The 108,355-nt window shown below is 40.2% G+C and overlaps 1 protein-coding gene across 4 annotated transcripts; it reads right to left on the bottom strand.

The window, feature by feature from the left end:
* Positions 1-3,099: 3,099 nt before the first annotated feature.
* Positions 3,100-108,054, bottom strand: zbtb16a (zinc finger and BTB domain containing 16a). Of its 4 annotated transcripts, none has more exons than XM_079585450.1 (7): positions 107,846-108,054; positions 104,312-105,661; positions 57,656-57,753; positions 37,361-37,447; positions 10,346-10,516; positions 6,224-6,391; positions 3,100-4,700 (listed from the first exon to the last, which is right to left on the bottom strand). In XM_079585450.1, exons 2-7 carry the CDS (start codon positions 105,568-105,570, stop codon positions 4,471-4,473), a joined length of 2,013 nt encoding a protein of 670 aa, XP_079441576.1. In that variant the 5' UTR covers positions 105,571-105,661; positions 107,846-108,054; the 3' UTR covers positions 3,100-4,470. The 4 variants fall into 4 exon arrangements, with proteins under 4 accessions (XP_079441576.1, XP_079441575.1, XP_079441577.1 ...); XM_079585449.1 differs by having other exon boundaries at positions 6,224-6,394; positions 107,851-107,980; XM_079585451.1 differs by having other exon boundaries at positions 107,851-107,980.
* Positions 108,055-108,355: the final 301 nt, after the last annotated feature.

Below are 108,355 nucleotides of genomic sequence, written 5' to 3'. Positions count from 1 at the left end.
GACCAGGAGCAGCAGGCCATGCTCTGCTTCGTTTGAAAACAGATAGTAAATGTAAGTTATGTAATCTTGTTTTTACAGCTGTGGTCATCATCATTCACTTTTTTATTTTATAAAGATGAGCATCTTGAACATTACACATAACATTTCCTTTGGTGTTCCACATAAGACAGTCCATCATACTTTGGTTTAAAACTACACGAGGGTGAATACATTATAAAATATTTAAATTGTTGTATAAAGGATTAATAACTGAGTTGAACAGATGAAAAGGCCAGACAAACTTAAGTCCATTTTTTATTTTTTTTTCTAACTGCAGATTTAAGGAATACAACTGAACATTGTTATTTTGAGACTCATAAATAAAATACAAAAAAAAAAAAAAAAAAAACACTACAAAAACAATCTACTGTTAGTAGGATGTAAAAAATATCTTTCACTATTAAAGGCACAAAATTTACTTAGTGACAACACTGAGAAGAAAACCTGCAGCATTCAATCTCTTTAAATTCTTTATTTTTTCACACTCCATCAGAGAACACTGAAATGTTACAAAGAGATGTGTCTGATCCTACACCGAAAGAAAGACTACATCAGGAAACTGATGCCAATATCTGTAGCACAACATACAGAAAGTAGTGCTACAAAAAATAGCATGTTGCTGGAAAAGACAAAGGACCGCTGCAAAGCTCTAATGCAAATAAAAATGTGTACAATTGACAACAAACAGAAAGAAAAAAATAAAATAAAATTGGGCACCTTCTAAGATTAGGCTAAGATTAGGTGCTGAGGTAGACGTAACTATAACAATTCAAATAATAATAATAATAGAACAAACAAAAATAAAAACCCCAGAAACAAAACACTATATTCTTAAAGAGCAACAGGACTGGCATTTGTTCTGTCACAATGGGGGAGAAAAGAAAATCCAGACAAGCCAGTAAAGGAGAGGGGGATACAGTAGAGAGAGGGGGAAGAGAGAAACTGATTTGATACATAAAAAGCTTTATGCTTGGTCCGACAGGGCAATTGGTCCTCAGTGCTAATATATATATATAAAAAAAAGACAACGTCTTGGTGCTTTGTTACTCAAACAGTTTAGTTTTGACCTCAATGGCACATGCATGGCAACACAGCATGAAATGGCTACTCTTTCTAGAACACCACACTGGAACACAGTGAGCCAACTCCAGGGATGCAATGATGACATGTGGCGAACCATTTCTTTAACATAAGTACTTTAAACAACAAATAAGACATGTCTAGTAGGGGCAGTACAAACGCATCCATCAACAACTCGCCGAATGTTAAAGGGACGTCGTTGAAAGGTTTAATCAGCAAACCTGTTGCTGAGGCTAAAAAAGAAAAGAAAAAAAAGAAAACGAGGAAATGAAAGCAAGTTTGATTCTCAAACATTAAGTTTTCCCCCTCAAAGCAGGATATTCATTGTGAAAAACGCACATATTCCTATCCAAGGAATGTTTAGCTTGTCGTTTCGGAGCTGTGTATAAAACACTACAATACTGTTGCATTCGATCGGCCGCCAGTGGAACCACTGGAAATAGACCAAATGATCATTCTTAAAACAGGTGAATGGATCTGAGATCATCATGGCACCCCTGGAGCCCTGAAGACACCAATAATTTTCTTGAAAATACAGAAACTAAGCAGATATATGTGAACAATTTGTTGAACAATTTCATTTAGGCACAAAGATATTACAGAAACATCCGAAGAACATTGAGGGAAGAACTATATCAATGCCAATTTTTTTTTTTTTTTAATCATGGTGAGAGAAAAGTGGCATAGAACATGACTTTCAGATTAGTGCATTTGACACTAACGTGCTCTCACGCGCACGCACACACAGTACACACTCTTTCGGTCTCAAACACACACTCAAAGCAAAGTACAAAATCAAAGTGTTACACTAACATGTGACTTAATATCTCGTATTGTTGCCACATATAGCAAAACTCTGTTTTACCCATTTAACATCAGTCGACATAATCCATTTACAGAACAAAATATATATTTCTGCCTTATTTCATGGAGCTACTAGTTTTTAAAATTCTCACAGGGGGCAAAAGATGCCCGAACTCACAGTGTTTTCCAGAAAACAACGGCAAGACACACAACAATTACGTTTCCTTTGATGCGTCTTCCCATCCCTTCTTTTTTTTTCTTTTTAGTCACTTCAAGTAAAAAACAAAACGTTGGCAACATTGATTGTTTTGTTTGAGAGATCGTGTGCAATGGAATTGATCATTGGCATCACCTCATTTTTTTGTTGTTATTTTCACAAAGGAGAATGTGGCTGATTTAGTCCTTCACCTGCAATGTATTGACATCCAGAAAGCAACATTTACCACTATAGGATCACGCACTGTCCAACATTACAGAAGAGGAGCAAGGCAAACGATTCAAACCAGAGAATAATGATATAAAAAAAGAACTACAAAGTTTTGCCCCGCTGCAACCTCAACAAATGGAAAAAGGGACTGACACTTAATACAAAAATATCACAATTTTATATATCAAATGGCCTCTGTTGGCTCTTGCTCAGGACTACACTCATACAAAGAAACGTGTCAACTGACAGGATTTGAGTTTTTTTTCTTCCTTCCTCTCATCTTTGATTACCACTTGCAGTCCCAATTGTCCAACGCACAATGCACTGCTGCATATGACCTGTTCTTGGTGGCTCACGCTGTGAACCTTCTTTTTTCACATTACAAAACTACAATTCTATTCACATATTTTCAAGTTTAACATTTTGTTTTTTTTCAGACTTTAAAGTACTACACTTCACTTGTTCCATACGCACCTCCCAGATCAACTCCGACCCCGATCTTAAGGCTTCAGAAATCTCTTTTCTGCTCTTAAGGTAACATTAACAGGGGTTGCGGGACTGATAGGGAAAGTTATGACTTTTTTTTTTGTAATCCACTTTTCCTATAGGCAAATCTTACCCTTTCATATTCGTCGCTTCCGACATACAACACTTGAAAGCGTGAGATGAAGTTGCAATAACGCAAAACGCAATAATGTGCTTTTTGCAAACGAAACAACCAAAAGAAACAAAACTTAGAGGTAGCTTACAAAAAAAAAAAAAAAAAAACCCACAAGCTCTTCAACAAGCAGGGTTAGTAAAACAAAAAAAACATAATACCAAGTTTGGTAATATTAATGCAAAGAAAATAAAACAAAAAGACAAATAATCTCTCTTCACCATGGCACTTAATTTCTTAAGTACTTAAAAGCGCACGCCACTTCAAATCTCCCCTGCTCGAAGGACAAACGCAAAGCAAACGATCAAATATACAAAGGAAAAATTAAAACACTAGCACATGAGGTCACAAAAAAAAAAAAAAAAAACGAGGTAATTCAAGTACGATGTGCTGAAGTAAATCAAGGTAATAATAGGAAACACAGACAAAGCAAAAGGAATCAAACCAAAAGAGTTGATCTGCTCTGTTCTTTCATCCCGGCGTTCCCGAGCCTTGTGACCACCTGCGAACACACGGATATGTGCGGACGAGCCCCAGTACAGTCACAGTGCCGCTCTGTCTACAAGCCACTGACAAAAGCAGCTTTAGTCATCATTTTGGTCTCTATAACAACAGCATAAACAGTTGATTAGATGTCTAGTGTGTAATGGATGTTCTGTATGTATTGCCAAGTTTCAAACGGTTAACTGCTTTTCAGACTTGGGCGCAAGGAAAGAGCTGACGTGAACATGTACTTGATATGTGGCGCTTGAGAAATCAGCATCAAACAAAAACTGTCGTCGTGAAGTTAGCTTGTAATATGCGGTACGAAGCTATGCCGAGAGGAGAGAAAAAAAAAAGAAAAAGTGAAATGACATTGATAAGTAGAGTACTGAGAGCTTAGCTGATTTGTACACTGGTTAAACCAATAAGCCCTTAATGAATGTGAATCATATAGGAGGGATCTACGCACTGACTGTCAAGCTGGGCATCGTGAACACGTTTTGCAGGAAGCTTACGTCCCAGTTTGCAGTAATGACCCTGATGAACATGACGGTTCATATTTGCTGTGGAGTACCTGACTGGCACGTTACCACTGACGGATCTAAGTGCTTCGTGCACTGACAACTCAGAGATAAACACTGTGTCTCGTTCACACTACTATCGTGTACCAGGAGAGGGCGTCCTTACGAAGAGGAGGGATCATTGTTGAAGTGTGTCGTTTGACTGATATAAGACATATTTAAGTATATTAAGCGGACATGTGGAGAATTAACCTCCTATATGATCCTACTGTGAACGGAAAAATGGCTACAACATGATGCTTTTTTTTTTGCGATACTGATGGGTAAGATTTCTGTCTTTCTCGTTCCTGTTCACACTCTGCCATCCGACAAATCCGTCCATTTCCTGACTGTGTTTCCAGGTGCTTTAACCCCTCGCCCTCCCACTCCCCTTCCCTCCCCGCCATCTCCCCCCCCCTTCAGACATAGCAGAGGTACAGGTAAGTCTTCTCTATCCTCCAGTCCGGGGGGATGTCTTCAGGCTTGTGGCCCTTCATGTGCTTCTGCATGGCGGAGAGGCTGGGGCAGTATTCCAGGCAGATGGTGCACTGGTACGGAGAGGCTCCATTGTGGGTGCGCAGGTGTTTGATCATGGCCGAGTAGTCCCTGGAGCGCTGGTGGCAGAGCTTGCACTCAAACGGCTTCTCACCTGCACAGAGAATACAAAATGTCAGGACTTTGCAAGACACATCAAGAGATGTTGTACACTGGGTTCTGCTTTTATATTTGTGAACAGACAGGCATATTCATCTGCATGGAAAGTCAACATTGCGGTTGCACTTTATTTTAGAGTCCTGTTCCGCATGTACATACTATGTACTTATAGCAATTACAATAACTGGGTAATAACTAGGTACTAACATTTTACAATATTACTCTTTTTATTGTGTTTCTTATCAAATAAATTTAGCGTTGGTGAGACTAAAAGACTTTAAATTAATTAGCAAATGCTAGGATATTTGTCGATACAACTATTGTCCCCTCTATCGTCTCAAAACAGAAGTGTACAACATGATTTTGCAGCATTGAGAAACAAAAAACTAAACAGAAACACATGGAACAGCAGTAAATGTTGCATAGGACAAAATAACCACATAGTTAAACAGCAAATTTGTCTTTGGTTCAGAAAGTTGCTATTTAAGAAACCTCTTAAAGAGACTAACGCAAAGCGCAGCACATTTCCCCTGACAGTGAAAATAAGTCATCTAAACGTTGACCTTTAAAAATGTCACTAGGGAAAGCATTGATAAGTTGAGGATTGAAGAATGCTTGTGTTGGGTAAAGGCATCCTGGGAAATGCAAAGTCTCTGCGCTGTTTGCTCAGGTCTTCTGTTTAACCGAGGGATTGAGGAACCTTGACCTCGGCGGTTCGAGCAATGTCACGTCCGTCTGCGTATGCAGATGCCCTAATGAGACGGTCATTAAACCGTCGGGACTCCAGTGATACATGCACGTGTGGTCAGTGTACTTTAACTGCACTGTAAACAGGGCAGCCTCAGATAACCAGGCAATAATGAATTGCAAATGGAGCCGGGTTATTGATTGGCCATCGACAGCCAGCGGTGCTGCCAATGTCGATGCTTCATCAAGCGGCTCCCTTTTTGCATGCGGTGGCCTTTGACTGTGAGCTTGTCGTTGTTCTTGTTATCTCGGGAGCTGTGTGCTCACCGCCGAGGCTTTGCTCCATCCCCACCCCAAAGAAGCCAATTATTTGACAGGCTTTCTTGATAGTTTGGCTTAACGGTATCGTTTTTTTTGAGTGGCAGAGAGGAGGGGACAGTTTGGTGCCCGTTGTGTGACCTGGTCTCTACAGTACCGCACTAATCCCCTTGTCAAAGAGCGAGCTGACAGCACTGGAAATGACCTGCCCTTTGGTGTGGGCTTTACAGAGCGCCAAGACGTGAGAATCAATCAGATATCACCTTAACAAGAGGAAAGGGGGCTCTTTACACAGGTCTGAAGCCAAACAGAGGCATGGCCTACACTGGCATCGGCCGCAGCGGTGATCTAAAGATCTGATATGATGCTCACCTGCTGACAAGGATAACAGAAAGCTGCGACATACCACTGTAGCGCTTAACGTGATTTAAGTAGGGCATGTTACTGGATCAAAAGTGTTACTAAAAACCAGGGAGGTCTGTAATCTGATAAACAGGAAGGAGTGCACAGTACCTGTATGGACACGGTAGTGGGTCTCTAGCTGGTGTTTGAGGCTGAACTTCTTGCCGCAGCCGTTACATTCATAGGGCTTCTCTCCGGTGTGGATGCGCTTGTGTCCTTTCAGCGTGCTCTCGTCTCGGAAGCAGCTTCCGCAGAACTCGCATTCAAACGGGTGGTCACCTGCTAAACAGAGGTCCGGTCAGTATGGTACATGTGAGTTAATGGAAATCATAAACAATAATCACCTTATTTCACCCCTAAATTACACCTAAAAGGTGTCATTTCTGTACCTCTAGTGACAACGAATGGCAATGTTGCGCTGTTGTGCTGGTTGTGATACTTTTGATAGGGCTTAAGAAATAGTGTTTACACTGACTTTATACTCTGTTTTACACTGATACACATTGGAAATCAATCATCCAATGGATTATTTGCACAATTATTCTCCTATGTGTATCAGAAAAATGTCAGAAAACATAATAAAAAAATGGATTTAAGTAAAAACATAATCTTGAAGAATAAAAGTTAGACAATTTTCAAAAATGTATATAAAAAAAATACCAATACAATAGCCCAAGTGATTTTTCTCCATTCACAAAGCAATATATACAGCTGGACTATATTTATTTTAAATTAAGCCATTACACCATCACCAGTTGTCTATTATAGGTCATCTCGCCTATATCATCCTGTCTTCCTGCTCTGTAATGGATATTCAGAGGTCAGTAATCAGTGATATTATGATATGCGGGGGTGTTTCTTTTTCTGCTCTCTGCACTAATTGCGTTTCTGTGTCTCCCTATCAGCTAACCATATATCACTCTCTCTCCGTACAGATGCGCGACTCTGCCAGGCGTGTAATGTTCCCCATATTTAATGCATTTCACTTCTGTGCGAAGGGTTTAAGTCATCGTCTATGACCTACGCGTTTCATTATCTGGCTGTCCGAGCGGCACCGTGCCTGGGAATAAATTGCATTTCTCGTTATGTACTGTCATGCTCAGACTCTCGCCGCCTCCCGTTACCAGACAATGTCAATTTCCTCAGGCACGTTCTGTGGCGAGACGCAGCTAAACGCCTCACATTTACACGGCTGCTCGGGCTCCACAGTCTTCGCTTTGGCAGTAATGGGAGAGACAAAAAAATGCAGGGAGCAAGAAAGACGACGAGATGAAACAGTAAAAACAAAAAAACCCCATACATTTCAGGAATCAATAAAAGTGACAGTATTTATTTGTGTGCATGAAGTTATCAGTTGCTGTACAAAATTTGGCGCTTCAAAATGCCTCCCTCCGCAGAAGAGATCACAATCCATCACGCTCCCTGACTCTCCTGCACGCGACGAGCATAGCAATCGCACCAAATTCACCTGACTTTAATTGCGCCTAAGCTGGCTCTTCAACCGAAGACATCTGCGCTAGCCTCCAGAAAACTAACCATGAGTTAAATCCGCAGGCTTGTTTCTTCCCGTTGGTGAAAGCATCTTTAATCTTTATTTGACAAAATAATTTGTGACAGCTCTCTTTCGATACCACAAGGCACAAAATTCATATCGCCTGGTGTGTTTTTTTTCAGGCTACCTGTTATGTAAATGGAGCATGTCACTGCTATAAACAGAAGGCAATTTGCTTATCAAATTCTGTTTGGCGGCTTTGCTTTGTTTGGAATACATTAAGCTTTGAGGCAGTAAAGATACAAGGTGATAGATCAAGATGCTGTCACCGACAGCGTGTTCTTCGGTTCCTTTCTGTGTCTGTGTGCAAGTCTGGTGGCTGCGAGGCACAAAGAGGGCGGGAAAGCTTGGGGGCTGCCACCTGCGTCCCCGTGCCCCAGGGGACTGCTGCGGTGGCGTACCTGGCCGGGGTCTGCGGGCACCGCCAGCCGCCTGGCAGGGCCAAGGCTTATGTTAAGGCAGGGGCCGAGTTCATTATGCGCTAAGCAGCGTAAATCAAGGATCCATCACTGCCAGGGTCTCGACTGGGCTGCACTATCAAACACAGCTGCGGACACAAAACACCCGCCGCAGATGGAAAATGGGCTCCGAATAAAACACAAGCACAGAACAACAACGGAATATTAACGAGGCACGGCCGGCAGCATGCGGAATCGAGGGGGGGAGCGAGGGGGCTGCCATGATTATCAGCCCTAATGGATGCCAGCGTTCGCTCACACTGTGTGCGCCTGTAAACGTACATGAGCAAGTACATTCAAGAACAGAAATTCCTCTCTAAAATCAGCGGAAACGCGTGTAATCATTCTCTGAAATCCTGTTAAAATTGGTTCCGCATCAGCATTTAGGACAAGGTATGACTGGGTTTGAATTACTGAGTAATGACTGTGTGGGCCATAATCACTCATTTAAGTTATTTTTGAGTGGGCACCACACACACCTGGAGGAAATCAGGGATACGTCGAGCGATCGCGCCATTGTTTCAGCAAAGTTGTGATTTATCCCACAAAATACATTGATTGTGCTCACTTTAACCTATGCAACTTAAACAATAAGGGTTGTCAAATTATTATATAGTATTCTACAATTTTATGCATTTAGTGCACTTTTCATTTAATGCACCAAGGCTGAATGTATTTGATCAACAATACAGTGAAAACGGCAATATATTTCAATATAAAATTACTGTTTTCTATTTTGATACATTTTAAAACGTAACTTATTCCTGTGATGGTAAAGCTGACATTTCAAGACATCGGAGAGAAGCTGATTTCTGAGGACGACATTTCAAAACCATTAACTATATTCTCCTACTTTACGTCACAAAGCACAGAAACAGAACGTTTTTGAGAAAGTATATGGTTGAAAGGCAAACGAAGTTGTATTATAGGCCACTTGGTGAGTAACAAAGCAGTGATTGTTTTTTAAGTAAATCAATGTACTAATGGCGATTTTAACGTTGTATTTACGTTAATGCTAGATGATATACTACCAAGTAAGTTAAACATTTCTGGTGTGGTATTGATGAAATGGTACTTGAGCCCTATTGATGGTGTTGTGGGAATAAATAAGATAAAAGGGTTGGGAAACACGGCTCTGAGGAATATCCAGTGCTTATCATATCTGCGACTCAGTTTCCAGCATTAAAAAATACACTGTGAATGAGATTAAGAAGATCAAAGGAGAATTAAACGCGAGCAGTGAGTCTTCCCTTTTTGTCCTCTTTAAAAAAAAAATCAGAGACTTATTTTCGGTGGTTTTTGCAAGTGCCAATAGCAGTTTTTCCCTTTCAGCTTCTTGACAAAAGCCCCCACATCACATTAAACGGGGTGCTTGCTAGCGCTCATTGTAATTTAATACACGCCCACAGACAATTGGGTTCAAACTAGCGCGACGCTGCGCCACAGCCTCTATCTCCCTCCGCCTTGTCTGCGGCAAAGCAGACCGTTGACATTTATGCGTGCAGGCGGGAGCGTCGGCTCCGATGTGCAGTCCGACGAGGACAAGTGAGTACAGTAAGCGCTCGGCCGTCTTGTACCATCAGCCGCCCAATAACGGCCGGGCAGCCTGTAAACAGGCGGGCTTTGCTCATCTCCCTCTTTCGCTTCAAATATTCATTCCTGCTGCCGCCAAGTAAAGCAACTCTGACACATCAGGCTGTTATTTAAGGTCAGAGACGAAGGGTGAAAAAGGCTTTCTGGAGAAAATGGGATTCATTTCCAGCGTCTCATATTCGGAGACAGTAATGGAGACCGTTCCAGAGTCGTCGCATCTGCTCAGCCGCGTGCCTGGCCACATGGGGATGAAACCGCCATATAGCAGGGCTAGCCCGACTGGGGATGGCTGTCACAAGCCATCACAGCGCTGTGGCCTTTCGCTAAATGACATGTCACTTCAGCCTGCTATCTTCATTCCATCCACCTCCATCCAGAAGGTGATGGGATGACGGGTGGGAAAAAGAGCCGACACAATGACTGTACCAGGATCCTGATTTAAACACTCTACAGGGTGAATCACATCTCAGCGTGTATAATCATTTGGCTTGACGGATGTGCATAAACCTTCAAAGAATCAAATGAGTATTTCTGATTCATTCCAAAAATGTGGCTCCCGAGGCTGTCGGTTTATGCACAAATGCGTGACGTTAAGACAGAAACTGAAGTAGTATAGAGCTGATGAGAGACCTGTATGTGAACGGAGATGGCGCTTGAGTGCGGTGTGGCTGGGAAATGTGCGGTTGCACTCGCTGCAGATGTAGCTGCGCACGCCTGCGTGGACCTCCATGTGCTGCTGCAGAGCCGTCTGCGTCTGGAAGCGCTTCCCGCACAGCAAACAGAAGATGGCCATATCGGATCCTGAGAACAGACCGAGAGAGATGTTAGCATGCATGTACAACACCATTTACAGCATTGTATGTTAAAGTGTCCTGACAAGCTAAACACAGCAAAACTGACCCAACTAATTGAGTATTTTCTATTTGTCTGATCCCTTTTAGAAAAACGATCATTATTTTTGCAAATTAGTTTGGCGATGCATGTTGTGCAGAAACTCTGGTTCTTCTGTATCACATGTTCACTGCAAAAACTGGACAATCAAGCTGAAAGAGAATGATCCATTTAAAAAAAATACACTCAGTCTCAGTGGATCAATAGGAGAATCTCATTCAGTACCACAGGGTGAGATGCACATATAATACAGTGCCACAAGAGGTCAGCGGACAGATAAACTGAAAGGACAAAAAGACTAGAGCTGTTATATACCTAGAATTAATATTACCAAATCATTGACATCTACTCCTAAAAAAAAAGACTTATACCTATGCGTTTAAAGAGATAAAAGGTGCAAAGTGAACAATTTTCCCTCTCTTTTGCTTAACTCTAATACACAGACTCACACTTCACACTTTTTTTCAATTATCAGGCTCTAGAAAACTCTGGGGAAAGTGGGAGTGTTTTAAGCTCCGCTTCTATTTCATGAGTCGATAACACATCTTTGGGGCAAAGCTGCCACTAATTTAAAAATCTATGAGGAGCCCCAGTCTCGTGTTCATAAAGCTCGATCAATCAGCATTTGCTGGAGAAAAAAAACGGGAGCGATTGAGAGGATGAGAGGATGAGAGGAGGAGTTTGAGGTGAGCGAGAGAAACGACTATTCCTGTTCTTAAATCTCAGACAGTGCAGCTAAATTGCTGCTTCTCTGCAAATAAATACTGACAAGCCTTCCTTCTGGCTTTCTCTCGGCCCAGCCATCTCCCTCCCCCTCTCGCTGTCTCCATCTTTAATGACTCCTTACGTCTCTCGGTTTATCGATGAAAACGAGGGGGGCATTGATTAAGGAAGAAAATCCCAAAGAAGTTTGGGGTTGTGAAATGCAAGTTTGCTTCAGGAAGGTTCATGGCAAATCTAAAGGCTGTAAAGAAACATAAAAAGTGAATTTTCAAGGGGGCGGGTGGACGGAGATGAAAGACAGGGTGACAGGAGGAAAGAGGGCAGGGGGGTAGGGAGGAAAGGCTCTGAGGAATGCGAGAGGTTAGGTGGACTCTGACCCAGGGTGCTCAAGGGTCTAGATGAGGTGGAGGGAAAGACTAAGCCACATCACCAGTGCTGCTCCGTGATTGCTCTTAAAATCCCACATTAGTGGAGACTGAAAGATTTAATGATGATAATTCACCCACTTTTCATTTCAAGTATTCCCCTTTTAGAAAATCCCGATCAGTGACCATGTACTCTGGGCTTTTCTTTTTTAAATGTTACAATATTCTGAGATTTGGCCACATTTCGGATCAATGACATAAAATGCTATTTTTATTTCACTCAAATAATTAGAAAAGTCTAAGGATAGAAAGTGAGTGATGTTTATTTTATAAATATAAAATATAAATCTTTTGTAACGTTAAAAATGTATTTAAATGTCACTTCATGTGTATATGTAACGTGTCCTTGCTGAATAGTATTAATTAGAAATAAGTATTAATTAAAAAATATATATTACTGAAAATATTTGAATAATCGCATATTAGTTTTAAGGATATACTTGGACTATGTTTCCATTACCAGTCAAATAACACATTTTACAGTTCACCCCTTGATGCATCATATTTCTCAAGTGGTAAGAACACTTCTACTGAAGAAATAACACTATTTTGGGAACAGAAGAAGGGCAGGGGGGGACAGTTGATAAAGCGGCAGCCATGAAGGGAAGTGCAGTGTCCATGTGATTGGTGTTAGCTGGAATTAAGTGTTCCTCGGTGTGAAGTAAAGAGCGTCACAAGTAAATGGCCTAGCTGGGAGAAACTCTTCTGTGAGGTACTGAAGGGTAAGGCAGAGAAAAAGAACTGGAGAGAGAGAGAGAGAGAGAGAGAAGTGGCTGACCCACTCGCCTCTATTACAGTGCAAAATTGAGTTGGACAAAGTGACACCTGGATAGAGAACTGGCTTTGGCTGCTGCTGCCTGCTGCCTGAATTTTGGCATAATTTACCTCCACTCCTGTGTCTATTTATAAGGGCCTCTTGGCTCCATCGCAGTTTTAAGTTAATGGCCCTGAAGATGCATTGGCCGTTACTTAACAGCGGGTGTGCCACAGCATTTAGGTGATGGGGGTGTTCTGCTTGTGTCCACCACTGCAAACACCTCCAAACTCTAGGGTGGGTGTGAGAATGTGTGCCTGCATCATCCCTGACTAAGAAGATAACCATGTCTGGCATAAAACGCTACATAACACTTAGACAATCACAATCACCTAGAGACCCATTGAAACCACTTGACAAAAGCATTTTTCTGTTCTGCGTTGACTCATTTACAGTAATGAAGGGCTTTGTTACATTACAGCCATGCACATTTGTTTGCAGGGGGAGGGACTTTCTCATTCTAGAGAGCATCTGATTGGAAAAAAAGAAATGCATAAATGTGCTAAAAGTAGATTTTTCCAACATTTAGGAGTACACTAGAATGGATGGCTTTAAAGTTCATGTACATACAATCATTATTATTTCATTTAAGAATTCAGTACAGAACAAATGCAACTGTTTTTTTACACAAACAAACTGAACAGGGCTGTGATTAAAACTTAATGTGAGAGTTAGACGATGTGACTGAGTTTCCCACAGGGCCGAAGCCAGCTCTGAGAAACCCCACATGGAGAAGGAGAGCCATTCTAAGCTGGTGAGACCAAAGTCAATTAAGTTTGCGTTTCAATTCGCCGGTGCTGATGGAATACAATTCCTGCTGCTCTGTCTGTTGCCACTGCAGTGAGGTGAGATGTCACCTGTTGCTCAGCGAAGAGCCTGGCACTATGAGACACACCTGTTCTGCATCTCCACTTGGAATGCACTACCGAGATGAGCACAGTATGCAGGATATTGATGTTTGATCTTATATATATTTGATGTGATGCGAATCAACAGCGACTGATGGCAGTGGTGCAATGGGCATGTTCTGGTAGCGTATTGAATTTCGGTTTTATATTATTGCACACTCTTATACAAACAAGTGAGGGATACATGTACAGTCACCAGATGGGTCTTTTATCACCCTGAAGGGGTTTATTTCGCAGCCATGATTAACTGGCTGTACAACACCTCATGTGTTACATGACTAGTTATTAAATAAATGAACAATAAGCATGGATTTGAGTTGTAATAAAACCACGATTACATTTGTACAAGAGTTCAATAAACATGAAGTTTATATTGAGCAACTTAGGTTTTAGACACAATATCAACAGTTACTTTGTCAATTTTTGTTCTGCTTAAAAAAATGGTGCCATATGAAGTCAAACCACGATCAACGACAGCGTGTTAACTGAATCCGTATGTTTTGAATGAATCATTTGAGTGAATGATGCATTGATGTATTCAAAGACAGTCATGGATTCCATTCGTGAATCAATACGTGTGTTTGAACAAATTGGTTTAGTGAACAATTCAATGACTCCTTCAAAGACTCAGTGTTTTTGAATAAATTGTTTGAATAAATGATTCAGTGACTCATTTATTTGAGTCACTGAAATTGACTCAACTAAAGAGTGATAGTGTAATAAATATAGACCTATGCATTTAACAGCATCCCCAATAAAAATTATGTGCTCAATTAAAAATGTATTTAAAAAAGAAAATAACCATGTACAAAGAGTACATCCAGACAGAAAGGCAGCCAGACAGATTAGATGTGTCAGCAAAGCACACAGATTTGTGTCATACGTGAGTGCCGGGAAAGCCAGAGCCATGGAGTATATGTACACTAAGACTGTATGGTATGTGTGAAGCTTGTGAGAGAAGTTCAGGTCTGAAAGCAGGAAGGGAGCAGGGGTCATGGGGGTAAATGTTTGGGCCAGGTGGGGGGTAGGGCTGCCCGGGAGTTGCGGGGCAGAGGGGGCGCCTTGGCAGCCCCGCTGAGCCTGGGGACAATGGGTGCTAGCGGGGGCTCAGGAGGGCGTGACAATATGGTCAGACTGGTGCCAAAACTATACAACCCCTTTAACGTACACGGGGGGTGCACATAGCCTCAAAAGAAAGCCCAAATATTTAGTCCCACAATTAGTATAATGTGCAAAACACAGAACTTTGGCTCAGTGTGAAATGGGGCTATCAAGAGAAATTTACCATTTCCTACTGCGCTTGCAAGCAAGCATATCTGTGTATAGTGCGGCATACTGAGAACATTAGTCACGAGAACCCCTTTGAGCAGTGTAATGATTTTCATGGGGACTGCATCTTAATTATAATTGGGATGTATAAATGTGAGCATTATAGGGAGCGCATTACCAAAGGGCTCCAGGTCTGAGGGGTAAAGCCACATCTAAAGGCTTTCTGACCCATTCTTTTCCATGGTCTTGCACTCACAGAATTGATTATCGCTAGTCTATTCTCTCCTGACTATTTTTCTCCTGCTCGACTCTGGTTTTGAGTCCGAAGAGAGAGAGAGACTGATAGAGAGATGTTACATGAGTGTTTTTATGACTGAGTGCTACAGGCTGTTGGGAAGTCAACAGGTACAAGCTGTTCCAGCGGCCGCATGTGCGTGTGATGCGATATGTCTGCAGCATCTCTCCGACCAGGGTATTCACTCGCTCACTCCGGCTGACACCTAATGAGCCCAGACTACAGGAGGACTGCACATCCATGTAATCCGGGAGAGTGGCTGGGCATAATGTGGCATTAGAGGAGCCTGAGGCTTTCAGAGGGGGCTGGTGAGGAAGGGAGGGCAACGACTGACAGCTTTGGTCTGGAATACAGAGCGTGTGACAGCACAGAGCGCTGCCTTAATGCATTCAAAACGCCTCTGTGCCTCTGACAAGAAAAGCAAAGAAAAGAGCTTCAATGAATTGTTTATTGATCTAACAGGAGGAGAGATGGTGAGACGGGAGACAGCGAGAGAGGGAGAGAGAGAGAGAGAGGGAGAAACAAAATAACATTTTCTGTGTTACTATCAAAGTGTCATTGGTCTCCGAAGGTCTGCCTTACAAATACATGACACCCGACAGGGGGACGTGTAAAATACGCTATTTGATTTAACAGGTTTTCATCTCAAGTGGTGGCTTTTTAAAATGAGAATTACAATGGCAGACTGCATTTAAAAGGCTTAAACTGACGCTTCGAAAGGGAAAGAATGAGGACGGTTCAACCTGCGTTAAACCTCCGAAAATATTACTTCTCATTCAGGGGATGGTACCGTACCAGACTTTGCACCAATAATAGTTACAGATAATTCACTTTCGTGTCGGGCGGCCGTGGCGAGATGCCGCGTTCTCAGATAGATTAATGCCACCAGATGTCATTGTAGAAGCCATATTAATTACCTCAAGATAATGTCATGGAACCATATGGTTTCTCCAGTGTCCATTTAGACAGAGAAAATGTCTTCATCACTCACAAGCCCACATGGAAGAAATTGGCCCTATTGACTTTGACAGGTGTTGGAGGCAGATTCTTCATAATTAAGTAAGCTTTCAACACTAGCTCAACGTGCCTGCAAAGAGGATTCGGTAAAAGCGAGAATGGTTCTGCGGTGCCGAAAAATGCCTCTTGATGATTACAGGACAGTTCCGGGTTAGATACAATACCTACAATGGACCTTAGGGCTATAACAACATTGTTCGATTTTGTTGCAATCTCGCTTTCATCTGACATTTACTTCATGATTTTGTGCGGCAGTATTGGCTACACTCTGCGTCATCGTCACTGGCTCCTTTTAGTCCATCTCATGAAGGGTGGCAACCAGTTTTAAGGTAAAATACTGCCACCTACTATATTGGAGTGTCAATCAAATAGTTTCTGCTACTGAATTGTTTGTTTACGATATAATTGTATGTGGAGTATTAACATATCATCAAGATTAGATTTTTTTCATATCACGGACCTGTTGTCAATACGGGTATATCGTGACACCACAATTGGACGTACATGGGCCTGGAAGAATACAGTTTTGAAATTATAGCCACTTAAACGCTATACATTTAACATAGGACAAGGGTGATAAAATCGCTTATTAACCTTATCTGTGTAAAGTACATCGTACATCCAATCTTCCATCATTTTGATGACGACAACGTAACTTCTGCGCAATAATACAATAAAGGGGTGTGATGTAACTTTTTTGTAATAATTTCCTTTAAGAACAAGTTAAGTAAAAATTTAATATAATAAAGTAAATTTTTTTGAATGCTTCAATAAAGGTATGAGAAGCTGCTGCTAAATCATATTAAGAGTGAGACTTGCAACCTGTATAGCCTATACATCATGGTCCGTGTTTGGAGAGCCGCTATTTGAATCATCCTGCCGCCCTGATGGATGAAGTGATAAAAGATCATAAACACTGTAACGCTGAGGGGGGGGTAAGTAAGGGGAGGAATTTACGAGTGGACCCACCCCTGCGTTGGGTCTACAAAAGACACGGTGTCCCTTTAAGAGAACAGAATTTACAGTGCACGGCTGGCCCTTGCCTTGCATGAGGATCGTTTACAAAGCAGAGGACCGTGCTTGCTTTTCCCCCCTATCCCACAAATCCGATTTAATCAGACAACCCTTGCAGTGCGGCTCCCAGTAAGAAAAAGGATAATTAGTAAACAGGCAGCCTCTCCTCTGCTTCATTGGCATTCGCGCGGGGTGAGTGTCGCATTTAAAATGCAGTCTGATGAAGTCTACAAAATCAAACCATTTGTTACTCCTATTGAGGAGGCTTCAGGCCACTGGCAATTAAATTGGAATTAGTGCAGGGAATGAGATACGGACGATTCATACCAAGGAGGTGAGAGTGTCTGGAGGATGTCTGGAGCTCTCTCAAGTTTACAGTGCTGATGAGTCCCATAATAACTAAAGCTCATCTGCTCTCTGAAGCCGACGACACGCGCAGAAATCTGGATTTGTGTGACTCTCGCGTGCTCTCGCGTTCACCGTGCACATAAATCAGATTCGTTTTTCTTTAGTGTCTGTGCTGTCATAGTGCAAGTGATGAAATCAGAGGTGTTTGTTCAGACAGTCAGACAAGTCAATATCTGCTATATCCACATGGGTTGCCATAGTAATGACTTAAGCGTCAGCAGGACACCGACAGAAGAGAGTAGCTGTCAAACAGGACTGAAATCTGGAAATCATGCCTCTGCTGATGTCCATCATGCCATCTCGCCGGTGTGCTCAACTCAACACATCTGACAGGAGAAGCATTACTGTATTTACACATTCATGCCCGTGTCATGTCCGAAACAGCTCACTCATTCGTCCATTTACCACTCGAACTAGATGGAGAAAAGCACTGTGAATGACACTAATGTCTGACTGAAATGACCTTCAAAACATTTTCAATGTAAATACTTCATCTTAAATACTGGTTTTACAGACAGATAGAAACTGTGCGGATTAAGAATGTCTTTACAAAACTGTATAAATAAACTGTATAAAAACAATGATAAAAAAAAAACAAGTAAATATTTTATAAATATATAATTCTGTTTAAATTGATATATATATACAAATTCATAATATACTGCATATTGTGTCTATGGGTATATTGTGCCTATAAAAAAAAAATGTATTTAAAAGATTTTTTTTTTTTACATAATATACAAACAAAAAATTGAGTCAGATGCAGCTACAACAACAAAATCTATTGCTGTCTGTCTGAACAAAGCTTTTGGCTTGGGGGCTCTTACGTTTATTTCCTAAATGCTTCATCAAATGATTTTGCATCTGACAAGCTGACACACAAGTGCTTCCCTTACACATGCGTTCATCAAACACAGCTGCTGAATTTAAATATAACAATCGATACGTAGCAGTCACCACATGTGTAAGCGAAGCGACTGTCATACACAGCTTTAGTAATGCATGTAATTTACTCATTGCAGGCTACATCTGACAATACTTTATTGACAGGAGCTTCAGAGGCAATTTCAATTGTGTGCGTGTATATCAGCTAGTGTCTCTACATCTGTGGTATTGTATGAAGGATGGCCGCGGCAATGCCGGGTGCATGTGCGAGTTATTTTGAATGAATAAAAGGGGGAGAGAGATGCCATTTACTTTCCACAGTTGATTGGGCACAATGGAGATGAGGTTACCAGTGGGAGTTTGTGTGTGTGTATGTGTGTGTGCTGGCGAGGCTTGCGGAGATGGGAGATAAATGAACTGCAAATGAGAAGGAACAGCTCCTGCAGTACAGCTGGCTTCCGAATTGCTTGCTTGGCCGTGGCAACCGGGCGAGTGGTTGCCAAGGGTGTCAGTTCAGTGTCCCTCATACGCCACACATGAGCCCTGCACAGGATTGCCATACTGCACTCTGGCCATTAGGGGTCACTCTGTGCTACCAACCCTACACAGTTGCTTTGATCAAAAACTGTTCATATGGCTCCATGTGAATAATCTTCACACACACAAATTCATCTAAATGTATAAAATGCAAAAGATGCAGGATAAACATATCTAGCACAAAACTATTGAATTTTAATGACATTCTCAGTGCTTGGCAACTAATTTGTACTCTGGATATTAGATGCATGCAAATGATGAATGCACTGAATAAGGCTTGATGTTTACATGTTCCACATTTGAAAACCAGGCTGTGTGGTGTTATTCGACGTGATTGAGGGGGGAAGAACAGTGAGAGAGAGAGAGTTTGTATGTGTATGCATGTGTGTGAGCTTTCCCCCTCTGGGCGTATGCAGAAACGGTCTCTATGCAAAGCCATTACTGGGAAACACATCAGGAGGATGAAAATAAATTATACTGTTCCACCAAATGACAAACTGCCACTATAAAGAAGATCTGCACTAGGAAGGTAATTTGAGGGTCCTGTTTGTTCCCCCCTTCCTTAAAATGGTAAAATGTTTGTTTACTGTTGTCGATTCCCTTTGATCCCTATCTATTTTTGCTCATAATGGAACGCCTGCTAATCTTTTAAGACGGTTTAACGCGATTTATTTAATCAATGTCAATGCTAAGACGAATTACTAATCTGTTCAACATATCAGACATACAAGCTTATTTGAATCTGCATGTATGAATAGAATACGGAATATTCTGTAATTGCTAAACAAGCTTTGGGTGATCGATAAAATTTGCACTTTGGTCTATCAAATGTGATGTATGTGTATAATTCTCCATAACTGGTATGTTTTTGGTTAACCTCAAACCTGATTGAATGTAAAATGCATCCAGGTTTTTGCAGCAAATGCAGTAAGCCGCAGGTGATAGATTTACATCAAGAAGCGGCCAGCTGTGAGCGTGCGGATAAACGGACAACAACGCTATATTCCTCTAAGATCTACCAGGGTGCCGTACTGTCCAGCAGCTCAGCAGTACCAGCCTCCGTCATCCTGTCTGCAAATCTTCCTGCCTCCCAACATCTCACACCCTCCAGTGATCAAAGAGATGACAACAATAAAGAGCGATTTGACACACTGTGCAGCTTTCAGTGTTCACGTGTCAAGTTTATTGTACAAAAGTCTGGACAAGACTGAATTTTGTTTCACGTGATCTTAAAAACTGTGATCTAAAGTCTTATGGCCCAAATGCTTGAAATTAATTTAGCAGGCAAACAAACTTTAAATGCACTACTGTTCAAACCTTTTGGGTCAGTAATTTTTTAAATAAAGAAATTCATACTTTTATTCTGTTATTTAACTTGATCAAAAGTGACAGTTCAGACATATATAAAATGACAAATCATTTATATTATTTCAAATAATTGCTGCTCTTTTGAACTTTCTATTCATGAAAGAATTCTGAATTTTTCATCATGGTTTCCCAAAACAAAATAGTAAGCAGCACAACCGTTTTAAACATTGATAATAGAAAGGTTTCATGAGCACCAAATCTGCATATTAGAATGATTTCTAAAGGATCATGTGACACGGAAGAATGAAAAATCTACTTTGCCATCACAAATCATTTTAAAATATATTAAAATTGAATTTTTTTTTGTAAAAATATTTCATAAATATTAATTTATATTTATACATTGTAATATATAAATGCAGTATTTTTGCTGCCTTAGTGAGCATAAATAAAAAATAAAAATTTCTAGCTGATGCCAAACTGTGTATAAAAATACAGACACTAGTAGTATTTGTATCGAAAGTTTTGACTTCATACGGGCGGTCTGCCATAGCTTTAGTGGACGAAACATGTTCCTACTGAAAAAATTATACCACGGGTGACTTTTTGTCTAATGCCGATCTAAAAAAAGTGTTCGAAAAATAAAAGGCAAGTGACTTTCCTCACTACACGATAATCAGACAGGAAGTCAAATCTAGCAATCCACTGAGCTCCCTCTCTCATTGCGATTTATTCCCGGTGACCATCTGGACAGTGGACAAACAATGTGGCAAGAGCTGTGAATGACCAGCCACATTAGTCATAGGCTTTTACCTCGACCCCTTACGTCCCTAATCTTTACACTTTTGGTTTTTTTACTGTGGCCAAATGACCGGAGCCCCTTTTCTCACTGGCCGCTGACACAGTCTTTCCCACTGGACAAAAGGCTTTTAGCTGTTGCACCCCCACCACCCCACCGCTGCCCCTATCTCTGACCCAACTGACAGGAACAGGAGTTTGTTTTGTTTTCTGAGACGACAGGAATGAGAATGGAACTCTAAAGCCGTGCGGCTACAAAAACATTACGGCAGGGGGGTGGTGGTGGGCCATGATCCGCTTGTGAAAAAAAGAGGGGAAAAAAAAATTAAGCAGCGCCAATGTTAATAATATTTAAATGCATTTGGAGAAGCTTGGCCAAATAACACATATAGATAAAGGTATTAAGAATAATAGGACTGGCATGCCTCTTTCCAGCTTAATGTAGGCTTTTGTGTAGCTCTTAGAGGAAATGAGGGCCGATGAACGAGCCTGTTGCCCAGCGAAATCACCTTCCCGATGGCGCGCACAAGTTCGCTTTGTTGGGCTCCTTTACAGGGTTGCGTGCTTTAAATTCAGCATTAAGAATGAATGCTTAGCCTAGCGACCGTGAAGGCTCTCTCTGTCACAGGGAGACTCAAATGAGAAAATGGAAGGCAATCAACATGCTCCATAAATTGGAGGCCAGTGGCGTTATAGGGCAACAGACAGTGTCTTCTCCAACTCTCGGGCACCATAAACAAAACAACAGAATGAAATGAGAAACGATGTTGTGACTAAACGTCTCGAGATCGCTCGGGAAAACAAGCGTATCAAGGTCATGTGGTGCTCGCCGAGAGCGCAAGCATTTCTGTTATCGGAGGAACTCGACTACTGTACCGTACTTTTTATCTGTTCACAAAAATATGTACTGACAGTTTAATAGAAGCAGGTGCTAAAGCCTTTATTCCCAACATGCATTTGTTTGTCTATTAGCAAGTCACTGCAAATGAGAATGAAAAAAGAGAGACAGCAAGGGAAATCAGCGCAGGAGAAAGGGAAATTCAAAGTCTCTTTTCTCAAACAGCTGACAGAAGTTGCCCGTCTCAATTAGGACCAGGTTATTTTCCTAATGATCACTGGGACATGTCTTTTCAGAACAGCCTGACCCTGACCTTGAGGACAAACAGTAAACCGCAAAGTCTTTGTGAAGAAAGAAAAGACTTTATTTATAGATTAAGTGTGTGTCGATCAAGCGGCATCAGTGCTCGGGGAGGAAAGAAAAAAAAAGAGGGGCCTGGGGGAAACGCTTTTGAAGCAACTAATATAGAGGTCTGCCTCGATCACTTCAACCCTCTTTTTAATTCCATTAGAAAGCCAATTGATCTGGCTTTGCGGCCACCAAGCGCGGCAGACGTGCGCTGTACACTCTCAGGTAAAAATCCTTGGTGAAATCGGAGGGCTTAAAATAACAGCAATAAACGAAAAGATGTTTTCATTGTTAGAGCGCATTAGAGGATGCATTAGACAACTGGAGATGCTTAAAGGGTCCGTGGGAAAATAATCAGGAGCTTAGCGCTTCAAACGGCAAAAACCACAGAAAGAAAAAACATCAGTTCGTAAAACTCGAGCCCACCAAAATGTTCAAAAAGGCCCCGTCACCCCATGATGATTCCGTGGCGTGTTTAATTTAGATAGAATCTAATTAATTTACATTCGATACTGGAGGAGATGCTTTCATCAGCCTGTCATTTATTCTGTGTGTTAACACCTGTTAATTCACTATCTCTCCAGTAATGAGCTTTTAAAAAGGAACGAAGGCTTTGCATGCCCAAACACATTTCACAAAACACACACAAACAACATCTTTCACAGATGTGAGGAACTAGTCTGACAGATAGATTTCGCCGACCACGGGTCACTCCCAATGAGATCCTGGCTGACCTCCAGTCCTGCCGCCTGATTATCATCAAAGCATTTGTCATGGGACAGAAGTGCAGAGTGCCGTCAAATAAGATCTTACGGTGATATCTTATTATTCCAAGCACATACAAGCAAAACAGCATCCCACCGCTGCAGAAAAAAAAAAAAAAAACGAGCTTCCTGGCACATCACTTGCTATTAAACAAAAAAGAAAACTGTTATATACAATCTCTCCTTTTCAATCATAAAGGAAGTCTGGCTCTGTATTTTTATTTCACATTGACTTCTTATATGTGAGGGATGCGCTTTGGAATCATATTAACGGACAGTCAGGTACTAGAACAGCGATATTTTCAAAGAGCCCGTGGTCACAAATGTCATTCCGTGAATTCACAATGCGCTGCGCATCCATGTGCCACTGCCGACCTGAGAATGAATCAGCGAGTGAGGAGAGAGAGAGAGAGAGAGAGAAGAGATACAGAGAAACACAGCAAGAGTGACAAAATCAAATCAAATCGATGGCGCCGCACAACATATCTAGTGTGCACCTTTATCTGTCATATTCAAGGTTGACGACTTGGTTTCAATTATGCTTGCTTTATTTAGAGCCACATGAGGAAAAATATCAATGGATGTTGTTCATAAACGAACGTAGGATTAACATGGTGCATGGTGGTTTAACAAAGTACCCGAATGATTGTTCTATTATTGCCGAAGTGCATTTATACTAACATGCTGTATTGAAATACGAAAGTAACTTTTTTGTCTTTTGTACATATTCAATGTACAAAAATAAAGTCAGCGGATTAGATTAAGAAAAAATAAGCGACTGATAAAGAAGGAAATAAGAACAGGATGAGAGGCTTGAGTATGTCAAGTGCACTGCCAGTTTGATGTCCAGCAGGGGGAGCTCTACCTGCCCCTCATAAGCAGCAGCCACACAAGCTTCGAGTTAAGATGCAGACAGACCTCAGATGACCTCTCAGCGTATGGATAACATAGGAGCGCGTGCTATTCCACACATGAAAACTGCTCGTTAAACGGCAAGTTTCTCACTCGTTTCACACGAATTGACCCTTTTACTTTCATTCGGATGCTGGGAAGTGGCTTACTTTGTAAAAAATGAAGAAAACCAAGAGTAATATTTTGCTATTATTGGTTTAATATGAACAGGGTGACTAAACGCACAGAGTGGATTAAATAAATGCACATCAACTAGACTACATTTTTTACTATCAATGTTTGTATACCCAAGTGCCTTCCCTCCGCCTGCCACAAATCAGGCGCGCTTTGGGAGTCTCTGGCCTCTCTCAGGGCTATATATCTCATAGACCTTGAGCCCTGCAAATTACAGCAAACACAGGATAAGACTCTTGTATCTAAAACCAGACCGGCCTGTACGCCACACATTCTTCTGAAGGGTTAGTCTGACTCCCTGGGGTCCTTTGAGAGCCCTAATGGCACATACACCTAAACAGAAGAAGCGCCACCTTCTACGAGAGTGGATAGAAACGACGCCTGTATGAGGAATGCGTGCCGCAATCTGTTTGTTGCGACAGAGAGAAATCTCAAACAAGACCTTGCGCCCAGGGTGTGACTCTTGAGGGTCTCAGGTGAATGTTTATCAGTGCTAAAATCCCTAACCGAGCTTATTGGGTGAGAAGACACAGCATTCCTGAGGAGAGAGAGAGCGAGAGGACTTTCTTTTTTTTTCCTCCAAACGAGGGCACTGGCCTTTCACCTCGCCTAGAGACCTTCCCTGGGGTTAAAGTGTAATCCAGGGCGTATGACCACAAAGACCTGAGCCTAGCCTAAAAGCCATGGATGGGCACATTTTCTAAATTACACTGTCCTGAAGCATTCTCACTCTCTATTTATCAAGATTTATAGTTGGGTGTAATGCAACCTAGATTGAGGATAATAGAAAATGATTGCAAAAATCTGACAAAATGTCTCCTTTAACTGTGAAATCTATCACTGATTAGGAATTAGTTAAACAAGATCAAATATATACATAAAAAAAATTAATTGCAGTTAGATCCTTTACATATTCGAGCATGATTTTATAATCTAGCTTCATGTTGCTGCCAGCTCTGTAAATATAAGCACAGTTATCTGAAGATATCTATTATAATCCTTTTAACGTCACTATTCCTCTTACACAGCCAAAATTTCTTCAACATTTTTAAAGTGCTTCAAAGAAAACTGCCATGTGAATTTTCAGACTGAGTCTGTTAAAATAAGCAATAAGTGGAAAGAGACAGAGTTGTTTAATTGACATTCCCATCCCCCGTTTTCCCAGGGTAAAGAAAAAGGTTTTTTTTGTGTCTCACTGTACAAAAGGAAGCAGATTTGCAGATGAGATGACCCCATGACCCATGGAGCCGTTGAAAGGTTCTCAATGGCATAAACCCCACATAATCAATCACATTCTGGGACTGTGGTCAGCACCGGGCCGCACAGCCAACCCTCTGAGCCGGACTGTAAACAGACACCCACTCCTACAGGGCGACGGGGGGGATGAAAGACCCTAACGGCATTCCTTTATTCTTCTCTTTGTGGGTGTGTGTGTAAAAAAAAACTCCCAAGTAAACAGAAACATCCAAACATCTTATTATATCAGCAGGACACCAAAAAAATGAATGAAGAGCATTTTTCCACCCACAGATGCGAATAAAGGACAATTCCATTCATTTTCAACACGAACGCACCAAAACTGAGGCACTCACGCCTGCATCTGAACTCAATGCAGCTCTGGGTTCTGTGTCTTTACAACAGGAGGAAAGATTAACTCGGACCGCCGTGAACCCACCCTTTATGACTGAGCAATCAATGGTTGAGTATTTTCACTGATATCTTATCTAGCCTAGCATTTCATTTCTTCTGCTTTGTGTGACTTGTGAGTGAGTGACCAGGTGTCATCTATCAAAACAATCCTAGTCTCTGGAAACCTGCTATTAACTGATAAGGGCAAGCCTCCATGGCGTAATGGCTCTTACCTGAGCTCACAACTCAACTCCGTTAGGGGAACAGGCAGTAGAGGAGGATGGAAATAGGAGAAAACTGATTGTGAAGAACCTGCATATATTTATTGCTCATACTTGGGAGAAACCCCTAACACCTTTAAAATACTGTAGGAGCTTAGGGCCTGCATTTCATTTTGGAAAATGGGGGGAATTTCCCCCTTAGGTCAAACCCTTATGGGGGGGGGGGGGGGATATATTTATACTGGGCATTTTAAGACATTCTTTAAAAAACAAGAACAATTATATTTTCACCTAAATATTTGCTTATTTGTGTTTGTATGGGGTCATTTTGTTGTGCAATAGCTTACAAACAACACAGGGAAGTATTTCATTGAATTTACAAAAAAAAAAAAAGACAAGTTAACAGCCAGTAATAAAATACACACACAAAAAAAAGTACAAGCAGTAGCACAAGTAAATGCAATAGAATAAAAATGAAATAAAATAAATAAAAATGAAATATACTTTTATTCAAATGCAAAATAATGCTGGAAAGTTGTCAATGTATAAAATAAATTAAACATATTAATTAATATTAAGTTGTAAAAGTTATTCAGTCAAGTGCAGCGAGTGATTTTCTCTTTTGTTGTTTGATCAACAAGTTTTCAGACCTGTAGATCATTTTCTTTGTTTACGAAACAGGGACTTAATTGGTTACAATGTTCCAATTGCTTCTTGGTTCGGTTTGCTCTCACAAGGCAACATTTAACATATTTGCACTACTTTGGAAGTTTGGTACCATTCTGGACATTATTAGTGGGACATTACATCCCTTTAAGACGTAACCAACAGTCTTTATGAGGATACTCACCAAGATGGGGAATTTGAGATCATGTTAAGTGTATTTGACCATTTAAGCACAATAAACCACAAGAGGTGGCTTCATTTTTGATTGCTTTGAGTGGACACAGATACTGAATGGATTAAAATGGTTTGCATGTTTAAATTGGCAAGACTTACATTGACATGCAAATGATAAACTTTAGGGATGATACAACAACACTGGCCCGATTTGGCAAGTGACAATTCAGTCAACTTTCCTGAAACGCAAGCAGAATATTGTATTGAAGCGTGCAGCTCGCTTGTAAGGAAGACGTGGTGTGGTGATATGAAGCTATTTGCGCATTTGAGAAAGGGAGAAGACAAGGTACTGCTAAATCACTCACGCTGTTTGTGAAATTGCATCTCACAGAAAGTTTTCAAATGACTGATTTGATCAGGTAATCTGTGTGGATTAAATTACTCCGCCTACATACAACATTATGTCCAATACCAATGTGTTGAAATTTAAGCCCTGGGTTCGTAACCTTGATCATGTGTGCTACGGACATAACTGATACCTTAATATAAGCAATCATACAAATGATTTTCATGTGGCTGCCAATTTAACATGTAAAATAAATAAAAGACCATATCTAGGAACCAAAATATCAGATTGTGGGTGGACACTACTAGCAAGCAAGCATTCACCTAAAAACCACTGAAAACACACTAGAAACCACATAGCATAACCTCAGTTATTTCTGGCTAATACAGATTACAAACCAATAAAAATAATATTTTTTTTTAAATTATGTTAATGAACTTATTGATTTATATGCCATTCAACATCTAAAATAAGTAACATCATGTAGAGTTTTTTTTAATCGTCATAACTGCAGATATGAAGGCCAATACTCCAGCCAAGAATATGAAGGTATTCGCATAACGAGGCATTTGGGGTCGAGAAATGAAGACGGAGCAAAAGCTGTTATGGAATCATTCACTCGCTGCTCCATCAATTACACAGGCGCAGGTAGCGAGAACCAGCTCACTGGTTAAATTGTACCAGTGTGAAGACTGTGTCACTAGGCAACAAGACCTGATCGCTTCCTTTGTTTGGGGTGAAAGGTTGGAAGTGTTCACACTAATCTCAGAGTTCACAATTAAGTAACAGAAGAGTGTCTTCCACCTCCATTCACTCCCTCTCTCCATTCAGGGGAACAAACACCACCAAATCCCCCATTGCTAATGGAAAAGTATTTGCACTGTAAATTAAAGGGTACACTTTTTTATGCTTTGTACAGATCACTTTTGGGATGTCTGCAAACAGCTCAAATCTAATTACAGGGTTTCGGGGGGTGGGGGGGGGGGGGGGGGGGATTTACTCGAAAAGCTGAAGGAACAAAAGAAGACTGGCCCATTGTGGAGTAGCTCTGTTGCGTCTCCAGTGAATCCTTGTCTATTCAGGCCACTCGTGGGATGGGGGTTAATCCATTACAGGGATACTTCAAGATGGGACACTCAATCACAAAGGGGCTGTGTGTACGTTTTTTTTTCCTTTCTTTAATCATAGCTGAATATTCCTGTACATCACTGTTTTCACCTCCTTTTCATATCCTACCTCCCCCTCAGCATTTAATTACCAATGGTTATTAGCACTGAGATACAATGCATTCAGAAGAGAGGCGGGTAATGCTTGTTCAACACAGGATGAGTCTCATTGTAGTGGGCAGGGGCGTCCCATCATCGGGTGAGTTTGGCGGACAAGATCGGGAGATTCCTGCTGGCTTCTTTTACAGCACGTGAATCACCGGGCCTACAGGAGTCCGTAATCTCTCCACAAAACTTTTATTTTCCTTTGGACATGTGCTGCTCTCTCTCCTCACAATGCGCATCAAAGCCTCTCTCTAGTCGAGATTCTTCCCCAACGCCATGCCAGACGGATTTAGACATCACTATTTTCTGTCAAATCTCCACTGAGAAACAATGCACGCTGCGGCCGTCATGCAGAGATGCTACAAATCCCTGTTCCCCCCCCACTGTACCTACTAAGCTGGAACGGTGACCCTCAGTGCCGCCCGTCGACTGCGGTGGGTCCTCACAGAAGGGCCACCGGCCTACGTTCCCAAGCAGATCGCTCACGCCGACTCAGTCAGTTGATAAAAGTGGAGCTCATTGTGGGAATTTATACTTCACCTAATGGCTAAACATTCTTGCCAACAGATGATTACTTCTGGGTGTTGGCTGCACGTCTGCACATGGTATCTATCAGCCAACTGAGCATCTCACCCACTGGAAAACTCATTTAGATCCTATCTAGGGAAAAAAATTAGTTGTGAAAAAAAAAGGAGAGAGGCCAGGCCGCTCTGCGCTTGATTTAATTTGGTCACTGATACAGAGTCCAAGCACTTGTGCCCTCTGCATTTTGGGAAAGGAGGGTAAAAAAATAAAAAAAGCTTGTGTTCAATAGACCTGGCGTAAGGACACACACACCACTTCAAAGGATTTAAGCGTCAAACAGGGTCTAAGCCGCTGCCTCTGCTGGAACGGCAAAATCCCACAAATAACACATTCAGATAATCATTTTCAGTCTTTTCGTTTAAATCTTACAGCCCGTTGAATAGAGCTTGAAAAGCTAAATTGACATGGTGGTCAAATGATTTTTGGGTTTAAAAGTCTGCTCCGTGTCACCTGTTATTCACCATGTGAGCTCTAAACGCAAAGGGTAGTGCTGCATACAGAACGACAGATTTCATATCACAGGAAAGGGAAAACAGTTATGAGGACATCGTGTGTTCATGGGAAGCTGCTACTCATGAGGAAATCTCAATTACAGTTGTGTATTTAAGTGATGCAAGTTAAAAAAAATATTAGTGCATTTTGTACTAATCCAACTGAAATTGAGAATAAAGAAGGTGCTTAATATATCTGATCATTCTCATGCTGTCACTAAAAAAAGATGGGAAATTAAGTTTGTTCGCACACCATTCAGGCACGACTCGAATGCAAATAATAGCAAGTTACGGCCAAACTGCAACGGGGATAATGAAGGCCTACAGTAAACCAAGCTGGGTGCAGGCGGTCAGTGGGGCTCGGACAGATGGGTCCTCCGCTTGAGAGTGGGACAGCTTGCTCAGTAATGGATGTAGAATGAGATATGGGGATAGAGTCTGGCACAGCTAATAGTCATTTAATCAGCTGCAGCTGACCGGCACATGGACACCATTTCTGATGCCATGCTGTCTCAGAGCGATCCAAACCCATCAGCCTTCACCTACAAACACTACCACAACACAAGCAAGGGCTCACTGTCCTGTACAAAAAAACAGGACATAACACTGAAAAACACTTTTGGATCAAAGCAATGGCCTTGAGAGTATTTCTTGTAAGTGTTCTGTCCTGAATGTGACTTTCAGAGGCATCATGCTAGGTATATATATATATATATATATATATATATATATATATATATATATATATTGGTCACATCTGTTTTTTTAACTGGTCAGATAGATCTGATTTGTTAGAACAGTTCCATTTACAATTGGCCACATAAAGGTGTCTACACAAAACAAATATAAATCCGATCTTCAACACACTACATGCAAATATGCACGTCAACGAAAGTAACAGATATGAGCTGCATTTTATTAATTCACTGGTAAGAATATTTAGTCTCACTATTTTTAATGACGATTATTTTGATTTAAACGTTAGCGACTTAAAGTTTCATTTGCGGCTGTTTTCACGTTGGCTTGCTGAAAAGATACTCAGATATTCATCTGTAGTGTTGTCATATAGCCTATAACACACTCTCAACACTTATTTTATTTTACATTTTGGGAGAAGTAAAATTGACATATGTGGTTTCAACAACCAGATGAAGAAAAGTCTCAAAGGCACACATCCCCTCATGGTCATAATGCTTCTGGTCACTTCTGGAGCACCAGAGCATACAAAATAGCCTTTGTGGAAATTGAACAGGACGCCCAAACCAGCCCACATTCATATGAATTGGCTTGTGCAACTTTAATGCACACTGACAGGTTAATTACGTCACAATTAACTAAATGCCTAACAGCCGTTCTACTAGTAGCGGTGTGATTGAGTTAATAGAGGGGTATGGCGTGACCTGTGTTTACCGGTGGCACCGACCCCATTTGTGAGAGTGACAAGCCTGTGGAGGGGTTGAGAAGTGGAAGCCTTTAGGCACATTATTCGGGGATATTTTCAGATGTGGGAGAGAACGTGTTGGAGGGAAGCGAGGGAACCCAAAAAACTGCTCTTCTCTTTCTCACTGTGCCAAAACACAGCCGTGTGTTGCTCTATTCCTTTCTCTCGCTCTGTCAAAACTATTTCTGGCTTCAGAGAAGAAAGTGTTTACTCTGTGGCCTGGTTCACTGGAGTCACGCCGTGTTCCCACCGAGCAAATCCACCGTTCTCTCTCCAAAATGGTTTGCATATTTTCCCTGTAACACAAGACTTAAAAAGGACCAGAGGAAATCAAGAGGGAAGGGGGAGCCGTTGCTATTATATGTGGATTTACATGCAGTCAGCTGCTCGGCCAGTTCAAAGAAGGTGACAGCTACACCACCGTCTATAACAGCTTCTGTGAACAGTAAACTAATAATGGATGTGATGTTTTGAGGTGGATCGCTGAGCTGGAAAGTCCTGGAAGCCTAACCGATTCATCGATAGAGATCTGATTGAGGAGACCCAGGAGCTTCATGGTCAGTTTCCTGATAATAGTTTTGTCAAAACACAATTCTGAGTTTCATAGCTTCTGCAGAAACGCTGGAACTCCCCTCCCCCCCTCATCTCAAATCTTCCATCCAAACTGTCACAGCAAATAAAGCACCGCTGTGTGTGGTAAAGCACATCTCTCGGCTAGACATCATATCAGTGCTTCAGATTGAAAAGAGACATGCCGTTTCACACTCTGTAAAAGTCAATACCCCTTATTTAAAATGCACAAAAACACACAAAGACCCCTTCGGCAGTATTTATGAGTGAATTTTTCATTGCAGTCCCTTGAGATAAGTGATTGTGGAGTTGAAGTCTCTTCAAATTGGGCTGCCCTTTAAAGTAGGTCAGAACTGAGACTCCAGTAGCACTGGGGTTGTGCGTCAACAACAGCACATGATGTTGTTTTTCTCCCAGAGTCCTGGCACCAAACACGACCGACCATTTATACGCCTTAACCAACCTCTCCAACTGTCTAAAAGCCCCTGACGTCACAGGCGGCAAACACCTCAACAAGGAATGCCATCAACACAGATCCGAGTCATTCGAAGAGCCACACTGTAAAGTTCAGGTATATAACGAGCCATTTTTCAGTTGACTCAAATGCTACCCAATCTATGGTCTTGCTGCAGAGAGGACGATTAAATGCTAAATAAATAGAACATGCCAATAATTAGGCGAAACAAACACGATTTATCAGTCTAAAATACTACAGGCTGTATACAAGGGCCCCTTTTTCTACCAATCAACATATCACAGCAGCTGATTTCTCTGACATCAACAGAAAAGAGATGAGCCTACAAAGAGATCCATTGAAGTGGCGGTGTTAGTCTGGAATGAGGCAGGAATCGTGCCGACTATCTAGAACTCAAACAAGAAAACAAAAGGTCTTTTAACCAAGATTTTAACGCAATTTGAGATATTTTAGTACTGAAGTAAAACATTTGAACATACTTGGCAACAATGACCTTTATACACGCATACACAAACACACTTACATGCATTAAAAATGTGTATTTGTGTGAAAAGTCTTATGCTCATCACAGCTGCATTTAATTTATCAAAAATGGAGTTAAAAACAGTACAATTTAAACATTTTCATAATGTAATTTAATCTTGTGATGGCTGAGCTGATTTTTTTTTAGCAGCCATTACTGAAGCCTTCAGTGTCAAATAATTCTTTAAAAATCATTCTAATATTCTAACATTTCTTATTTATGTGGAAAACCGATGTGCTGCTTAATATTTTGTGGAAACGGTGATACATTTTCTCAGGATTATTTGATGAATATAGAGTTCAAAAGAACAGCTTTTATTTGAAATAGAAATCGTTTGTAACTTTATAAATGCCTTTACTGTCACTGTTGATAAATTCGATACACCCTTGCTGAATAAAAGTATATAAAAAATTATCTGACAGAAACACTGCATGCAGGTGGGAAAAAAACTGTTTCTCTCTTCAATAGGCTAAATTAAACAAATTCAACATCCTATCAGTACGGACTCATTCCATCTTGCCTAATTTTGTTGCCGTTTTGTTATTGGCGTGTTATTCAATCATTGCGGCATCTAATTTTCCATGAATGGCTTTTCCTTCGTCATTCATGCATGCAGGTCGACTTCATGGGCAGTTCTCCTGATAGCGTTACAGGAAATGACCGCTGCTCCCTGCACTTCAGCCTTTTGCCAGACAAGCTGCCAACTTGAAAACCGAGACCTGGATGTTTACAACGACAAGAAAACTTTGTCCATCGTAAACACCACCACGCCAACAGCCGTTAACTATTTATAAAGAGGGCACAACTGTGAGTTACACATCCACTATGGTGATGGTGTGGGGACAGAGATGCAGTTTTTGGCCTGTTAAGTAACACTGTAAGAATAACATAAGCATAAGTGGACGGCTTCGTTTCAAGGTTTTGTCACTCAGATCTGGCTAACAGTAGGAGATAACAAGGTGACATATAAACATTTCCTGTTGTGGCCCTTACGCCATCCTCGGAGTGTAGCAAAATATGGATGTCTGCTGTGACGTTTTTTCAGGAGAAAAAAAAGAAAGAAAACGAAGCAAATGACATAAAATCTCCCAATAACCCACTTCAAGTCTATCTAGGCTGAGAAAATCAAGCATATGGGTGAGCATATTGAGGGACTGTGGGAAAAAAAGCCAGCGTATCAAACTAGCCATGCGTTATAGCACATTTAAAATATAAGCCTGGTAGCCACAGGGGAGGCTGGCCTCACTGCTGTTCAGGTCCCTGGCAAGAAGACAAGTTTCACTGCCCATTTTTTTTTTTTTTTTTTACTCCAGACTCCAAATCTATATTTAGCCAGGCTTTTCCACTGGTATGCCTTTCTCTGATCGTTAGCCCTGTTTAACCCCTATTTACAATGGGCCCCATATTGGTCAAGGCTCTCGGGAGGCCCGGTCAGTGAGGGCACGGCAAGCCTTTTACGCATGTCTGTCAAATAACACAAAGTACACCCAACCAGCTCTGACACCAGGATCGAGCTGGGCTCGGTATATGGGATATTCGTGATAAATTCACAATGATTCTGTGAATCCGTGAATATCGATGACTTTAATGCGCATTCATTTGCCAATTAAGTTGACTTTTTAGACTAATCTCTAAGTTTTAATAGCAATACTTCAGTAGGAAAAAAAGCTAGAAGTCAGTGTTAATATTGATGATATTACTAATGAAAATGGTCAACAAAGGATATTTTGATTTAGTCAATGATAAAAGCAAAGAAAAATTTACAAAAATTATTTCAATTAAAACATACTGCTTATTAAAATATGAAGATAAAAACGCTGAGATACTAATAGCGCACTAACAATAACTTTTTCTTAAGAAAAATCAAACAAATAAATACATAATAATAATAATAAGTTTCATTCTTATCCATGAATGAATTCAAAACATTGATGACTGACTGATTCAATGTGTTGAAAACCTGCCTTTATTATTTTAACTGGATTTTAGATATAATTATTTCCTAAATGACAAATTTTAACTGTTTGTTGAACAGATTTAGTTTATATTATTACTACTTTAGAAATCTTTTGTAACAATGTCTTCACAGTCACTTTTGATAAATTTAACACATCCTTTCTGAATAAAAGGGGTTGTCTACCTGACCCCAACATTTTAATGCTAGTGTATATACTGAAAATCAGCGAAAGACTGACAAATGTAAGCATTAATATTTTTTGTTATATACCAGCTCTAGTTAGAGGGTGTTTATGACACCACAATGAACTGGGTTTAAAATTACTATTATATCAGTGATTAAGAGTGAATTTTAAACTCATGGCATTTTGGCAGCCATAAAACCTTTCGCTTAAGAACAGTATGTCCACTTATGTATGAGAGCTTAATTCGACAAGCTGTATTATTGACTGTACATTAATTATGTCAATCTCAAGTACCTAGTTCCTAAAGGTGGTTCAAGGCCTCACGGGTGTAATGAATCATAAATGTAATATATTAATGGTGCTTTCTATACTCAAATTGATCTAAGCAAGCCAGACTGTTATGCTGTGGAGTGCTAGACACGTTTGTGCTAGAACATTCTCCCAAGGGCAGATAGCAAGGACTGTCTGGAAAGTGAGCAGTCATTGCTTGGCAGTGTACGGAGGGCCACATGCATCAGCACAGCTCTTGTGTCCAGCAACCCAGAAGAGGTTATCATATCAGGGTCAGCTGCACCAGCGCATACCCCACTCAGGTTGCCACCAAGAATGTAAGCAGAGGAGGAAACCAGAGAGGTCTTCCTTCCATGCCACGACATTGTTTTGAGGGCACCTAGTAAACAAAGATTTACCCAAGCCTGACCACGACTGTCCTGTTTCCCATAACTAATAATTTGTATGAATAGAATGACAAGCAGGTATGCATGTGCGTAATTGTTGGGGTTGGTTGCCAGCTTTACCCCATAGCTGATGGCTTGCCTTTCACCTCCTCCAGTAAACGCTTATCTGTCACCGCATATCCCAAGAAGTTGTTGGACACCTCTTCAAACACATGATCGAGACTCAAAGCTTTATCCATTTATAAATAACCAAGGTTGCTGATTGTTTACCATGTTCTGCAAGTAAACACACACAGCTAACTCTTTGTCCTAGAACTCAAATGGTTTACAATCTGACATTCTGTATAACATTGCTTGTGCATGCCTGGCTAATGTTTGGGGACAAAACGTTCATCAAAAAAAGAGAGCCAAATCTTAATAAATCAATCAAAATGGTCCCACTTTACATTAAGTGGCTTTAAGTACTCTATGTACTTACATTGAAATTAATAATTTGATACAATGGACTTATTGTGTACATGCATGTTTTTACATTGTACTTATATTTAAAAAAATGCCAGCATGTAATTACAGCTGTAATTAATTTATGTAATTACTCAGTTGACCCTTCCCTTACACCTTAACCCACCCGTATACCAAACAATACCACCACACCTGTCCCTAACCTTATCCGTATCACATTTCAATAGCAGCAAAAGTGTTTTACAATACAAAATTACAATGTACTTATTTTTCGATGTAAGTACATAGTACTTAAAGCCACTTAATATAAAGTGGGACCAAAAAACTTCAATATTTATTTATACTATACAAATTTTTTACATATACGTGTATTAACTGTAGTCAGCTTGCTATTTTCTTTTTTTGCTAAATATAAATCTGAACTATTCAACATTGCATTTACTTATGCAATGTTGATAACATTTTAGCATAGTAAATAACAGATGGAAGATATATAAACTAGAAGAATTTTGTGTGTATATATGTATATACATGTATATATATATATATTTTTTTTTTCTTCTTCTTTGCTGCTGGTAGCCAATACGCTGAGTTTCAATTCACTTTTGTGACGCGCACCAACGTTTTTTATGCTGTTATGAGAAAATCATTTGTGGCCCTGGATCACAAAACCAGTCACAAGTCGCACGGGTATATTTGTGGCAATAGCCAAAATTACATTGTATGGGTCAAAATTACCGATTTTTCTTTTATGCCAAAAATCATTAGGATATTAAGTAACGATCATGTTCCATTAAGATATTTTGTAAATTTCATACCGTAAATATAGAAAACATTTATTTTTGTGAGTGAATACAACACAATCATGAACATAAATGGACAACTTTAAAGGCGATTTTCTTAATGTTTTGATTTTTTTTTTACCCTCAGATTCCAGATTTTCAAATAGTCATATCTCGGCCAAATATTGTCCTATCCTAACACACCATACATCAAGGGAAAGCTTATTTAACCAGATTTCAGATAAAGTATAAATCTCAATTTTAAAAAAAATTACCCATGTGACTGGCTTTGTGGTCCAGGGTCACATTTGGCATTGTGCCGATTTGTGTCATGGAATTCTCACTACAGTCCAGTGATGAAATATGCGTGTCCTGGAAATGGGAAGCCCCAGGTGCCGCTTCACTCACAGTCTCCTTGTGGAAAGGTGAAGTAGAAAGATGTAGATGGCACTTTTTCTTCTCGCTCATCTTTCCGGGATTTCTTGAAAAATTGTAATACTACACTTTGTGAATCCACCATTGTCACCAAGAAAACGACATCGTAGGCTACGCACAACATGTTAACCAAACCAATAAGTTTGAAAACAGCCGTTGCATTTTACTGTGCGGCATTGGTCAATCTATCAATTAGGCGGAGTGGAGGGGGGGTGGGGTACATGTAAATGTACCGAACTCGTATCGCACCGTGACCCCAAAGAAAAGCTAGAAATTTAGGCACAGTAATCATTTTTCATTTCTCATTAAATGCAAATGACTTTCAAAGGATGTGAGCCCTCAAAGACAAACTTCCACATACAGTAGCAGAGCGCACGTTTGAGTGTGTTAGATGTGCACTGCAGTGTGGATTGGTGTTTGTGTTGCACCTGTGTGGATCTGCCGGTGGGCCTCTAGAGCATCTTCCTTCTGGAACTGAGCTCCACACTGGTCACAGACGATGGCTTTCTCACCAGCTACAAGAAAGAAAAAAACAAACAAACGCACAAGTTATTCAATCTACATCCTTCTGGTGGTCCTCGAGTGCTGCATGTCATAGCTCTTATTTGAACCCCAGGAATAGTTGAAATGATTCAGTGCCTGTGAGTAAGAAGTCTGCTGGATTCGCTTCAATAAAACTTGCTGGCAAAAACAGTGTTTACAATGTGTTTTGGAGGATACATATGCCAGATGCTGATTTTGTGTGCACTGTGCATTTTAAGCAATGCATCATAACAGGGATTTAGCATTCAAGGCACTCTTTCAGTAAAAAAAAAAAAAAAAAAAAAAAAAAAACCTTGTCAAGCGATTCAAAATAGAAAATAAAAACAAGAAGCCATGCATTTGACATCTGCATGGCAAGATCTGATGTTGCAACAGGACACGAGGAGGAACTGCGAGACCACAGGATGTTAATATACCATCTGATCTATAAATCAGAATTAAGTCAAAACACTGTATTGCATTGCCATTTACACTATTTATCTGCTCAATCAAATGGGAGTTTTTAGATTTTCAACAGAGCTGTCAGCTCTCGTTGTTGTGTCTTACCACATTCACAACAGGAAGTCATAGGTCAGATAAAAAAAAGCTAGCCAAAGTCCATTTCGCAACCACTGTAAAGTTACAAAACGTACTGTACTCTCAGTCAGTAGGAAACAGGGTTTTTTCTCTAGCAGATGATGCCACTCAGCAATAAACTTTTAAATGTGGCACAAACAAGTTCCTCTTAAATGGCTAAAGAAATCAAACACCACTATTACAGTACCTGTGGTCACATCATGCCACTAAATGTTGCACATAAAGTGGAACTGTGAAAGACAAACCTCAGATCCTGTTACTTTGGTGTATTGAAACTCAATAATTTAACGCATCAACCATGAAATACTGTATCTTGCCTTCTGCAATAAGTGTTGAGTCAATTGAATGTTCAGAGACAATATAAGTTTCAGTTTGAATTCAATTAGAATTCAAGTGGCTAAAGGATACAGAATTGCAATTTGAATGCAAGTAAGTATAATTAAAATCAACTGAAATTCAGAGAAATTCCTAATGACAGAACACTAGACAGACAAAGAGAAAGAATGCTAGACATAAATCCAGACAGAAAGAAAGCCAGACAGCCACAGACCGAGAAAACGGCAGACAGATAGAATGACAGACAGACCGAGAAAACGGCAGACAGACAGAACGAGAAAACGGCAGACAGACAGAACGACAGACAGACCGAGAAAACAGCAGACAGACAGAACGAGAAAACGGCAGATAGACAGAACGACAGACAGACCGAGAAAACGGCAGACAGACCGACAGACAGACAGACAAACGAGACAGACAGAGAACATAAATACGTACGTCAGACAGACAAAACGACAGACAGACAGAATGCCAGACAGACAGAACCGCACAGACAGACAGAACGCCAGACAGACAGAACGCCAGACAGACAGAACCGCACAGACAGACAGAACGCCAGACAGACAGAACCGCACAGACAGACAGAACCGCACAGACAGACAGAACCGCACAGACAGACAGAACCGCACAGACAGACAGAACCGCACAGACAGACAGACAGACATTTGGCCACGAAGCAGGAAGGTCCAAGAACCAAAGTAGCTTGAGATAGAGGACCAGTGGGACATTGATCACCACCTTAAGTGGCAGAGAGGGAGAAGCCAGACCCTACAACCCACCCCACAACATAAACGACAGCTTATTGAAGCAGGTCATTATCTCACAGGGGGTGACAACATCCAGCCACCCAGCAGGAGCGTGCTTCCAGGCCCGGCAAAAGTCATGGAATTAAAGTGATAAATTCTAGACCCTCTCTTCAATAGCGAGTTTCTTGTTAAGCATGACAGAAAGAAAAAAAAAGGAGAAAAGAATGTGTCAAAGAAAAACACCTTCCTCAAATTTGGCAGCAATCATAACCCACTTTTAAACCCCTTCCCACCAAAGACAAAAAGAGAGAGAGGAAGAGCTAGAAATAACTGCCTCTCCAGCAAAAAAAAGAAACAACAAACAAAAAAGACAGAAATCGCTCTCTAGCAACTCCCACTTCCTCCCTCCTTTTCTTGAAGTTGCTAGAGCGATGCCGAACCTGACATAATGGGTCCTTACACAACTGTGGCTCCCAACAAGTGGAGGAGAGGTGCCACGTGCCAAGGGCCCCGTTCCCTTTTCACTTCCCTTCTCTGAACGTATTGCACAACTGAAACCCAGGGATTTACTGTTTCCGAGGAGGACGGCGCGTCGATCGGTCTTGTTTGCATCGGCCGTGCACATGAATAAAACGAAGCGAGTGCAACCGGAGCCTTTTTTACGGGAGCTGCGGCAAACATCCAGCTTCAGATTACCCAGCAGTGAGGCCGTGCTGCCTTTGTTGATGAGTCCCTGAAGAGAGTGATACTAGAGCACAGCTGTAATGGAAAGACCTGTGAACAAGCACATTGTCTAATGCTATAACGGTGGATTCTCATCACACACTCTGATCAGACGCCCCCCCCCTTGTCGCTTGGAAGCAGGAACATGAGTAGACAAATACAGCACACACACAAAAAATAAATACCCTTGCTGTTCGGTGAGCCTACACAAACGCGTTATATAAGACAGCACACTCCGTAAAAAAAGAGAGCTAAAAAAAAATCCATATAAAAAGGAAAAACAGTGCCGTCAGAACAATGAGTACAGACAGCGTGCTCTCCCTTTTCCTTTAGCGGTAACGAGCTGTGCTGTACAGTTTTATTTACACTGTCCTCTTATCAGTCACAGAACAGTACGGAGACTGCCAATTGGAAAGGACAGCCAGGAACTGTGTGTTCCCTCACGACTAGATGTGTACCGCAGGCAGAGCACTTTTTTTTTTTTATCAACCAAGACAAAAATGCTGGGAGACTGCCAGATTCCCCTCTTAAAAATGCACACGTTCACGCAAGCATGCCGGCGTAGACGCATGGATGAGTTTATTTGTATAGCGTCGTCAGGTGAGCCACTGGCTCTTAAAATTAAGCATTTCGGAGCCAACTGACTTTTTTAGTTGCCAAAGTACAGAATCGCTTGATATGGATGGTTGTTCAGAAGCGATGTTGTTATACCACAATCTATTGCAGGGATTGACTGTTTACATGTACGTATATGCACACACAGACACACACACACAACAAAAAACATTGTTAGATCAGCTGGTATTTGTAAAAGCATTGCAGGAGACAAGTACTATTGTAGACATTTTTTTGACTGATGAACAAAAATGTTTTTTTGCACATTTTAACAAATTTGATGAATTTTGTTTCTTATGTTATGTTCAGTCTGACAAATCTAATTGTACACACAACAGTAATGGCTCTGTGTTCATTTTCAATCAGACATAATTAAAAAATGGTTCACAGTTCAGTAAAGGAGTCTGTTGAGAACTCAGTAAAGGCTCTGAACGATTCACAGAGCAAATGAGTCGGATTCAAACCACTAACTTCATTGGAAGTATGTTTAATGAATTGTTTAAATTGAATCATTAAAAAGAACCATTCATAAGAAATTGTGTGTAGTATTGGATCAAAGCTTTGATGCCTTGTTATTTGCAAACAAAAGACACATTAAAATGTGATTAACTAGGGTCATCTCACGTGACGATATATCTGACGAAATTACATATAGATGCACTGATTTTCACTAATAGATCTAGATTTTCCCTTTTTTCTGTAACCGTATACACAGACACACAGCTCGAGAAATAGAGCAGCACAGATTTAATTTCCAGACACTATACAGTAGATTACGCTCAGAAAATGAAGAGAAGTCAGCTGGTTAATATTTATATAGCCTTCACAGAGAACAGAAAGAATAGCAAAGGAGATAAACACTGAGGATATCTAGGCTTCTTCTGATAGCTTCACGGTCTGGTGCGCAGACAGAGGACGTCTCGGGACAGACCAAAGCAGACAAATATTGACTTGCTAAACACACTTTCACATCAAAGACGCTTCTAAATTTATCCGCTCAAAATGAGCACAGTGTTGCACATTCATTCACTTGTTTTTTAGCCTGCATTAAAGCTCTTAATCCATTTTGCCAGTAGACCAATTTATCTGGCCGGCAGGTCACACTCAGTCCAGCTCTTTCTCTCTCGCTCAATGTACTGTACAACACAGTCATTTCAGCTGTCTAGCCCCAGATATACTCAGGGCATTTCAGTTCACAAAGATGCACATACGACCTGGAGACCTATTAGTAACATGCAGACGGAAGCCTATGCAGTGTGTGGGACTCTTGAACACATGCAGAAACAAAACAAATATCAGCAACAGGATAATGCCTGTGTATGACCCTGGTGTGCAGCAAGCTAACCCTTCCACTGTAACAAAAGGTGAAAGGTTCCACGTGTTTTCCTCTTCCTTTCTCGCCTCTGTTTTTTTTTCCTTCAGGCCATGGTCCCTTAAATTATGACTCTGGGCAGCTTTCCCAATGGTATAGTTAGAGGACAAAGGGCTTTCAGAAGTGGAGGAAACAGGAGCTGGGCTGGGGAGGAACCTGTAGGGTTAGCCTGGTGTGAAGTGGCAGGAAATGAGTGGAGCCTCTAGCATCTCACCATATTTGCCTCTATTTAAGCTGCCACCAAAACTGAGGTGGGATTCTCAGAATTTCTGCCTACTGCATTGATGCCAGCACAGCACACAAGGTGATGTTGGCAAGTATACAGTACATAAGGAAGTCAAGTCCAAGCCTTATTATTAATTACTTTGGAAACACTTTAAAAATAAGGGTTAATTCGTTAACATTAGTTAAAGGGTTAGTTCACCAAAAAATGAAATTTATGCATTAATTATTCACCCTCATGTCGTTCCAAACCCGTATGCCATTCGTTCATCTTTGCAACACAAATGAAGATTTTTTTTATGAAATCCAAGAGCTTCCTGACCCCTCCATAGATTACTACCTTTCTGGGCCTTGAAAGTGGTAATAATGTTGCAGTCTATGGGGGGCCAAAAAGAGCTCTTGGATTTCATCAAAAATATCTTCATTTGTGTTCGGAATATGAACGAAGGTCTTACGGGTTTGGAACTAAATGTGGACGAGTAATTAATGACAGAAATTTCATTTATGGGTGAACTAACCCTCTAATGTATTAGGTATCATGACCTAATAATGAACAATGTTATAGTCCCGATTAATCTAGTTTGAGGTTAATTCCACATTACACTACCGTTTAAACGTTTGGGGTCAGTCATTTGTTTGAGTGTTTTTGAAAGTAGTGTCTCCAAGGTCACCAAGGCTGCACTTATTTGATAAAAAAATCAAAAATAAATAAAACCCGTAATATAGTGAAAAAAGAATACAATTTAAAATAACGGTTTTCCATTTTAATTCCTTTTAAAATATTATGTATTCATGTGGAAATTGTTATAACTAAGGATTCTTTGATGAATAGTAAACAGTATAGTATATTTTGAATAGTAATTGAATAGGATAGTATTTAAAAGAACAGTATTTTTTTTTAAATACTAATCATTTGTAACAGTATACACCTTTATTGTCCTTTTTGATCAATTTAATGCATCCTTGCTGAATAAAAGTATGAATTTCTATATTAAAAAAAACTCACTGCAAACTTTTAAAACGGTGGTGCATAATACATTAACATTTCTCATTGTATATTTTACCAACTATAACCATTAACAATGAAACATTTTATATTTACTATTACTATACTACAATTATTTACTATATTATACTAGATTTACTATAATACTATAACATTTACATAGATGTCATGAACTGAAAATAAACACATTTTACATCAATCTATTGCATTAACTAATTCTAACACATCAAACCTTATCGTGAAGTGTAATTACAACAACTAACCAAGCATATTATAATGGTAAAGAGTAGGGATGGGTCATGATAGATGACTAGGTCATACGCATGAAGAAATACATATCTGCCTGTGTTTAAGCATCTCGTGCCATGAGAGTTGCATGTTTTAAAACTGCATTACTCGACTAATGGTTCATGCAAGCCAGAGACAAGTCAATTTTGAAAATTTGTAAATGTGAAAGTAAAGAATAAAAAAAGGTGTTACCTAAAAAGTAAGCTTGCACACCAAGAAAGAAAGGGCAATGAATGATCTGCCTTTGCTCTGCTGCCTGATCAATACCTGTGAGGTCGGCTGAAAACAGAGCGATACCTCTAGCCCTCTTTTATTTATCACAGGAGAACCTGAGAGCCTGACCATGCGGTGAACCCTTTCCCCAAACGACCACCGAAACTTCAACCAACCACTGGATGCGACAATTGAGCCGTCTTTACAGTGCTGTAAATGCCTTTACTGCTGGGCGCAGAGCAGTGGGAGGCCGGTTCTGCTCTTTCCTTATTTGCCTTTCATGAGCAGGGAGGGTGAATCCAGGTCCTGAAATATAATTGGATGGGTCCACATTAATTTAACAGTGGTTTTTAAACTGTGGTCCATGGACCACTAGTAGGATTCCAAATGGTTCATGAGTAGATTGACTAAACTAGACTAAACTAAACTAACAATGCATTTAGTGGGTTAATTATCAATTTTATGTTAAGGTCAATCATGTGAAAAATTGACACCCACTGATGTCAAGTGACCTGCAATGAGAGGAAATAGAGAGTGAATGCGTCTCAAGGCAGATAAGAAAGCAGATATGAAATCAAATAGGGGGAAAAAAATCCTAGGCCTTCTCATTTTAAAGTATGGTTCGAGTACTTAAAGCGGCCCTGAGCTGTGACAGCGATGTGAGAAATGCTAACTAGTAACTGGCAAAGTGCTAGCACACTAAAATGAGTGGTACAGAAGTGCTAGGCAGTCAGTGTCAGGCTGCACATAGTTAACAGAGCCCATGTATGCTCCACAGGTCAATAACCTGTAAAGATTTAACATTTAGTGCCCATTATTTCCTGCTTTCAAGTCACACATTGTCAAAGGCACTCTCTAGTTTATTAAGGCCCAGGTCAGGAGCGTGGGGGAGGGGCGACGGGCTACACAACGACCCATGGGACAGCAACTAGAATGCAACCACATAGTGCGGGTCATTTTTAAACTGTTGCACACTTAACAGCATGCAAGAGGTGTTACGGTTTCCCAAAAAAAAAAAAAAAAAGAGCAAATAAGTTCAAAAGAACAGCAAATAAGTTTGAGTGACTCCAACATGGACCAACAGGAACACCCACACTGAACGCGGTGCACATAAAAAGTCCAACAGCAAAAAAACAAACGGAAAAGCAAACAGTGAGTTTAACAGCTCTCAGGGACAGTCATTTACATTTGTTTATCACTTGATTTAAATGGATTCGTCTGCAAAGAAAAAGTTAATCAGCTTCAGATTCAAGACTGGAAAACAATCCAATAGCAAACTTTTGGCGCATTTTGTTTCATGAATAAACGGCCATTAGTGCCAAATGACACCAGCTGGCCCTGATTTCTCTTTCCCTTATGTCACAAGATTTTTTTTTATCATTTTAAGACAGCAGGAACCATCCTTGATTTAAAAAAAGTTAAGGGGAAGAGAAAGAGGGTGATGGCAGAAGAAAAAAAAAAAAGAGGAAAAAGCTACTTCCATAAACTTCTTTTCTACACAAACGTCAACAGCGCGACACCCCCTTTAACTTCCTCACTAAAACCTTTTACAACGTCCTCACACTCGTTCCAGATCCACTGACTTCCTCTTCATCTTCTTTCGCTCTGCATCTGCACATTCAATTTCTGTACAATCACAGTTACAATCTGCATTGACTAAACAGGATATTGATATAGCTACTTGCTGCAAACCTTCTGTTTTTTTAACAAGCTCCTATTGGAAGCACTTCAAGCTGTTATATAATATGATGCTCTTCCAGAGAACATTTTTTTTCCCCACAATAGCCCCACAGTGTCTCAGAAGGTTTTGCCCTGTCAGTAGTTGCCCGTTAAACATTAATTACTCGTGTCGCCGCAGACAGTTTCAAAGTGCCTGAGATAGAGGTGTTTTTCTTCAGCGCTGAAATTGTTTGGACGGCTCGGGATTAGTATTCTGATCCACAAACGTGTTTGCAACAGTAATAACACAATATCCACGGCTGCTTTTCATGTTGAACCTCCCAGTGGAATGGATAGCATAAAAGCAACCCTTGTGTGTCCTGGCTACTTCCAGATGGGACTGCTTTTATCTTTTTTTTTTCTTCTTTTACATGAAAGCGCCGTCGGCAGATCTTTGCTTAGCGTCTGATTCACTCTTCAGTCAAAATATGAAAGTTTCAAAGAGCATTTCATAAGGGAGCTCTTCCATAAATGGGATTCATAGCTTTTTAATCTGCGCTAAGAAATTGATCTAAAAGTTTCCCAAAGCAATCGACCGAGCTAACGCAACACGATGAAAAAACGTGCCTTGGAGGGTATTTACTTTTATTGCTATTACGCAGAAAACAAATCAGATTTCATCCAGCATATACCTACTTGCAATGATGCTCTCTATGTTGTACTGACCCACAAATACACAGAGGAATGACAGGATTTTCTTAGGTGACTTAAACAGTTTGGCTTATAAGACTTTTTTGTTCGTGCTAAGGGGGCGGAGATGATGTCATTAGACGTCAAAGCATTCAAAAATAAAAACCTCACTGCTGCCACATTTACTCAGAAAGAAAATATGGAAACATGCAGTACACGTCTATACACGGAGGATATAAGATGTAAGGGTCTCGAATAAGAAGCCCCCCGGGGGGAGAGAGAGAAGGGCAGGCGGACACAGATGCGTTTGAATGGGATAAGCAGAATTCAGGCATTTATCACACAAGAGCACACACTCTGTCTTCATGGCCTCAGCCGAGATAAAGGCCAGGTGAGGCATCGGTGGGTGGCGGCACTGAAGGGTTTCGACAGTACTGTGCGCGCGCATGGCTTTGAATGTGTGTTTCACGCTAGAGGGCCCCTCTTAACCTGCAGCAGTGTGTACGAAGCCTCTGCCGTAGAGGTGTGCCCGCTCGCTTCACTCAAACTCAATTGGACTGGCACAGAGCGTGCCAACGCATTCCACCATTTATTTCAACTCTAGCAGCGGATGACCCTCTTAATCTTAATCTAAAACACCGTCACGGAGGAGGGGCCGCTAATGTCCTCACATCTACGAGATTGCGCTCTTTAATGACACTTAGTAAATAACTTTTTTATCCGCGAATAAAAACATCCAATTTAGAATCTTACAATCTAATGTATGCCTGGAGCTTCCACTCTCAAAGTGATTTCACCCAAAAATCATTTATTCACCCTCATGTCATTCCAAACCTATATGACTGTTTCTTCTGTAGCACATAAAAGAAAATATATTGAAAAAAGTATTTTTTTTTCTCCATTCAATTAAAGTCAATGGGGTCCACTATTGTTTTGGACCCCATTGACTATTTTGTGTAGACAAAAAATGTTCTTCACAATATCATTTGTGCTCAAGAGAAGAAAGAAAAGTCACACAGATCAATTGTAGGGTGAACTATCCCTTTAATATTGTAGAAAGATTTTTAGATTGTCTACTAAAGCAGTGACATGAGTGTTGATGAATAGTTCATGAATGGGTGCACTGTCCGACTGCTCGGCACTCGATATGGAGCATGATGGTGGGAACTGTCCGAATATGATCTGAATGCAAAGTGGACAGTGATATGATAAATCCACAAAGGATGTCCTGTCTGCTCAGTGGCCCATCAGGCCTGGCAGAGCGGGTCCGGCCTCAACGATGAAAGAAAAAAAACAAATCCATACTGGCCACAGGCTCCTCTCCAATCTATTTTCTGCTCAGCTGGTTTTAAATGAAGTTATTATGACTCATTAAAATGCCCGCAAGCTTGTGGAAGTCGGCCAATTACAATTTAAATTTAGCCTCCCCTTACAACCCCCCCCCCCCCCCAGAACCCCCCCACCCCCCCCACCCCCCCCTTTCCAGCAACCCCCTCCAACACACCACCAGCAACAACACACCACAGCATTTTAACCACTGGCTCACAGCTGCAATCAAAGCCTTGATCTTTGAACACAAACAAAACCCAATAAACAAACAAATCATCATTTTTTCCAGGGACTCTGCCAGTGCTGGAAATCTGGTGGTGGAATTGCAGCACTTTTACCAAACTGGTTTAAATCAGCATGACCTAAAATGCCCGCAAACCAAGCTTGACTGATGTGTGCGGTTAGATCTGCAGGACTTGCAGAGTGACATCACTCTGATGTTGATTAATTATTAGCCATTGTTGTGAATGAGTGACAAAATCTTGATTAGGTCAAGCCATTCCCTCATATGTATGTCAACAAAGCAGAGTTATCAGTGAGGTGAAAGCAATTGCGCCATAAAGATTTACCATGATATAAACTGATATAAAACTGAGATACGGCTTAAAACAGCTTTCTAGATTGGATTGCGTCCAATGTTTGTTAGTGCCGTAAAACAATAAATGGGCCTTTCGGTCAGACACCATTAAAAACCCGGTCCACAATGTGTACAAATTTGACTGCAATATCCTTAAAATGATAGCCATAATAAAACATTTTTTAAAAGAAAAGTAATTTAACACAATTTAAAATAAAATTATTAACAAATAAATACTGTCATATTTACCCGTATTTATTTATTTAAGGTTACTCGAAGGGGTCAAAAATTTAAGCTCTATCAGCTTACAAAATGAAATTATAGAAAAATAAATACTGGTTATATTAAGGTTACTCAAAGGGGTAACATTTTTTATTAAAACATTAATAATAATAAAAATCTAAGATATAATAAAAAAATCTAAGATATTGTGCATCTATAAAATACACAAATATAGATAAATACAAATATTTCCAGAATAAATGATTACATATTCGAATCATATAATAATATGAAGGTGTCACGTCAAATGCATTATGCCAGTCAATTTATGTGTTGGCTTTCCCACCAATATTCACCACTCATGGAATAGTGGATTAATTTCAATTCACAGCCACCCATCCATTCCAATGGCAGCACACAGGAACTAAATGCATCCCTTGCTGTAGTTGCGCCTCTGTGTTTCTCGCCGTATTTTTCAGACTTGTTGTGCGCGCGCATATTGCATGTTTGTGTGTTGTGTGTGTTTTGCTGTACCGCTCTCATTTCCAGCAGAACAAATTAATCTGTGCCCTTCCAGCTACGCTCCCTTTTTGACAGAGGCTGCTCAGAGGAGAGAAATGATGAAGCAAATCCAAAATTCAATCGCCTGTGTTCTGTTTTAGAAGGCACACGGTGTACTGTACAGCCCATAAAACTCCCAAACAGCCTCCAGACGCTGCTGCAATCACCCTCCATCAAAACACTTTGTCTCGCATACAAAAATAAGACCCGGCATTGAGCTGAATACCAAATCAGCCCATTAGAGCACAGGGGCACTTGCTACTTAGCAACCAAAGGGATTTAAAGCTGCAATACCCGACAACAAAGGACTAAGATCAGGATCTTTTACAGGGTATTATAGCTGGTGTGAGCTTATTCCATGTTTTAATCGAAAAATGTTAACAAGATGATGGCTGCCATGAAAAGAGGCAGAGAAATGAAACAAATACAAAACATCCTTAAAATTGAAGCATATATATATATATATATATAAATAAAATAAAATAAAAAAACAGCATTGCGAAGCCGCTTTTTTCTGATTTGTTTGGGAAAAGGCGTAAAAGTATTGAGACATTCCAAATTTGAGGATTTCAGAATTATGTTTATTTCAATAATAACCAATTCAGGACCAAAATGTTCCATTACTCTCAAGAGTAACAAATTAAACTGTTAAGTGCATTGTAATATCAAAGTTGGCCTTCAATTAGATATTTCTTTAATGGTAAATTATTTATAAAAATATAATATATTGTAAAATTTAATGTTTTTTATTTAGATGAGGATGATATTAATTTTCTTTAAGGGATAAACTGTGGATATCCACTATTTATACAGATAAGATAACCCATAATTATGTTTATTTGAAAGCCGATAACCGATATATTGGCCGATAAATCTAAATCCAAGTTTATATAATTTCTGAGAAACTTGATTACAAAGACAAAAGTCTCACCATTAAAAGCCATGTCGCAAGCACACAATAATAATGTTGTCATTATAATTTTATGTATCCCATACGACATATTTGCGCTGCACGCGTTGCACTGTATTTTTTTTCTTTTTTGAAGTGATTCCAATCATATTTCAAGCAATTCAAAACAATCATGGCAAACAGTGCGTATCTGAAGCATCTCAGCTGAAGGAAATCCATTATTTATTAAATCGGGCAATAAACCCGATAACGATAAAGTTAAAAATGAATATATTGTCCGATACCGATATGGTGGCCGACCGATATATCGGCCAAATATAGATATATAATACATTATCCAATAGTATATATATATATAATATATATATATATATTCTCCGGAATTAAAATATTAACCACAGACATTAAAACAGACATTAACATTTATCATTTCTGGCCCATCAGAGGAAGATGAAAAAAAAAAAAAGGCCTTACAGCTCACCCCTGGGCATCATGGGAATAAACACTTGTCAGCTTTTTGATGGGATGTAAACTTGTCAAACGATTACAGAGCCATTACCTCCCTGTGTAATCATTTCTCCTGGACCTTATAACAGAGGATTTATGTGGCACATAATTCAAACGCTGTTTTAAATGGGGATTTAATGTACATCAACAGGTCAGGGAAAGTATTATGGGTTTAAACCACCAGAGAGAACTTAGGGCACACTGCCAAACAGAAGCTCAGGCCATTTATCCATGCAGCCCGTCTTCCCCTGACTATTGCACATGAGGGAGGGAGGGACAGGAGGAGGGTGAGACGGGGGCTTTATCAGCTGCTGTGAAGAATTTACATGAGAGCGCTGAGCACCAGGGCATTCTCCTCCTTTCCCCCCACTCTTTATTTAGAGCCCTTTCTTCCATCCCACCCCTCCTCCTGTCCCATTTGCAGTCTCTCTATTTTGGAATATGTGGCTTGGAAAGCAGTCAAGTTTCATTAATTTCTAGTTTGGGTACAGTATGTTCCTGGACTCACATCTGCGAGCGATCATAAACGCTCTGGAATGTTGGCAGAACATCCAGACCTGCCGGCAGCTGATGATGTCATCACTGTGAGGGAAGAGCTGGCGAGGGGCCAGACTGTGGGAGCCCGGCGTTCTCTGACACAGAGAGAGATAGAGAGAGATAAAGAGAGAAAAAGAGAGAAAAAGAGAGAGAGAGAGAAAAAGGGAAAAAGAGAGAAAAAGAGAGAGAGAGAGAAAAAGAGAGAGAGAGAGAAAAAGAGAGAGAAAGAGAGAGAGAGAGAAAAAGAGAGAGAGAGAGAGAGAGAGAGAGAGAGAGAGAGAGAGAGAGAGAGAGAAATGCTCTCTCTGTTACAAACTCTTTCCTCTTCCTTCATGCCTCACATTTTTCAGTACTCTATTCCGCTGCCTAATGCAGTGGCTCTCAACTGGAGGGTCATGACCCAAAAATGGCTCACAGGTCTGTTTTGACAGGGTCACGGACAAGAGAGAAAGACCAGTGTTAAACAAATAATAACAACAAGAAATTTTTTTTTATCTACCTGTCACTTGGTCAAAGTTAACATGGGCAAGTTGAATAACACGACCTCATCCTTAAATACCATGAATAAGGTGAAAAAGTAACAGAAAATACAATCCCAGAAGACGGATTTTTGTGTGGTGAACTATTTGCTACAGTATAGAGATGAGGTATTTATGTGGCACATAATTCAATAGGACCTAGTAGTACTAATAATAATAATATTGTTATTGCCATATAAATTAAATTATGATAATGCTAAAATAATAATATTGTTGTAAGTATATAAAATAATATAAATTAATTATAAATAAAAACAATGTTTTTTTATTGTATTATAAAAAGTAACAAATATATAAATCAATTTAACAATATAATATTTTAAATAAAATATATATTTTTTTATGGTATAAAATATTATAATTAAAAATACTATTTTTATTGCTGCCGTTATATTAATATTATTAATGCAATACTGAGTTGGGTCACCACTTGATGTCCAAACTTTAAGAAAACTGAGAGCCACTGCTCTATATTTCACACAAATAAACAAGGCAAATGTTGGCATATGACTTCAGATTATGCTAGTGTGAGAAATGAAAGCCGCTCAGGAAAATGTATTTTTCTCACCTTGAAGAGCGGGGGCACAGATCTGAGAACTGCTCCTGTGCTTAAACACAGTGTCAACACATGCAGCTGAGGACATGAACCAGGAAACCAATGTGAAATGGGCAGACAAAAGCTCCTACACAACGAAGATAATAGCTCGGCAACAATGGAGCTAAACAACAGCCTGCGGGCCAAGTAACAGCCATAATTGAAACGGCTAATTCGCTGTCATCAAAAGAAAGAAAAGCCCATGTGCTTCCAAGTCAACTTGTAAGCAACAGCTGATAGATCACAAAAGCCAGGAAAACGATTCCGGTTTCTTCTAAATGACTATGTTACGGAAGAGTTACAAACTCTTTTTCAAACTACTTTTATAGAAAAACACAGCCAAATATGTGTGGTTGCAATGGCAAAGGCGCATGCCGAGCTGCTGGATAGTGTACAAGGGGTCTTGCTGTGTTAGACCTGTCTCAGTCTACTGAGCTAATGAAGTCAAGTGAGGTCCACAGGCTGGGCCCTCTGGAGAATAACACAGACTTAATCAGCCTGGACCAGGCACTTCGGCTTGCTAATGAGAGTGTTCACACTGTCCCCAAGTGTACGCGTACATGTATGCATGTGTGTGGACAGTTCAATTCACCAAGCTTTGCCCAAAGAAGTAGAAAAGAATGAGCCTGCCTTTTATCCATGTTATCTGCCACAAGTTACTTCACCTCAAGTTGTCGACCTTTTGTTTAAGGAACTACAAAAGCTACAGACGATTATAGCGTCAGATATATATATATATTTTTTTTTTAGCAGATAGACAAATGAGCCAACATGGACAAGTTGAATAACATACTAGAAAAACATTAAAAATGCATTAATACATATAAATTAATAATATAATAAAAATAAATAATAAAAATAAATTAATAATATAATAAAATAATAAAAATATATATTTTAAGAATATAAAAGGCATTTAAATTATATTTTTTATTAAATTGTATATTAATACAATAGTTGTTTGACCTAACAGCTACAGCCAGTTATTACTACAGAAAAAAAAAATAATAATAATTGATAAATGCCAAATAGCCTGAAGAAGCTAGACAAATTAGTTATGGAAAACCCTGACAAAAAAACAAAACGATGGAAAGACATTGTAATAATTATGTAAAAATATATTGAAAATATGAGTAAATACACAATATATAAAACAGATATTTAAAAAATAATAATAATAATGCTATAATAATACAATAGTTGTTGACCTCTAACAGCTACAGTCTGTTATAGCTGTAGATTAATATATATATATATATTTAAAAGTAAAAAAAAAAAAAATATGGAAGATTTATGCCAAACAGCCTATGTTGATCTGTAATCCCAGCGAAAAGCTTTGCCTCCCCAAAAATGGATCAAAATATGTCCCTTGGCTAGCCTACCCAGACCACGCTCTGCACTCTTTGAAGTCACAAGGGAAGCTCACATAACACTAATAGCCTAGTCGTGCTCCAAATGGCTGAGTCACTTTTTTCCCTCTTTTTTTTTTTGCTTCAATGCTGTGCTGCCTCACTACCCAGCAGCTCCCAGACCATGTTGACCTTAAACCAGAGAAAAAACACACACAGACACACACACTTTTCCATTATCAGCCTCTCACCGCAGTGCACTTCCACCCAAACTCCAGGACGTGAGGCCTCGCAAGCCCCTGAAAAAACAAAAAACAAAACAGCCACCACAACCACTGCTGTCAGACAATAATTTGAAAAAAGACAACACAGGAAAGAAAAAAAAAAAAAAAACTGGCGCAAGATTCACTGTACATACTGTACCCTGGGCTGTGGCAGGCGGCCCAGACTGGCGCCCTGCCAAGTCCACAATAAAACAAACAGAGACGGCGTGCACCAACAGAGAGGAGCGAGGGGTGGGTGTGTGTGTGACTGAAATGGTACACCACAATACACACGACATACCTAATCCTATTCTTCAGCACCTTCTCCTGAAGATGAGGGAGCGGAGGAGGTGGAGGGCAAAGCCACTTGCTTAGTGTCACCGTTGTGAGCGCTGATAAAAATCAAACCGCTCAGAACAGGAAGGATAAAAACAGAAAGTTTGCAATGAAAGAACAAAGCACACACAAAAAACAAAAAAAAACAACAATCAAAGAGCCTCGCCGTGTCTCTGCCTCTCTGCCACTCTGTCTGTCTATAAAAGTGTTTCCACTGAAAAGCTTGAGCATTACACAAGAGTGAAGCTCTCAAGAGCCAGACTGCTACAAACAAAAACCAGGTTAGCGCTGTGTGTCAAGCATCGAGCATATGAACGTTAAAACTGTTTTGTTCTAGGGGTTTTTTTGTGCTCTGTTTTGATGCACTAAAAATAAGCCGCCTCGCAATGCTCGCTTATTCCGCCTGTTGAGGGAGGCTGTCTGAGACTGCTTTTTTTGGTAAAGATCTTAAGGAATTATGACTGGTTCTTGTGCCGTTTTAAATGCAAAACTTCTATTGTGATTACCGATATTTCTCATTTTTGGCTCAAACTTACAAGGGTGATGTAAATAAAGAAAAGAAAAAAGAAACTATTTGTAGCAGAGTGTTTAATGAACACGGCCAAGCTCAGATCCCCTCATCAGATGCTCGTTTCAGGGATCTGAGATAATTTCACAAGGATTTGGGGAGCACTATAAATTAACTTTAAATCAAACTGAGTTTGATGTGACAACAGCATTTAAGTACAATAGCTTAGTCTAATATTAATTTTATAAAATTGAGGAAGGAGGAGGAGGATTAAAAGGTGATGAAGCTGATGATAAAGATGGAAGAGGAGAAGAAGCAGCAGAAAATGAAGATGAAAAAGGTGGCGAAGAAGAAAAGCAGCGGAAGAAGCAGCAGCAGAGTAAGGAGGAGGAAGAGGAAGATGATGATGAGTAGTAAAAAACATGAAGAGTAAAAGCAGCATCAGAGGAAGAAGAATAAGTAGAAGCAGCAGCAAAAACAAGAGTAAAGAAGCAGCAAAGAAAAAGAGGAAGCAGCAGCAAAGGAGATGGAGATGAAAAAAGGTGGTGATGAAGAAAAGCAGGGGAAGAAGCAGCAGCAAAGGTAGAGGAAGAAGAAGAGGAAGATTATGATGAGTAAAAAAGGAAGAGTAAAAGCAGCAGCAGCAAAGGAGAGAAGGAAGCAGCAGCAGCAGCAAAGGAGAGAATGAAGCAACAGCAGCAAAGGAGAAAAGGAAGCAACAGCAGCAAAGGAGAGAAGGAAGCAGCAGCAGCAAAGGAGAGAAGGAAGCAGCAGCAGCAAAGGAGAGAAGGAAGCAGCAGCAGCAAAGGAGAGAAGGAAGCAGCAGCAGCAAATGAGAGAAGGAAGCAACAGCAGCAAATGAGAGAAGGAAGCAACAGCAGCAAAGGAGAGAAGGAAGCAGCAGCAGCAAATGAGAGAAGGAAGCAACAGCAGCAAAGGAGAGAAGGAAGCAACAGCAGCAAAGGAGAGAAGGAAGCAGCAGCAGCAAATGAGAGAAGGAAGCAACAGCAGCAAAGGAGAGAAGGAAGCAGCAGCAGCAAATGAGAGAAGGAAGCAACAGCAGCAAAGGAGAAAAGGAAAGCAGCAGCAGCAGCAAAGGAGAGAAGGAAGCAGCAGCAAAAGAGAGAAGGAAGCAGCAGCAAAAACAAGAGGAAAGGGAAGCAGCAACAGCAAAGGAGAGAAGGAAGCAGCAGCAAAGGAGAGAAGGAAGCAGAAGCAAAGGAGAAGGAAGCAGCAGCAAAGGAGAGAAGGAAGCAGCTGCAAAAACGTGTAGGAAGCAGCAGCAAAAACAAGAGGAAAGGGAAGCAGCAACAGCAAATTAGAGAAGGAAGCAGCAGCAAAGGAGAGAAGGAAGAACCAGGAGCAAAGAGAAACAAGCAGCAGTAGCAATTGAAAAAAGAAGCAGGAGGAGCAGAGGAAAAATCAGCAAAAGAAGCAACAGAAGAAGCTGCAGAAGCAGCAGAAGAAACGGCAGCAGCAGCATTATAAAAAAAAGAACAATTTTGGATGTAATCGAGTGGTACACAGTCCAAAAAAAAAAATATTGTCGTTTGAGAAAATGAGATCTGATTTGATGTTTAAAGCAGGGGACAGTGGGAACAGAAGAGAACTGACACCCTTAAACTCTTGAGCCGCAGCGACCGATGTTCAGACTACAGTAATCCAGAGAGGGTGAAGTGTGAGGCCCCGCAAACACTAACAACACACCGAATGACACTCAGTCCTTCTGTTTGGAGAGTCACTGAGCAAGTCGGTGGCTTTACAAAGGTCTTTTTGAAGCATTCTCTAGCCCACAGTCTCATGCAACCCAGCTTCTGAGCGCAGGATTATCCGCAGTCATATTATCCAAACTGCACAAGCCAGTCTCCCATAAGGATTTCTGGATTACTATAATGACACAGAACATACTTTTGCACGAGTACAGGCGTATCTGCGGGTCAGTGCGGAATACCAAACAGACGTATTCATCGGAGTTCAGACTCGGCCTCTTTGTCTCATTGCAAAACAGCTCTCATAAATGTCACCGTGCTCCATGCTCCATGGGCTGCCATTATGAGCGCACGAGTACTACAATATCTCCACAGAGTCTGTTATTGAACAAGCATCTTGGGATTTGAACAGCCTCTAAAATAAACATTAGATATTTCCTTAGAGCAGAGTCTGCCATGCTGAGTCGTGCATGAATTGAATTGGGCGTCCCAGCGTGAGATGTCACTCATCTCTCCACTCCACATGGTTTTAAACGTCCCTACAAAAAGTCAATCTCATCTCACTATATGAAGATATTGACAGCAAAATATTTTACTGGTGCAAGGCAGAAAGGTTTGGATGTGTAATCTGGAAGTTTTTTTAACTAATCTAATCTAAACTCCTAATTACTGTAGAATCAATTACCTCGGCACAGCACTCGCTCTTAATTATCATAAACCCAAGAGCGCTCTACGGGGTGGGGGGGCAAAAAGTCTCTACAAAATTTGACCATTGTGCATGTCTGGTGTGCAGTAAGGACTTTGACTTCACTGGCCTGTGGATTTGGCAGTTGCAGAAGGTGGTAAAGGGGGATTCCTGTTGGCCTGGGTTGGAAACCCAGAGTCCCACTGCTTTTATAGACAAAACCAGATTCACTACAGACTACGAAAAAGCGAAAGACTCCACTTTTCATTAAAAAAAAGCACATACAACCTCCAGAAATCAGCTGAAAACAGAGGAAGATATTGTAGGATACTACATAGAGATTAAATAGAAATGCACTACCTTACAAAAGTTTGGGGTAAGTTTTTTCAAGTAAATCAATACTTTTATTCAGCAAGGATGCAATAAATTCATCAAAAGTGACAGTAACAGTCATTCAGTCATTCAGAGTAATGGCTGCTGAAAATTTAATTTTGCCATCACAGGAATACATTACATTTTAAAATATATTAAAATAATTTTAAACTGTAATAAAATCTCACAATATAACTGTTTACTGTGTTGACCAAATAATGCAGCCTTGGTGACCATAAGAGACATCTTAAAAAACATTCACACCAACCCATAACTAGTACTGCAAGTAGTCAAATGTATTATTATTATTATTTTTTTTTTTATCATCTGGTGACTTTCTATTGATCTTCCTGTAAACACAATTTAAATTCCAATTCAAATATCAAACGTATACATTTGAAACTCGAAAAATTAAAATATCGAGCAAAAGTTCATTTATTTATACAGCTTATGAAAACCCCAAATTCAAAATTAGAATATCGTGAAAAGGTTTTCATAGCTGTAAGCCATAATCATCAAAACAAATAAAGGCTTGAAATATCTCACTTTGCATGTAATGAGTCTATAATATATTCGTTTTACTGTACCTTTTAAGTTGAATTACTGAAATAAATGAACTTTTGCACGATATTCTAACTTTGAGTTTCACCTGCAAACTGAAAGTCATCCAATTCTTTTATCTGAATTTCACCCAACCCTAAAAAAAAAAGCAAGCATCCACATTAGTGATGATACCTGAGTGAGACAGCAAGTGCATCCTTAGGCGCAGGCTGTCTAGGAAGCGCTTGCCACAAAGCTCACATCCGTAGGTCTTCATTCCGCTGTGGAGCTTCCTGCAGAGAGAAACAGGACAAAATAGCATCAGCCAACACTGTTTATGTTACTCGCACACACAAAAATCAGGCAAAGCACCTGGGTATACTATGAGATTCGATTAGTTTGCTAAACGGCAAAGACAGAATAGATGGGAATTTACTTCCCACCACACAAGTCCTATCGCTCCTCCCACACCAGATAACAAGACAGAGGGTATTAAATCCATAGGCCTTGTTTTTGGAAAAAAAATAAAAATAAAAAATAAAATGGTAAAACCGCTGTTTATCTCGAGAGAGAACTAAACCAGTGTTTGCAACCAGTCAAAGTTAAACCTGCACATCTCCCTGTCATCAAACACTTCAGCTGATTATTCCCATATTAGATGATCAGAATACATTTAAGCTTGTCACTAGACGTCGTGAAACGCCTTGAAAGCAAAAATCATCAATGGCACATGAGGGTTCAAAGACCTATTGTTCATTCATTCAGTTCCCTGAGCGGAGATGAAGGAGCGCTTTATCCAAACAGGAACATATAGATGGCCATGAGCCCTCAGATAAGAGTTACTTTAACGGCTGAATCGGGCTGCAGGGCCCATTTCAAACAGGGGGTCAACTTTTCACGAGCTGAAAGTGAAACATTTGTTCTCTTCAATTATTGGATTGAGGAAAGATTAACCCAACAGAATGGAGCCACACACGGAAGCATGTGCCCCCATTGAATTTTGAGTCAAGTGGACATTCAAAAGCCATTTTGATGAATTAAGATAAAAGTTCTGTTTTTTTACTTTACTAAAATTAAATAAATAAAGAGAAAATAAAATAAATGTTTATCAAAAAAAGTAGAGAAGAACTAAGTAGTCAAAATGTTTTTTTTCCCCCTTTGGTCATGGTCTTATCTCGCCTAGGGGACCAAGTGAGTCAGTACTGCCACATGGCGCTCCATTAAGCACAGGAAGAGACAAAGATGTCCTTTTGTTTCACTGTCCTTTAGATTAAGTCTGAAACCTAGTGCAGTCTGGCTATTTTGTAGTGCATTTACCATTTCTACAATTAGCATTCTGGCTTTGGCCCATAACCCATGTGTAGATTTAAATCAACCCATGAATGCCCATGTGTGACTTTCTCAGGCTTGACAACAAAAGAAGATCCCGAGCATCTGCATCTTTTCAACTGCACTAATCCTCAGATGCATCACATCCGATTCCTAATAAGCCAGCAGAAACGATCGAAAGTCAACACCGATGAACTAACAAACTCAAGCTAGTCACAGCCACCCATTAGGAGTATGAAACTCAGTCACGGCAGGTAAGCGGTTTTATGGGTTGCGGTGTAGAGGCAGGCTGCTCAAAGAACGAGGTTTGTAAGAACGCCACGAGAACACTGGCAACTTGCTGCAAGTGGTGAACTGAATTGGTTTTTATTAGCATGCTTACAGAATTTGGTAATTGTTTCCAGAGTGGTAATTAGCTCATTGTTTGCACTTTAGTGCCAAGTGTATACATCTTTAATGAGGAACAAAGATGTGTATTCTTCACTTTCGATTCATACAACATAGATAACGTGCACTGCAAAACCCGCTGAAGGCAGGCTTTCATTTCTTTAAACAGTGTCATTTTCATGCTAGTTAAATCCATAAGCAGTTTGGTTCAATTGATTCTTTGGTTGATTCTTTTAAAAAAGACGCACTAACCAAAAACAATTTTTTTAAATCGAACAGCCTCTCTTGTTTCTGTTTGAAGTTGTGCGAATCAGCGTCACATGCTGGGTCGTAATGATTTAAGCTTTTATTCTCTGTTCTTATAAACAAGAGTTGGCAGAACATGGAAATAGTGGCAAGAATTATGAAGCAAGGAAGTGTGGTTTAACCTCAGCGAGAAAAAAGAAGAAGAAAAAAAACACACGATGGAAAACCATTTGGAGGTTGAGAATCGCAAAAGAGACTTCAGAAAATAAACAAAAGAGAGAGGGGGGGGGGGCTGGAGAAAACTTGCAATGCATCCAAAATCCTGATGGCTGTCTTCTAGATGGGGATTGTGGAGACCCAACAAACAAAGAGAAGAATGAAGCAGCAAAGCCCTTTGGCAAGCTGCAAGTAATTAAAAAGGCCTGTAAACGCCTTCCAGGATAAAGGGCACTTCAAAAGACGGGCGGGCGAGTGAGCGCGCGAGAGGGAGCTGGGAAAAGCCAGGGGTCTGTGCACCTTTGGGATCTGGGCTAATGCGGCACAATACAGAGATACTGTAGGGGGAACACTCAAAGGCCTTTGTGTGCCTTCAATCTAGCCATTGTCCCTCTCCTGAGGTCTGAGGAGAGCGCGCTTCCACTGATTAGAGACTGACAGAGAGCGCATACTGCGGAGTGACCCTCCGAGCCCTGAGGGGATGTTTGAGAGCTGAGAGAAGGCAGACCGGCTACTTGAGGCAGGAAGGGTTGACTTACACTACATATTTTACATTAGAATAAGAGACTTCTGCTGTCATCTAATGCTAAGTTCATTACCTGACAAAACGGTTACTACCTTTACAAATGTCACTTTCAATTAGGGATGCACAATATCTCCAGGGTAATTCTAGTTAAACTAAAACCATACAAAACATTGTTACTTCAAATAAAAATTTAAAATATATATAAAAAACATTTTAATTTTATTACAGCTAGTTTCTCATTTTCATTTTGGTTTAACTTTATGTACTAAAAAAAACCTAAATAAAATTCAGTTTTGCATTGACTGAAGCAGTAAGACGTTTACATGCAATATCACGGTTTGCTTAAAAGCGGAGGGAGGTAATTCGTTTTATCTGTGCCTCATTTTTACAGGTGCTTGGGAAGCGAGGGCGACCCTGGATATGACATGCTGAAACCTGCTTCCAGTGTAGAGCGCGGCAGCAGTCCTGTCGTAAAGGCAAAGTTGCTGGGTCACCTGCCCCTGCAATTACTACAAGTTCTATTTTCTGGACAACCAGAAGTAAAGCCTCTGTAGATTTTATGGGACATATATGCCCCTGCACCCCACCTCTTCAACATACACACACCTCGTATGTGTGAACTATGGCAGTTCCCACCCCCCCACCCCAGGCCTCTCCAACCAGCTGTGCTCTGGTCTCAGAAACTGTAGATGGTGTGTGTGTGTGTGTGTGTGTGTGTGTGTGTGTGTGTGTGTGTGTGTGTGTGTGTGTGTGTGTGTGTGTGTGTGTGTGCAGAAAAGAAAGGGGAGGGGTGGCTCACAATGTGCCTGAAACAGACTGACTGTAGTCATTAAGGAAGCAGGCATAAAACTCTCAAGCCATTTACTCAGTTAATAAGCGACTTTGTCTAACAGTCAGTTTTGACAACGGCAATAAATTTTAAATTTATGTCAACAAAACATATGCTGAACACCTCATTTCAATGCCGGAGTGGCATGCTGGCTCGTAAATCAGCCGTGTGTTTGAAACCCGAGTAGATTACGGGTCTGTGTTATTGAGCTGTTAGAGCCCGACCCATATAAACCTGAACTTTCTCACTCCTGAGTGGACCCCAGGCTGTACATCATAGCTAGGAGTTCCCCTGTCGGTGTGGCCCGCTTGCTGCCCCCCAGCAGGCCGCTATCCTAAAAAATAATAGGTATTAGAAGGCAAGCAAGCAGGTTAAACTACATATTTTCAACAATGACTAGTTGGATGCCTAATGACTTCTTGACTGTTCAGTCTTAAAGGGAAAATGAAAATGAAAAACCCAAAAATGAAAATTCTGTCATCATTTACTCAACCTCATGCTGTTCCAAACCTGAACGACTGGAACACAAAAGCTATTTTGAAGAATATTGGTAATCAAACAGTTTTGGTGAATGTTGATTTTCATTGTATGAATTGGGGGGAAAAAACACTTCTCAAAATATCATCTTTTGTGTTTCACAGAAAAAAGAAAGTCAAACAGGTTTGGAATGACATGAAGGTGAGTATTGAGTAATTGATGACAGAATTTACATTTGGGCACACACTAAAAAAAATGCTGTGTTGTTTCAACCCATGTTTGGGTCAAAATATGGGCAAACCCAACCGTTAGGTTTAAATATTTAATTTAAAAATGAAAACTAACGGTTGGGTTTGTCCATACTGGACTTAAACATGGGTTGAAATAACCAATATTTTTTTAGAGTGTGAACTGTACCTGTCTAATAAGATAATGTTTGGGCTCACCTGACCATTATCATTTTAAAAATAGCTAAATAGAGTGTAACGGAATGAAATGGGTCTCAAGACACATGATGTCTTAATGCAACACTCATGGTGGGACATTCAAAATCAGCATGAGATGCACCACAACTCCCAAAGACCCTCATCTGAATATGTATGGCTGTAGCGGTGATGCTTTAAAGGGGATGAATTTTTGAATGGAATAAAAACTTTTCTGAAAGGGTTTAACCTAAGTCCTTTTCAAGAAAAGTCTGTTCACTATGTCCACATTTGCAACGCCTCTGGGAAGCTATTTCGGGCATCCAAGACCAAGTCAAATCTACTTGAAGGGGGAACTGCTTGCCGAACTAACAATTAAATAACACATTTCAAATCAGCAACAAAGTCTGACAAAGTGTCGCATAAATGTTATTTCTTCTGCTCAAAAAGCGATAAAAAGATTATTTTTCAGACCAGACATTGTGCATCTGCAGTCCTAAGCGCAAGTCTCAGGTCTCTATGGCAACTGGAGCTTTTAATGGCAGCTTGAGTGACGCGATGACTTTATCAATCAACAATTGGCTCTTTTATTTAGAAGGCGGGACTTAATCCGCCATATTGTGCATTGCAGTTTCTGCCATTCATAAGTAATATGAGTGCACCGTCTTTGTATATCTAACGCCTTTGGTAACCACCTGAACAGCTAAAGTGCATTGTGTTGTCAGCAAACTAATGAAAGCACCGCTGCTAAAATTTCAAAATTACACCGTATTGACAATAACAGTGATATTTAAAAGCATGAAACAATTTATTCATGTTAATTAATGCTGCAATATGATATTGTTGTAAATAATCCAAGGCCAGATGACCTTCCAACATAGTATGTGGCCGTATTGCACCTTAATGCTGGATGTCACTTGTCAATAAAACAGAATAAGAGAATGTAGAAGGAGTGTAGATACTACTGCCACACAAAATCACGTAGGTAGAGATGACAGACTAAAGTAAGAAAAGATAGAAAAGTAAATGTTTTGATTCTGTAAAAAGGAGGGGGTTGTTAAGACACCCCAAGCTGAAGGAAGTACAGATCAACAGTAAATATTTTTTATGCATTTTTGAACAGTTGTAGTTACAAACTCTCTCTTTGCCTTCCTTCCTTTCATCCAAAATTTCTTGATATCACAATAATATCGTTATTGCGAATTCTTTTGGCCATGCTAATCATGTAATGGAAATCTGATACGGGGGCAGCCCTATATCAAAACTTAAATTAAGATAAGAAAAATATATATATTTGAACTAGTTGACCTCAACTAATGGACAACTCGTTGTTCGACCAAAAACAAAAAACAAGGCAGTCCACTCAGAAACATATAATTATCCTGCAACAGAAGACACAATGGCCCTCATTTATCAATCTTGCGTCGAAACGGGCGTATATGTTGGCGTAAGATTATGCTTACACTCCTCTCACCGCCTGATTTATGAAGCTGTGCGTACCTTTGAAATTCAGGTGTACGCAAACCTGCCTCTTGATAAATGCCGCGGCTGAAAACGATCGTCATTAGATTAACACACCCCTATATATTCACGTCTCCGCCTCCCCCACGCCCTCATTTTACGCCATGGACACACGGAAGACGGCAAAGAGGAGAAACTTCTCCGGTGGAAATCCAGTTTAAATCGCTGGTTGGTTGAGCAAATTACCTATCACAAACAATGCATTATTTTACAGCACGTGTTTTGAAACTATTAGCGTTGAATTTCGTATGACGTCACATGTAATAGGGTGTACAATAGTGATGATGATGTGAATAATTGCATGACAATTTGTAATATTTTTCTTATTAGTATTATGATTTTGATTATTAATGACGCTTATTGTTATTTAGAAGAAGAATGTCTTTGTCATTATTATTATTTGTAGCCTATTATTATTATTATTTAAAAGAAGAAGAATGTCAAATGTTTTGCGCTATTATCTAAATATCGATAAAAAACTATTGCGAAATGACGGCGTTTCCATTAACCGATGTTATGCAACTAAAACGTCCCTTTTTCTCGCGCGATAAGTCATTCCAAAAATCACGGCAACGGACGTTGGTTTATATAATATCACAGCCACCGCATTAGACATTATTATTATTAATGGAAGGAGACGTAGGCTGTTATCCAAGCATTAATGTCAGGGCCCTTATAGGCTACTCTGAACGATATATAAGGAGTTTCTGGGTGTTTCCCCTCATTTCTTCTCTGAGGTTTTGATTGTGACATTTCTTTGAGGTTTAGAATCCAGTATTCCTATAGGCTAATTATTGTTTATTTTATTAATTTAATAAAGAACTCTGTCTCTTATTCCAAAAGATCCATGTAGGCTACTTTTGTGTCTATTCGTTTTTCCTTTTTAAACACGTAATTGAAAAACGAAAAATTAACGGTTGTCTTTTTAAAACGCAAAGTTGAACACCAAAAGTTTAATTTGAACTGGCAACACCAACTGCTGCGCAAAAAAGTAAATATCGACGAATTTTCAGATTTTTGTTTAATGACTTTTTGCCCCTTTATTAAACATGTAAAATTTACACAAATTAATATGGAAAACATGTCGATTTTACTGGTTTTCTAAGGTCAGAATCTGGAATTGATATTTTCCCGCAGTGATGAATGAGAAGAGCCAATATTAAACTATTGTTTTCTAAGTCGGCTAAGATCTCCATCTTCGCTGTTAATGCGCTTTTAGAGAGAAATGCACCTTTCATACGGATTACTTAATCAGAACAAAATGTATTAGCTTTCGATTCGAATTTGTTCGTTTTAAAGTGGACATTTCAAGCTTTAGATAGGCTATATTTTGTTTCAGTTCTCGCGCTCCAGTTCACGGAGATCATGAAACTGATTGTTTTATTTTATTTTACAAAAGCACAACGTTTTCTTGTAGTTACAAATAATGTATTATTATTTTCAGTATGACCAGAAATGATGGAGTATTTTAAATTGTTTCACTATTGATAGGAAAAAGTGTTCGCGCGCGCGCCTCCGTGCCATCCAGTGCGCGTTCCACACTCCGCTCCACAAACCCTTGGATATGCGTCAAAATCTTGTGTTTATTTGTGATAATCTTAGTCCTGTATTATTATTGTCTAACCCGTATTATGAATGTCATTTGACGAATTGCTTTGTTCCTTTTTTGGATAAAAGCGTCTTCTAAATATAGCCTAGTAATAATGATGATAATTATTATTATTTGCGGACACGGACCCCAAACACACCGCGTCTTCAGGTGACTGTAAATGCGCAAAAACTGTTTCCATTGCAGTTTTGCGAAATATTCCTTTTTCGAATTGCCTGAAAAACCACCTCATGCGAGCGTAAAAACTTTTTTTGCGATAAACGCGAGTTTTTGCGAAATTGACGTGTTTCCATTGGGCGTATTTTCAATTCGCAATTTCAATTTGCGCAATTTGAAGGGTAATGGAAACGCATTACTGAACCCAGTCCGTGCGCGCATGCCGGGCTTAACTCACAAAAATAAACACTGAAGTTTATAATTTCTGTTGTTGTTTTTTTACAGGGTCATAATATATCATATCTTTAGTTTGTCAGTGCGTTTTGTGGTGTTAGGAATTGTTTTTCTGCGCATTTCAGCACTAACTCAAAACGTGCGTACATGTACACCACCTCCTGAGCTGGTGTAGGATTTGAGCGTGCCGTACGCCAACGTCCATATTGATAAATCGCAAAGTCACCGTGGTTTTGGGTGTACGCCAGGTGTACGCTGGAAATTTGGTGTACGCACTTTTGATAAATGAGGGCCAGTGGGAGTTTAACATGGATTCAAATTACTTAAAATTCCCTTTAATAATCCCCTTTCAAATTTTAAACTATATTTAACTGAAGGAGCTGATTCGATGCTCACACCTCTCACAACAAAAAAATACGCTCTACTGTCCACTGTCTACTGTCCTCCACCTTATCCTTTTTATCCTAGGGTCTCTCGTCTGTCTGGCTCCGCCCTGATGAAACTGGTTGGAACACCACTAGGCTCAGGAGCAACAACTGTGGTGGAGGGGCATGCGAGAGGCTACGTGCACTAGGCCAAAGAAATGATAATGCAAAGAAAATCATGGGAGAGTGGAAGGCTGTTCCTGGGAACAGAGAAGCTGGCCCGTGCAGTCAACCATGCCCCTCTCATTCATCTGCTTTTAGAAGGTCCCACTCAATCCCTAAAAGGCATGCCGGCCCATGTGCACACTCAGATTAAGGTATTTGTCAAAGGGGGCCAACAATGCACAAGAGAGGGAAAGAGAAAGTGGGATGGGGGGCCAATCTGTCAATCCACTGCTGCACTTGAGCTTAATAGAGATTTCAGTGAGGTGTTGACACCACGCTGCCACAACATTAACATAATGATGATTAATGTTAATTGACTTTTCAAAAGACCCTCTTTAGTAAAGAACAGTTGACTGACCTCGGCTATAAAATGCTTTATTACAATGTTCAAATGTCAATAGAAAAACAATGTCTCGTGTTCAACAGGGACAGCAAAGCATATAGTGAGCCCAAAAGTCCAAGAACACATTGATAATCTAATGTAAACCTGTAAATATATCGTTTATTTCAATTGGGGCAGGTGACCCAAAAGTATGATTCAAGCAACATATCAAATGTACGGTTCAAATGTTTGGGGTCAGTAACATTTTTTTATTTGGATGCATACATTTTATAAAGAAAACCAGCTGCTAAAAATTCAGCTGTGCTACAATAATAAATTACATTTATAAATATATTAAAATTGAAAAGTAATTTTTTTTATAAACTTTTTTTTTTACTGTAATAATAAATGCAGCATTGGTGAGCATAAGACTTTCAAAAACATTTAAAAAATCTTACCGAACTCAAATGTTGGAACAATAGTGTATCTGTATATATGAATATATACTATAATAAAATATAATAATATATGCATATAAATAAACAAAAATTTTTTAATGTTTATTTTAATTCATTCAAATTGTTAAAAATGTTCTGATTAAAATAAAACCCCTATCGTGTTTTGTCTTTTTTCTTTATTTATTTGCCTTTCATGTTTATGAGGAATCATAAAAAAATGATGTAACAATGATTGTCAAATTTTTGGATTCCCTAATAAAAACATTTCAGATAAAATGAAAAAAAAAAAAAAAAAAAAAAAAAAAAACCTTTTGAACTTAATTGCATATGAAATAAAAATGGGGCACTACTAAAGATTGAATACTTGAGAAAAATATGAAAAAAAGACGCAAAACCAGTTTCGCCTCACTTCTGATGGATGAGACATCGCTAAACTGACTGTTTGCGGTAGATCTGCTTTATTTTAGCAATCTTCGGTGAGACTACCAGCATGTCTTTTCCCCAGTCTTTTCCAGTCCATTAAGAATGAATGAGCCAGACAATGGCGAATCAGATGGCGAAAAAACAAAAAAACAAAACAACAGCATCAACAACAAAAACCAACCAAATTTCAGCTGTTCGAGATAAGCCCACCCTTAACCCCTGCAACTGCATCCATGAAAAGCCATTACTGCGTTTATGAGCCGTGCGCCACTTCTCCCTCGCTCTCTTTATCTCTTTCTCTCACACACAATGTGGTTACGCTCTATAAGATACAATTGTGCTTGAATATATTATTTTGACTGACAGAAAATTACATAGTACTGCCAGTCTCTCTCACTGTTTACCAACCCTGTCTTTATGTCTATCCTTTGTTTCAAGATCTTTTTTTCTCAGCCTTTTTTTTTTTTCATGATCGGAATGTATCAAATGGCTGGGTAATTCTCAGCGGCGCGGGCTGTTTATCAGGAGTCCTCCTGTACATATCAATGACTCGGCCTTCTCTCCCTGCGGCGAGACATTCATATGAATTCCAGCCACACTCGCACATACTGCAGACTCGTGCTAAGCATAGATGAGTAGCGGTTGAAGAGAGATACAGGCAGAGAAAGAGAGACAGTGTGAGAGGAAGAGAGAGACGAGGATGGCTGCCTTTATTACGAATCCCACTTACACACACACACACACACACACCAACAGACACGAACAGATTTCACCTACAGCTCGACAGATAAGAATAGACAACATTTACAACACAGGGCTCCAAACAAAAAAATCAAGTAAGGAGCCATTGGCTCCTAACGGGGGAAAAAACAGGCGCCAAATAATTTTTTTAAGAGCCACATAATAATGCATTTACTTTTAGTCACCCTGTTGTGTGCATGTCTCTCCTCTTCTTACAGTTTCAGCATTTTCATCTTGTGAATGTTCTGGGAACTGAAGCTTATTTGGGAACTGAATGTCACTTCCGACTTATGAACTATATACAGTCCAAAAAATGTTTTTATATAATAAATAATAAATTCCCGCAGCTCGCATGCACGAGAAACTGCACGTGCTAACGGTGCAGTCTGTGGAGCATTCTTCGCGATTAGCCTATGTGATCGCGTGCATTTTTATGCTTGTTACTGTCCCTGTGTTTTCTCACAGTCTCTTTTTTGAAATGGTTAGTTCCTGTAATGAACTCCGTTTTCCCCGCTATTTCTTTGCCCGCTCTTGAACAAAAGTCACAATTTTTTTGTGTCTCGTGATCATACCTCAGTAGGGCTGCACGATTTTGGCCAAAATTATTTGTTGATTTGTCACATAGGCTAATTATAACTGCTTTTTACATTCATATTGTGCTACATCTCCTGCTAATGTGTATCAAAATAAAATGGGTCCTCTTATTCACCAAAATTCAGTGCTTCTCCAGAATAAATAAAAATAAATAATTTATTAATATTTTAAATTGTATTTATATTTTATATACATTGTATTTATAATAATTATTAGGATAGACTAGAGATATTATCTTCTGTTATTATTATTATTACCTATTATTACATGGCTTGGTTAAATTCTAATGTAGAATGCAGTATGTTATTTCTTGATAAGACACAGTTGCCATGAAAAACAGAGCGTTGTCATGGACACGGAAGCAATACAATCGTTTTTAAATCAATATTTTGTGTCAAATTATTGATTTATTTGGAAGGTAGCCATGTAAGCGGGATCCCGATGTCAGTTAATAAAATTCTGTAGTTGTTATTTGAAAGGTCTCTTGTTATTTGAAGTCTCTCGCGTCGCGCGCAGACACCCCATCGGTCTCTCTCGCGCACTATTGCTCGCGCACAGACACACTCTGTCTCATCTCGTCCAGTTCGCTTCGCTTTTGTCCAGTCCGGCAAAACATTTTAGTTTCTACATCTAGAAACTAAGCTGTGCGGTGCAGGGAACAACTCTGATTATTGGCTCGTCATGGAGTCAGCGCTAGATTGGCATTGCAAAAAAAAAAAAAAAAAAACTTTCATATGGAGCGTTCTATGAACAGAATGACGCATTTAAAATATCGCATATTTTTCAGAGGTGTGTCATGCGTGCTGGTGATTGACAGAGATGAGGATTGCTTGAAGAAGTCCAATATTTTTCGCTTTGACATTTTTTTTTTTCTGACGCGAAAGGTGACATTCGTTTTACCCGTTCATATTTTGGCGCTTTCACTCAGTTCACACAAAGCGTCTCATTTCATGACGTTAACAAAACAAATGAAGCGATAGGCTACTGGTTATAAAACATGCATGTATGATGCAGATTTTACAATCAAAGGGAGTAAATTTGTATTGTCGCCAATGGCGACCTTGGCAGAAATTTCACTCGCAAATAAATATATTTGGTCGCAAATGCGACCATTTTAGTCGCAGTTTGGAGCCCTGCAACATATTGTGTGAATGAGAGGAAAATGGCAGGCAATCAAAACATTTAACGGGCCGTTTCCAAATAACAGCCAAGAATTTCGGTTTCGAAACCTAGCACGCTGCCTATATAGGCGTCACAGGTATGCTCCTCCCTAAAGCGAAGGTCACATTAGCAAAGTTGCTGTGAAATTTTATGGGCAAAGCATGTCTATTGTCAATAGTGTAGTGATGTATAAAACTCAGCTCACAAAAGTCACTTTCGAACCAAGCAGCTGTTGGTCAACACAGCGAATTGCCATGATCGACTTGAAGCAGTTGCAAAACGCAACAAAATGTCAGGTTGAGTGGATGCCTATTGAAACAACGATAGATGTGTCCGCACCTTAAAACTTCTTTTGGCCAACTTATAAGGCCCCACTATAATTCAAACTAAATCGAAAAACAAACTTTGGAACAAAACATTTCGAACAAAATCAGGCCAAAACATTGTTGGTTTTGTTCATTTCGGGAGGTTTCGCAACAGCTTGCCTAGAGGGAACTTTCTGGAAAAATTTGCTCCGGCTGGTAAACACATTCAAACTACCTTTGGACTGCGGCGATTAGGTAATAGGTAGATGCGCTCTGGGGCTCCGCCTCTTTGAAGTGAAAAACACTACAGCTTTATAGTAGAAATTAAAGTGCAAGTGTTTAAAAGCAATGTATTGTAAAAAGTGCAATATAAATAGGCCTAAACGTGATGCGTCTTGACTGAGTGCTATACTGCAGAGCTGGTGCAAACATATCCACATCGCTATGATCAGGTGCTTTCTTAAACTCTGTTTTCTCACTGCTGTAATTTTTGTTACAAACATCTTTTTACTACTAAACGTAGAACGAAAATGAACTTTGCTGTGAGTATATCAGGGCCTTATGACAGCATGAAGACAGAAATCCCATGATACACTGCAACAATCTCAGAAAAACATGGCAAAGCGAAATTATTCTAAACATCTAACTCGATAACTAAAATGAAATAACAAAATAAATAAAACAAACAAATAAATGTTACCTACACGCAAACCAACACTGCAAACAAAGCTAAATAAATTAATTGAATAATAACGAGTGTCATTATAATGATGATTATTTATACAATTCCAAGTAAATAAAAAAATAATATTACCTACACACACACACACACACACACAGAGAGAGTTCAGTCAAACTGAATGTGGAATATTTTACTCACTATGTTTGTGTGCTATGACTTTTTATGCTATGAATTTTTATGAGAACCAATAGCTTACCGTTCCAAATCAGGAGAACTAATGCTTAAGAAGGTAGCTAAGTAGGCTGCAGCTAGCAAGACAGCTCACTAGGCTAAAAACCATAGCCCAGTTGCAAGACATTACCAAAGATGCCCTAAGCATTTTTTTTCACGCCCTATGTCATCAATAAATCCCTGCCTTGTTTTGTGGATCAATCTTGTTTTTCGGTGAACATCCCACGCTGGGTGGCTGAACCACACCGTGGAGACTAGGTTAAATAAGCAGCATGTAGTCCAGACTCTTCTATGAGAAGGGAGGGGGGTCTCTTCAAAAACAAGACAGCGAAGGTGTATTGGGAGACTGGGGCGTTGAACAAAGCTCAATTATGTTGTCCGGGGGAACGACACAGCACTCCTTTCATTATCCTTTCGAAGCCTCTTTTCTGTGGAGTCAACAGGCAGAACTGTGGCGCATTAGCCGCACACAAGAGCTTTGTCAGGAAGCGGGCTTAAGCCGGCGCTCCTAATTGCGCTACCTGGGAAAAAGAGACACATTCCCCCTGTTCTAATCCACAATTTATACCTGCACCCTCAACAGCAGCTCAGGGGAAAGGATTCACACCTAATGCCTCATTCACTGGCAGCCATTACAAGACAGCCTCTGTCATTAACCTAATGACACAAACTAGAGCGCTATGACCGGCGCATTTGCCAATAAAAGGGATACCGTGACGTGTAAGGTTATTGATGGCGACAGAAGGAGGAGTCTTTTTTTCTTTTTTTGAGGACACTCATGTTTGCAAATATATCAGGTCTGTGTTCAGTGATTAGCTCTGTGATTTGAAAGCCTGTGACACTTACAATAATAGCTGTGCCGGCTAATCAAGGGTTTGCGCTTCTTGGTAAAAATGAGACCGAGAAGAGAGAAAAGGAGAGAGAGAGAGTGAGTGCAGAAAGGAGAAAACAAGAAAAGCGCTGGGTTAACTGACATCTTTAAGCCTGGCAGAGTGTGAGGTTAAATGGCAGCGCGAGCTCCCAAATCCTCTTTTTCTTCTCCTTTTATCACAACGCCAGCCTCTTTCTATCTCTGAATATAGCAATTCTTTCATTTCTCAACATTCCTTAGCAGTCTGTTATGTTCTTGTTTTCCTCCGTTGCCATTTGTTGATCTTCAGATCTGTGAGGCTAGCGCACACAAGCTCTATAAAAAGCCCCAGACGAGAGTTCCCTCCGCCATGCATTATTCATGGGCATCACCTTCAATCAAGTGGCAGAAACCTCAAGGATGTCTAACTTTAGGTCTTCTCTTTTTGAAAAAGAAGACAGAAGCAGGCAAGAAACATTCCAGTGTGTCTTGTATAATTTATTCCCTGTTCAGATGACATCAAATACTTGTACCCTCTTGTGTGTTCCAGTTTATATCTGCCATGCTCCAGGAGAAATACATTTCTTCCTGTTCTAACAAGCTGGCACCTGTTACATTAATAAAGATGAAACTAAATAACAACTTGTACAAGGTGGAATGTGCAAAAACAAGATGCTAAAATTTAAGAGGAACAGCCTGTGAAGCAGAGCACAGATGTATTATCATTACCATAAAAAAAGTCTTAACCTCAACTCATATCATCATTATCACCACCTGCTATGACACTCTTTGTAAACAGACGGGTTTGGTTGTCTGGGCACAGGCACAGAAAAGGACATTAAAGGCTTGTGCAGGACGCTCGGCGATAGCTCTGGCTGTTGCTTTCAGCGCATTACGCAACGACTCGAGGCGGAATACGATCCGTAGACAGTGACAGGTGGGGGCTCGCTGGTGGTCCATGGATTTTTAGCTTTCGATTTGGTTTGATTTATGCTTTTATTTGGTCGATTGCGTGGTTTGGCTGAACTTTACCCCAGAAACACCAGACTGTGTAAACACCTCCGCCCTTCGGTGTCGTGATACCGCCCTGTACCTCACCCGGGCCACAGGGGGGGTTTCAGGTGTACACATGCATGTACCCTGCCAAGATGAGGTATCTGCACAGTCATGCCCCCACCCTCCGTCCTGCTCGAGAACAGCAGTGTTCTGAAATAGCCAGGATGTAGCATCCCTCTGCCTGCGGTAAACAAGCCTCCCGTCTGGCACGGCCGAGCGGCATCCGAGCCCTGCTACGTGCAGAGTCACCGTCCCTGTTACTCACCCACAAACCAGCCTCTTACCGAGAAAGTGCCATCAACAGCTAGCATGCAGAGGAAGACAGAAGAAGAAGAGGAGGGGAGGAAATAAAGGCGTGAAGACACACTGAGATATTGAAAGAGAGACGCTGAGAAGGGGTCAGGCAGAATGGAATGGAGGCACACAAAACATGGCAATGTCAAGAATGTGTGCCATATTAGATTTCTGCTGTATGCAGGACATTGATAATGGCTCTCATAGATATTTCGTGTCGCCCGTCTGGTGGTTTATGTCGCCTCTGCACAATTGTTTTAATTTTTTTACTAAATAGACCAGTGTGCGAAGCTCAGCTGAGCGCAGTTATGAAGCGCATGGTGCCCAGCAAACTGCATTAGAAAAATGTGAGGCATATTTTGCCCAGCATAGCAAGAACCAATTTACTAACACTTGAGAACTATGTATGTATGTATGTATGTATGTATGTATGTATGTATGTATGTATGTATGTATGTATGTATGTATGTATGTATGTATGTATGTATGTATGTATGTATGCATACTACACATACCGGTGCATACACATATACATACACATATATACAGTATATATATATATATATATATATATATATATATATATATATATATACACTGTATATATGTGTATGTATATGTGTGTATACATGTGTGTGTATATATTTGTGTATGTGTAGTATATACACATATATATATACACATATATATATATATATAAAATGTATGGAGTTCTCAAGTGTTAGTAAGTCTATGACTGGATCATTATTGCTGTGATTATTATAATGTTTCTAACTTGTGTGTTTGGGAACAGTTATTTTACCCCAATATTTTATATTAATGGAGTGTGTAGTGCAAATATTGATGCACCTCTTGATGGAAATAAATGTTGTGATGTTACTTCCATCAAGAGGTGCATACATTTTTGGTCAAGAGTAGACCTTGTATTGGCAATGCAAGAGTCGAGCACTCAAAGTCTACTCCAGTACACCCCAAAGACTAAGGAGGAGGAGAAGAAGAAAAGTCTTGTTTATTGTGCACCAAGGAATGTCGGGTAGAATAAAATGTTTGTCAGGTCCTTAATTACCTTTCTAGACCACATGTGACTTTATATTTTTTTTAATGGTTTGGAGCATTAAGTAAAAATTATATAAGCTAGTAACTCAAGCAACTAATTAATTTAAGCCTTTTCTTTAAGAATGCCACAGAGTTTTGAGAGATATCACTTCAACTGATGGAAAGCGTTTTGCTGCACATCCTCAATGAAGTCTATTCAGCTCTTGGAGTAAAGCTATACATTTTAAGCTGAACAGTTTCCATCCTGACTGAAATGTAAACCTTAACCACTGCCAGATAAGCTATCAGATGTGTCTCGGATCAGTGCCAAGGGGCAAACACCTCCATTGATGCTTATTTACAGTGCTGGGAGCAGGAGAAGGCGTAGGGTGGGACTGAAGGAGATGGAGAAAGCAATGGCCGTGTGATTCAGGTCCAACCCAGGCCTCATTACTGACCGCCCGCTGTCTGCAAACGAAGAAAGCAAGGTGAAGGAGCCTTAGCTCCGGAATGAGAGCGTAAGGAGAAATCAATACGGCTCCCATGACCCAGTCGCGCGCTGCCTCTCATTGTGAGGGGAAATCAAAACAGACTTCTGTACAAAACTAATAACTATCAGCAGCATGAATGCCTGGGAGGACTTGTCACTCCTGAGCTGGGTGCTTGGTGAGAGAGAGAGAGAAAGAAAGATAGAACGAGAGAGAGGTCCAGCTAGACACATCAGCCTGTCTTTCTCTCGCTTTCATCCTTCACATCTCAGCAGGGGCACAATAACCGCACACTCTGAGTGGCTAGATGCGGGTACACAGAAAACACACAAGTCTTTCTAAGGCCTTTTAATGTGCGCCTCCACCTGCCAACTCAGAGCAAAAAACAACACAGCGAATATAGTTTTCCTAATCAGTATAGAGTCTTATTTTCCAGAAGACATCTAAGCATCCTTTAAAGATATACATTTACTTGAGAAGCAAAACGGAACAATAAAAATCACGTTTGTTTTTCTCACTGAATATTCTGCATCTCACCCAGAGATGCATCGGATTACAATCAAGACTTTCAAAAATATATTTTGAAGTTTATTTTTCTTATCTCTTTGGTAAACAGTACTCAAATTTAGTAAGGTTTAAGAAAATATATATTTAAAAAAAATTAACTTTTTTTATATAATTTTTCTAAAACAAGTATTATATAATATTGCTTTAAATAAATGCATCTTATTTAACTGAAGAAAATAAACAAGAAAATAGGGAAAAAAGCAGCAGCAGCATCATCTGTTCCACGCATCTGAAGACCATGAATAATACATCGAGGAGTGGCGAGCGCTGTAGTGGCTGCTCGGCTTCATCAAACACTCCGTCCTCAGTAAGGTGTCATGTCTTTCAACAGATGCATGCAACAAAAGAGTAATTAATAGCCCAGCGGCGAGTGTTAGAATCCCCCATGCCTCAATATGTCTTCATTTGCCATCCAGTATGCGGCGGGATTGAGCTTTCTGCGGGCCATGTTTCTCCTCATTATGCCCATCAACAGCAGCCAGTCTCTGCGGGAGAACTCGCGAGCTCATTCTGATTCACGCCCCACTAACACACTCCATTGTCATAATGTATAGAATAAACAAGTCATACTGTCTGTGTATAAAAGGTTCTCAGAATGGAGAAGAACCTCCTTTTAAACAGACCAGCAGACACGAGTCTAGATAAAGCAACTGCAGGGTGCGCCGTTAAAAGAAGAAAAAAAAAAGATGTGTAATAATTGGATATTAAATGGATCTGAAATGAAAGTAGGACTAGGGATAGCTGGGGCACGTAAAAATTATGTTTCAGAAACTTTTTTGTCTTTGATATGATATAAAAGAACTGAAGACCCATTACTCTAAACCAGGCTATATCATCTGAAATGTTCAATTGATCCCCAGAGGCAAAATCTCAAAATGAGCGGTTCCCCTGGATATGTATGCCATGATATATCTCCAACGTGACATACAAAATGAGATTTTGGAGGGATCTTGTAAGCTTTCTTAAATATATTGCTGCATCGATCATCTCATCAACTGTATGACACCACATATGCATTATTATCTGGTTTTAAAATGTATGCCTTGAGCTAAAAACATCCATTTCTAAAAATGGGAAAATCATAGAATAAAATTCCAATTCCCAAGAATATGGCAGAAGTCTGTTGCCATTTCTGTGCACAGTACAGAAGCTGCATCTGAAGGAGCATATAAACCATGAAAATGTGGATTTACACAGACTGTTTAATTAAAAACAAAGCTGGCATAAATGCATTTATACAGGAATTACAATAGCAGAATTATTGGTATGAAATTAATGGTCATGAATATATCAATTTGAAACCATGAATGAACAATTATGAATAATAAAGTATCAAAACTCTGTTAGGACAACAACCTTCAAGGCAGTTATTTTGCACAAAACTAATAAATTATCCTCAAAAATCATTGTTTTTGTTTTTTTCCTCAAGAAAAAAAAAAGTTTACAATTTTTTACAACTTAAAACTATACTAAGAAAACCTTTTCCTAATCATTTTCTTGATTTAAGTTTTTTAAAAATGAAAAAAAAAACAGGCCGCTGATTGCGCACAAAAATCAGCTTATTGAAATAACCTGTTTTAAGCAAGTAAACCGCTTTTACAAGACATTATTAATAAATCAGGCCATTTCTAGGTAGTGACGTCAAAACGTAATAATTTGCATATCTGACTCCGAGCATTTCACTTATGTTGGTTGTGATGTTAAATAAAGCATTAAAAACCGTGAATTGCAACATGTCAGCGGGAAACTTATGGCTCATATATGAGCCTTTCATGCAGTTACAGATGCAGCATTTTGACTGTACCACTTCTTCTGCTGCACGAGATGAGACAGAGCGAGCGTTTTGCAGTAAGGATGTGTTCCTGTCACATATCACACATGCGCACTTCAATAAGCAGACAGAAATCAGGTTAATGCGTTTCAGTGTAAATGGGCAAAAATCTAGCTGTGACGATCAGTTTATGCTTAAGCCCTTTTTTACCTTACTCCGATAAAGGAAAACGGGTTAATGCGTTTACAAGATCACGTGCATTATTGGGTTATTTAGCATAATCGGGTTAAGAACATGCATGTAAATGCACTCAATCAATGTTTGAGGTTTATGAATAAAACAAGTCATCAAAAAATGTATCCTGTTTTAAGGTTGCCTAGATATTTCTATTGGAAAACAACGCACGTTAAGAGCTGTGCTATTCTCCATTGAGATGCTCAACAGGTTAGTACTGATGTTATTCAGCCCTCCATGCACTCTCTTGGGGCTCGGGGGGTCAAATGGCGCTTTTCACGCAAGTGATGTTGTTTTAAAGTCCACCAACCGACGCATTTAAATCAGCATTTTAACAAATGTCCTCACCATCCCTCACTAAAAGAAATCCCTCTTGTGTTACTCGAGACAAGCAATTTGCCTTTTTTGTTGTTTGCTTGACCTAGAGAAAACAATTTCAAAGGGTCTTCCTGTGGGTTTAACAGCTCAGTTGAACAGGTAGGCACTGGGCGGCTTTTTTCCCCCGGAAGATGAATTGGTGAGCTGTCGGTTCCAGACAGGGCGAGTAGTTGTGTTTCTGTAATAGGACACTGGAAGTGTCTTTGATTAATGAAAGTGTGATACTGAGCTGTTAGAGAGCCTTCCTACTGAAAGAGCGATTGAAGCGGGGATACGTGGCGACAGATGCAGGAACACGGCTGGACCTGGAGGAGAGGACTGGTTTGGACATACTCCTCATAAAGCACAGGAGGGGGTTCAGCGGTTTGAGATGGGAAAGCGACTATGCGGTGCAGAAACGTCCTGTGGACAGAAGGGGAGCCGTTAGCAAACGGTTCTTTTGATGAGAAATTACACTAACTGCCAGAGCAGTCACAGGGAACGATCATTGTAAGCATCTTAAGTATGATCACTTTAAGCCTAAAATGTACAATCAAATAAATCCATTGTATTTCATTTAAATAGGAGACAAATGTGACTCAAGTTCAACCGGTCCATAATTGAGGCAGATATTACAGGATTGCTTTTCTTTTAAGTTTTCATCAACAACAGACTGCTTTTCCTGTAAACCAAGTAATTTCATTCTTGTTTTGTCTAAATACATTTCTTCTGTCTTTTATTTAGAACTTCTTTCCCCTGGCTTGAATCTGAAAACCTCAAAAAAACAAAACAAAACACTGTGCTCAAGCAAACACGTCCTCTTCAAAACATGCTGGAAAGGTTTTTGTTTACCCGGTTTTATAAATGCCCAACAATGCAAAGTTTGGGAAGCAAGAACACTGTCGAGCTGCTGACAGGCCAAACTCTGTTCCAATGCCTGGGGAGAACTTTAAATAGACAATTGTCTTCATACAAAATGTCTGACATCTAGTCACGAACGTCCTTCCATTCCAAAACACGCTTTTACATAGGATAACGCTTTGAAATATATTTAAAAATAAACAAAAACGAAAGAATCTAAAATCACCGCAGGTCGATTGGCTGCTTGTTGTTTTGCACGTTTATTGAGCAATTGCATTATTACATTTCAAGGCAGAACATGTTTTTACGAGCTGATTAGTATCCTGAGATGACCGCATCACGATCAAGGGATTTTCCTCCGAGCGCTTGCTTTATAAGCCTTTTTTATAACACGTCATCCAAAACGGTTCAAGATGGGCAGAGGAAGGGAGATATAGAAAAACCGACCTTCAAAACAAGCACAACAAACATTTGCCCCCTCCAAAAAAAGTGTTTTTCTCAGTTCCCAACCCCCCTTGTGCCAAAGACGGGATTATGGATGGAAGAAAGGATGTTTATGCTCGCCTCGTTTCTAGGCTGTGAGCTCTCCCAAGGGAGTGCATTCCTCACCCAAAGCATGACTAAAGGTATGTGAACCATCTGGACAAAGCCACTGGCCACAATGGCCCTACACACCCAACCCAAAGAAGCCTTTCATTCACTGGCCAGGACCTTGATATCCATCTGCTCCAGAAGGGTCAACCATCATTTCAACTGTTATCAATTGTGATTGGCTGCACTCATTCAGAGCAGGTATAAGGAGTTACAATCTAAATAATTCAGTGTATGAGTGATGCACAACCAGACATAATTGAAGGCAGTACACTGGAGAAAGCGAAGTTTAAATGTCACATTACAGCTCAATCTGATTCATTATCAATAACGTGATCATTAGGAAAATGCCATGCGAGTGAAAATGCACTAGCCGATGTTTATTCCATTTCATAATGTGAGCTGAATTTAAAGCGATGCATCTCTGCCCCCTCCGAGCTCCTCAAATATCAGTATGCACCACAAATCTCAACGCAAAGTTTATCGTTTTCCTCTCCTCCCGTTGCCGGGCAGCTGCTGCAGAGCGCTGAGGAGATGCTGGAGGGGGCGGCGGTCTGATTAAGGTAGACTGGAGAGGGCTACAGGAGCCGTTCCTCCACCTGGAGCCCCATCGGTCCTCTAGAGACCGCTCTCCAGTTAGAGCATCAATACACACGCACGCACGCTCAGGACCTCTCACGCACTCGCAGGGGAATTGCGCCACCGCTAATAAAGAAGCTGGATTTGATAATCAGCTCAGACAGTCAATTTGCAAATAACGGATTCTAATTAATTAATCAATGTGCATTTTAACGACAGCATTGTCAAGAGCATTCAAGTGCAGTTTCCTTGCACATGGGCTTTTCGCTCTATTTAAAACAGACAATCATTTAGCCCTTCTTTAGGCAACCTGAAAAGAAAATCACAATTCGAGTGAATAGAATAGAATAAAACCAAACCTAAACCCCTGTAGTCAATCATCTTTGATCAACAAAATGACATATTAATGTTTATTTTTTCCTGTGAAAAAATGTCTTCATTCCTTAAAATAGCCTGAATGTAACTCTACACCCTTGCCTCATTTAGTATACGCCACGGGTCCATAAAAATGCAAATTATCCCCGCCTCCACTCACTCACACCAGCTCAGAGATCCACTCGTTGATGATCACACGTTGAAGTGATTGGTTACAAGGTAGTTTGTGATGTAAGAATCACCAGCGATTTCAAACCACGTTTTTGAGATTGTCTTTGGTTCATTGCCGTTTTAAGGAGAAAATAATCCGTAATGGTGTTGACTTGTGAATTTGCACATGGTTTGTCTTAAACATATTAAAAAAAGACAACATAAACATAAAAATAAACAACATTAAAGACTTGATTTCTTACCACAGGACTTTACACTGACGAAAAGTGCACTGCAAAACTGGTGTAGGATTTACTTGAAAAATTTTCACACTCAGAAACTGCTAGTAAATTTCACACATAATTACACACAATGTAACACATTGAATAAAATAGTATTTTCTCCAATATACATTCCAATATTCTTTGTTTTATTTAAAACTTTGAAAAAAATTTTTTTACACAGTGTCATGCTTAACCAAATGACACATTTTACTAAATAAACTGTAAAAAAAAAACTTTCTTTAAGAAATACACACTGTTGCCCCAAAAAGCCCACATCACCATAAATCAGCAGGGGAGCAGGGGTGTTTTCTTGTTAATTTGGGAGATTAAAGGTTAACCTCAGACAAACTGCCTCTATTCTCTGGTCTGTTTGGGGTATTTAACATTAACTGTTGCTGCTTAGGCTCAGCAGTCGAAAACTGGAAAGAAATGATAGCATTGAGTTTTTTTTTATTTTAAATACACAAGCAAGGCATCTTTCCCTACTGCAAACATACAAATATCTAATATTTATGGCAACACGCATTATTTACAATAAGGTTATTAGGGTGGAGGAGAGAGGATGAGGGGAAGAAAACCCTAAACAAACAGAATGTGTTCATGGGGTCCTGTTTCCCAGAGCGGTGGGAGACTGCAAATGATCCAAACAGAAAAACAACTGCACTCCAGACACTCTTAATGCAACGACGGATTGTGAAGAATGGCGGGGAATCTAATTTGGTTGAGTCGCTCTATTCATAAAGTGTGATGAAAATCATCATCACATGCTGATCCCGACATAGTTTTGTGCAGTTTGGAAACAAGAACTTCAGCGTCTGCGGTCTGAGCCATGCATGGGTGTATAAAGCCATCAGAGCTGGTGATGACAGTGAAAGCTGCGGGGGAAAATCGGCAGGTTTTGGGGAAGGAAAAGAAAAAGAAAAAAAGAAAAATCAAGGATGTGGGCCATGTTGAAGGCAGTAGTGCCCTCTAGGCTGAAAATAAGCTGCCCCCCAACCGCCCGACAGGAAGTCAATGTGTTAAAGAAAAAGAAGAAAGCTCACCTGCAGAGGGGGCTATCCTCAGCACAAACTAATAAATCTTTCAAAATCTATACATTTGCATTAAAAATAACCTTGAATAAATATTTGAAAGAGAATACCAGGCATTCTCAGTTTGACATAAGCATGTGCACATGATGAAGCTCTTTCACGGACAGCCAGTCTTAAGAATGATGCATGGTGTTTGTGCACACACCCTATTGTTAAAACCAACCCAGAAAAAAAAAAACTTTCCACTGCTTTAGTTAAGAGGAAGGAATTTATGGAGGGGAAGGTTGGGGTCAAAGGTCAGCCCTAGCACTCAACAGTCAGCCTAAAAGGCCAGATAAGCGCTGAAAGCATCCTGTGTGTGGCTGATACCAGCCTCTGGCCAAACAGATACTGTAAAGGCCAACCGAGCGGGATCCTGCAACCAGACGGGTAAAACCGGACTATGACAGTCATTTGCTGTTGGAGGCTCAGTCGTCAAGCTTAACGCTTAAAGGCTTTTCTGAATAAATGACCTGTGTCACTACACAACACCTGAGAAATGCGACGAACGTCAATTGCAGAAATGTCAATTGAATCTCAAAAAGAGGTCAGAGGGTCATCCAGCAACTCGACGCTTGCCGCGAGGTGTCTATTTATGCATCAACCCCGTGATTATCTTGAATTCAAGGCGGCGAGGGCGAAGACTGCATTTTTTCAGCAGTCTGACGTGCGGACAAGCCAGTTCACTGCAGTCTCCTATCTGATGTAACGTAAAAATACTGCCTCGTTTAATTAGGTGTTGCAGGCCTAAACACAAAATTACATCAAGTGGATAAAAGAAATTGGTATTCCGTAGAGTGAGCTTCTTGTTCTAATCTAGATCAGACGGAACAGTACGAGACGGAAAGGAGAACCTGACTGGAAAATCAAGCGACTAACGCAAGATCACTCCGTCTGTGTATCATCTGTCCTTCTAGATAGACCTTATCCCTTTCCTTTAGGCAGAAACGACGAGCGGTCTCCTAAAACCCTCAGAATGTGTCGAAAGCTCATGTGAGCGTGCAAACATTTGTGCCATGTTGCTCCGTTTGCTATTTTTAAGAATGCACAAACTGAGGAGAAAAAAAAACACTAGAGGTCTTCCTTTTATTTAGTAGCCCTTCCTTTTTTTTTTCTTTCATGACACAAGTCTGTCAGTAAACCCGGCGCTGCTGTACTAACAGAGGAAGTGGTTGAGCACACCGACATATGTTCACAAGACACGTGTGTACACATGCAAACAGTAAAAAGGTGGTTATTTTTACAAGGCCTTCTTATGAAATTTGTTGCAAGTAGCCAATGTAGGTGAGAGAGAGCTATAAATAGTGATCATCTGTCTCGACGTACTGTGGAATTGAGTATGCACATATTTCCAACTCATGAATTTCTTAAACAGCGGGGAAGAATTGTGGTCCGAAACGTTCTGATTTGGCATCAATAACCTCTTGTTTTAATAACAAAGGCAGCATAATTATTCAGACATCTTTAGCGCTCGAAAATGGGATTCTTTCAAGACTGTTGGCGTGTGTCCTGTTGGCACCATGTTGGATGGCAAACAAAGGAATCCATGGGCATAATTGTGGCTGGTATTTTAACATTAAGACAATGGCGAAATTTAATAAGCCTTATTCTGAGAGAAGCCGAAAAATGGTAGCAATATCCCAGCGCACGTCGAACTAAAGAAACCTGTCAAACTGATGAAATAATTGCCACAAATCATTCTTTAGCCATGTACCCGGACTAATTTTACGCACACAAAATCCTCCTGACCAAATCAGCGAGTCGCGCCTCATTTCAAACCGTCTGTGGACAAACAATCATAACATTTCTTTATGAGGAAGCACTGTTAGCACTTAATGAAAGACAGGGTCATTGCTCATTAGGAATGATCTGCCTGCATTGATCCCAGCAGCAGAGCAAAATGTCACCTTAATTAAAAAGCGACGGTGCTCTGCTTGAATGTGTAAAGGAATCAGAGCTCACAGTGGTGCATGCTGGGGTTTACCTACAAATCTGAAAATACCAGCACTCTACTAAGGGTAAACACAGAATATCTTTCTTGTCTACAGTAAGGATGTGATTTAGTACTGTGATTAACTAACAGGAGAAATGTTCATTTTGAATCTTTTTGCAAATACACACCATACTATATTATCAATGAAGAGCTTGAGTCTGACATAAACTGAAACTTGAATAAGCAACACGCCAAGCCAATAAAAGCATTTGAAAGGAGTTTCTTTTTAAGAAACACATTTAGTAAAGTGTGTCTAGGCACTTGACGGATAGTGTACGCGATGTTCTGTAGGGTGACTGTGGTTTTTAACCAAGGGAAATCTGAACATCTCTCCATCCATGTGGCTCTAAAAGCCTTACCTCACTTCCTGTAAGCTGCGCTCAGTAACGGTGCGGTCACACTAGACTTCAGGCTGCTAAATTTCTTCAGACCCAGTGAAAATGGGCAACGGGTTATGATGCGACATACTAGAGCCTTTGTTTTTAATAAATTATACATTAAGTAAATTCAAAAACCACACAGCTGCAAACCATTCAGCTTTGAAGTTGGTATCCTTTGTATTGAAGCATAAGGTCAATTTGCGATATCCTCTAGTCTAGTGGTCACACATCTTTTTGATATCGTGATTCAAATGAAGTTGGAGGTCATTAAACTTGGAACACACCGAAAGACAAGACTTCTGCACAAGTGAATAAGTTAATGTAACACACAGTCTAGTGTGACTGCATCTAAACAAGCACAGCCAAGGCTAACACATTCAAATTGCTCCCAGGTTCACAACACCTGCCTGTTTTAATTTCTCTAGGCTTGGTTCTTTTCTCTGTGTCTGTGTCCAAATAAAAAGAGAGAAAATGCAGCTTTGGGAGGGGGAGTGGAGATTGTTGTGGAAAGCTGAGAGCTTGTGAGAGACGTGTGAAAGTCAGGAATGTCCTGTCTATCACCTTCGTCAGTGTGAGGGGCGAGTGGAAAGAAAAAGTGACTCAAATTTACACATGCTAGCCATTAAAGGACACTGAACATTCTTCCAGTCACAAAGGAGATGGTATGAGTGTACAGCCTTGAACCACTCTCAGATCAATGTAGGGACATGACTGAATTATATGCATGTGTAAAATCTATTAATTAATTAATATATATATATACATTTTTTGTATGTATATATACTGTGACTGAACACTGGAGTAGTGGTGCTGAAAATTCAGCTTTCAGTGTCACATGATCCTTCAGAAAGCCTTCTAATATGCTGATTTGATACTCAGATATCAATTTGTGCTGCCTAATATTTTTTTAGAACCTGTGATTCTTTTTTCAGGATTCATTGATGACTATATATTTTTTTTAAAGGGCACCTATTATGCCCCTTTCCACAAGATGTAAAATAAGTCTCTGATGTCCCCAGAGTGTGTATGTGAAGTTTTAGCTCAAAATACCCCACAGATAATTTTGTTACAGCATGTTTAAATGGTAATTTTTGCTGGGCTGAGAAAAAAAACACACCGTTTTAGTGCGTCTCCTTTAAAAAAAAAAATTATGAGATGCGGTTCCACGCACAGGGGGCGCACATTTATTGTACATCACACAAAAGATGAAGCGTAAGTTTTAGTGCAGAAAATCACTGTAAGAATAAACACAGTATAAGAAGTGCGCATTAAGTCTTATCCATAACTCTCTCTACCTCTCCCCTTTCATTATCATGGAACATAACGTTACACAGCGAAGTACACAAAACACTTGTTACAACTAACAGTAAACAAATATATACACACCTTTTCAGTGGGTGCTTTATAAACTGGTAAACTGTAAAACGTCTTGATGAGCTCGAGCTGTCATAAGTGCTCGCTCTCACTTTCATTTCTGCCGTGATCAGTAACGTTAGTCAAGTCACTCCGGAGACTGTAAGCTGGATCACGAGAGCAGTTGTACTGATCAATCCTCGAATAACAACGAGAGAAAAATGAAGACTGTTATGTTTATTCTAACATACAAAAAAACAAAACACCTCAATCGCTTTTGGAGACATTCTACAGCTGCTCCAGCGTCGAAACAATGGCGGACTGTGTCCAGCTCAATCAGGGCGGGTCTATGCTCAACCTGCAGTGTCAATCAACAGTCGTGGGCGGGGCTTGTGCAACTCTACGTCACATTGCATTGATTCTGAACAACTCATTCTGAGACAGTGCTTATGATTTATGGGGATTAAAAAAAAAAAAAAACACTGGTTGGATTTTTATCACTATAGGGTGGTTGTGTACACACACTGCCAACACACATTTATGTTCAAACACAATGTAAAAGTGAATTTTGCATAATAGGTGCCCTTATAAGAGAAGCATAGAAATCTTTAACAATTTATTATAAATGTATCAATTTAACACATCATTGTTGAATAAAAGCAAGAAAATGTAAAAGATGTAAGTGCAAAAAAGAAAGAAAACGTTTGAATATTGTTGCAAAAGATGTCTATTTTAAATAAATATATACATTTAAAATATTTCGAACGAAACATCAACAGCCGCTGATCTAGATCTTCTTACTATTCAGGCCACCCTTACCTCAGGGCTGGGCAGAAGTAAAAATATTAGTGATCATATTAGGAGTAATGGGTAAAACACAGCCCTATTCTCTGGGCACAGAGAGACTGACCTAGAAAAACACAGCCGCTCTCATCTGGAGAGTGAGGTAGGAGAAATTGGCCCGAGATAAGACGACCCACTATGCTACGGCATTCATGCCCAGGTGCTATCAATTTCCCCCAGTGTGTGCCAGTTCAGAACTGGCACAGTCTCACCCCCAAGAAAGATGCGACGATATGGGGCACAGTGCAGCTCGGTCTGTAGCAGGATGGGACGCCGCTTATCTCAGAGTTCAGACTCGCATATTACTCTAGATGGATTCTACTCCCTGTCATGCAAAATTCATAGCTCGAGTAAGTAAACGGCTGTTTTTCTTGTGTGCCTAATTGGTGTAGTAAATAGCATTCAGAATTAATTACAGGCCTATAAAATAAGTATTTTTGGATAACAAAAGTCATAAAAGTCTTACTGGGCTTTCCATTAGTTATTTAGTTTTATGAAGGATGTGTGAGTGATTTAAGCACCAGTGATTGCTCAAGTTCAAATGATCCAACCCCAAAACAAAAATTAATTCAGTTGATATCAACAGTTCGGTATGTGCTCCTTGTTCCTACAGGAAATTGAACCTCATTTGGTTTTAACTCATAAGCCATTTAAAGAAAACAGGATACACACAATGCTGAGAATCAGTTATTACTGCATTATCAGAATCCGTGTAAATTCAAACAAAATATGAAAAGGCTGTTCTTTTATTGCATGACTGATGGTCTGCCTGATAGGACATGATATGATGGACAGCTGGCTTTGGCATAAAAAAAATACCCATCTTAGATGATGTTGATATAAAAAGAAATCCACAGCAACAGTGCAAAATGCAAGTCTAAGAGGTGACACTTTTTTCCCCGGGTTTAGTACCTTTCCTGTCCCTCCCTCCTTTATCTTTTGGTCTGCCGAGTGCCACAGCCACAGACAGTTCCAGGAGTGGCCCTTCAGGGAGAGAAAGAGCGGTCCACATGTGGCGTTTATTTTTAGTGCAGCCGACAAGCAGAAAGCCCTCTGGTTAGTTTCTCCAAATGTTTCGAGAGGTGATAAATCTAATATTGACCCTCCTTCTCTTCGTGGGCTCCGTCTACCTACTGCAAATTTTTAATTTGGCCCTGTGGGCACGTGAAGCACGGAGCAGTGTCCTCACACCAGGATCAGTGATGCTGACAGAAAAAGCAATGTTTCCCCTGCACGTGTTGACACCACTGAAGAAAGCTGCTGATTTCGTTTCAGTGACAAAACCAAACTGTCCAGGGCTAAAAATAATTCGTCACATCTGTTCGCTCCATTTTGTCGAACATATGTTGGTCAAACATCCATTGAATGTAAACTTCCTAATAATAAAAAAAGGCAAACAAAACACTAAAGCACAAAAGGCCTAATCTGACAGGACTCGTTTTCCCCGAGAAGGTTGGGTAAATTTGTTATCCAGACACATTTAATCCTGTGTGTGTTTTATTTTGAAAGAAATCTGTATCAAAAATGTGTGCAAACAGTAATATTGCAATTATATTACAATTTAGAAAAGGAACTTTTATCTATTTAATATACTTCAGAATGTAAATTATTCCAACCTGATCTCAAAGGAAAACACAACTACGTTATGAGATGGTGGTTTAATATTAATTTGACTGATTTAAAAGTGTAAACGCATACAATAATTAGGAAAAAAATTAAGCATGAAGTTCAACCCCTAACCATACCCGTCACTGGGGGCATAAGCAGATGAGCTGTGTGTGCATTGTGATGGCAGAAAAACAGTGGTAACAAGTGGAGGAAAACGGGCAAATTCCACAGAATAAGAGAAAAAAAAAAAAAGTCGTCTTGCCCCTTTGGATGTCAGAATAAGAATTTATTATGTTATGCTTGCATAGACAGCTAATGCAAAATGTAATTTTCAGCCACCAGATAGGCTCCGCCCACAAAAAGTATCACTGCTGTTTGAAAAAACCCAAATGGTCTATTATCAATGTTGAAAACAGTTGTGCTGCTTAACATTTTTGTGGTAATTTTCACATTAACGTTATCGTGTTAATTAGGGGTGTCGCAATATACTGCCATTGGCAATTACCATAATATTCTAAATGAATAGTACACATGATAATATGACGTAAATAATCCAGCGCCAGGATCTGATTGACATCCCAACATACAGTGGGTGGCGGTATTGCACCTTAACGCTGGTTGCCACCTGTCATAAAATTAACAGACAGGATGCAACTGCTACTGCCGTGTAAAAGCATGTCGTCGGATATGAGAGACGAGCCACTCTACCCGCACTCCAAGAAAGTAAGCTCGCCAGTGTGGAAGTTTTTGGATTCCGGGTGACTTGTTAATCACCCCAGTCTGCAGGATCAACAGTGGGCGCAAAAGGGGGAAATACTAGTCTCGCCCACAGACCGTTTGCTGAACGTCTGATGCATATGGCAGACTTAACTGAAACACTTCAGGAATTTCCAAGTCGCCATCTGATTGGTTGAATTCTACAGAATGTCCAGGAGATGTACGTGTTGCGTTCTTTAACGGTCCGTCTGGAAACAAAGCCGTCGTGACGCCAAACCCCCTCGTCGAAGAAAAACGCCTTTGTGTTTACAACTGTGACAAGAAGCGCTTATCAGGATCAACCAAAAGCTGGATTTTCACAAGGATGAGAAGTTCAAAGCCCCATTGATGCTGTAAACTTGCATAACGTTCTTGATTGATTCATTTATTAGATGCATGTCGGTTTGTTATTGCAGGGACATAAACTTTACATTTTCACGCCCTTAAATATGACGCGGAACAAAACAAACTGTGATTGGTTCCAAGACATGTCAGTCAAATGTCCTCTTGTGTGGTCCTTAACCAATGAAAGCTGTGATGGAGTCCAGACCTTCTGCCGTCAATCTGAAGGTCTAGCTACGCAAGACTAGGGATACCACCAACCTGTTTCTGATTCTGATTTTGTTACATTTAGTGTGCGCAGTGATTGATAATGGATAGTGTACTTCTGGTAACAAGGTCGGGGTGTTGAGGCAGTGTTTGTGAGAGACTTTCGTTGGAGAGATCAAAACAAATCACACAGAAGAAACATACTAAGGTAAAAATTCTAAATGTTTTTTCATTTATTTATAACATATGATATAGTTAAGTAACATAACATGACCAAGGGAGCTGTTTTGACGAATATTATCACGATTGCAAATACTGACTGTTCTTGTTCTAGGCTATTTCACGAACGAAAAGAGTTCCAAACAAAGATCAAAGCAGAACTATTGCACAGTCAAAGTAACACTCAGCTGTGTTTTGTTACTGAATGATTTAGCGTTTTGAACGAATTGTTTAAAATTAATGACTCACTGACTCCATTTCCCAACATTTCTTATTTGTATTTTCAAAAATGTATTTAAAACATTAATCTCATACCCTTATTTATTTCAGTTGTAATTTTGCAGTGTAAATAATTTAGTTTGATTGGTAACAGCCCTATAGTGTCTTATTATTAACATTAAATGTATTGATCAAATGTAAGAATTTGACATGAAAGATGATGCATACTTTTAATAAGATAAAAAAAGGGCTTTATTAAAGGTAAATAACTCCCTGGGGTAAATATAAAACATATGCAGAAAATATTGCTTCAGAATAAATTGTTAACACCACCAAAAATTGTTCTTGACACCAAAAAATAACTTTTTGTGGTGCTGCCCATTGGATCTTCATTATGAATTTAGACCATTGCCGTTTTTAATCCCCACATCCACACAACAGACACTCGCAACTTGTGAATACCTACAGAAATGTGAATGAAATCATAGACATCCTATGCTAATAACTATAACTCAGATCAATTAAATGATGAATCCAATCTTAATAGTGCTAAAGACAGATTACAAAACAAACATGCTCACAAAAAGTCAACAAATAAGGCTGAGACTGGGTGGAAATCAAAGGGAAGGGGAAAAATAAGTGTCCAACATTGCACCACTGCACCACATTTCTGCTTCTGTGAAAGGTTATTTCACCTGGAAAGTCATAAACACTTTGCATACACTGATTTAAATGGAAGAAGCCGTTTTTATCCCTAATCTGGTTAGGACACAGTGTATTAATGTCCAAAATAATTTGTTTATTTCATTTGAAAGGGAAAAAAAATGCTTCTCTCTTGCAAAACCTAATAAAAAGATTTTTACAAACCCACAGCTGGTGATGTAATATGCATTAAGTCAGTTCCATTGTCACTATTAATATCTCAAGGCTGAGGAGGATCCTTGCCTCTCGTTGAGGAAGAGCAAACTCATTGAACACAGGCAAGGGTCAGAACCATGACACTATAAAAAAAAAAATCTCTATCAACTCTTAGCATTGGGTGATTTTGCAGTTCCACTACAACAACTACTGCAGTGGATTGTGGCTTTCTATATCTAGGAAGAAAAGTGACACTCTCCAACCCACATAACTACAGCAGCCAGAGCACAACAGTTTTGAGAGGATCAGCCCTGACTATATGTTTGCTCTCTTCCACACAGCAATGTCAATGAGAATGTAAAAACATTTAAATGGGGAAACCACTCAAATTGATGCAAACATGTTTTATGAAACTTTCTTTTTTATCAGCAAGACCATAAAAAGCTTTGCTGACTTTGCTGTAACTATGACTAACAGACATTGAAGGATAAACTCGGGGGGGGGGGGGGGGGGGGGGGGGAAATCGAACTGTTTTCGGTAACAGACTCAATTCAGGGAACGGCACCAACCCAGCTAGCCTGGAAAATGGACAAGGTTACCTCATTTTAGCAACCCCGAAAAGCTATGATTTGCTTTCCAAAGAACATTTTGACCTTTTAAAGTTTTGACCTTACAGAGATTTTCAAGCATCCATTACCACTAGAAATGTATGTAACAATTTAACAAATACAATTTTATTTTTATTTTCAATAAGCCTTTATAAAGGCAATATAGGAAAATTTAAGCAATGATAATAATTATATCACTATTAATAATAATCAAAGTAATCCCACCGATAGTTCTTCACTGCGGTTTGGAGTCATGACACCCATACATGCTAGTAGTTTATGTTCAGGGTTTCCCATCTTCGCCTTTCTCACACATCTATAGGAAGCATATGGACTTCCCTGCCAGCAGACGTTAATAGCTCACTCAGAGGATTTAAATTTGGGCCTCTCTTTTTTCTTTCCCCCCCAACTAACTAGTTTACAAAGGTTTATTTTTAACCATTGCACACATTAGACAACAGAAAGCAACTGACAGGGGCAGAATGAGGGACCCATTACCTCATCACAATAGTGGGAGAGCAAGAAACCAAGAGACAAAGGAAAGAGGGGGAGAGGAGTTGTGGCCACTTCACGCTCTCACATCAGTATTTCCACAGCACAACTCTATTTCAGCCCACCGAACTGAAGCAAACTCTGTAAGGTGGATGGAGAGTGATGTGCTTCTAATGCAGGTGATTGGTTCTCTAGTGTAGTCTGAAGAACACTACACAACATTCTAAGAAAACAAGTCAGAGAGAGAGCCAGCCATAAAAGAGGAACAGGTGTATTATGTGTTTGTGGGGAAATCATGGGAAAGGGATCATAAAAAGTATACCATTTCATACAACATCTTATTAAAATAATTTCATAGGTGTGATATTGCTTAGATTTCTAGCTAAATGCAAAATAAAAGGTTTGGCTTTTTTTATTAGCATATTTTTCTGAGTTTGTACAAAAAGCTCTTTCACCATTTTGATTGTTCACTGTTGTGTCAACCAAATTCAAAGCCTCTGTCAAACTCAGCTTGAGGTAGGCCAAACTGGAGGATGGCCATCCTTTGTGCTCCTCAGGACAATGGCCCGAAAGGTTGGGGTCAACACTGGACCCCTGAGACCCTCCCATTCCTACCTCCCGCACGCAGACCTCTGCCCCATGAACTCTGACCCTGTCCGTATTGTGTGCCTAAAAATAATAAAATCTGTTCCGGCAGACTGTTCTGTTATGCGTATTGTATGTAGGGCTCCCTCTTTGAACACTCTCGCTCTCATCCTTAACATTTAAGTCAAGATTACGCCAAGATTATGTGGGATTCTACTGGCAGATGGTGCTTTTTTTTCCTTCATAAAGCTGAGTGGAGCCAGGCGCTGGCTGGGCTACTTTCCCTTACTTAATGAAAGAAAACAAATACTATTGGTTTCAGAACGCTTTGGGTATTGAGTCCAACAAGATGGCATCTAATATTACAAAACATGTCTTTTTTTCCAAAGAGCATGACTAAAACAATATAAAACCATATGTGGAGCTGCACTGTTGCAGACACTGTGGTCCAATTGCGATTAATTTCCCAGAGGATCTGCCAATCACACAAAGCCAAAAGAACCATGTTAAATGAATGAATTTTAAAGAATTAAATTTAAAAACAACATCAACGATTAATTTAATTTGTGTTTATTTAAACATACATAAACACAGATTTAAATGAATAAATAGTTGGGAGAAGTCAGTCAACCAATGTAAATCAGACCCGATCTCATCGATATTTCTCCTCTTCTTAAAGAACATGTTATGGAAATGTGTTATTGCCGTTGTTGTTATTCTAAACTTTGCCTGTTTGACAGATTCTTTGCTGATCAATAAAAGACCCTCTATGAAGGCCTGGAAGTCAGCTCACCCCACCCACGATGCTCTTTGACCTTTTTGAAGGCCTGACTGAGCAAAAACACTGCTTTTCCCATGAGGCCCCTGGAGGCTCCAGTTTCACTTGGGCAATGAAAGGGACTACTGTAAATAATGGGGGCCTGTTTGACCCCGCCTTTGTCTGTGGCAAGACCCCTGCATCCACTCTACTGTAACAGACTAACCTTTCACAATGGAAGCTCTCATGGTTCCAAGACCCCAACCCTCTCAGCACTACACCCAAGTCAGGATTTAAAATAGCACAGTCAGACCTCTCGACCAAGCTCTCTACGTTCTACAAGACAGCCTTTTATCTCGCCAACCCACAACGAACCTCCATTTCTTCATTCTCTAAATGTGTACTGATGATACAAGCGCAACGAATGCTTCTTTCCCACAACGTAACACAAAACCCACATCTTGAGAACCTGCACCGCAATAGTCTTATTTGGAAGAGTAGAAGCACAGATAGGTGACCCTACCATTGATGGTGAAATCCAGCTCAGGCTCGGTGAGGAACAAGATGCAGGTGTGGAATAAGGTCAGAGGCTAAGTTATTCTGATGCATGCGTGAGGATGCAGGAAGCTGAGCCTCTGAGATAAGGTTTGATGTGCTGATAAGGACGCCAACACCTGTTGAGGACTCCAACTCTTCTTAAGTCTCGCAAAAGCCACACATTTTAACTCGCAGGAAACGGTCTCCTCATTATGGTCGCCATTATAGATTATTCTGGCCGAGAACTCCCACTTAGACAGGAAGAGACCAACTGAATGACAAGTAAAGTGACCAGGTTGTGTAAAGCGAGGCCAACATGCATTAGACAGTCAGGCTGACACAATAGCTTTAACAGTGACATCCCAGCCAAAATGCATTTTTGGCTCTTTAAAAGACGCCGCCAACCCCCAAAGACAGGATCAATGTGAGTTTTCTTTCACGGGAAGGTCAAAGAAAGAGCACGGGGTGTAAAATTGCTAGGCGAGACAGTGGTGGCTCATGCAGGGGGAGAAGCAGAGAGCCGCCGCTCTGCTCCACGCTTAATGGTGTACAGCATGTCCTGACAGCATCATCAGTTTCCTTCTGCCACGGACACAAACAGCAGAAATGATGCCGTGTGAGTCATGACGTGTCACAGTGGGCAGCCCTGGTGATCAGTCCAGTAAATGGAATGGCTTTTGGACTCCCAGACAGTGAGGGAACACAAAAACACTTCAGCCTGAACTAAAGGGAGAGAAAGCTCTCTGTGTAACGTGCCAATAAAACTCAAGTGCAATTTTGGTGACGGGTCAAAAATAGTCTGAGAGACACAGAGTAGAAAACTATATCAATTCATCTGCAAAAAAAACAAAAACATTTCAGTTTCACGTCTGTCTCTGGCAGACGGGGAGAGAAATAAAGTGCGTGTCACAGAGAATATTGGCTGTTCGTAGCATGAGAAACAGACATTGAGGTAATTAAAACGTTACAGGGACATTTTAGTTTTCTAAAATGCTTTTAGTCTCGCAAGTGACGCAGAAAGCCCGACGACGGTCACAACGTATGCCAAACAATGGCGATTTACTGATGGGCATCGCTCAATCTGGAGCTAAATGAAGGTAGTGTGCTTAGTGAAATAATCTCTCTTCTATTGAATTACAGCTCAGATGTATTTGGTAATGTAAGTGCAGGGCACGGCCTCTCACTCAAACAAGCTCTCTCAAGGCCAAGCCATTAATCATTCATCCTGTCCTGCTAGTGATCACTGCAGGCGTCTTCAGTCAGCAAATACATAAATCAATTATGGTTTGAGCTTTATTCTACCATTTATCCAACTGATCCCCCTGGATTACAACATGGCTTAAAACGTGCCGGTTGGCTTTCTGCGTTCCCTGAGAGTTGCCATCCCATATCTCTCAAATGCCTCCAGCAGGAGATAATAGGAGAGAAAGAGAGAGAGAGGGATGCTTCTTTAGGCCATGTCTCTGCAAACTTAATTTCCATCCTTTCCAAAAAGAGAGGAAGTTAGAGAGTGTAAGAAAAGAGATTGGGCAGAGAGACAGAGAAAACACTAAGGAGGCGAATTCAGTAAATAATAATAAATAAATTCACTAAATAATAGCAGCTACAGTAAAAAATAAATAAAAAAAAATCTGTTTTTAGGCGCGGTCACATTAAAGACTTAAAATTAGCTTCATTAGCATTATAGTTTTAACCATATGGATTTACAGTGGCACATTTTTTTTACACAAACAAATCCTGTAACGTGCAGCTTGGCCGCTTCCTACCTGGTCCGACATCACACAGATCTAATGTGATGGGTATTTTATGACCCCCTCCATAGCACACTTGTATCACTCTATCGGGGGCCCCTTGCCAATCTCTGGCACCCCATTCAACAGGCAACAAAGGAGCTAATTAGAGCCCCTCTCGGTGGAAGCCTGAGGAAGGTTCTGATTTGATACTTCCAGGGGATTCCGGAGCCCCAGCAGTGCATTCACACAGCCCTCGTGCACGCTTGGCTTGGCCCTTTGCTCCAGACCTTCATTGTATATGGAGCTCGGCAGCGCCTTAGAACTAGCGAGGGGGAACTGACACGTCTTCTTTCATGTTGCGGGAGCCAGAAACCAGATGCTAATGGGATATTGATGGGATTAAAACACTGTACTTACTGAAAAGAGGGACCTGTGATACAACGCGGCTGATTTTCTTTGAGGATATAAGTGTATTTTTGTTGAAAATACTTTCGGGAGCATTAAGAACAACAAGTGGCAGTACAGCAACTATCGCTTGTTTTTTCCCTATCAAATCCAGCCCAAGAGTCGGACCAGCAGTGAATCTGACTTCTGACCAATTACACAAGTGAGAAAGGACTAGAATGGGGCCAACAAGACAAGGCTCCATCTATGAAACACCAACGCCTTATCTCAACCAGCCTGCTTTCGCTTCATCTACATCTCCACGGTTACTGTTTAAATCTGATTTTGGTGCATGTACGCACATCTACATGTGTGGTGGAGCAGAATGGCTTCAGATATATTCGCAGACGGCTAGTGTGCCACCTGGCACCGCAGTGGGCTTGCAGCGCCCTGCTCTGTCTGTAATCCTTCCATCTCCAGTTGTAGAAAACAGATAAGAAAGCGGCCAGAGAAAAGCACCTCGGTGAAAAAAGCCCTACGCGCAACTGTCATGTCTTTTTACTGGGCATGCCAGATGCCTATCGCTTTAATAATATGGGGCAGAGCTGTCTGCCTGTCTGTTTACTTTTATTCCTTATTCATGTGCGAGTGAAAAAGTCTCTTTATTTTCTACACACAAGTACCGAGCCCAGTGTAGGTGACGCCTCAGATACGAGCGGACAGAAGTGAATCAAATAAGAGTTTGGTGGCGAAATTCACCTGATGGACTGCTCTGATACAAGAATCAACAAACTTCTTTACGTCAGCAAGGCTCTGAAGATACAGAGCTGTAGTCAAGGTGCGCAAGTCCAATACACATGATGCAACCTAGTGTTAAGTCTTTAATCGATACATCTCTTGTCTTGACAGTGAGGACAGAAGGCAGATTCCAGATCAGAGGGGTGGCGGTGTAAATCTTTACAGTTCAAGCGGGGCTTTTAAAGCCTGTCCATAATTGGGCGCCTGCCAGCTGCGGCCGTATGTGGGCTGCATAGACAAATACTAGCATCTGAAACAAAAAGCATTGAAAAATACAGATGCACTGACTTCTTAAAGACATTAAAGGGATAGATCACACAACAATTAAGATTCTGTTATTATTTACTGACCGTGAAGTTGTTCCAAACCTGTAGGATTTTCTTTCTTCTGCTGAACACAAAAGAAGATATTTTGAAGAATGTCAGAAACCAAACAGTTGTGGTGCCCATTGACTTCCATAGTATAGAAAATAATATAGTATAGAAGTCAATTGTGCCCCACATATAGGGCTATATATTACGAACATCCTTCAAAATATCTTATTTTGTGTTCAGCAGAAGAAAGAAATTCATACAGGTTTGGTACATCTTCAGGGTGAGTAAATGATGACAAAATTTTCATATTTGGGTGACCTATCCCTTTAAATGTATATAGTTCACTCATCGCTAACTAAAACTATAAAAGTTTGTGATGGTATATTAATATGCGATTGTAAAATAAAGTTGCCAACCGTACAAAAACCTGTGAATTCACATTACTTACATGATTTCCTCTATCTTAGCTGTCTTCTTTATGATAGAGTATGAGAAAGAGTAGATTAAATTAGGCAATGACTCAGTTTCATCCTTAAAACATCAAAAAACTCATCTCAAACATAAAATAAGCATTTCAAATTTTTTAAATGAGAATTATAATTTTCACAAGACACATTTTCTTCTTACAAAAATGTATGAAAATGTCAAAATCATTTTTGGAGGGCATTATTCCCATTTTCAGATCAGCCATGAGGAGTTTTAGAAACTTAATTGGCTAACTTGACAAAGTGAAGGGTCCACTTGTTTGAAGTCTCTTTGGCTTAATTGCAATCATTCTTAATTACCATACAGCTCCAGAGTTAAACACCACACTATCAAATTAGCTGGCATGGAGGATGTTTCACAGTTTTAAGGCAAGCTGAATGGATAAATTGTCCAAGTTCAAAAATATCTTGCAGGGTTTTGTCTTTCCAGGATCTTTACAGTCCCTGTACATTATTGTTGGGCAATGTGCTCCATTTTCATAGTCCTATTGTTAGAACATGACATTCATCGCCAGAACATGATTTTATCGCTGGTGGTGTGGTGGTGTGTTGGTGTGTGGGGTGGGGAGGCTGCAATAGTTTCCTTATTTGATTATTATACTTATTAGTTGGTGATAAAGAAAAATGTTATGTCGCAGTGGATATCACGCATGCAATTTGCAAACTTATGCCGGTGAAGGAGTCTCAAACCACAGTCAATTATTCACCGAAAGTGAAAGTAAAAGCTGACTGAGCTTTTGGCATCCGACGCTGCACGGCACATTCATTCTCAGACATGACGAGAACTGAATCTACCTCAGTGCTGATAACGGTATATAATAAACTCTCTTAATTTATTGGAATAATATTTCTATCATGGAACATACATTAATGATAACAATGTTTTTTTTAAGCTTTTGATTTTCATAGATGGCTGATTATTGTGCTTTGTTCTGACCCAAAGTCTGTTATTAGGCCTATATAATTTTAGTAATATTATTATTAATAATTATTATTATTATTTGTAATTGTATTGTTATTAGTGTCAGGGCTGGGCAACCGCGTTCATCATTCCGTTGTGCGTCAAGTTCAGGTGTTACGCTTTTGGCGTAAATCGATGCGTACGGCCATCTGTGGGAAGCTAGTTATTTTAGTCGATAAAGTTTTAAACATGGATATTTTTCTTACACTAACGCATCGCTTCACTTCAGAAGCCCTTTTTTAACCCCCGCAGAGCACTTTAATAGATGCGTTTTAATGGACTTCCAAAGACAGACAGCAATTCACTCCCATTATCAAGCTTGAAAGAGCCAGGACAATTTTTTATATAGCCTAACTCTGATTGTATGTCGTCTGAAAGAAGACTGTCATATACACCTAGGATGGCTTCAGGGTGAGTAAAGCATGGGCTAATTTTCATTTTTGGGTGAACTATCCCTTTAATGTGCTATGGAATCAAAACAATGCCGTTTTCGGCTCGCCTTGGCTTAAACAACAACTGTATAAGAATGATGCTTTTCTTTTATAACCGGCAATCTCGACAACTTGTGAATAGATAACATTGCAATTCAATTTCGATGTGGGATGTAGTTTTGTAGTCTGTTTTAAAAACATTTTCATTGAGGAGTCCTCAATCCTCATTTACATGTGTCGGTGTCGCAAGTGTGTGGTGATGTCGTTATGAAGTTAGGGAAGGCAAATTAATTATAGGTCCTAATATTAATTTGATGATAATACTAGCGTATTAATAATTAAACATATTAATGGAAAAACTAGACAATTATCATCTTGATATCAAAGGCATAATCGATATCTCTGACTATTGTCGATTCACAATACTATCGGCACAACCCTACTGTACATTACGCAAGTAATATGCGTCTATCCATCACATATCCTACACGGTACATTTATCCACTCACAGCCTTGTTTTAATTTATTTTGCATTAACAATATGACCAAGTCTTAGTCACACCAAAGACAATGTAAGGAGATGGAGACTGGCCACTCATAGCAAAATAAATGGGAGAAAGTCCAGCGTTTCAGTTAAAAGAGCCAAGTACTATAATGACAGTGTTAATTTAGAAAGCACATGCAGAATGCTGAAAACGTTTTTTTTCTAATAAAATGCCACTTTTTGACATAATTTATTACCAATTTGAAATATCTTATGTAATTTTGATAACTGAAATTTCAGTCCTAAATAGGTGCTTGTAAGCAATTACCTGCACAGTAAACCACTGGCCAGGGGTGTTACCAATATGGCCGTGGTAAATGGTCTTGTCTTAAAGGGAGAGTTCACATCAAGTGTAGCGCTAGTTCTGGCAGGTCACGTTAGTCAAGCTTGCATCAGCTGACTCTCAGCTGATCCACGTCTACCTATAGGAATACGACGATTATCACTGTATACATATATAAGCTCCTTCAGTATTATCAGCAGCTATCGCGTTTCTCAGGAGCAAATTATCCTCCTCCATCCCCAGCTCCTCCTCTCGTCCAGTCAGGATTTGGCATTCTGATTCCCCTTGAATCAAAATAAATTCTCAAATTATGTTGTACTTTAAAATCTTGAATTAATGATATGTGCAATACATTCATGTTGGTTCTGTTCTGTTTACCCTAAGGGGGGTTATTGCTGCTCTCCCTGCTCTTATCCATGCTAGGCTGCATGGCCAGAACGGAACCATACCGCCAATCCAAACTATATGCTAATTGTCAATCGTATTTTACAATAGTGGTCCTGACAGAACTAAAAATTTGTTCACCCTCATGACGTTCCAAACCTGAAATGACTTCAAGTGTTTCCCCTACATTGATTTATTTGTGTCGACCAAACACAATATCAACATTGACCGCCACAAAAAGATTTTAGTGCTTCCCATCCATTAACTAGACTGTAGCGGCCCGAAAATATATTTAAACTTCTCACAATAACATAAAAGCTCTCTAGTGTCATGTTTTGTGCCACTGCTGTCAAACAAACTAAAATCGAAAGCGTGATAAGTCTTTGTGTCCTTATCAAAAGACTGTCTGTTTGCGCTGGGCAGTGAGAAGTGCGCACTTCGCTCACGTGTTCAGCTCCGCATCTCAGTTCACAGTGAATGAATGCAGTGAACTGTGCATGTGCTGAATTTAGTGTGCATTTGGGAACACCGTTACACATTATTTTCACATAGTTGCCCATAGCGTTTGTTCACTTGTTTTCCGCTAAAATAAAAGCTCGACTGCAGTTTCCGTCAAAATAAAATCTCATGGGTTTATCTCTTGCATGGATAAGATTTAGGACAAAACTTATGAAAGTTGTTTATTTTTCAGCGTATTTGTTTTACAATATATGGCTGTTACTGTCGAATAATATTAGAACGTTATTATTAGTAGTAGTATTTAGTAGCCTATGTAGTGTAATGACTAAGACACTATACCACAACTAAAAACCTTTTCAGACACACTGAACATGGTTTGAAGCTCTTAATTTTAAACTCTCAAAGTGCACCATATTTTTTATTTAACCCCTAGAGGGACTGAGGTCCACCCACTACAGTTTCACAAAATCCTGTGGGAAACACTGGACTAACTTTCCTCTAAAGTACACAAGATATTTTGTTTGTAACCAAACCGTTTCGGCTGGCTTTATATACTTTTCTTTTCCACAGAAGAAAAAGTTAAGTAGGTTTGAAACAACATGAGAGTAAATAAATTATGACAGTCCGAATTTTCATTTTTGAGTGTGAACTATCCCCTTAAAGACTTTGGTAACATCAAAAATTATTTGCTGAATTTCATGGGGTGGACAAGAAAACGCTACAGCAGCAGAACATCAAGTTCATGTTGTGTCAGATATCCATGGAACAGCCGTGGCAGGAGAGTTACAGCTATGTGGTGAGATTCAGCTGCACTTGTGAGCATACAAGGAAAGTTGTGAGGTGCCTCTCACCTCACTGCAGCCTGGTGTTATCTCGTTCTGCAGCACCATGAGGACTTATCATCCCCATCTGCTCTTGGTATAGTGGAAAGGAGAGCACAGGGTTATCACTGTCTCTGATATGCACAGATAAGACCCTGCCTCCTGTTTAAACACCGTAGCTAGCTCCACAGTTAGCACTACCTATGCTAGCTTGACTACGTTCAACCGTCTTCCACCTGTCTGCCATGAACAAGAACCAAACATTTATTGTTCAAATAGATGGCGGTCCAAATGGCCAAAAGAATGTGGATAAAATGCAGTATTTTTTCCCTCTTTCATTCATAATTATTTTCGATGCTGTGCATGTTGATTATCTTCTTTTTGGCAGGTTGCTGACATATTTCTGTAATAAGTTTCCATGCGTCAAAGGACCATAACTGTTTTCCTTGGCAAAATGTGACAAAAAAAATTAATAAAAAAAATCTACTACCGTGCTTCGATTTAGCTCCTGCAGGGAACTCTGGGTGGTTGAAATACAAATAAACATGTTCATTTAGGCAACCCTCAGACATTCATCTACTCCAGATATTACAAGATTACTCCAGTCGTCTAGTTAATAGGATAGTCTTGACACTTGCATGGTTATGGAAGTGATGCACATATCATTCAGAACTTTATGAGATAACCCAGGGCAATGGGGAATGAATGCAGCAAGCTAAATTTATACAGGAAACAAGCACTTACTGATGCATTCACTCCCAAATATGCGCGCACACACACACACGCACGCACGCACGCACGCACGCAGAAAAACCCTGTGCCTAATCTGGAAACAATTATAGACGTTAGCTTGACCTGTTTGCCCTAAATGAACTCTCAAATAGAAATATGTTTCAAGTAGAGAGCTAGAGATGGCTGGAACCCTGGCACAAGATGTTGCAAAATAATCTGTAATTAGTCACAAGAGCTGCCGCCCCGTCTGCTGCAAGCCGTCAAGAGCTGTGATGAAAAAAAAACTATAAAAAGGAAACCTCACCATGGCAAATCTGATACTCATTCCTTTTATTAAAAAAAGGGAAGATCATTGCAACTTCAAAAGAAAGTAAAGTAGATAAGTACATCTAACCGATATCTCTGGCATAAAATAAGAATGGGGAAGGATCTAATATAATCAGAATTTGTATGATTTGACATTAGATTCTATTATCACTGTCATGCGTCATTTAGATTTTTTTTTTTTGAAGCAGTGAATTAATACTGTGAAGATATGATGTAAATTTAAACTGAAATGTGACCATCTTAAGAACCTTTAATGTACCAAATCAAATAAAAATATGGATCTCTATCTCAACACAGTGCTGCTTAAACTACTTCAAATACATGTCACTGGCTGTTTCGGCAACTGCTGCATCCTTTTTAGGCAAATTCGGAACATCTGACATGCCAACGCGCTTACTTCGATGATTCACACAAGCAGAGAACTTTTAAATTAACACGGCTTGTCAATTATTCTGTTGAAAGATCAACACCAACCTTAAAGTTCATAAGGTTGAATGAACATTTTTCACTCAGTGAATAATGAAGGTAATTAAGAGGGATTTATTAATGCCATCTTGAGCACTTCCAAAGACGCATGAATATTTGGACTGAAACTGAATCCTCAGATGAACTTTCACCGTTGTGCATTCCAACAGATTAAGGACAAACGCTCAAACCATTTTTTTCTCAATCCTGGGCCTGTCATTAAGAAACCCGCACTATGCGGATCTACTGAAATCCTTTAAACAAGCGGCTCTAAAAATCACGCAATTATCAAAATAACGTACTATGGTTTGTACAGAATACGGCAGGACCTACATAATCAATATCTCTTTGAAGAGACATGTGTGGTGTTTTCCCTCAATGTCTTTTCATACAGTCGCTGCTTTATAATCTTATTGCACCTCACTGCAATTGACTCCAAGATGTGCATGACTGGCTCACTTTAACTTTATCTTTTATCCCATCAAAATTCTCTCCGCTAGACAGCAACTGAACAGCCTCCTTCATGACAGAATAAACGCATTCAGCTCCCCATTCGAGTCATAAGCCGTTTAAGTGCAGTAACAACAATTATAGCTTTTTATACTGTGAATATTGTTGGATCTTATGACAAATTGAATAAATGTAAATGGTTAATTCTAAAATATTGTACGAATAAGTTCGACGTATGAGTCCTGCAAGCCTTGTCTAGTCGACAGCAACACTCTGTGCAACAAGGGTGCGGCTACGGCCTTCAAAAGCTGATAACGTCTGCCGTGGATTTCCTCACCTCATGTCAGCTCCTTGCAACACCCCCACAAGTCACACTGACAAAAACCAGAGGCCAGTCAAGTGGCCAAAAGGTTACGCTGGGGAGGTCGGCCCGGGTCCTACACACAGTCCCTCATTTCCTGGGCTGGACAGTCTGCTCCTACTCATAAAGCTAATAAGGCCCTCCTTGTCCCGGGTGGCTGGGGCCCAGGCTGGCCTACTCATCACTGGCCACACCATGGGGGTCAAGGGGTAGGTGGGGAGACTGCTTCCCATTAGCCTGCCCCCTCTCCAGGTGCAGCTAATGGGCTCAGCCAGAGCCTCTCCAGGACCACTAAGGCAGCCACCAACACAGGCCTGGAAGTGATCAGCACCCAACGCCTGGGAGCTGTGACAAACAGACAGCCCACTTAAAGGAACCAAGTTAAAAATAATTATTTTTCTTCACTACACTGGGAATGCCTTGTCTTGTGTGTGCAGTTATGGCAATATATCCAAAAATGACATCTTACAGTAAAGATGAAGAATATAAACTTGCAAGCACATTTACTGACCTACTGAGCATGTCAAAACCCTACAATTAATTTTTACCCATTTCTTACGCTCATAATCTAAAATTTATTTATTATAAATTGTCAACATTACTACTGGCAAATTGGCACCTAATTTATACTGTATTTTCTGTTTATAGAATACATTAATTTTCAAGATGAATTAACTATATGAGTGATTCTTCATGCAATATTTTAAACTGTTTCAAATAGTTGCATTGCAACTTGATTGAAACCATTTTTACTCACTCCTTTCAAATGTTATTTTAGCTGAAGAGCAATTTTTCTTGATAAGGGCAAAGCAAGAGGAAAACATATACGTGCGTAAATCAGCTCTGCAATCACTCTCTCTCATATCCACCGCAGGCAGAGTGTTAAGCAAATTGACCTCCAGCATGAAAGATGATAAGCAATCAACAGTTAACCATCATGACTCATCTTCCACTAACATTTCTCTGCAACCAAGTTCTTTAATCAAAAGCATTTCTAAAAATGGGCACCTTGTGGTCCTTTGTTTCACTGAGCGCGGTAAACTAATTGAATTAGGGACCCTGCCTTTGCCAGTGGAGACAAAAACAACAACATGCTTTTACGCACACTAACTAGATGTACAAAATGAAAACGGTAGCTTACCTGTGCTGCTCCACGGCCTCATTGTCAGGCAGTTCGGCACCACACACGTTGCAGCGCTCGTTCGGGACGCGGCCATCAGGCTTCATCCCGGCAGCTAACTCGCCGAGCTTGTTGAAGAACTCCCTCTGGATGAAGCTCTGAGGCAACAAGCCCCCGTAGGCACTGAAGTCCATGGACATGGCCAGGGCTGGGGACATGTGCAAGGATGAGGCCATGGAGGCGGGCATAGAGAGCATCGCTTCATTCTTGTGGTTGGGAGGAATGCCGTAGAGTGACGCCAAGTGTTTTTCGGTCATCCCCGCCATGGCCTCCAAGCCCATTTGGCTGACCTCACCCTGCTGGTCACCCACACCTTCCTCCCTGACATAGTGCAGCTCACGGGCACTGGTGATCACACTGCTCCTGGTAGGGGTGCCGGGCCCGTCGCGGTTCTTGTCGGACTCTCCGCTGCGTTCGCCGTTGCTGGAGGCGCTGGACTCCATGGTTTTAGAGCTCTCATGCTCTCCGCTGTCATCTACTTGCATCATCTCCGTCTTGATCTCTCCCATCATGAGTTGCGAGTTGCCATGCAGGGGATGTTCGCCACCCACGCCAGGGTGCATGGTGCTCTGCAGGAGGGACTGGCCGATGCTCATTAGGCTGTCCACGGCTGCTTTGGTTGGGCTCATGGTGGAGAGGCCGAAGGAGGTGGAGACCGAGGGACTCTGATCCACCATTCCTGGCAGCCCCAGTGCTTGCTGGGCAGCCGACACGTAGCCGCCTTCCTCCACGGAATGCTTTTTCGAACCCGCCAGGTTCCTGCCGTGCCGTCCCTTGCGTTCCTCGTCGTCTTCTGTGCCGCCATCGTTCATGTTGACCTCCGTGTCGTTTTCATCGGAGGACTGGATGGTCTCCAGTATCTTCAGGCATTGCTCCTCCAAGTACTCTATTTCTAAGATCTCTGCTGCGTACAGCAAGTCATCCAGATCCTCCACTTTAGCTTGGAGCGTGGCAGTGTAGGCATACTCCAGAATCTGTTGGAAGGTCTTTGGTGAGAGAAAGTCCAGAGTGTAATGTTGGCTGTTGCGGTGAAATAGGATCTCAAACATCTTACTGGTGCAGGCCAGCACGGTCCGGTGCGCGTGGAACTCCTGGCTGTCCACCATGATGACCACGTCACACAGTGTGCCGGCCAGGCGCATTTGATTAGCCTTGTGCAGCAGGGCATTGGGGTGATTGGGGTTCTGGAGCTGGATCATACCCATTTTAGTCAAATCCATAACGTCTCTGAAATCCACACGGCCAACTCATGAGTCTTTCTTTCCACGTAGCAGTCTGTTCAGTTATCTTTGTAAACAAGATAAGGTCAATCTAGAAAGAGATGAAAGAGGCCCACAGTTAAATGCAACAAAGTCTCAATGTTTATTCTTTGTTTCTAAATTAACATCCATCAGTCTAATTTTTCCATTATAAAAAAAAAGATGCCATAAATTATATTTACGGTGCACTCATAATTGAATAGCCAAGAATATTTCAGCAACAGATTCCTAAGAAACAAATGCAAAATCCGACCACAAGTCTGTCAAATCACACAAAATAAACCAAAACGACAAGTGGCCCACATGAGAAACAGGGAAACTTGGCTTTAGTGCTAGTAAAGGCTGACAGTAATCAAGCCTTTGTTTCTATGTGTTCGAGCTCGCCTCACAAAGCCCATCAACAGCCTCCTGAAATGAAATGGCATCTTATTCAGTATTCTCATCACAGACAGGGATACTGAGCGGAGCATGGAGAGTGAGGCAAGCTGTTGCCAGGAATAGTTGGAACAGAGGATGACACAAAACAGCTCAGAGCTCCTAAAACACATAAAATTGCCATTTTTATTTTAAATACACTTCCATGTACCTATAGCCTACAGATGTCATTTTCTGCTAACTATATCAGACAGCTATATCAAATTTAAAAGATAAAGCATCCAGGCACATAAAATATAAACGTTAAAAAAAACCCTGTAATTTGTAATTATTTATCATTACATTTACAATAGCATATTTAACATAAACATGATCACAATTTATTACTTAATAAAAAATACATCCTCGCTATAATTTGACGTTTAAACTGTACTTTGTTCAATAACCTAACATATATAACAAAAACATCCCCGTGGCATTTGAGAAGGCTAAGATCACTTTTGAGTGAACATAATCCGAGGAAAATTCCACCGGTAACATTTGGTAAGAGCTGAGAGAGGAAGTCATCCCTTTAATATCACATACATTCAAATAGTAGATAAGAAACGGGAGATGTACTCAAGACACGTAATATTTCTTGTAATGTTTCATTTGATCAACAAAAAGCCTCGCCAGAGACGAGCAGGCTAGATAGATAGGTTCTTATGTCAAACACTCTTGGTGAATGACGGGCTTTTTCATTGTAAATGTAGCGTCTCCGACAGCAAATAAGGGAAAGTTGTGATAAAGGACAGCAGGAGATAAATATATTACAGGGGTTTCACGCGGTTTAAATGACCTGAGAATACAGGAAGACGAGTAATAAGTAAGAAATGAATACAGTTTCTTTGAAGTGCAGTTAACTGATGAGATGCTAGCACTAATGACGCCAGTTCACGCACGCGAACTGTACAACTCAAACAACAGTCAAACGACCAATACATATTCCTTTTATTCAACTACTGCTGTGATTACAGCTATCTACCTCATACACGATAAAAAAAGATCAATGAAAAGTCCAGGCAGAGCTCATTTGACTGATCAATTCATGATTATTATTCGACTGTTCACACGTGAATCAATTTAACGTTAAGTTAAAGGACCCGCCTGTTATTTCAGAAGATACACATCGGGAGGCCAAGCAAAATAGCGTTTTGGTTTACCTAATCTATTTCAATATTGGAATAAAACAAGCATATGAAAAACAAAAAAGTCATTTCACTTAAACAAAAACAAAAAACAACAACCAATAGGCTACAATTCAGTTCATTTTGAAAGACAGTGACACGCACCTCCATGGTGGCGCTGATTTAATGATCAGACCTACTGACAACCAAAATAATCATCAAAACCCCGATAAACCCCTGTTTGATCAACGACAAACTTCTTCAGTTATGGCATATTTAAACTGTCTGAACGTTCAATTTGAAGCGGTCACGCTGAGAATAAAGCACATGGAAGCACGTCACTGTCTGGTGCGCGAGCAGACCTCACGTCCCCCGAATACTAAAACACACGCTTACGTCAACATAACATCTCCACATGTGTAAAGATGAACATAAACAGCCATATCCACCAGCTGCCCTGAGCCTGCACAACGCTGACAGCCACACTTTTACTTTTTCGGTGCACTCTCACAATTCACCTTCACTTGAAGCAACAGTAGAAACACTGTAACTTGATGTGATGCTGCGCGCAAACACATCTGATAAACACAACGCGGATTATCTCTTAATGTGAACATTTGCCTAAAGTGAAAACACACAGACAGAGGGGTATGTCAGGAGCTGTGGGTGTTTTAAAGGTGCGCGCCTGTACTCACCTCACCTGTGTTGCACGTTTGGCTTCCGAGCGTGCGGTTATTAGGACTGTAGCATAGTAACGCAGTTCACAGTACCCGCTCTCTCTCTCTCGCGCGCACTAACTCCTCTCTGCTCGCCGCTTAGCAAATCAACACTGCGGTGACGTCAGCGCACATCCTCGCCGGAGTCCTGACGAACACTGCTAAAGTGAGACACCTAGGGGGCTGTCGAATATAGGCCAGCGTGTCTGGGACACTATCTATCACAGTGTTTGGACTTTAATCATTAACCTTCAAGCATCATCACCTTTGCTACTACTTCTACAGCCGACTAACTTCTCAATGAGCTCTGTGCCGACTGAAATATTAAAGTTCTGTGCGATGTTTACATTCATATTTAGACCTTTGCAAACCAATAAGTGCAATATCCACTATTTTTACACATTCTTGTTAGCCAAGTTCTGTATAATTATGTTAGTAAACGTAAAAAACGTAGGCCTAGCTGTTATATTTCTGAGTAGGCTACTCTTT

The sequence above is a fragment of the Phoxinus phoxinus genome (genome assembly GCF_949152265.1).
Source record: "Phoxinus phoxinus genome assembly, chromosome: 17".
In the NCBI taxonomy this organism is placed as follows: Eukaryota; Metazoa; Chordata; class Actinopteri; order Cypriniformes; family Leuciscidae; genus Phoxinus; species Phoxinus phoxinus.
Note: the sequence above shows the minus strand (reverse complement) of the source record. Positions and strands in the feature narration are given on the sequence as shown.

What these genes read in the sequence shown, in the direction of transcription:
- zbtb16a (XM_079585449.1), bottom strand. Translation starts at nt 105,570, where the DNA reads ATGGATTTGACTAAAATGGGTATGATCCAGCTCCAGAACCCCAATCAC. An exon ending in GAGGCCGTGGAGCAGCACAG is followed by an intron (nt 57,754 to 104,311) that starts GTAAGCTACCGT and finishes TTCTCTCTGCAG; the next exon opens with GAAGCTCCACAGCGGAATGA. An exon ending in CCATCTCCGTTCACATACAG is followed by an intron (nt 6,395 to 10,345) that starts GTCTCTCATCAG and finishes ACCTCTGTTTAG; the next exon opens with CAGGTGACCACCCGTTTGAA.